The 139,994-nt window shown below is 37.5% G+C and overlaps 16 protein-coding genes and 1 long non-coding RNA gene across 36 annotated transcripts in view; 7 read left to right on the top strand and 10 right to left on the bottom strand.

Annotated features, from left to right (window-relative positions):
• Positions 1–2,255, bottom strand: part of LOC306901579 (uncharacterized protein) — an 8,322-nt gene extending 6,067 nt beyond the window's left edge. The window contains exon 1 of the mRNA XM_079469437.1: positions 2,059–2,255. The gene's annotated coding sequence lies outside the window, so the exon portion shown is untranslated. The remainder of the gene's footprint in view (positions 1–2,058) is intronic.
• A 25,258-nt stretch (positions 2,256–27,513) lies between these two features.
• LOC306901336 (uncharacterized protein) lies at positions 27,514–39,203 on the bottom strand. The gene is made up of 3 exons (XM_079469015.1): positions 39,091–39,203; positions 34,412–36,256; positions 27,514–27,924 (listed from the first exon to the last, which is right to left on the bottom strand). The coding sequence occupies exons 2-3, from the start codon at positions 36,241–36,243 to the stop codon at positions 27,651–27,653; spliced, it is 2,106 nt and encodes a 701-aa protein (XP_079325141.1). The 5' UTR covers positions 36,244–36,256; positions 39,091–39,203; the 3' UTR covers positions 27,514–27,650.
• On the bottom strand, positions 29,038–32,982 carry LOC306901599. 2 transcript variants are annotated; one of them, XR_013787382.1, is made up of 4 exons: positions 32,820–32,982; positions 32,493–32,581; positions 32,273–32,341; positions 29,038–30,663 (listed from the first exon to the last, which is right to left on the bottom strand). It is a non-coding gene; the product is annotated as an uncharacterized lncRNA (long non-coding RNA). The 2 variants fall into 2 exon arrangements; XR_013787383.1 differs by having other exon boundaries at positions 32,493–32,607; positions 32,820–32,883.
• Positions 39,204–43,020: 3,817 nt separating the features above from the next.
• On the top strand, positions 43,021–49,701 carry LOC306901591 (uncharacterized protein). Of its 3 annotated transcripts, none has more exons than XM_079469460.1 (5): positions 43,021–43,613; positions 46,732–46,853; positions 47,086–47,114; positions 47,274–47,755; positions 48,896–49,683. In XM_079469460.1, the coding sequence occupies exons 3-5, from the start codon at positions 47,092–47,094 to the stop codon at positions 49,405–49,407; spliced, it is 1,017 nt and encodes a 338-aa protein (XP_079325586.1). In that variant the 5' UTR covers positions 43,021–43,613; positions 46,732–46,853; positions 47,086–47,091; the 3' UTR covers positions 49,408–49,683. The 3 variants fall into 3 exon arrangements, with proteins under 3 accessions (XP_079325586.1, XP_079325584.1, XP_079325585.1); XM_079469459.1 differs by lacking the exon at positions 46,732–46,853 and having other exon boundaries at positions 43,051–43,384; positions 43,474–43,613; positions 48,896–49,701; XM_079469458.1 differs by lacking the exon at positions 46,732–46,853 and having other exon boundaries at positions 43,039–43,613; positions 48,896–49,701.
• Positions 49,589–58,656, bottom strand: LOC306901587 (cell adhesion molecule CEACAM2-like). 2 transcript variants are annotated; one of them, XM_079469451.1, is made up of 10 exons: positions 58,410–58,656; positions 55,335–58,090; positions 53,318–53,644; positions 52,899–53,174; positions 52,039–52,287; positions 51,506–51,605; positions 51,222–51,253; positions 50,485–50,655; positions 50,352–50,395; positions 49,589–50,149 (listed from the first exon to the last, which is right to left on the bottom strand). In XM_079469451.1, exons 2-10 carry the CDS (start codon positions 55,378–55,380, stop codon positions 50,147–50,149), a joined length of 1,248 nt encoding a protein of 415 aa, XP_079325577.1. In that variant the 5' UTR covers positions 55,381–58,090; positions 58,410–58,656; the 3' UTR covers positions 49,589–50,146. The 2 variants fall into 2 exon arrangements, with proteins under 2 accessions (XP_079325577.1, XP_079325578.1); XM_079469452.1 differs by lacking the exons at positions 51,222–51,253; positions 51,506–51,605.
• A 4,759-nt stretch (positions 58,657–63,415) lies between these two features.
• rcvrn2 (recoverin 2) lies at positions 63,416–67,814 on the top strand. The gene is made up of 3 exons (XM_079469472.1): positions 63,416–64,522; positions 66,215–66,326; positions 66,460–67,814. Exons 1-3 carry the CDS (start codon positions 64,142–64,144, stop codon positions 66,543–66,545), a joined length of 579 nt encoding a protein of 192 aa, XP_079325598.1. The 5' UTR covers positions 63,416–64,141; the 3' UTR covers positions 66,546–67,814.
• Positions 67,080–73,231, bottom strand: LOC306901590 (germ cell-specific gene 1-like protein). 3 transcript variants are annotated; one of them, XM_079469457.1, is made up of 7 exons: positions 72,873–73,231; positions 71,445–71,641; positions 70,765–70,956; positions 70,374–70,421; positions 70,086–70,238; positions 69,667–69,778; positions 67,080–68,932 (listed from the first exon to the last, which is right to left on the bottom strand). In XM_079469457.1, the coding sequence occupies exons 2-7, from the start codon at positions 71,638–71,640 to the stop codon at positions 68,560–68,562; spliced, it is 1,074 nt and encodes a 357-aa protein (XP_079325583.1). In that variant the 5' UTR covers position 71,641; positions 72,873–73,231; the 3' UTR covers positions 67,080–68,559. The 3 variants fall into 3 exon arrangements, with proteins under 3 accessions (XP_079325583.1, XP_079325581.1, XP_079325582.1); XM_079469455.1 differs by having other exon boundaries at positions 71,445–71,714; positions 72,873–73,179; XM_079469456.1 differs by having other exon boundaries at positions 71,445–71,774; positions 72,873–73,124.
• Positions 72,929–75,045, bottom strand: atg12 (ATG12 autophagy related 12 homolog). Its single transcript, XM_079469473.1, has 4 exons — positions 74,915–75,045; positions 74,020–74,156; positions 73,708–73,770; positions 72,929–73,611 (listed from the first exon to the last, which is right to left on the bottom strand). The coding sequence occupies exons 1-4, from the start codon at positions 75,015–75,017 to the stop codon at positions 73,552–73,554; spliced, it is 363 nt and encodes a 120-aa protein (XP_079325599.1). The 5' UTR covers positions 75,018–75,045; the 3' UTR covers positions 72,929–73,551.
• Positions 75,046–76,502: 1,457 nt separating this feature from the next.
• On the top strand, positions 76,503–79,871 carry cdc42ep5 (CDC42 effector protein (Rho GTPase binding) 5). 2 transcript variants are annotated; one of them, XM_079469461.1, is made up of 3 exons: positions 76,503–76,652; positions 76,801–76,865; positions 77,933–79,871. In XM_079469461.1, the coding sequence occupies exon 3, from the start codon at positions 77,941–77,943 to the stop codon at positions 78,856–78,858; it is 918 nt and encodes a 305-aa protein (XP_079325587.1). In that variant the 5' UTR covers positions 76,503–76,652; positions 76,801–76,865; positions 77,933–77,940; the 3' UTR covers positions 78,859–79,871. The 2 variants fall into 2 exon arrangements, with proteins under 2 accessions (XP_079325587.1, XP_079325588.1); XM_079469462.1 differs by having other exon boundaries at positions 76,521–76,618; positions 77,933–79,865.
• A 245-nt stretch (positions 79,872–80,116) lies between these two features.
• Positions 80,117–82,702, bottom strand: grwd1 (glutamate-rich WD repeat containing 1). 3 transcript variants are annotated; one of them, XM_079469449.1, is made up of 8 exons: positions 82,369–82,702; positions 82,060–82,189; positions 81,777–81,933; positions 81,348–81,558; positions 81,063–81,208; positions 80,769–80,960; positions 80,354–80,669; positions 80,117–80,186 (listed from the first exon to the last, which is right to left on the bottom strand). In XM_079469449.1, exons 1-7 carry the CDS (start codon positions 82,580–82,582, stop codon positions 80,361–80,363), a joined length of 1,359 nt encoding a protein of 452 aa, XP_079325575.1. In that variant the 5' UTR covers positions 82,583–82,702; the 3' UTR covers positions 80,117–80,186; positions 80,354–80,360. The 3 variants fall into 3 exon arrangements, with proteins under 3 accessions (XP_079325575.1, XP_079325576.1, XP_079325574.1); XM_079469450.1 differs by having other exon boundaries at positions 80,342–80,669; positions 82,369–82,616; XM_079469448.1 differs by having other exon boundaries at positions 80,117–80,669; positions 82,369–82,700.
• A 755-nt stretch (positions 82,703–83,457) lies between these two features.
• Positions 83,458–86,403, bottom strand: LOC306901593 (uncharacterized protein). 5 transcript variants are annotated; one of them, XM_079469464.1, is made up of 6 exons: positions 86,198–86,401; positions 85,937–86,114; positions 85,661–85,773; positions 85,407–85,475; positions 85,163–85,294; positions 83,458–84,925 (listed from the first exon to the last, which is right to left on the bottom strand). In XM_079469464.1, the coding sequence occupies exons 2-6, from the start codon at positions 85,947–85,949 to the stop codon at positions 84,563–84,565; spliced, it is 690 nt and encodes a 229-aa protein (XP_079325590.1). In that variant the 5' UTR covers positions 85,950–86,114; positions 86,198–86,401; the 3' UTR covers positions 83,458–84,562. The 5 variants fall into 5 exon arrangements, with proteins under 5 accessions (XP_079325590.1, XP_079325592.1, XP_079325591.1 ...); XM_079469466.1 differs by lacking the exon at positions 85,407–85,475 and having other exon boundaries at positions 86,198–86,403; XM_079469465.1 differs by having other exon boundaries at positions 85,937–86,239.
• A 46-nt stretch (positions 86,404–86,449) lies between these two features.
• flcn (folliculin) lies at positions 86,450–93,467 on the bottom strand. Its single transcript, XM_079469440.1, has 12 exons — positions 92,934–93,467; positions 92,477–92,686; positions 92,193–92,339; positions 91,772–91,993; positions 91,431–91,597; positions 90,714–90,805; positions 90,319–90,482; positions 90,119–90,232; positions 89,606–89,729; positions 89,030–89,152; positions 88,826–88,928; positions 86,450–87,899 (listed from the first exon to the last, which is right to left on the bottom strand). The coding sequence occupies exons 2-12, from the start codon at positions 92,684–92,686 to the stop codon at positions 87,692–87,694; spliced, it is 1,674 nt and encodes a 557-aa protein (XP_079325566.1). The 5' UTR covers positions 92,934–93,467; the 3' UTR covers positions 86,450–87,691.
• leng9 (leukocyte receptor cluster (LRC) member 9) lies at positions 93,444–98,691 on the top strand. 6 transcript variants are annotated; one of them, XM_079469444.1, is made up of 8 exons: positions 93,448–93,566; positions 93,692–93,756; positions 93,838–93,912; positions 94,730–94,823; positions 95,041–95,174; positions 95,271–95,428; positions 95,546–95,711; positions 95,852–98,379. In XM_079469444.1, the coding sequence occupies exons 3-8, from the start codon at positions 93,852–93,854 to the stop codon at positions 96,829–96,831; spliced, it is 1,593 nt and encodes a 530-aa protein (XP_079325570.1). In that variant the 5' UTR covers positions 93,448–93,566; positions 93,692–93,756; positions 93,838–93,851; the 3' UTR covers positions 96,832–98,379. The 6 variants fall into 6 exon arrangements, with proteins under 6 accessions (XP_079325569.1, XP_079325570.1, XP_079325571.1 ...); XM_079469445.1 differs by having other exon boundaries at positions 93,459–93,566; positions 93,718–93,756; XM_079469443.1 differs by lacking the exon at positions 93,692–93,756 and having other exon boundaries at positions 93,444–93,566; positions 95,852–98,691.
• Positions 98,692–101,949: 3,258 nt separating this feature from the next.
• Positions 101,950–112,491, top strand: ttyh1 (tweety family member 1; the record flags this gene model as incomplete). The annotated part of the gene is made up of 14 exons (XM_079469447.1): positions 101,950–102,084; positions 103,604–103,833; positions 104,780–104,891; positions 105,303–105,643; positions 105,878–105,973; positions 106,103–106,175; positions 107,971–108,046; positions 108,141–108,196; positions 108,508–108,600; positions 108,699–108,791; positions 108,916–109,055; positions 110,473–110,640; positions 111,757–111,835; positions 112,328–112,491. 14 exons carry the CDS (start codon positions 101,950–101,952, stop codon positions 112,409–112,411), a joined length of 1,776 nt encoding a protein of 591 aa, XP_079325573.1. The 3' UTR covers positions 112,412–112,491.
• A 709-nt stretch (positions 112,492–113,200) lies between these two features.
• josd2 (Josephin domain containing 2) lies at positions 113,201–118,192 on the bottom strand. Of its 2 annotated transcripts, none has more exons than XM_079469469.1 (6): positions 117,266–118,192; positions 117,131–117,185; positions 116,857–116,985; positions 115,774–115,899; positions 115,311–115,505; positions 113,201–114,624 (listed from the first exon to the last, which is right to left on the bottom strand). In XM_079469469.1, the coding sequence occupies exons 1-6, from the start codon at positions 117,360–117,362 to the stop codon at positions 114,513–114,515; spliced, it is 714 nt and encodes a 237-aa protein (XP_079325595.1). In that variant the 5' UTR covers positions 117,363–118,192; the 3' UTR covers positions 113,201–114,512. The 2 variants fall into 2 exon arrangements, with proteins under 2 accessions (XP_079325595.1, XP_079325596.1); XM_079469470.1 differs by having other exon boundaries at positions 113,922–114,624; positions 117,131–117,162; positions 117,266–117,362.
• A 1,149-nt stretch (positions 118,193–119,341) lies between these two features.
• Positions 119,342–123,751, top strand: ube2s (ubiquitin-conjugating enzyme E2S). Its single transcript, XM_079469471.1, has 4 exons — positions 119,342–120,088; positions 120,521–120,668; positions 120,757–120,947; positions 121,418–123,751. Exons 1-4 carry the CDS (start codon positions 120,086–120,088, stop codon positions 121,766–121,768), a joined length of 693 nt encoding a protein of 230 aa, XP_079325597.1. The 5' UTR covers positions 119,342–120,085; the 3' UTR covers positions 121,769–123,751.
• An 8,173-nt stretch (positions 123,752–131,924) lies between these two features.
• On the top strand, positions 131,925–137,631 carry shisa7a (shisa family member 7a; the record flags this gene model as incomplete). Its single annotated transcript, XM_079469439.1, has 5 exons — positions 131,925–132,658; positions 133,438–133,589; positions 135,773–135,838; positions 135,921–136,109; positions 136,736–137,631. 5 exons carry the CDS (start codon positions 131,925–131,927, stop codon positions 137,629–137,631), a joined length of 2,037 nt encoding a protein of 678 aa, XP_079325565.1.
• Positions 137,632–139,994: the final 2,363 nt, after the last annotated feature.

The raw sequence follows: 139,994 nt of genomic DNA, 5'->3' as shown, positions 1-139,994 counted from the left end.
AATAGACATGAGTGAAAAACATTTGAATTATATACCAAAACGTAAAAAAGTACAAATAAGCACGTGATGGACAAGAATGTTGCATATATGGCACTTCAATCATGACCTGCTGGCACTGAGATCCGAATCGGCAAATTTCTGATCACAAGTCCAACGCTCTAACCACTAGGCCACAGACACCTATACAGATGTCTCGTTCTCGCTTCTCAGGGAACCGAGGTTACGAAAGTAACCGGAGAAGTTTTCCTGCTGGCTATAACGCGTTGCCTAGCTGACTTACCTACATAGAGAGACGAGTCACAAAACAAACCATAGCTAACAGTTATGTGTTCCAAAAAATAATCAGCAACAACATACTTTTGTTCTGTCGAGTCTGATTGTACATAAACAGCAAACTACCGGAGCGCCTTCGTTTTCCCTAGAAGTCATCTTCTTTACAGGTTTAATATACGTGACTTTGCCTCTACTTGGATCATGACAGACAGTCAGGTTGACGTGCTCTGATAGGCCGCCCGACGTCGGTTCGGTTCAATGGTTCGGTTCAATTGCAGACGGGCTCTGGGCTCAACTGTTTTTCCTATCCTGGGTAGCCCGGATGTTACCATGTGAATATTTAACTTGAATTTTTCGATCTGAATTTGAGCAGTCGAATTAGACATATGTTTTCTTTGAAAAATATTAACTTGAAATTTTAGATCTGAATAAGAGCAATCGAATTTGATCAACCTGAATGTATTTTATCTGAAATTCTGTAAGTTGATTTTGTTTTGTATCTGAATTTGTGAGCATTAAATTCAAGTTTTTAAAATGGAAATCAAGAATTTTCATATTTAAATTTCATAGAGGTAAATTCGAAACAAATAAATTCAGATACAAGGTTTCCAAAGTAAAATAATTCAAACTCAAGTATTCATTGGCTATTAAATTTCAAAACATTATGTCTCTTTTCTGCTTCCATACATACGTAGTCTACGTTTCCAGATCCGTTTTGTTTACGCCACGTTTATAAATGCCCCCTGGGGCCTCATGTACAAAACTCGCCATAGATTTCATTCTAAAAGTGTACGCACGCACAAAAGCTTATGTACAAACGTTTTCAGATTTATAAAACCATGTGTAAACCAGAACCTGTGCAAAAATCCCTTTGTAAATCCCAGTCAGAGAAAGATTGTGCGTGACACTAACACCGTCAAATGTACAAGACATGACAAAACAAATATGAGACGCGGATCAATCGGTACCTTAGAATGCATCGAGAGAGAGCGCGAGAGAGCGAGAGCGCGAGAGCGCGCGAGCGCGAGAGAGCGCGCGAGCGCGAGAGAGCGCGCGAGCGCGAGAGAGCGCGAGACAGAGAGACAGAGAGACAGAGAGACAGAGAGAGAGAGAGAGAGAGAGAGAGAGAGAGAGAGAGAGAGAGAGAGAGAGAGAGAGAGAGAGAGAGAGAGAGAGAGAGAGAGAACCGCCAATAAAGCAGGCTGTGCACAAAATGACTCGACTCGACATATGGTTTTCATATTTATATTATTTATTTAACTTGTTCTTGTTTGTAAAACAAGACGCAGCCAGCACACACATAACACTGCGCTGAACATTTGAGTTAATTAATAAAATCGTATTTTTTAAAGAACCGTATTTCATTTTGTGAAAAATAAGAAAATCAGTTTTGAAAACGAATATGGAATGAACGGAAGATTGTTTAAGATATGCAGTATGAGGTTTACGACAGTGATGTTTTACGTTATGACGTGTGAGTTCGCCTGCCATATTACGTGGTGTAAGCAACGGAGCGCTATAGCATTAAGCGCATTAGGGATGACGGCTGTCTCTGTTATAACTGTCTGATATCACAGTAAAGTATACTGAATGCATACGTCTGTCAAATATCCACACGAGAACATCACAGATACCCTGATTGTAATGTTACACTACTTGCAAAAAATACTTAGTGTATTATTCAATATTACTTTAAAATGTAAATGCTTTTAAAAACTGTCAATAATCATATACATATTAAAAACCTATGTCTATTGTTTGTATGAACAAATGAAACTATCTTACCCTGTAGAAATTCAAGAGGCTTTTTGTAAGGTTTCAAGTCTTTCCAACAATGATGGATTGGATGAACGCTGCCCAGATTTTATAGCCGACTTGCTCTGGGAAGAAAATCTTTACACACCCCGTAATGGTGGTGATTTATCAAAGACAATTGATGGCGCAAACCTAACACAAACAAGAGCTGTTTTGCTTTCTGTTTTGAATTCCTGGAATGAAAGGTTTTCTTATAAGCCAGTAAAATGTAAAGTCCCCTCTTATTCCAGTCATTTAAAACTGAAAGTAAAACTAATGTTTGTGCATGTACACACAAAAAACAAATGGTGCTATATATGTCATGATTCTGCCAAATCTTGTCTTGGTTTTCTGGTCTAGGAGCAGAATCATGACAGACCCACGTGTTTTATGTGGAGAGAAACATATTATTGTCAATCAGGACATAATATGTGTTCTCTCCAGTCTCGTCATTGGCCCCGCCCCTCTCGTTCCTAGTATTGCTTTCCTCCTGTGTCTCATTACCCACACCTGCCCATTGTTATCGCCTTTGTTAGTCTCCCTATTTAATGCCCTCTTATCTATTGTCTTGTGCTCGTTCGTTGTACATGTTACCTTGTCAATGATCCTAGTCGTGAGAAAGACTTTCAAGTATATTCTAGTCTGTGTTAGTTTCGGTCTTAGTGTTTTATAGTTGAGTTCTTGTTCAGTGTTTAGTTATCAGTTATTGTGTGCCCTGCTTTTTCCCCTCGGGGGTTTTTGGTTTGTTTCCTGTTTTATTATTTATTAAAGCCTTGTTAACCCCTTCATCATCCGTGTCTGCCTGCACTTGGGTTCTCCTTACCACGTTCCTAACAATATAGCACTTAAAATGGTTCTTTGGCTCGTAATCATAGGGGAACCATTTTTAGTGCTATATAGCACCTATTTTAAATGGTGCTATATGGCACCTTTGTCAAATGGTGCTATATAGAACCATTAAAGGTGCCATATAGCACTTTATAACTTAATGGTTTATATGGTGCTCAATACAATGGTTCTCTGGATCATAATCATAGGAGAACTTCTTTTAGTACTATATGGCACCTACTTATAAAGAAGCTTTATAGCACGTTTATTGAAGGTGCTATGTAGAACCATAACAGGTGTCATATATTGTTTAAATTGATCTAGTAGGGCTCATTTTAATGCCAGATACTACCACAGACAAGTTAAAATGCTTTAATAAATTACACTTGAATATTTAATCGTACAACATAAAACACCATAGATTAAAAAACCTTTAAATGTATGTATTCAAGCAGCAAATAAAATAAATCATGACAAGTAAGGGAATAAATATAGGCAATACAAAATTTGAATAGAACTACTCTTTTATATTCATACAAATTGATACAACAAGGTTTATACACACATACTGTAACCCTGTAAGCTCTTTTTGGCCTACTGGCTTGAGGCTACATTAGCTCTTTATTTAATTAGAAAAATCTAAATTATTTTTAACATTAACCACAGATACTACCATAGACAAGTTGTTATTCTTGAATTCTTTTGAACAATAAATAAATGAGTGAAAAGATAAGACATGTATCATTTGCAAACAGACATATACATGGAAACTTGAACTACAGCTGAAAGAGGCCAAAAGATGCTGAAAGAAATAATATTGACCTCTAAATCTACTCACAGATTGAGTTGTATACCCTTTTTACAGTGACAGGAAGTCCAGCTGGATCCTTCAATTTTAAAACAACACACTCCAAAAAGATCAGTTTAGGATACTGGATTCCAAATGCAAAATACACACACAGGAGTAGGCCCAGTGCCATCGAGATGTCCTCACTTTCCTTAATTAAATGGCCATCCAACACTAGAACAATGTGGTCATACTGCATGGGATTGCCCTCCCTGCAGCCCTTAAGCAGCATTTTGGGTGTTGGGATTTCAGAAGGGCTGGTCTGAGCATATCCCTATGGAAGAGGGGATATAATAGCATTAACCTTCTTCTCATATTTATTAGAAAGGCAACATAAGTTAAGTTAAATTAATTAGGGTTCGAGTCCGAAGGGCTAGAAACCTATTGTATTTGTAGGTTTTATTCTTATTAGGGTTCGAACGTGAAGTGCAACTTTTTTTATCGAAAAAAAGTTGAAATTTAGATTCACCGTCGCTAGGGGGCGCCAAAAGTTCTAAATAGGCGGAGCCTATTACATTAAAATGGCCATAACTCAAGAACGCTTCGTGGGGCTTGGACACTATGTGTATGGTCAGCGTTTTTGCCACTAGGAGGCCCTATAATAGCAATGAACTCGAAAAGGGCTTTAACTACCCAACAGTTCGCCCGATTGACTTATAACTTGGTATGGTGTCTTTGTGTCATGGTTCGTGAATGGCTAAAAGGACATTGGCGTATCTTAACAAACATGGCGGTCATCGGCCAATGAAATTTGAGCACTCATTAGACCAGGTTAACGGAGGCCAATCGAAACTATACTTGCTGTGCTTGTTCGACTCATGGTCCTGAAGGTCTGTAAGAAATATGAACTCATTCGGCCAGCGGGGCGAAATAACGCTTTTTGAGTGCATAAACAATTGTGTATCACGTGACATTTGACATATACTCAAACTATTTATATAATATGATAGCTCTTCTCGTTTTAAACAACTTTGCCTCTGGAACCACTTCTGTCGATCAATCGGTTCGTGAGTTATCGCTGATGATGTCAAAAACCTACTTTTGCAAACTAGTCTTTGGTTTTTCAACCGATCGTAACCAAACCAATGTAGATGACGTCTGGGGAGTGTGAATGTAAATAACTATCGAAAAAAAGTTTAAATTTCCTTTCAACGTCGCTAAGCGGTGCCAAAAGTTCTAAAAGTGCCAAAAGTTCTAAATAACTCAAGAACTATTAGAGATATCATCATGGGGCTTGAAAGATATGTGAAGACCATCACTTCGAGGTCAACTACAAAAGGCTGTGGCGTTTGGACACTAGGTGGCGCTATAAAAGTAAAACTGGCAACATTTACCCTTCTTTTGGAGTGCATAAACAATTGTGTGACACTTGATATTTGACATTAACTCAAACTATTGATATCATATGATAGCTCTCCTCATTCTGAACAACTTTGACGCCTTAGACTGCTCGAACCCGAGGATTGCTGCTTGCAGCTATATTTTAAAATTACATTTTCCCTCATTAATCTACACTTAGTACACTATAATGACAAAGAAAATATAATTTTAGAAATGTCTTTAGATTAGTACATGTCTGTAGATTAATAAAGGCACTGTCTGGAATTTTGTAGCATGCGAGTTTGTTTACGAAGCTGACACTGGCAAATGCAGAAACGTAGTTTAGAAAGCCAGTTCGCACTCTTTTCTGGTAGGGGATGGGAACGGCTGTGCCTATTTACCTGAACACGAAGTTTGACTACTTGTGTAAATGTTTCATTTCAGTGTTTTCAATGTAAATTATTGTCATTATGGAGTGTTGATTAATAAGGAAAAAATATTTAAACCATTGTAGTATCAGGCTGCATGAAAAAAGTAAAGGGGTCTGAATACATTTAGAATGCACTGTTGTACAACTGCTTAAATATTTTTTGTTTTGCCCATAACCAATTTAATGTTTATTATGAATGCACAGTTTGTGTAGACCAACAAACAAATGTTTGCAATTAAATTTCCTAAGAAAAATGTGCAATAAGTTCTTCAAACTGTAATCAAATGTTCATGGCTTACCTCAACCTCAAACAGCAACCCTGGGTCCTCCTTGAAAAGTGCAGGTAAGAACAAAATAGCTGCTTCCAACAGTAGACCTTTAAATACAATAACCTCATTAGGTTGACATAACATGGTGTGTTATGGTCTGCTTTAACCCAATACTTGTTTAGTTTTTTAAACATTTATTACTGTGTAGACAGAAACATGCAGGGAGACTATCTAAGCAGTGCAGATTTAATTACCTTTTTTAAGTCTGCCATCTACACAGTCCTCAATTTTACATTTACATTTACATTTACATTTAGTCATTTAGCAGACGCTTTTATCCAAAGCGACTTACAGATGAGGAAACATTGGAAGCAATTATAACAACATAGGCAACGAAAATACATAAGTGCATCAAACTAGTCCATTAAAGCCTAGCACAGTATACAAAGCTAAGAATAGTGAGGTTAGTAATTTTTTTTTTTTTAAAGAAGGAAAGGGAAGAGAATTAGGAAAAACTCAATCAGCAGCGTGTTGACGGAAGAGATGCGTTTTTAGGTGTTTTTTAAAGATGGCAACCGAGTCTGTTGATCTTGTAGCAGCTGGTAGATCATTCCACCAATGTGGAACAGATCCAGTGAAGGTACGGGAGAGTGACTTTTTTCCTTTTTGGGATGGTACCACTAGTCGTTGTTCCTTTGCAGACCGCAGTGATCTGGCAGGAACATAGATCTGCATTAGCGAGTGGAGATACGATGGTGCAGATCCGGTGTTGGTCTTGTAGGCCAGGAGCAAAGCCTTGAACTTTATGCGGGCGGCCACAGGGAGCCAGTGTAACCTGATGAAGAGCGGAGTTACATCCGCTCTCTTCGGTTCATTGAAGACCACTCTTGCCGCCGCATTCTGGATCATCTGGAGAGGTTTGATTGTGCAAGCAGGAAGTCCAGCCAGAAGCGCATTGCAATAATCCAGTTTGGACAGGACAAGAGCCTGGACTAGGACTTGCGTAGAGTGCTCCGATAGGAATGGTCTAATTTTCCTAATGTTGTAGAGGATTAATCTACAGGACCGGGTGGTGCTGGCGACATGACTTGTGAGGTTAAGCCGATCATCGATTACCACTCCCAGGTTTCTGGCTGTGCTGGACGGTGTAATCGTTGATGAGCCTAGTTGAATGGCAAGGTTGTGGTGAATCTTTGGGTTGCCCGGGATCACAAGCAATTCCGTTTTTGCAAGGTTTAGCTGCAGGTGATGATCCTTCATCCAAAGCGAGATGTCACTAAGGCATGCCGCGATGCGAGCAGTGACCGTCGGATCGTCCGGTTGAAATGACAAGTAGAGTTGTGTGTCGTCCGCATAGCAGTGATAGGAGAAGCCATGCTTCTGAATGACCGAGCCGAGGGATGTCATGTAAATGGAGAAGAGTAGCGGTCCAAGCACTGAGCCCTGTGGCACTCCCGTGTTGAGCTGTTGGGACGCGGAGACCTCATCTCTCCAGGATACTCTGAATGACCTACCCGAGAGGTAGGACTCAAACCATTGCAACGCCATTCCAGAGACACCCATAGCACTGAGAGAAGTCAGGAGGATGTGATGATTGACAGTGTCAAAGGCAGCAGACAGATCCAGTAGGATGAGCACAGAAGACATGGATGATGCTTTTGCCAGTCTCAGGGCTTCGATGACTGAGAGCAGTGCAGTCTCTGTGGAATGACCGGTCTTGAACCCAGACTGATTGCTGTCCAGGAGGTTGTTTTGCATGAGAAAGGAGGAGAGCTGATTGAACACAACTCGCTCCAGGGCTTTGGCGATGAAGGGAAGAAGGGAGACAGGCCTGTAGTTTTCTAGCAGTGTAGGGTCCAGGGTGGGTTTCTTTAGAAGCGGTGTGATGCGGGCCTCTTTGAAAGCTGTGGGAAATGTCCCAGTGGTGAGCGAAGAGTTGATGATGTGGGTCAGAGCAGGCACAACCGTTGGAGAGATGGCCTGGAGGAGATGGGTGGGGATGGGATCCAGTGGGCAGGTGGTAGGGTGGTTGGAGCCAATGATCTTTGAGACATCAGCTTCAGACAGAGGAGAAAAGGCAGGGAGCACACACGTGTCAGGGATGTGGGCGGGTTCGACAGATGGTGGCGTAGAGAACTGGCTGCTGATGGCAGTACGAAGAACGATGCAAAATCAGCAGCTGTTAACTCCGATGAAGGTGCGGGAGCAGGCGGACAGAGGAGAGCAGAGAAGGTTTTGAAGAGCGTTCGAGAGTCCGGAGAGTTGCAGATCCTAGAGTGGTAGTAATCTGTTTTTGCAGAGGTGACATCTACAGAGAAAGAAGAGAGAAGAGATTGGTAGAGAGAGAGGTCTGCAGGGTCTTTTGACTTGCGCCATTTTCTCTCAGCTGACCGGAGGCTGGCGCGATGCTCACGCAGTACATCCGATAACCAGGGAGCCGACGGGGATGGACGGGCTGGTCCAGATGCAAGAGGGCATAGGTTGTCCAAGCAGGATGAAAGCGTGGAACACAGAGTGGCTGTGGCATTGTCTGTATTCAAAAGAGAGAGCTCATCAGAGGGGGGGAGTGCAGAGAGGACAGCAGAGGAAAAACAAGAGGGAGGGAGAGACCGCAGGTTGCGCCGGAAGGTGACCATCGGTGAGACATCTGCGATATCCGGAGCAGTGAGGTCGAGGTCAAGGGTGACGAAGAAGTGATCAGACGTGTGCAGCGAGGTGACCTGAGGGTGATGAGTGGAGCAGTACCTTGTGAAGATCAAATCTAGATGGTTTCCAGACTTGTGGGTTGCTGATGTGGAAACCTGCTCGAGGAGAAATGATGCGGTCAGGTTGACGAAGTCAGCAGCCTGTGGCTTTCCAATGTGGATGTTGAAGTCGCCTAGTACCACCAGGGGAGTACCATCCTCAGGGAAGGATGAAAGAAGCACATCCAGCTCCTCCAAGAAATGTCCAAGCTGACCTGGGGGACGATATATAACTACAAAATGACTTTTAACAGGGTGGGTGATAGTAACAGCATGAAACTCGAAGGAGCTGTTGTCACACAAGGGTGTTAGCTGATTGAATTTCCAGTCTTTGGGGATGAGTAGACCGGTGCCTCCACCCCTTCCTGTGATGCGAGGGCTGTGGGAGAAAGTGTGGTTATGGGAGAGGGCAGCGGGAGTGGCAGAGTCCTCTGGTTTGATCCACGTTTCTGTAAGTGCTACAATGGAAAGACCAGAATGTTTAACGAAAGCTGTAATGAAATCAGCTTTGTTCACAGCAGATTGGCAGTTCCACAATCCTATTGGGAAAGTAGAAGGGGCAGTTGCTAGCAGTGATACATTGTGAAGATTATTAGCATTGCGTCGCCTTCGGCATGCGGCAGATGATTTACGTGTTGTGATAACAGAAAGGATTTTAAAACACATATTTAAGAGAAGCAGAAAGAAAATAGGGAGAAACATTAAAGATAACAATAAAGGAATAAGTGTTAGTGCAAACAGTAAGACAAAAAGTGCAGGGGTTGATACAAAACAGCAAAATAATAATACAAAAGAAGTGCAATACTCAAGTGCCGTGTCGGTGTCCCGGGCTCGGTGGAGTCGCGCGCAGGTAGAGTCGATGTCTTTACTCTCTTCGGTCTTCACGCGATGAGGGCTGCACGCGACCGCTGCCGCGGTGGGTAGACGCTTTTAAAATACGCGTCTAATTACGTAAATTCAACAGGCCCCGCCCTCAGATAACACGCGCACACAAAGCAAACAAATTAAACTAGCCCAATAACGAACGAAGGACCGATACTACCCGCGGTTTCACCACGTGACAGAGCGGAAGTAAATACAAAGCGATTTCTCAGTTTAACACAGTACTAAAACTCAACAAGACACAATTTAAATACACTTACACAGTTCTGTACGCTTCTGCTGCTAAATTGCTTCTCCTTTTGCGCCTTAATCTCTCTTTCAGGGGACTCCGTGAAACTTCAAGGACTTGAGGTGCCATTACAGACAGCTGTGCAAGAAGTTGTTGGTCCACATCAACAGATGTGTGGTCTCTCGTAATCCAAAGTAGCTTCCGATTAAGTAAAAAAGACATGTATTAGAATATAGCCATAACTCAATTAAAGGAGCCAATTAACTCCTTAAACAATGTACTTACTGTACTTACTATTTTGGCCAGTCTAAAACATGGGAACTCAGAAAGAGTCTCCTCTGTACTGTGGTTGGACACAAAATTTCTTTGGTAGCATTTAATCAGTGCCAACTTTTCTTTAAGGAGCTCTATATTTGGTCGAAGCTTCTCAGTTACCAGCTTCATTGCTCGCAGATGTTCTCTGATGCTTCGTTCATCTTCTCCCGCATCTACCTATTAAGGGTAGTTAAATAGTCATAAATGAGGGTTGTCAATAAAATGTAACAAATAAGTGTCAATACTAAAGTGATCAATGACATTATAACCTGTTCCAGTCAACTATGCCATGTTATGTTTAAATAAGGCACAATACTACAGTTTAATACTAGTTTAAAGATTTATTTAACAAAAAATAAAAAAATTCTAAATGTAAAATTTACAATTTTGACTAGAACTGAATATGAGTATTTTACTGTGGTGCGTGGATTTGTTTCAGTCGTCTGAAGAGGCCGCTTCCTCCCTGCCCATCTCTCTTTAATGTGCTGTATTTCAGAGTTGGCAACAAGTGGCTTCCTTTCTTTTTTTTAACTTATTTCTCAGTGATTCAAGCAGGGAATCCTTGAAAAAAAGGGTAAAAAATTGTAGTTTTAATTAAACATTTACCTTAATGCTAACTAAGTCAACCACATCAAAAGCAAGATTATATTGTTGTATTCACTTTTTGCCCATTTACATTTTGAGTACACGCAGTGTATGTTTTTGAAGAGTTTGACTACATGTAAAACACTTTTTTGGATTGTACTTAATGTTGTTAACTGCCACCCATTCACTTGCATTGGTTTTGCATCTATACAATAGAAGTGAATGGGTGGCACTGCTGTTTGGTTACTAACATTGTTCAAAATATGAAGAATTTGATTGCAAAACACAAAAAACTTTTTTTGATTGCATTCCAATGAATATAAATCAAACTGCAGTTGGTTAGTTTTGGATTTATGGATTTATACCGTTTTGAAACTAAACTGTTCATATGTTCTTTTGTGTCTTACTGTAAATACAGATACAAAAAATATACACGTAATTAAGAAACCAAGGATATTTCGTTAGAATTTACTGTTTGTAAAGCAAAAATATCCCTACACGTAACTTATCTCTGTTACGTTAACTGTAACCCTGTAACCCGTCTCGAGGTTAACGTTATGTGTCTCGAGCGTTGTCGGTTTTTTGTTTAAAACTAGCAATTGCAGCTGGTTTGACTTAAGGTGTTTTTTGGGCGTCAATGGGATGATATTCGCATATTAAAGAAAACTCACTCTGCAATTTAGCGTTACCTTACACGGTTGGTTTGACTCTGTCACAAAACGCTATAAATTAAAGTTACGTTTGCAAATACAAATGAAAAATGTTCCTTGTTTATTATTAGACAATACATTTTGTAAAGAGCCTTTTTCTGTGGCACTGTTACTCACCTCGATAAATATTTGCTTCTCCGTCTGAATCCGCGTCCAACGATGAAGTTTTCTCCTCAGGAAGCTTTGAACTCGCGCTTGCATGGTGCGTCCACCTGATTGGCGAATGGTTGCTAGGTTACGTGACGTGCTCTGGGAGCAGGTCCAGCTCAGGTTTTAAGCGATTTAAGTGCTTGTTCATGGTGGGATTTTATAATCTATGTAAATAAGGTTAAAACTGGTACGGTCTAGACCTTTTCTATATGAACATTTAAATTGAATTATATACGTAAAATATTATTTGAAACAATGGTGTGATAGTGAAGTGGAAAACACTTCCAACTCAGTTTTGTGGGCAGGACACATAACCATTAGCTAATGTTGTATTATGCCTAATAACAAGACTATAGTTATTGAGAAAATTGAGAATGCTTTTGATAATTTATCTGACTATTGCCTATTTATAATTTATTATATTTTGCTATTCACCCAGTATGTGACACACTAAAGACATTGGAAATTAGTAGTCTACTTGAATGCAGTTTCCTACAGGAAGGCCAGGGCATTGAGATCATAGTAAATTATTATAAATGTAATTATATAAGCTTAAATCACAAAACATTAATCTATAATATTTCACTAACACAAAGCAAAGTTAATATATGAGAAAAAGGCAATAGCCTTTAAAATAGAGTTTGTGATATAATTTCGGTGACTTCGCACACCCATGTGAAGTCTCTTATCCATTTACATTCATTCAAAGACTACAGCCGTTCACCATGTTTTAGCTTTCTCTCATCCTCCTTTCTCCTTCCACTTAATTTAAGCCACTACTAACAGCTCTCACAACCCAGAGTTATCTTGTAGTTAATGTTGTTTTTAATCCTTTCCCCAACTAAAGAGACTAAGAGAGAGCTGAGATCCCAAATAACTATATACTGAGGGGTTAACAGGTTACTTGTATGGCAGTGGTGCTATATAGCACCTTAACAACCCCAAAGAACCAATGAAGAACCGGTGAAGAACCATACAGGTGCTTAACTGGTTCTTTATACAGTAGCGGTGCTATATAGCACCTCAATCATCCCAAAGAACCGGTGAAGAACCGATGAAGAACCTTTTTTTTCTGTGTGTACCTCGTTTGGGGGCTGTTGTGTCTGCACGGAAGAGACTGAGACCGATCATTTCTTTTAAATTGAATATAAATTCAAGGTAAGTTATTTCTTCAACCTAATTAACATTTAATCTTACAGTTAACGATCATTCTGTTTTTCTGATGTGTATGGGGAGGATGAGTGTAAAAAAAACAGCATCATGTCTATGGACGCTGCTTCATTTGGCAAAATATTTAAATCACTGCAGGCCCACTAAACAAAAGATCGTCTCTGTTACGTACAGTCAGGTCCATAAATATTGGGACATCGACACAATTCTAATCTTTTTGGCTCTATACACCACCACAATTGATTTGAAATCAAACGGACAAGATGTGCTTTAACTGCAGACTTTAAGCTTTAATTTTAGGGTATTTACATCCAAATCAGGTGAACGGTGTAGGAATTACAACAGTTTGTATTTGTGCCTCCCACCTTCCACATCTTGTTCGTTTTATTTCAAATCCATTGTGGTGGTGTATAGAGTCAAAAATATTAGAATTGTCTCGATGTCCCAATATTTATGGACCTGACTGTATGTAACCTCTGTTCCCTGATGGAGAGAACGAGGCGTTGTGTCGACAGAATGGGGTTTGACTTGAGAACCTATCATCTCCTACTGACTTGAAAAGGCAAATGAAAATTGGCGAATGAAATTTGCATGCCAGTCTCCACCCCGGATATCAGGGTATAAAAGGGAGCCGGAGTGCTGCATTCATTTACCTTTTGTGCTGAGGAGCCTGAGAATCGTGTCTCGACTGCTGCAGCAGGCGGCCGGCGTTGTGGATGAAAGGACACAACGTCTCTTTTTAATCCTGCATACACTACACTATCATAATATACAGGTCCTTCTCCAAAAATTAGGATATTGTGATAAAGTTCATTATTTTCCATAATGTAATGATAAAAATTAAACTTTCATATATTTTAGATTCATTGCACACCAACTGAAATATTTCTGGTCTTTTATTGTTTTCATACTGATGATTTTGGCATACAGCTCATGAAAACCCAGAATTCCTATCTCAAAAAATTTGCATATTGTGATTAAGTTCATTATTTTCTGTAATGTACTGATAAACATTAGACTTTCATATATTTTAGATTCATTACACACAACTGAAGTAGTACAAGCCTTTTATTGTTGTAATATTGTAATATTGATGATTTGCCGTAAGCTCATCCAGAGTGTTGGGTCTTGCGTCTCTCAACTTTCTCTTTACAATATCTCACAGATTCTCTATGGGGTTCAGGTCAGGAGAGTTGGCAGGCCAATTGAGCACAGTAATACCATGGTCAGTAAACCATTTACCAGTGGTTTTGGCACTGTGAACAGGTGCCAGGTCGTGCTGAAAAATTAAATGTTCATCTCCATAAAGCTTTTCGACAGATGGAAGCATGAAGTGCTCCAAAATCTCCTGATAGCTAGCTGCATTGACCCTGCCCTTGATAAAACACAGTGGACCAACACCAGCAGCTGACATGGCACCCCAGATCATCACTGACTGTGGGTACTTGACACTGGACTTTAGGTATTTTGGCATTTCCTTCTCCCCAGTCTTCCTCCAGACTCTGGCACCTTGATTTCCGAATGACATGCAAAATTTGCTTTCATCCGAAAAAGTACTTTGGACCACTGAGCAACAGTCCAGTGCTGCCTCTCTGTAGCCCAGGTCAGGCGCTTCTGCCGCTGTTTCTGGTTCAAAAGTGGCTTGACCTGGGGAATGCAGCACCTGTAGCCCATTTCCTGCACACGCCTGTGCACGGTGGCTCTGGATGTTTCTACTCCAGACTCAGTCCACTGCTTCCGCAGGTCCCCCAAGGTCTGGAATCTTCCTCAGGGTCCGGTCACCTTTTCTCGTTGTGCAGCATTTTTTGCCACACTTTTTCCTTCCCACAGACTTCCCACTGAGGTGCCTTGATACAGCACTCTGGGAACAGCCTATTCGTTCAGAAATTTCTTTCTGTGTCTTACCCTCTTGCTTGAGGGTGTCAATGATGGCCTTCTGGACACCAGTCAGGTCGGCAGTCTTACCCATGATTGCGGTTTTTGAGTAATGAAGCAGGCTGGGAGTTTTTAAAAGCCTCAGGAATCTTTTGCAGGTTTTTAGAGTTAATTAGTTGATTCAGATGATTAGGTTAATAGCTCGTTTAGAGAACCTTTTCATGATATGCAAATTTTTTGAGATTTTGGGTTTTCATGAGCTGTATGCCAAAATCATCAGTATGAAAACAATAAAAGACCTGAAATATTTCAGTTGGTGTGCAATGAATCTAAAATATATGAAAGTTTAATTTTTATCATTACATTATGGAAAATAATGAACTTTATCACAATATGCTAATTTTTTGAGAAGGACCTGTATATTCCAAAGGTTTAGGCTGCACTAGTTAGATCATCTGGAACCAGGAACAGTTCCGATAACAACTGATGCATTTGTTGCATCAAAGAGTGCAGAACAGTACTCTTCCCTCAGCCAGTCTTGTCTCTTTGTTCTAAGGTTACCAGAGTGGGCAGGACACAGTTCATTCCCAGACCTAACAAATGCTGTGATGATAGAGCTGGACAAAGGATGTGACGAGTCTGCAAAATTATTAAAGATAATCTTAAATGTAATGATCATTTTTTTTTGCTGCAAGCATTGTCGAGCTTGTGCTGAGGCTGCAGCTTTTGCCAGAGGGGAACTGGAATCCCCTGGTTAGGCCTGGTTTCCCTCTGAGGTTTTTTTCTCCTACAATGGAGTTTTGGGTTCCTCGCCACCGTTGGCATACAGTTTTGCACTGTTTGCCTGGCAGGGGGGGCTGCTAGAATTTTATAGTTTTATTTAATTAACACTGCATATAGTAATTTATAGTCCGTCTGATATTTGACAGGTGTTTTGACTTGCATAACCTTACATGTTTTGCTAATAGTCAATGTTTTCTTGTACAGCTGCATTGTGACAATGAAAATTGTAAAAAGCGCTATAGAAATAAAGCTGAATTGGCTTGACTCAAACGGTCTCGCCGAAAGGGGAGAACTCATGGGAGAATTTAGAGCCATAGGTCCAGGAGCCAGACATGGAGGTTCCAGAAGTCTGTTCTCGGATGCCACAACGTGCCCATCCCTGCGAAAGCAGGTCCTTCGTCAGGGGAATCGGCCATGGGGGATTTGTAGTGAAGAGGACAATGGGTGGTGTCCAGGGTGGAAACTGTGGTATGATTGACGCTGTGCTGTTGAATTATGTAGGTACAGAGGCTGTGCTTTAATGTGAATAAACTATGACTGAAGGGCGTTCTGCTTCATGTCGTGCCTGCCATACAATACTTTCATGTAGTAAAATCACTTGGTTTTTTTTCCGCTTAAAAAAATGGTCTCTCTTCAATTGTGTCTTTTTTGTTTGTTTATTTAACAGATTAGTATGAGCCAGACTTGCCTTTCTGAGTGAGTTGTTTCAATTAGAATTCTTGCACACATTAAATAATGATGCACTTTTGATATATTGTAAACTGAGTATGATAGAGTATGACAAAATAAAAATGTAAGCACCACTCAAAAGTTTTCATATTTGTCTCTCTCTGTCTTCATACCATGTATCTGCAGTGTTAATGATTTGCAGTGTGAAGAGCCAGTCGGTGATCTGCAAGAGGGTATGGAGTCCATCTGTAACATCTGTATGGCCCTCCTTAATACACTTGTTGATCAAAACACTGGAAAATGTTTTAATTATGATCAAATCAGGAAACACATTGAGCGTGCTGAGCACAGCCTAAAGACGTCAGAGAACATTATTAAAGAAAAACTGGGAAACTTGGATGAAAGAATGGAGTGCCTTCTGAAAGAGAAGGAATGTAATGAGCAAGAAAAGAATAAAAAAAATCTGGCCTTGGATAAACTGTGCAAAGACAAGTCATGTGCTGAAGAAATACTGCATCAGTTCGAGTGTGCTTTGGAACAAGCAAAAATAAACCTAGGCTCAGAAATAGAAGCTTTAAAGAAAGAAGAAGCAAAGAAGAACTCATGTGGAAGCTGGGCAAATGCAGGGGCAGTGATTACACCAATACCAATTTTTGGATGGATTGCTGGTAAGAAATATAACAAATCTAATCATTTTTATACTTAATCATTATTCTAAATAATATTACTTACCATTTGTAAAATACGCAACTCAGTCTCAAGGCAGTTCATGGCATAGTCGCGCAATATGGAATCTATTGATTTGTGTTTATTGACACGAATTTACCATACTTTTAACCTTTTTTCATGTCACTCAGCATGGCTTTTAAAACACAGACCGTGTGTGTATGCACAATTAAATATTTATAACCTGATATCAAATGAAGCCGTACATATTTAGAGGTGGCTAGCCAACATACCTTACCTCACCCTAAACCCTGAAATCACAGCTGCAAATGCTAATATTTGCTAAAAACGCGAGTATCATGAGGTGGCAAAGCAATGATAAATGTAACCTGGTCTCAAAAGAAATACGTACCACGCAGTCCCACAAAATACGTGCCATCAGGTACATATTAAGATCCGTCATCACAATTTCCAACTACAGTAATGTTAACAACACCATATAATATTAAATTGGGGTGTAAGGATTTTGAATTTAATCAGACTTTGTATTTTGTGTCATTTATTATTTTGTACGCACAATTTGAATACGTAACCTGACCCTAAATCTAACAGTTTGTATATTGTTCAATATAAAACACAAAACGTAACAGGAAGATTGGACTAAATATGCTGTTTATTCAAAAAGTGCAATTATTCCAAGCGTTCCAAGGCCAAAGAACAGACACGAAAGCGGTCTCCTTCTCCGTCCGCCATTAAACTCAGAAGCGGACCGGCTATGCACAGTGACTGAATTTTAAAATTGCCACCAGTGTGTGAACCATTACATCAGTGTCGATAGTGAAATGGCATTGGCTATCATGTTTCTTGTAGTTGCGCCATTACGCTAGCTTACGTTATGAAATATCATTGGCTGTCCCGTTCTGATGGCGTCACTGTGTAACCTTGAGCTCAAAATAGGTATGAATTCCCATCCGATTGCTTTGATATTTATACATATAAAGATACCACGTATTAAAATACGTTACATTGAAAGTCATGTTGAGTGACACGGAAACATTTTAAATTTGTGTCCGATCACAAATTAACAGATTACAGTTCGTGACAATGTCACCAAATCCCATGAGGCTGTGTTGAAAATATGCACTGATCTTCCGTTTACTTCTAGGTCCAATAATGACATATTAGTGGGACTGCATGGAATGTGCGATGCAATAAATGGCATCAGGACTGCGGAGATGGAGATTAGAAACGCTGAATCTAAAGTGAGGGAAGATAAGTGTAAAGTGTCTGATTATCAATGCAGAATCTTTGAGGCTCAGAAAGAAATGAATAAAACAAACGAAGATCTGAAGAAGATTGAGGAGGAGATTGAACGGCTTAAGCAGGATTTTGTGGACGCAGCTGAAATTCAGAATATGGTCAGGAGAGCTGTGCATCTTCTAAGTGTTCTTAGTGGAAGAGTCACTGTACTGCAGATGCAAACTCAAAGTTTCATCTTGTGGGAGCCTGTGGTGAATGTGATAAAAGAAGTGATGAAGGCAGCAAGAAAAAAAAAAAAAGAATCGGTTCCTTTTTAGTCGAAGTCTTACAGGTCTTATAAATACTTTGAGGGAGAATACAGAAACACTGTTGGCAATATGCAATTCACCCAACAATTCTGAACATGAAAGCTATTACTGACAAGCTCCTTTTAATGTTACAACTCATACAGAAATCAACATAGTTTTACCATTTTTAGAAAAATGCCATTATCTAAAATATGACAGATTTAAATATGAGACATTGTAGAGATATGTTAAGCATGCCTCCAGGAGTTAGTGACGCATGAATAAACAACAAATTATTTGTATAGCCAGGGACATAAATAGACATGCAAAGATTGTTGATTTTATAATCAATACAAAATAATTATATAGTTAAATGTTTTGCTTGTATGTTAAAACAATAAAACAAAGCTTGAATAAAATCAAATTGCATTATAATTTGTTTAGTAGATTGTGTTGTCCTGGTGCTTTTTGTGAATATTGTGATTTCTGTGCAATTAACAATAAAGTATCTTGAAATTTGTAAACCTACTTGAGTCCAGACACAAAATTATATATACATGAAAAAAAATGTCTTAAGAGTTTTTCTAATTAAAATAAACTTGATACATTGTAAAGCAACTTGCGATGTAATATGATATATCTCATAGTTATAATCACTATAAGACACTTTAGCATGTAATTGAACTCGACTTTTTGTAAAAATAAATTATTCTGACATTTGAACACAGTTTTTTACTAGATTCACAGTCATTTTTGCTAACAACAGAAATGATTTTGTCGGACATACTGTAGATACTCAAATTTGTATCCAATGGTCCCAGCATGCATTGCAGCATGTAACATTATAATTATTAGGAGACGGCTCTGTGTTATTGCATATCACACTCGTTCCTGCAGATGATGAAAATCTGTATTCACTTCACACAATGAAAAGCATACAGTATATTCAAAAATGATCATTCAAATTTGAGACAAATCAAAATATGTCACAAAATAATTTATCATTAATTTGTTGGAGCTTTTTGACTGGAAGATGATTCAGCCATTCAGTCACTGAACAGTAAATAAAGCGTATCAAGAAATAAAATGCATTGTAGTATTCATAAAAAACAAATACTTATTTTCTACTTACTTGGTCATTGTTGGTCATAATTTGATTCGCGTAAATGCGATCATCTGATAATGTACAGAAATAAAAAATGAAATGATGTTATGATATTTCTACAGAGAACAAATACATATACGTATTAAAAGTACAATACTTTTGTTGTCATTTTACTTACCACAATCTTCATAATAATTATCTTCATTTGGATTCTGATATAAGACAGTGGTTTTAATAGAACTGTTCTGCACTTGATCTCTTGTGGACGGCTGTTTGGACAGTTTCATCGTATTATCCTGATCTGTAAGCTCAACATAATAGTTTCATATCACTGCCACTGTTATACATATTTTACTCTTTTGATAAAACTATGTTTTTCATGTAGGCAACATCTGAGGTTCAGACTCACGATTAGCTTTTCCTGTAAAGCCTTTGATGTTTCTGAAACATGCATAAAATATTGTTAACGTCTGTAATTTTCTTACGTACACAATTTCTTAAGTACTCTTTGGTGTGTTTTATCAAGTTACATTTAGATTTAACAGTTATAACGTATATGACCAATTTTATCATCATTAACACTCTATTCTACAAAAACAGTATATTTCAGTGACTTCAGACAATATATGACTAGTTTCAATCATATGTCTTGGTCAACACTTGATACTCAGGTTTGCTTATTTTCCTGTAAATTACTTACCGAAAGTTAAAAAAACACACTAATTGCTAACAGCAATGCTAATAAAATTCCCACCACGATCCCTGCTATTTCTCCAGCACTCATGACATTGTTTGAAGCACCTACAAAGAGACAACCAACACATCATCTACATTAGATGAAGTATTTGTATACCTATACCACAAAATACTGGATGTCTTTGCAGACTATCAAAATGTAAAACAACCTGTTTAAAATTCAATATTGTATTTAATATTAATAATTAATACAAATTAATATACTATAACTATTTTGATAAAATGATAAGCTGTAGCATTGTTAATATGAAGATTTGGTTTTACTTTTTATATCTAATACACTCTGGACATTTAGACATCTTAAAGTGCCTTGCATGCTCTTCTTATTTCAGTTTTGGACGATATGTTTTAGCTAGGTTCAATCGAGTCTAAACTAAGACTCTTTAAAAACCTTTTTTACCTCTTACTGTGACTGTGTTTTGCAGAGGTTGTGAGTCCAGTGATGTGGTTTGAGGCTGTGCACGTGTACTTTTCACTGTGGGTCGAGTTGCTGCTCTCAGTAATGTATAAAGCTGAATTTCCAGCATCCACATTATTTACTGTCCAGGTGAGAGTAGCCAATGGTACAGATGACACTGAACAGTACAGAAGAATGTCTGAGCCTTCTTCTAATATCTCTGCTCCAAGTATCTTCACATCAGGCCCATCTGTCACACAAAATAACATTATAAATGATCAATCACAAACACAGCTTTGGACTTTGTAGTTGTGAGATATCATGGTTAATGTGGGAAAATCAATTGTTTTGCTAGTGGTAATCAATATGCCAAAAACAGTTACTCCACTAAAAAACATTTTATAGTTATTTCAGTACTTTTGTAAAGGTGTGTAGGTGTAAACAGGCACCCAAACAGGAACGATTTGCAGTTGCCATCTGTATATCAGGTTTATATTACCATAAATGTCATGGTTAAACCACTGTTTGTGTAATGAGACATTGATACATGTCTGATTATTAGGGTTTTACAACAAATACCACACTAGATCCATGGTAAACATTCAGGAGAGACATTCTCTGGCTAAACCTCTTCTTCACAGCGCTACTAAGAATTCATGTTGTTTCAAAGAATAGCACAATGGTGAGTGTATAAACGCATTGTCCTTATTGGGAGATATAGGAGAGGTTTATAATTGCATGGCTCAATGAAACAGGTACATTGACTTTAGATGTCAGTTATAATGTCAATATCTGCATTTACATATTTAGATTTAGACTGAAAGACTATTGCATACTCACAGAGTACAGTAAGGCTGTAGTTAGCCATTTCTGAACTGATAAGATTGCTGTGGACACAAACATATTCTCCAATGTCTGATCTGCTCACTGGATTGATCAAAATTGATCTGTTATCAGCTGAGAATGTGATGGTGTCGCTTTCAGAAAGATGATGACCATCCTTTGTCCACTGAGTAGTGATGATAGTACCATTTCCATCACAGATGAGGTTAGCCGAGCTTTTACCCTCCACAAGTGTAGAGCTTGGACCTATGATATTTACATCTGCCACTGGGACTAAATAAGGAAAACATGAAGTGGACCAAGAGGTTCATTATTTTTATAGTAATTTGTGAAATCTTAAAGCAGCATTTCACCATCAGTGGATTACGTTCTTATTGAAACAAAGGAAGCATAAAACAGACAAATATTACCGACCAAACACTGACAAAATAGTCCTTCCATGTAGTGTTTGTGTTCCGTCTGCTGGTGTCAAAATCACAGTATAATCTCCAGTGTCATTCAGCCTTAAACTTTGTAATGTCAGGGCCCTGAAAAGATAACAGTGGTGTCATTAGAATATCTTTTGGAAAAACATATAATGCGTTCTTACTTAGCACTTCCTTGTTTCCTGATGGTTTAAAAGCACCAATTAGAGCAACATGTAAGGTGACAAAGAAAAACAAAACGGTTTTTATTTCACATTAATATTCCAGATTATAGTCTATGTGAAGAGTTTAGATGCAAAACCCTCTTAAAGCCACCTCCGTCAAACATGAGATTACGATGGCTCATCCAGAACCATGTTGAGGATGCCTACCTACTTTTTGAAGTATTCGAACCCAGAAAAAAGAAATTATCCGCGACATAAGTGAATGACTGGTTTAACACATACCACAAAACATAATTTAGACAGACATAAGGCGTTTGATACGTTTGAATTAAGAATGCAAATGTTAGCGCCATTTACCTGTCGTTTTTATCTGCACGGAGGTGACACGTTTGCACTGCAAATTCAATGGAAACAAACGTGAATAAAACAGAGATCACTTCGTCCTAATTTTACTCTTTAAATCGCAACATATCTGTATCTCTGTTATTATCGACAGACAACAAAACACACTCCGATCACGACTTCATGTTTTTAAATGCCACGTTTTTGGCCGCTGACGACACGTCAGAGGTCATAATGTCAGTGTGAATGCAGAAAATGATCTGAATTTTTGTGGTTTGTTTGTTTTTGTTTTCAAAACTTTGTTTAGACTACCTGGTGTTAAAGTTTTTTTATGTTAAGTTTAACAACATGATACTAACTTTTTACATGTGTTTATCAGTCTTCCACATTGCAGTTGGGTGAACTTCCTGGGTTATTTTGTCAGTTATTCATTACACATTTACACAAAGCATCTCTAATCTAAAGTTTTATTCCTAATAACTATACACAAATGTGCAGTAGTCTGTAGGCTAGGGCTCTGCAATTAATCGAAAATTAATCGTAATCGTCAATTTTGGCCTTCATCAATTACAAAAACAAAATAATCGAGGTAAACGATTATTGTGCCGCATTCCATTTTTTCAAGGATCCTCTCTTTTCTTGTAGTATAAATCCACATCGCACGCTTTCCTTCACAGTGGTTCCGCAGTGCTATTTCTTTACGTTTATTTTTTCAGTTAAATTCAGAGTTTAAAGTTTTATTATTTTCTATGTTGTTTTAAGTGATGAGTAATCTTGTTAAATAATTTGGATCTCAAAATTAGCCAAAATAATCGCGATTATGATTTTTGTCACAATCGAGCAGCCCTACTGTAGGCTATTGTACATGTGTGGCAAAGTGCCCCAAAAACTCTACTTGACAACTAGTCATAATCTATCATACATCAGGAGCATTGTATTATAACAAAGTTTTTTCAGTGTATCAGAAGCATTCCAATCCATCTGCTAGAAGTCAAGGTCCAAATCTACATGTGTACAATGTAAAGAGAGTTTTCTTCATCATAACCCGCAAAAAAAGCAAATGTAGACAAAATACCTGCTAGTAAAATACCAGCCATTTTAAAGCCCTAAAGAGCCGTTCTAATAAGGAAGTGCCCCTTGATTTATGGATGCAGATATGTTATCATTTTATGGTACGAATTGCTCAACATGAAGCTTTAGAAGCTTTGGCTTTTTTAAATAAATGATTTGTTGTTTGTCTGCAACCAAGTGTTTTTATCTTAATTAAAAGAGAATTATTATTTAATAAAATCAGAATTTATTTAAACATATTTAATCTCATGACATATTACATTTATTCATTTGGCAGACGCTTTTATCCAAAGCGACTTACAAGTAGTTTTATACAGTGTCACATTACTGCAGAGCAATCAGGGGTAAGGTGCCTTGCTCAAGGGCCCTTCAGTCATGACCTGCTGGCACTGAGATTTGAATCGGCAACCTTCTGATCACAAGCCCAACTCTCTAACCATTAGGCCACATACACAATGAACAGTAGATGTATGTAAATGTATGTTCTAAATTACATTTTTAATGTTAATATGAAATGTTCAATCACTGCATTGTAAATTCAACTCAAAGTAAACTCAAAGTTAATCATTTAAAAATACTGCAGCTTGTGGCACTGTATACATAATAAAATCACAGTAATAATGATAACAATAATGAAAGTAATGATAAGTAAAAATGATAATAATGCTGAACAAAAGATGAAATTTGGTACAAGTGCGGTAAAATATGTTGCTGTTACAATAAAATATCGTTTCCCTTTTTGTATACTGTATCACCACTTATCTTATCACCATTTGGGAAATAACCTTACCTGAAAGTATGCAGATAATCTATTCAGTGTTTATTGTTTATCACAAAACACTTGTGTTTATAGTTTTAAAAATCCAGCTTGTAATTAAACAGAAGTCTCTAAAATATTGAAATAATCTATTAACATGCAAATATTAGATGTGTCAGTCTAATTCTAATGGTGCTTGATATTTGTTTAATTTTTAATGACGAAATATATGTGCATCATGAAAAGAGTAATTCATCTCTCATATGATATGTAAATGTTATATTTAAATTGTAGTATTTAAAAAAGTATGCTATTGTAGATAATACTTATAAAAGAGAGTTTTCCTAAGTTATTCAGAGCCATTGCATCAGTTCAGAAACATTAGTAGTAGCTTTTGTAAATGTTCACATTGTAAAGAAAATAACATGCTCTTTGATGTTTGGTAAATGATCTGCTTTTCTGTTCAACAGACTTGTGGCTACAGAAATGCAATAGATCTTGTGTGTTCTTACATCACAGGAAATAGCAAAGTGTTTCCTTTTGTGCACCCTCTGAATTTCCTGTGACATTCCATTATGATTGAGAGATGGAGAGCAGGAGAGAAGGACATTGAGTCTTTTTATCTTTCACATAAATCAAAATTTCAGAGGCAAAACTAAATTTGCCCATGTTTAACTCCTTCTCAATGCATCCTGACTGAATATTAATTTCTTCTTGAAGAATAATGCCGTCGGAGTTATAATACCACGTATCCTTTTACTTCCAAACGTTACAATTTTTGAAGCTCCAAAAAGGGCATATACATACATCGATCAAATAACTGCTTGACACGGCTCTGTTGTCTTCTGAAGTGAATCGATGCGTTTGTTTAGAAAATATATACATATTGAAACGCTATTAATGATATTGTGTAACTTCCGTTATACCTCAGCTGCACGTGAACCAGAGGCTTGTTTTTCTGGCAAATGATGGTGATCATTTTATCATATTTAATAAGCTATAGTTCCCCGTATTTTTTTCAGGAGTCCTGCACTCTAAAATGAACACTTCAACTTGCACCACTCTGAGACTTGAAAGGGTTGAGGATCTAAAGGCAGCTTTATTAAGGTAAACAGGCAATAGGTCAGGGCAGGCAGCGGTACACAAAACAGTCCAAACATTTAAATTCAGGTATCCAATAGGTAAACACTCATAAATGCCAAGACTTAGCAATAACAGAATGATTGAACTAGGCTTAAATTGACAGAGGTAATGACACACAGGTGAGAATGATCAGTGTTCAATGAGATTAGGCAATAGGTTATGGGAAATGTAGTGAATAATGAAAGTCCCGGTGTAGGGGAGAGTGCTCTCTAGTGGATTCAGGGCACTTCAGGTGACAGACGCAGTTGTATTTACTGCAATAATTGAAGGGATATTTAATTCATTGTTACTTTAAGAAATAATGTCTTAATAGTATTAGTTAGCATAAACAGTCAACATTTGCATACATCAAAACGATTGGTTAACTTATTAATCAATAAATTCCATACTTAAAAAATTCAAGTGCACCTACAGTAATATTTAAAATGATCAGTATCAAATGTTGTGAGGAATACACATAAGTCCTAGCACATTAATATTTGGATATTTGTTATTTATTTGTTATTTATTGAAAAAACGAATTGTAAATACTTAAGGGATACTTCACCCAAAACATGTCATCATTTGCACCCCCCTCCCTAAACTGTTTGCAATCCTAGATTCTTCAAAAAGTCTTCTTTTGTGCTCGACTATAGTGGAGCAAGCTCTGTTTGGTTATAGGCATTCTTTAAAATATCTTTCTCTGTGTTCATCAGAACAAAGACATTTATACAGATACGGAACAACTCATAGGCAAGTAAAAGTGGACACCATTTTCATTTTTGGGTGAAGTATACCTTTACCCAACCACAGGCATCTCCACCATCGCTTTGGCGTCTTTATCATTTGAGGAACTTCTGTCAAAATTAGAAGAGGCTGGTCTTGAATTATCAGAAGAAGATTTATGAATTTCCCTCTTCCACTCTGAAAGCGAGGATTCAAGTTGGGGTGTTGCTTGTTTGTTCTTCGTAATGTTTTTATTCAGTTATTTCAATTCCATATGTATGCCGTATACTAGCCGTATTAGTTATTTCTGTTTTCAAATTGTTATATTTACCTGATTTATATTTTCTTATTAGCCTACCTGATCAAATACAGTTTATTTATAACAGAGATGTTCGATCATATTGTGTTGTATATTCATTCATTGTTATTGTGTTCAAAATATTGATCAATTGCTTTAGGAAATTAATAAAACCTTTGTTTCTTTACCAATGACTTCTCAATGTTCTTATCTATCCCAAAATAATTGTTATATCTTGAATATTTACGCCACTTCACAGTGAAACCATAAAAGACAGACATAGCAGGACAGCTAAAAACATTCAAGGCACAGACAAAAATGATGCTTCACAGGTTTGGGTGAATAACTTATTTGGGACCAGATAAGATATGAAAATAACGTTTTTAAACACCCCAGGGTGACTTAGAAAGTTTTTTACGTTGCTTTTACTTTTGGTCATGTTGTGAAAAAACTTATTTGTAACGTAAAAAACCTGACATTTTGTTGTATTAAATACATTGGAGAGAAACGTTATCACAACTCTTTTTTTCTTTAGATTCCCACTTGTAGCCTACTGATTGAGTATTAGGTTCATACAGACTAACTAAACAAAGAAACAGACATGAGAAGGCAACATTTAGATTAAATGTATTAAAACATTCTGTATCATGAAGTCTTTAATTTCAAAAGGTTTACAGAAAGAAATACTTTCTCAGACAATCAATAATCAGAGTTCCAGCTTCACACCTTTACTTCAAATTTCTTATACTTTTTTTTTATTAAGTGAAGAGAATTGAGAGGATATAACAAGCACATGCATATGGTAGATACTTATTAGAAAAACATTTTCATTCAGTTTGTTATTTTTCAATAAAGCAAAAAAAAGCACAAGTCATTATAAATGTAAAATGTATAACTATTTTTTGCTATGTCATGATTAACTACTGCATTTTCACTAATGCATTCTCCAATAGATTTTAAAAGACTTCTCCAAAGTCTCTTTCCTGAACTCAGTGGGTTAATAATGGCGCTAGCCACAACAGGGTCATGGGTTTGATCACAGAGATTGCACATACTGGGAAATAAAAATGTTTTGTATGCTGCAATGTGAGGTGCTTTGGATAAAAGCGTCTGCTAAATGTGTAAATGTCAAAATCTTTGCTTCGATTGGTCATCTTATCTTCAGTTGAGTGAAACTTGTTTATCCATCTGCATGATGTCTTTTGTTGATTTCCGTAAGTTATTTTTCTTAATGGTCTGCCTTGCTTATGCAGGCCAATGGTATTATACCGTATGTATGGGATGCAATGGTTCAGTACCTTTTCCTAAGCATGAAGAGCATCTGATTTGGTCCACTCTAGCTCTAATGATTGTGATTATACTTCAAATTAATGTTGTATCATGTGGTGAGCAAATATTTAATTTCTTCAAGCATTGCAGCCTTACTCGTTCTAAGAAATTTATCCTCATACAGTTTTTGTTACTTTTGACTAAAAAGGTGATAATCTCTGCTCTAGTAAATCTAATCTACAATTACATTATATTTATTTGTACTAGTATATTATTTCAGCGCATGTTCTCAGCAATATGATTCTGCATCTTCCTCACAGAATCCAGCTTGAACAGCCTCTTGAATTTTCTTGGTTTCCTCTGGAGGAGCAGGGGGAAGAATGGCCAGCAACTTTTGATCAATCCTCTCCAATCTTGCAGCGCTCTTCCTTTCAAATTCCTCTTTATTTTTTAGAACAAGCATTAAGATTCCTTTTTGTGCAGCATCACAGTCGTTCTGTAATTGTAGTCGCTCCTGCAAAAATTCTGGTTTACTTTTATCCATGACCATCAGTTTGCCCACACTGTAAAAAAAAAACCCGTAAAAAAACGGTAAATCTCTGGCAGCAAAGTTGCCAGACGTATTCCGTCAAATTACAGTAAAAGAATGTTTTTCAAAATTACATGCAAAAACCGTAAAAATACAGAGAATATTTTACAGTCATAATTCGTTTAATTACAGTGTATTACTGTTAATAATTGTTATTTAACTGTAGAAAAACAGATAAATTATGTGAAAATACATTATAAATCAACTACCTTTCAGGTTAATCTCTGTAAATATATGGCTTTTATTTGTTACTTTATCAAGTTTCTCTGTATTTATACAGTAATATTCTTTCAAAATACAGTTTATCTTTGTAAAATAAGTAAAAAGACATGTAAGAAAACGTAATAATTATGTGAAAATACAATAAAAACAATTACCTTTCAGGTTAATCTCTGTAAATATATGGCTTTTATTTGTTACTTTATCAAGTTTCTCTGTATTTATACAGGAATTTTCTTTCAAAATAATGTTTATCTTTGTAAAATAAGTAAAAAGACATGTAAGAAAACGTAATAATTATGTGAAAATACATTAAAAACAACTACCTTTCAGGTTAATCTCTGTAAATATATGGCTTTTATTTGTGACTTTATCAAGTTTCTCTGTATTTATACAGTAATATTCTTTCAAAATACAGTTTATCTTTGTAAAATAAGTAAAAAGACATGTAAGAAAACGTAATTATTATGTGAAAATACATTAAAAAACAACAACCTTTTAGGTTAACCTCTGTGAATATATGGCTTTTATTTGTTAATTTCAAAATACAGTTTATCTTTGTAAAAGAACTAAGAACAATCGATAAAACCCCAATAAGTACATAAAATCAAAGACAAAAATATTACATAAATATATTTTTAAATTATTGGCCATTGCAAAAATAATCATAGTACGTTAAAAATACCTTAAAATTAGCTACATACATAATCTGTAAATTAAGGTATTTAGTTGTCGTTATATGAAACAATATTTTGTGTTAAAATATAGCCAATCTAATGTATAGTAACTAAGAAATGTTGTTTCTACCAGTAAAACAAAATCTATAAAAATGTAATGGGTACCTCCAATAAAACAGAACAGTCATTTTAGTGAATTGCAAACAAACGTTTAATGTTAATTGGACAGTAGAAATACAAGCAGAGCATGAAAAAATAGCTACATTATGATAATTAAGTGATTGTCAAATAAAATGTTTTAATGGATAAATAAAAACATTTAAAGGAATTAAAATACACAATATTTTGAACTATGCATGGGTCTAAATAACGTGTTTTCACTATCCGTATGAGTGAGTGAGAGTGAGTGAGTGTTGTTTGCTATTTTGATGGTAACTTTTTTTAAGACACTAACATGTCAGCCAGAAGAATCAATGAATGAATATCTGCTAAATTTATTTTACAAATTTACTGACACTGTAAGGTGATGCTCACAGTTAAATCATACCAAAGCTACTTTTATCATGGTTCTCAAAGAAAAGCATACCCATAGAGTAGGAAAGGCCTTCCTGTATTACCAGACAGATATTAGTGAACTTCTGTTTTTTTAAAGCAATTACTGAAACATTTTCTTGGTCCAGAGTTAAAAATACTTTTTAAAGGGTTAGCTAAAGTGAACAGGTGCTTCTGTTTTGAAGTCCATAAAAGTGCATCTATCCATCATAAAAACAATCACAGGGCTCTGGGGGGGTTAAAGATTTAGTTCACATCAAAATTAATTTCCTGATAATTTACTCACCCCAATGCCATCCAAGATATCCATGCCTTTCTTAAGTGTAAAATAAATTAAGTTTGAGGAAAACATTTCAGGACTTTTCTCCACTCAACGGACTTCAAACGCAACCAAAATGTTGAAATCCAAATCAATGCAGTTTCAAGGGATGTGCACGATCGCACCTGAGAAATAGGGTCATAAAGTATCTAGCGAAACAGTTTTTTTTTTTTAAATGAACAATTGTGGTTAAAAAGTATATAAATGTTTGTCTTGTGCTGGTCTGCAACGCGCCAGGCATTATGTCATCACGTTGGAAACGTCGCAATTTTTTTAAATAAATAAAAAAAGATGTCGGACGATTTTGAAATTGGAGGACAAAATGAGATGGAATTTGTCGCACTTCCTGCCTTTTTAAACCGGAGTACACCGATAAATGACATGACGGGTGACGATTCCAACGTGATGACGTAATGCCCAGCGAGGTGCAACACAAGCACAAGTCGAATAATTGTGGTTAAAAAGTATATACATGTTGTGTGTCTGTTTTTTTTTAAATTACCAATCGTTTCGCTAAATAAGACCCTATTCCTGACGTCCACAGCCATTTGAAACTGCATTGCGATTGAAGTCCATTGTGTTGATAAAAATGCTGAAATGTTTTCCTCAAACTTAATTTCTCTTCCACTGAAGAAAGAAAGACATGGACATCTTGGATGGCATTGGGGTGAGTAAACTCAAGAAATTCATTTTGAGGTAGACTAATCCTTTAATAAAGGCCTTCTGAAGCAAAGAGATGCATTTGTGTAAGAAAAACATCCATATTTATAACTTTATAATCAAAATTATCTAGCTTCTGCCAGACGACCGTATGCATTCATATGGTGTCAGAAGAATCGTTCATCATAGATTACACAGATTTCAGATTAAAAACAGTCCCCTATTTCCACACCTGGGTTGTCATGGTCATCTGATGTAGATCCACAAGCACAGGTTTATCTATAACCTGAAATCACAAAAGGAGGACATATTTTAAAATTCTATTTAAATTTAGGGTTAGGACTTCCCCTATCCATGAATGACTCTTACATAGTGCACCTTTAAGGTGTAATGGATTAGTTTAAGCTTCTTTTAAATTTACAAACTCATTATGGAGTAAACACTGATACCCCTTTTCCACCAAGGCAGAGCTGGTCTGAACCAGCACCCGGTTCTTGTTGGTGGAAAAGGGGTATGAAACAACCTGTTATGATTGATATTAAAGGATTAGTTCACCTCAAAATGAATTTCTTAAGTTTACTCACCCCAATGCCATCCAAGATATCCATGTCTTTCTGTCCTCAGTGGAAGAGAAATAATGTTTTTTTAGGAAAACATTTCTGGACTTTTCTTCACAGAATGTAGTTTAATGGGACCCAATGTTTCTCAGTTCATATCCATGCAGTTTCAAAGGTCTTTGAAGTGCTTCAACGGGCTCAGCACGATACCAGCTGAGGACGAGGGGGTTTTCTAGCGAAACGATCGATTATTTTTATTATAAAAAAATTATATACTTTATATACAATAGTTCGGATTGAGCTCAAGACTGAATAAGCCGGGAACTACGACATCATGCTCAACGGCGCATGCACGTGCGGAAGTACCGCACCACTGGAAGTACTACAAACTGAACTTATATATATGGGTACAATGCCGGTGCCATCCAAGCATGAGGACGTAGTTCCCGGCTTCTTCAGTCTTGAGCTGAATTTAAACTATTGTATAAAAAGTATCTAATTTTTTTATAATAAAAATAATCGATCGTTTCGCTAGAAAATCCCCTCGTCCTCAGCTGGTATCGTGCTGAGCCCGTTGAAGCACTTCAAAGACCTTTGAAACTGCATGGATATGAACTGAGAAACATTGGGTGCCATTAAACTACATTCTGTGAAGAAAAGTCCAGAAATGTTTTCCTAAAAAAAAAACGTTATTTTTCTTCCACTGAGAAACGAAAGACATGGATATTTTGTATGGCATTGGTAGTTCACCCAAAAATGACATTTAGCCTGTGATTTACTCACCCTCAAGCAATCCTAGGTGTATATGACATTCATCTTTCAGACAAATACAATCGGAGTTATATTAAAGTGCCCCATTATAGAATTTTGAAAATTACCTTTCATAGCTTTCGTGTGTAACAGATCTAAGTGAACGAAAACATCCAGAGTTTCACTTTTATCACGGATAGATGCACTTTTACACCCATTCACTTCCATTATAAAGCTGGGAAGAGCCAGGGCATTTGTTAATATGAATGTATTCGTCTGAAAGGTTATATACACTTAGAATGTGAGTAAATCATGGGCTAATTTTCATTTCAGGGTGAACTATCGCTTTAAGACTAGAATATGCAAATTATTTATTATGCTAATGAAACAATTACAATGCCATAGGTAACATCCAAATGAAACATTCACTACATTTAGAACCTACACCATGTGCAGGCCTCACCACGTGCGTCATGCACAGCACGAGTCATTCAAATGGATTCTTAAAACACTATGTACAATACATGTTTATTAACAGTCAACCAGATCTATTTTCTTTCATTAAATTTAACTAATCAAACAACGTACCTGTTAACAGACCACATCATCAGTGGATCAACGGGGCAATGGCTTCTCTCTCACGCTCTCCTGTAGACACTGGGCGTAATAATATAATTATAAGCACATTATGAATTTCATAATCTTATTACAATTAAACACTTCATCACAATCAACACGATCAAATGCTGTTATCACTTAAATCACACTGGAGCAAAAACTTGCATTTGGACAATAAAACTCAGCTTACCAGAGAAACGTCCTCGAGAAAAACAACGTGCATGCGATCGCACGTCGTATGGAGAAACCCCGCGATGTTTCACCGATGACGCTCCCACTCTAAACGAAGACTCGAAGAAAAGTTCCTTTAATTTAACGTTATATTCTCTTACTTGTGAACAGTAATATGAACAAAATTGTGTGAGATTCATTAATCCATTTGAATTATAAAACAGAAAACAAAAGTAGTATAACAAGTAAATTCAAGAAAATTATACAATATAGGGGGGAAACTATTCAGATATTTCACACCAGTTACAAATGTATACTTTTTATATCGCGCTGAAAACACTCTTACCTTCGTTCGAAACGCAGGAGAAAACATTACATTCCTTATTCCAAAATGCCAATGCAGCTCGATGATACCCGAGGATGGCTCACCAAAAAGCATTGAATTGAAAACACCCGCGCAAACCCGTTGAGAAGACGTATCTGACAACCGTTTGTCAATTCAAATGTCTAAAACATGTGACCAAATCATTGCTCTTTCGGCTGTTATGACCTATGACACATTCGACGTTGTGGGCGGGAATTGGCGGCAAATTTGAATCTGTGTCGCACACAAACAACAAGATGCATCTGAATAAACGTGTGAATGTTAAATAGTTGTATGGAGTTGAAAGTAGAATAATATTATTTTCATTATTCTGTGGAAATATTTTTCAACAAAAGTTACAATAACAATTTTTATATATATGTGCAAATACGTAGTAGCAATATGTTTTATATATATAGTTATATAGTTATATATAGTTTAACCATTAGGATTTGTTGGTTTTTTTCTGTGCACGTGTAAAACATAGGCTATCTGGAAAATTCCACAAGGAAAGATTCTGTTGGTGCTCCCGTATGACTGTTGGCCCCATACTTCACTACATCCACCCTATTTTTCAACATGGACAAAGCAATTTCATACGAGATAATTTAATGTATGAGACTTCGGTTTCATTAGTCACTAGGTTAACAGCCTGAAAAAAACAAGAGTGTAGTAAAAAATTACTTGTGCTTTATGATTATCGTGTGTTTATGATTATGATTACGAACTTTGTTATCACTTGCTGCACTGGATACATTAAAATCTCTGAGAACTGTGGGTAGGATAATTAAGTGTATTAGGGATGCTTTGCCCCATGCATTACTGTCTTGCATAAACTCAGCCCTGGTAGATGGCACAGTAAACAAGAGATGATCTGTCAAATTATGATTGATGCTGGCGTAATACAATGTTTTGTATGAATAAAATGCTTCAGAAATATGGAGTTGTCTAAGTTCTGAAATTTGAAATTGTAAATTTTATAATAAATCATTGAAGGAACCATGGACAACAAAAAGTTAAGCTCTGAACTTTGATCCAGGAGACATAGGCATTGCCTGCCAGGGCATGGTGAAACCCTAAATAAACCACATTTTACATTGTTGATAATTTATAAAAATAATAAAGTTCATTTGGAGTTTGCTATAATGTGCTATTATTATATTAACAGACATTGCACCCTGGAGAAAGTTATTCCTGGAGGGAACATTCTCAAGGGGGATACATTTAAAACACTTTCAATTCACTGATTTATGTAATTTTACATACATTTTTGTCATGAACAGGAAAATAATCAATAAAACATTTACAATAATTGTCTGTAAAAATACATCTTTTAAATCTGTAAAAATTAACTGTAATTTTCTGTAAAAATAAATTTTTAATCTGTAAAAATAGTATGAAATGCCTTTAAAAAACATAATTTTTATGTAATTGTTATTTACAATGAAACACTGTCATTTTAATGGTAAAACTTTTAATTACAGCAAATATCTGTTAAACAACAGCATTTTACTGTTTAATGAAAAAATGGGGAAATTCTGTAAAAAAATACAGAATATTACCTGTAAAATAACGTTTTTTTTTTACAGTGCAGTGAACTGACACGGTCTATTAGATACTTGTTGGAAATCTCTGTGTATGTTCCTGAGATCACATTGACCAGACTGGCAATGTCACAGGCTTTGAAAGCTTGTGTGTAGAGCAAATCTTTTGAGAAGAGCTTTGCGTTGTAAGTGGTAAGGGCTTGGGTTTTCTCAGATGCTGAGACAAAATTTTTAAGAGTTGTGGTAAGGCTTGTTTTGACAATGTTGGAAACCATTTGAAAGAAGCGAACCATCTTCTCCCATTGTTCCTTTACTCTCCCCATGGCATCCATACCTTTGACCAGCATGTCCATGGTGGTTTTGAAATCAATATCTTTGAGTTCACAATTTCTCATAGTAACCAAAATCTCAGTTAGTTCCTTCTCATTCTTCTCTAGATTCTCCAAGCTCTTTTCATATGTCTCTCTCGTCTTGTTTAACTGAGCTCGGTTCTGCTCTATGGCGAATCGTGCATTATCTGTTGCTTGCTGTAAAGGACTTGTGTTCTCTGACCTGTTTTCATTTCTATACATCATTGGAGGTTTTGGTGAAATGGCTGGAGATTTTGTTGCGTCTTTGCATTTGCTGTCAAAAACACGGGCTGAGTTGATCAAATCCAAGACCTCCTCAACTATCTTCTTGTTTATGTCTTCGTCAAATTTGCCTTCTGGTGCATATTTTGCTAGATGATGGCATATGTTAATGCCCTTCTGGCATAACAACTGAGCTTCAGACTTTCCTTTGCAGTCATTGATTTTGCTCAAGTCATCATTAATTCTTTTGAACTGCTCTGCAGTGAAATCCGTTTTTGTAGTTTTCTGTTTCTGATCATAAAGATTTTTCCAGTCAATGTCATTATCCCTGCTGCTTACATTCATTAACTCTTTGATAGCCTGTGCGCATTGTAGAATTTCAGCGGACTTACTACATGAGTTTATTTCATCAACCACATCTCCTTCAGGTTGCTGACCTCTAATATTGCTCACAGTATTAGAAATCTTTTCTATTGCTCCACACGCATTTCTCACTGGATGAGTTATTAAGGATGTCACTCCATTAATAAGGGATGAAATACTCTGTGTCATCCCACCAATAATACCCATAGTCATCATACTCAGACCACCAGGGAGAGAATCCATAGCTTTCTGGTAATTCACATGAGTCTCCTCCAGTTCCTTCTCCAAGGTACTCATTGATTTCTTTGTCCTTTTATTTGCTTCTTGTGCTGACTTCTCTCTCAGTTTGTTCTCCTCAATTTTTTTCTTAATAACTTCCCTCTCCTCCCCATAGAAGTGCTCTGCGTTCAAACATGCTTCTAGGAGCTCTTGGATAATCACAATGACATCCATGAAATGCTTTTCCGTTTCAGTAGACAGTTTAAGACATTCATCTGCAATGAGCCGGATATTATTCAGTTGATCTGGAAGATGTGCTTGAATGATCTCGTCATTGTCTTGGAACAGAATTTTCACAGCCCTTGTCATGTTATCTGGAACTTGGGCAGTATGGAGACGAATTTGGTCCATGCTTGTATGGGCTTCATTAAACGCCTTCCAACCAGAGTTACATACTTGCATAAGACAAGCTCGAAAGGATTCTGGGTATCTGATGTATTTGTAACCATCTTTAGGTGGATTCTTATTGATGGAGAAATCTGTTACAGAAGAAATAAATACCAGCTCTCCCATGATAGCTATGGATAGAGGCGCTGGTGTCAAATACTCTTCCCAGTTGGCATAGGGCTGCATTATAAGTTTTGTTTGGTTTCTCATGTCCTCAGCAGAAGTAAGGCTTTGAGTTGTCTTTGAAATTATGGAATCCATAGCTTCTCTGCTTCTGTTCAAAACAAACAATGATAATTAGGGATTTTGTCATTTTTGTTAAAAAAATTATCAGAACAAACTTTTAAAGACATGAATATGAGACATTTTTGCTAAGATTTTGTTGTGGTGAGAAGGGAACGAAATGTCACCATGGCAACACATTGGGGAACATCTTAGCATAACTGTGACTTAACTTAAGCATAACTTGAAGAACTTATGTCAAAATCAGTGGCAATCAGTGACTTCTCTTCCAGGGCAGTAATGCAAAGCTCATCAAAACATGGTCTTGTCAAAATATGTATTCAGCGCATCATGTGAACCATGTGCATCATCAAAAGGGTTTATGATAAAAGAGACACTCACGTTTGCCATATGTTTGGACATGACGACAATTTTGCATTCCTGACTGAGTGAGAAGTCACTGACCGCCACTGATCATAATTGTCCAATCGTGAGATTATATGTTATAGCCGGGATGATGTATGTACCAGGAAGTATAAACGGGCATTCATAGCGTTTCGGAAGGAGGGACTTTAAACAAACCAGAAAAAGCAGAGCATTTTGTGAGAAGACGTACAGCAGTGAACAATAGATGTGAAATATAAAGCTTTTTTTTAACTAGAAAAATGAACATCCATTGTTAAACACCCTAAAAACAAACATAATAAAAACAACAGCAAAACAGCAAAAATAATGGCCACTTCAAAATATTGACCAAAGACAACACAAGGAGGCCAGCGGAGGAGGGCGGAGAAGCGCCAAAGTCAGAAAGGCAATCTTCCTCCGGTATGAAAAGAGGATGAGGACATCCATCAGCATTCGAATCAGTTTGATGAAATTCGACCATTTGTAGTAATAGTTCATAGTTTATGAATAACAACAAGTAAAGTAATTGGGATTTCTACATCAACGAAAGTTGGTGTTCAGATGTAACAACGCTGAAATCGGTATCCTGTCCTAGCTCCGAGGCACTTTTCATAAACCATAAACTTTTCAACCCATTATACTCTTTCATCCTCGCCAATGTGTACATTCCTCCCGACGTGACTGTGAGCGCAATGCTTTATCATCTGGCCAAAAATGAGAAATATAGACTCTGTTTTAATCATTGAACTTCCAAAATACAAACAGCACATTACTTTTTACGGTGTCTTTGACAATTATAACTCCACCCCTCACTTTCGGTCCTGGCTGCGCTGCGGGTCTGCAGCTGGATACTGTTGGTATTGTGGGATTTATCGAGCCGGGGAGTCCTGACCTTATGAATATGAACTATAATGGTTCCCTCGTGCAGTTCGACCATCTCCTCCTCGTGCACTCATGTGTCATCGCGAGACAGCGTTGATTAAATATTAAGACTGAATTTTATATTTTGAATGAGTTGGATTTTACAAGGAGCATGAAACAATTATAACTCCATACAAGCGCAAATAATTCTGCAGATTTAATCTTCGTGATAATGTTGATCTTTAACGGATATGAGGTCAATTTAAATGTGTGTGTGGCATTATTGCTTATATCACACTTAGGCCTACTTTCTGCAATCTAACTTGTAACTGACCGTGTCGCCCCTTCTCAAATACACTTGCGTTAGCATGGATCGGAGTTCTCCTGTCCAGTTTAATTTATATAGATCACAACATTTGCTTAAGTGTCATACGTGCGTTTTCAGATCCCAGATTGTTGTAGGCCTACTTACGCGACGTTTATAAATGCGACCCCTGGGGCCGCATGTATAAAACTCGCCATAGATTTCATTCTAAAAGTGTACGCACTTACAAAAGTATAGCTTACGTACATTTTCAGATTTATAAAACCATGTGTAAACCAGAACCTGTGCAAAAATCCCTTTGTAAATCCCAGTCAAAGAAAGATTTTGCGTGACACAATGTTTAACACCATCAAATGTACAAGACATGACAAAACAAATATGAGACGCGGATCAATCGGTACCTGAGAATGCATCGTGAGCAGGTACGTTAGATAGAGAGAGAGAGAGAGAGAGAGAGAGAGAGAGAGAGAGAGAGAGAGAGAGCTTCACGCAAAACGAAAATACAACCGCCAATAAAGCAGGCTGTCCTATCAAGAAACAAAATGACTCGACTCTGGTTTTCATCATGGACCCAGATGAAACTATAGCAAAAACATAAAGTAGGCCTACATCCGGTCCACAACCACAACTCATCTTGCTGCCTTGAATCTAAATCAACATTATAGTCATTATCATCACAAGTCAAGACTCACTATCAGATTGATGTGCAGAGCCGCACCCACAAAACAAGTAAAGTTTTCAGCTGGTGTCACACAATGTCAGCCAGTTAAAATCTTTGAACCACTGATATTGAACTGATCTTGCTCGTTGTGAAGACCCAGTACCCATGTACCTTTTTGGTCTTCATAAGAACAGCAGAGTTTTGTGAGTTCCCCTCGCAGCACTCACTTGTACAGTGGCTGTGCGTAGCTTGGCTTGAAGCCGGAGGAGAGCAGCTAGCCAGTCCGTGGTGGAGTTTTCATATTTATATTATTTATTGAACTTGTTCTTGTTTGTAAAACAAGACACAGCCAGCACATACAACACTGCACTGAAGAACATTTGAGTTAATGAATAAAATCATATTTTTTCAAGAACCTTATTACCTTTTTTATTATGTGAAAAAATAAAAAATCAGTTTTGAAAACGAATATGGAATGAACGGAAGATACCCTGATTGTAATGTTAAACTGCTTGCACAAATTTCGTTCAGTGTATTATTCAATATTCATTTAAAATGTAAATGCTTTTAAAATAGGTCAATAATCATATACATATTAAAAACATATGTCTATGAACCAATAAAACGATCTTACCCTGTAGAAATTCAAGAGGCTTTTTGTAAGGTTTCAAGTCTTTCCAACACTGATGGGTTGGATGAACGTTGCCTGGATTTTATAGCCGACTTGCTCTGGGAAATCTTTACACACCCTGTAATGGTGGGGATTTATCAAAGACCCAACACAAGAGCTGTTTTGCTTTCTGTTTTGAATTCCTGGAATGAAAGGTTTTCTTATAAGCCAGTAATCTCCCCTCATATTCCGGTAATTAAAAACTCAAAGTAAAACTAATGTTGTGCATGTACCTTGTTTGGGGGCTGTTGTGTCTGCACGGAAGAGACTCAGACCGATACCATCATTTCTTTTAAATTGTTTTATAAAATATAACTTCGAGGTAAGTTATTTCTTCAACATACCTAATTAACATTTAATGTTATAGTTTACGATCATTCTGTTTTTCTGATGACATCTGTATGAGGAGGATCAGTGTAAATAAAAAACAGCATCATGTCTATGGACGCTGCTGCATTTGGCAAAATATTTAAACCTCATGCGCTCGCTTGGACATTTTATTTTTGGCATTTTGACTGTGTTCATGCAAACATCATACATTTTGCAAAAGATTTGTATTTGTATTAAAATGAATATTTATGCTTCATAAATGTTTTTAGGTACAATGGTAGGGGTATATGGACATAAATATCCTCATTAAAACCTATTAAAACTACAAATCTGTATGTAATTTAAGCATAAATCATAAATTCCATATAAAATTATCTTTATTGTGTTCGCTTTGCTGGTCTAAAATAATTAAAAATTCATAAATTGCATAAAATTCAGTTTTCAAACCATAACTATTTACTTTTTGATGATGCGGTTTCAGTTCTGAAGCGTTTGCTTCTCAGTTTTTCTGCTTCTGCTGAATCATATAGCACTGCAGGCCCACAAACAAAATATCGTCGCTGTTATGTATGTAACCGCCGTTCCCTGATGGAGAGAACGAGGCGTTGTGTCGGCAGAATGGGGCTTAACTATTGATGGATGTTCCATAAAACCCTCATCTTCAGCAAAGAATCGTGGCGTTTTATTCCATAGTACTCTGTCATTTGAGAAACAAGTCGCCAAAACATGTAAAATTGCTTTTTTCCATTTTAAAAATATATATAAACTATGTCATATGCTGTTACCATCAGATCCAGAGAAGGCAAGTCATGCCTTTTTGACATCAAGACTAGATTACTGTAATGAACTATTAGGTGGTTGCCCTACAGGCCAATTACAAAAACTCCAACTGGTGCAAAATGCTAACTGGACCAAGTCTTAGGCAAGTTAATTACCCATAACTGGCCCAGAATTGGGCCAGATCAAAATGTAAGATAGGAACCAAAACATAACCTTAAGTAAACCATAGCAACACCAGTTTTTAACCAGAAAGCCCAATACTGAGTCGCACCTGAGCATGATCCAATTTTTCAGGTAATGTGGATATTAAATAAAATGCAATATTACAACAAAACCTGAACCCAGATTCTAATTCTGACTGTCTACTACAGGTGAAAGATCATTCAAGATCATGTTTATTTTTACTTTTTTTAATTCAGTGTGTGTTTTTGTAATGCAACCTTGAGCTTGAATTGAGGCATATACATAAAATGTTATCTCCCACCTTCACTTTCTTAATCTCTAATATAGTGCATTCATGCTCAACCATGCTGGTTTCAGATGTGTTTTTTCCATTCATGCCTTAAGCATTTAAGTAAAAAGAGAAAGAGAGAAAAAACCTTTGTGAGGTCAATCTCCACACTGAACTGGGGGGGGGGCATAATTTCAAGTCACGCGGAGGGGGTGGATGCGCAAATGCATTGAAACAGACAATATTACTGATATATTAAATAACGTTGCGGAGCACTTTATTTTATTCCAACACCACACAGTCACATCTACAGTACACACATGCTTCCTCAGATTAACTCCTCTGATCCCACTCTCACATTCACACACAACAGGCCAAGCTTATTTACACTTAAACGCACAGATGAAACTATAGCAAAAACATAAAGTAGGCCTACATCCAGTCCACAACCACAACTCATCTTGCTGCCTTGAACCTAAATCAACATTATAGTCATTATCATCACAAGTCAAGACTCACTATCAGATTGATGTGCAGAGCCGCACCCACAAAACAAGTAAAGTTTTCCGCTCGTGTCACACAATGTCAGCCAGTTAAAATCTTTGAACCACTGATATTGAACTGATCTTGCTCGTTGTGAAGACCCAGTCCCCTGTACCTTTTTGGTCTTCATAAGAACAGCAGAGTTTTGTGAGTTCCCCTCGCAGCACTCACTTGTACAGTGGCTGTCCGTAGCTTGGCTTGAAGCCGGAGGAGAGCAGCTAGCCAGTATGTGGTGGAGTTTTCATATTTATATTATTTATTGAAATTGTTCTTGTTTGTAAAACAAGACGCAGCCAGCATACACAACACTGCACTGAACCAGGGGCGATTTTAGGGTCAGAGCTTTAGGGGTGCTGAGCACCCAATGAGCCCCACTGCAAAGCCCCCCCCCCCCTCTTTTCACACAAAAACTAAAAATGTGTCTATTGAAAAATAACTTAATCATTTTAACATTGATTCAACTAACTCCAAAATCCAGATTTTTTTAACACCTTTTTTTGCAGAACAGAACTCCTTGCATGGCAATCCCTTTAAAGTAAGAACAATAGAACGGAGCTGTTTTAACTAACTAAACCTAAAATACTGAATGAGTGGTCGCTAACACATACAAACAAGGTTTGAGACCTTTTCAGGACACCAGCTTAATTGTGAGAGTTCACACAGACAGCCCCCTGTAACAAACACAAAACCTTCTTCACACAGCTTTTCCTGACCCTTAACTCCATATTCCTCCTTCTGTATCAACAGTCATCAGATTGGTTAGATTAGATCTTTATTGTCATTGAACAATGTTACAGGTACTTGGACAACAAAATGTAATTCATCTTCTGTAAATTATTTACAAATGGCCATCTATATCTGGTCGCACGCCAGTCTGAACTTTCATAAACCAATATAAGTCATCAATAAATAAAAAAATTAAGAAAAGAAGGTAAAGTCCAAAATATCCAGATAATTTACAAAGGTCTTGAAAATACTAAGAAAGTAAAGATATAAAAAAAGAAATAGAGGGAAATCTTTAAAGTACTTCCCCTGAATCCCCATTTTTGCTCTACTTTGGGAGAGTTAATCTATGTCGCCGCACTTTGAGGCTGGCAAACCTGTCAATGACCCTTTGGGGTTCAATTATTTCAAGCAACTCCTTCTCAATAGACATCACAGCTATAGGTGCTGGAGTCTGCTTTGGCCTGTGGTCCTCCTGAGCCATGTATGGAGCCGACGCAAGGCACTAAAAGACTTTCAGTGAAGGGAACACGAATCTGAACTGTGCCAGACTCACTCTTGCGCTTCAGAAAGAATCCCTTCCTCTGACACTCTGGTCCAAACACCAGGGCATCATGTTTCCATGACGACTGACCAGAAAAGACGCACGTGACGTCATGTTTACGTGACTCCAGACTGTTAAAATGAGTATCAAATGAACGATAAACTTTAACAACAGAGACACAGGTCCGCAGTTTAGTTGTTTTTGTTTCACGCGCAGCAGTTAATAAACAGAACTGAATGCGTCTTGCGGAAGAACATATTAACCGGCGCTACTTCTCTCCGTTTATGACCATGGACGAGTCACCCAGGTCCTGTGCTACTCCACAGCGGCGGCGACCCGCTGGACTAAAATAGTCCGAAAATAAACACTTGTTATAGGTGTACCATGGTGATTCAGGATACTGACTCCAGTACTCACCGATATGGTTTCGCAATCGGAACAACTCTATGTAAAAGGAAAGAAGTGTGAGACAGCTTTGGAGCAACTTAGTTGATTCACAACACTACATAACGTGTTCTCACTCACTCCGCGTGTGTCTCGCGCTGAGCGGTGCAGGTACAGAGGAGGAAGAGAAGAGGATGACACCGTTTGCTAAGCGGGGATGTTTTATTTTCATCCTTAACACATACATTTTAATCCAAAAACTACGGAGTATGTTTTGGGAATTATTTAACCTTCTAAAAGACGATTCTTTTTAGAATAACAACATTTCTTACTCCAAGTTTTAGGGGTGCTGAGCTCCTTTTAGGGGTGCTGAAGCACCCCTAAAAAGGGGCTAGCTTCGCCTATGTAACTTACCTCGAAGTTATATTTTATAAAACAATTTAAAATAAATGATGGTATCGGTCTCAGTCTCTTCCGTGCAGACACAACATCCCCCAAACGAGGTACATGCACAACATAGTTTTACTTTCAGTTTTTAATTACCGGAATAAGAGGGGAGATTACTGGCTTATAAGAAAACCTTTCATTCCAGGAATTCAAAACAGAAAGCAAAACAGCTCTTGTGTTGGGTCTTTGATAAATCCCCACCATAAAATCCAGGCAACGTTCATCCAACCCATCATTGTTGGAAAGACTTGAAACCTTACAAAAAGCCTCTTGAATTTCTACAGGGTAAGATCGTTTTATTGGTTCATAGACATATGTTTTTAATATGTATATGATTATTGACCTATTTTAAAAGCATTTACATTTTAAAGGAATATTGAATAATACACTGAACGAAATTTGTGCAAGCAGTTTAACATTACAATCAGGGTATCTTCCGTTCATTCCATATTCGTTTTCAAAACTGATTTTTTATTTTTTCACATAATAAAAAAGGTAATAAGGTTCTTAAAAAAATATGATTTTATTAATTAACTCAAGTTATTTCTTCAACATACCTAATTAACATTTAATGTTATAGTTTACGATCATTCTGTTTTTCTGATGACATCTGTATGAGGAGGATCAGTGTAAATAAAAAACAGCATCATGTCTATGGACGCTGCTGCATTTGGCAAAATATTTAAACCTCATGCGCTCGCTTGGACATTTTATTTTTGGCATTTTGACTGTGTTCATGCAAACATCATACATTTTGCAAAAGATTTGTATTTGTATTAAAATGAATATTTATGCTTCATAAATGTTTTTAGGTACAATGGTAGGGGTATATGGACATAAATATCCTCATTAAAACCTATTAAAACTACAAATCTGTATGTAATTTAAGCATAAATCATAAATTCCATATAAAATTATCTTTATTGTGTTCGCTTTGCTGGTCTAAAATAATTAAAAATTCATAAATTGCATAAAATTCAGTTTTCAAACCATAACTATTTACTTTTTGATGATGCGGTTTCAGTTCTGAAGCGTTTGCTTCTCAGTTTTTCTGCTTCTGCTGAATCATATAGCACTGCAGGCCCACAAACAAAATATCGTCGCTGTTATGTATGTAACCGCCGTTCCCTGATGGAGAGAACGAGGCGTTGTGTCGGCAGAATGGGGCTTAACTATTGATGGATGTTCCATAAAACCCTCATCTTCAGCAAAGAATCGTGGCGTTTTATTCCATAGTACTCTGTCATTTGAGAAACAAGTCGCCAAAACATGTAAAATTGCTTTTTTCCATTTTAAAAATATATATAAACTATGTCATATGCTGTTACCATAAGATCCAGAGAAGGCAAGTCATGCCTTTTTGACATCAAGACTAGATTACTGTAATGAACTATTAGGTGGTTGCCCTACAGGCCAATTACAAAAACTCCAACTGGTGCAAAATGCGGCAGCTCGAGTTCTTACACGTACAAAAAGGTAGCATATTAGCCCGGTTTTGTCAACCTTGCACTGATTACCTATAAAGCATCGCATTAACTTTAAAATCTTGCTTATTGCCTATAAAGCCCTGCATAGTTGAGCTCCTTACTACTTGAGTGAACTCCTCTCGTATTACAGTCCATCACGTGCACTACGCTCTCAGATGTCCGGTCAGTGGGTAATACCTAGAATTTCAAAATCAAGTGCAGGCGGCAGATCCTTTTCCTATCTAGCACCTAAACTTTGGAACAGTCTTCCCTGCGCTGTCCGGGAGGTAGACACACTCTGTCAGTTTAAATCTAGACTAAACATGTATCTTTTTAATCTTGCATACACTACACTACCATAATATATATATATATATTCCAAAGGTTTAGGCTGCACTAGTTAGATCATCTGGAACCAGGAACACTTCCAATAACAACTGATGCATTTGTTGCATCAAAGAGTGCAGAACAGTACTCTACCCTCAGCCAGTCTTGTCTCGTTGTTCTAAGGTTACTAGAGTGGGCAGGACGCAGTCACCAGAGTGGGCAGGACGCAGTCCAAGGTTACCAGAGTGGGCAGGACACAGTTCATTCCCAGACCTAACAAATGCTGTGATGATAGAGCTGGACAAAGGATGTGGCTAGTCTGCAAAATTATTAAAGATAATCTTAAATCTAATGATCTTTTTATTTTGGCTTTTTGCTGCAAGCACTGTCGAGCTTGTGCAGAGGCTGCAGCTTTTGCCAGAGGGGAACTGGAATCCCCTGGTTAGGCCTGGTTTCCCTCTGAGGTTTTTTTCTCCTCCAATGGAGTTTTGGGTTCCTCGCCACCGTTTGCATACTGTTTGCCTGGCCGGGGGGGCTGCTTGAATTTTATAGTTTTATTTAATTAACACTGCATATAGTAATTTATAGTCTTTCTGATATTTGACCGGTGTTTTGACTTGCATAACCTTATATGTTTTGCTAATAGTCAATGTTTTCTTGTACAGCTGCATTGTGACAATGACATTTTTTAAAAGCGCTATATAAATAAAGCTGACTTGATTTGACTCAAACGGTCTCGCCGATAGGGGAGAACTCATGGGAGAATGTGCGGACTGCAATGGTGTGCCGCGAGAAGGTGGAGGTCCACCTAGGAGAGGTCATGGGCAGGGCCAGACGGAATAGTAACGTGTATTTGATTGAGTACGCATCAAGTACTCTGTTGTTTAGGGTTGCAATCTGACAATTTTATGGCGTGATCGATTCCAAAGACACCCACAGTCTACTTAAGCGAATCTTATCGATCGTGATTGTTTCTAAAGTAGGCTACAGAACAAGCAAATTTTACCTCACGCAAAGCAAAAGTAAAAACCACTAAGTTAGCAGCCTGTGTATATAAATGTCCACACGATATGGTTGTCGTGTTAGTATTGCATCACATGTTTTTGTTGATAAAAACAAGCTTAGCCTACACATTATACTAAGAAGCGCTGCGTAATCAGATGCAGCAAACTAACACACAACAATGCAATGAGCGAACAAGTTTGTTAAAGCGCTTATGTTATTTTTTTCATATTAATTACTTTCTTTTTCATCTCATGTGCTGAAACGGTATCACTGAAAGATCTATTAAAGTCGTCAAAAACACGACTGAGATCGTTATAGTTTAAAGCTGTGAACAGCTCATATATGATCATCATTATAAAAATATGTCATTCTGCATGTAAAATGTATATTATAAATAAACAAGTAGGTCTATATTCAATAATGGTGTTTATAAAACATGTTCATAACATTTTTATTTAGGTTTAATTGCAATTTTGACAGCTGATTTGTAAATGCTTTTATTTTGTAAAGTTTAAAGGCCCAGTCTTCAAATCTTTTAACAAATGTATTTAAAAAATTTTTTTAACTTACAACACATTTCAAACAAAATTAAAACTATTCCGCAGATTAAGAAAAAAATTCTGCACAGAATTCACAAAAAAAGTCCACAGATTCCGTCTGGCCCTGGTCATGGGCCACAGCATGGGAGCCAGATAATGAGGATACATCAGACGGAACCGTCTATTAGGTATGGAGCACTAGGCCCGATTAGAGCCATAGGTCCAGGAGCTAGACATAGAGGTTCCAGGGGTCTGTTCTCGGATGCCACAACATGCCCATCCCTGAATAATAAACTATGACTGAAGGGCGTTCTGCTTCGTGTCGTGCCTGCCATACAATTCTTTCATGATATAAAATCACTTGTTGTTTTTTCCGCTTAAAAAAGGTCTCTCTTCAGTTGTGTCTTTTTTTTTCAACAGATTAGTATGAGCCAGTCTTGCCTTTCTGAGTGAGTTGTTTCAATTAGCATTCTTGCACACATTAAATAATGATGCACTTTTGATATATTGTAAACTGAGTATGATAGAGTATGACAAAATAAAAATGTAAGCACCACTCAAAAGTTTTCATATTTGTCTCTCTCTGTCTTCATACCATGTATCTGCAGTGTTAAGGATTTGCAGTGTGAAGAGCCAGTCGGTGATCTGCAAGAGGGTATGGAGTCCATCTGTAACATCTGTATGGCCCTCCTTAATACACTTGTTGATCAAAACACTGGAAAATGTTTTAATTATGATCAAATCAGGAAACACATTGAGCGTGCTGAGCACAGCCTAAAGACGTCAGAGAACATTATTAAAGAAAAACTGGGAAACTTGGATGAAAGAATGGAGTGCCTTCTGAAAGAGAAGGAATGTAATGAGCAAGAAAAGAATAAAACAAATCTGGCCTTGGATAAACTGTGCAAAGACAAGTCATGTGCTGAAGAAATACTGCATCAGTTCGAGAGTGCTTTGGAACAAGCAAAAATAAACCTAGGCTCAGAAGAAGAAGCTTTAAAGAAAGAAGAAGCAAAGAAGAACTCATGTGAAAGCTGTGCAATTGCAGGGGCAGTGATTACACCAATACCAATTCTTGGATGGATTGCTGGTAAGAAATATAACAAATCTAATAATTTTTATGCTTAATCATTATTCTAAATAATATAACTTACCATTTGTAAAATATGCAACTCCGTCTCAAGGCAGTTCATGGCATAGTCGCGCAATATGGAATCTATTGATTTGTGTTTATTGACACGAATTTACCATACTTTTAACCTTTTTTCATGTCACTCAGCATGGCTTTTAAAACACAGACCGTGTGTGTATGCACAATTAAATATTTATAACCTGATATCAAATGAAGCCGTACATATTTTAGGTGGCTAACCAACACCTTACCTCACCCTAAACCCTGAAATCACAGCTGCAAATGCTAATATTTGCTAAAAACACGAGTTTCATGCTGGCAAAGCAATAATAAATGCAACCTGATCTCATAGGAAATACGTACCACCACAAAATACGTGCCATCAGGTACATATTAAGATCCGTCATCACAATTTCCAACTACAGTAATGTTAACAACACCATTAAATTGAGATGTAATGATTTAGATTTTAATCAGACGTTGTATTTTGTGTCATTTTTTATTTTGTACGCACAATTTGAATACGTAACCTGACCCAACCCCTAAACCTAACAGTTTGTATATTGTACAATATAAAACACAAAACGTAACAGGAAGATTGGACTAAATATGCTGATTATTCAAAAAGGACAATTATTCCAAGCGTTCCAAGGCAAAAGAACAGACACGAAAGTGGTCCCCTTCTCCGTCCGCCATTAAACTCTGAACCGGGCCAGCTATGCACAGTGACTGAATTTTAAAACTACCACCAGTGTGTGAACCGTTACATCAGTGTCGATAGTGAAATGGCATTGGCTCTCAGGTTTCTTGTAGTTGCGTCATTACGCTAGTTTACGTCATGAAATATCACTGTCCCGTTCTGATGGCGTCACTGTGTAACCTTGAGCTCAAAATAGGTATGAATTCCCATCAGATTGCTTTGATATTTATAAAGATACCTCGTATTAAAATATGTTAGATTGAAAGTCGTGTTGAGTGACCCGAAAACATTTTAAATTTGTGTCCGACCTCAAATTAATAGATTACAGTTCGTGACAATGTCACCAAATCCCATGAGACCATGTTGAAAATATGCACTGATCTTCCTTTTACTTCTAGGTCCAATAATACTAGTTGTGGGACTGCATGAAAGAAACGATGCAATAAATGGCATCAGAACTGCAGAGATGGAGATTAGAAACGCTGAATCTAAAGTAAGGGAATATAAGTGTAAATTGTCTGATTGTCAATGCAGAATCTTTGAGGCTCAGAAAGAAGTGAATAAAACAAAGGAAGATCTGAAGAAGATTGAGGAGGAGATTGAACGGCTTAAGCAGGGTTTTGTGGACGCAGCTGAATTTCAGAATGTCGTCAGGCGAGCTGTGCATCTTCTAAGTGTTCTTAGTGGAAGAGTCACTGTACTGCAGATGCAAACTCAAAGTTTCATCTTGTGGGAGCCTGTGGTGAATGTGATAAAAGAAGTGATGAAGGCAGCAATAAATATAGCAGAGAATCGGTTCCTTTTTATTCGAGGTCTTCCAGGTCTTATAAATTCTTTGAGGGAGAATACAGAAACACTGTTGGCAATATGCAATTCACCCAACAATTCTGAACATGAAAGCTATTACTGACAAGCTCCTTTTAATGTTATAACTCATATAGAAATCAACATACTTAATTTTTTTTAGAAAATGCCATTATCACAATTGACAGATTTAAATATGAGACATTGTAGAGATATGTTAAGCATGCCTCCAGGAGTTAGTGACGCATGAATAAACAACAAATTATTTGTATAGCCAGGGACATAAATAGACATGCAAAGATTTATTTTAAAATCAATACAACATTATTATATTGTTTAATGTTTTCCTTGTATGTTAAAACAATAAAACAAAGCTATAATTAAAACACATTGCATTATTATTTGTATAGTAGTTTCTGTTGTTCTGGTGCTTTTTGTGAATATTGTGATTACTGCTCAATAAACGCTAAAGTATCTTGCGAAATTTGTAAACCAACTTGAGTCAACACAAAAAATTATATATACATTAAAAAAATTAAAATAATCTTGATAAATTGTAAAGCAACTTGCAATGTAATATTATATATTTCATAGTTATAATCACTATAATACACTCTAACATGTAACTCTACTTTTGTAAAAATTAATTGTTCTGACATTTGAACAGTTATTTACTAGAATCACAGTGATTTTTGCTAAAACAGAAATTATTTTGTTGGACATACTGTAGATACTCAAGTGTGTATCCAATGGTCCCAGCATGTAATATTATGTGCTAATTATTAGGAGACGACTCTGTGTTATTGCATATCACACTCGTTCCTGCAGATGATGAAAATCTGTATTCACTTCACACAATGAAAAGAATACAGTAAATTTTAAATGATCATTCAAATTTGAGACAAATCAAAATAAGGTCACAAAATAATTTATCATTAATTTGTTGGAACTTTTTGACTGGAAGATGATTCAGTCACTGAACATTAAATAAAGCATATACATTTTTTTATTGTAGTATTCATAAATAACGAATACTTATTTTCTACTTACTTGGTCATTGTTGGTCATAATTTGAGTTGTGTAGAGGCTATCATCTGATAATGTACAGAAATAAACAATTAAATTAGGTTAAGATATTTCTACAGAGAAAAAATACACATACTTTTGTTTTAATTTTACTTACCACAGTCTTCATAAATATTATCTGTGTTTGGATTCTGATGTTTAAGGTTAGTTGTTTTAATAGGACTGTTCTTCACTTGATCTCTTGTGGACGGCTGTTTGGACAGATTCATCGTTGTAACGCAGGAGTTGTTTACATCACCTCTTTTACATCCACATAGAGAGCCGTCTCCTGAGTATTAACCAATTTCAGACTATAACTTGACCCACCAAACAGTTCATCAGGATTAAACTCACACACCTGTTCATCATCGATTGCTTATACACCTGCAGCTCATTTACTCTTGTATATAATCTGCTTCCAACTTTCACTCAGTGCGAAGTATTGTTTTGCCATGCTAATGACTGAGTACACATGTATTGGCTTGCTGGTTTAGAGCTGGTCTGTTTGCGGCTACCAACCATCTGTCTCTGGTTACCTTGACTTTGGACTGTACCCTGACTATCGATCTCCCTCTGGCACCCTTGATCCTGGACTGTTTACCGAACTCTGATTATTCCCCGCCTGGCCTGAACCTCAACGCCTGTGTATTTGATTACCCTTTGGGTTTCCCCTTCTGATTATCTTATATTATTAAAGCTGCAAATGGATCTTACCGACTCCGAGCATTCCTTACAATGGTATTATCCTGATCTGTAAGCTCAACATATTTTCATATCACTGCCACTGTTATACATATTTTACTCTTTTGATAAAACAGTTTTCTCATGTAGGCAACATCTGAGGTTCAGACTCACGATTTGCTTTTCCTGTAGAGCCTTTGATGTTTCTGAAACATTCGATATAAAATATTGTTAACGTCTGTAATTTTCTTACATACACATTTTATGTACTTGGTGCGTTTTAACAAGTTACATTTAGATTTTACAGTTAAAACGTATATGACCAATTTTATCATCATTAACACTCTATTCTACAAAAACAGTATATTTCAGTGACTTCAGACAATATATGACTAGTTTCAATCATATGTCTTGCTCTACACTTGATACTCCGGTTTGCTTATTTTTAAATGACTTACCGAAAGTTAAAAAACACACTTATTGCTAACAGCAATGCTAATAAAATTCCCACCACGATCCCTGCTATTTCTCCAGCACTCAACACATTGTTTGAAGTACCTACAAAGAGACAACCAACACATCATCCACATTTGCTGAAGTATTTGTATACCTATACCACAAAATACTGGATGTCTTTGCAGACTATCAAAATATAAAACAAGCTGTTTAAAAAAAAGTAATATTTCAAAAGTTTGTTAGGTTTCAAACTATAAAAACATAGAAATATTGTTCAAAATGTTATATTTTCATATTGAATAAGGTATTTAATAATATCTTCATTCAAAATTGTATATAAAATTAGTGATTAATACAAATTAATATACTATAACTATTTTGATAAGATTTGGTTTTACACTTTATTTCTAATACACTCTGGACATTTAGACATCTGAAATGGCCTTGCATGTTCTTCTTATTTCAGTTTTGGACGATATGTTTTAGCTAAGGTTCAATCGAGTCTAAACTAAGACTGTTTAAAAACCTTTTTTACCTCTTACTGTGACTGTGTGTTTTGCAGAGGTTGTGAGTCCAGTGATGTGGTTTGAGGCTGTGCACGTGTACTTTCCACTGTGGGTCGAGTTGCTGCTCTCAGTAATGTATAAAGCTGAATTTCCAGCATCCACATCATTTACTGTCCAGGTGAGAGTAGCTAATGGTACAGATGACACTGAACAGTACAGAAGAATGTCTGAGCCGCCTTCTAATATCTCTGCTCCAAGTATCTTCACATCAGGCCCATCTGTCACACAAAATAACATTATTAATGATCAATCACAAACACAGCTTTGGACTTTGTAGTTGTGAGATATCATGGTTAATGTGGGAAAAGCAATTGTTTTGCTAGTGGTAATATCAATATGCCAAAAACAGTTAAAAAACTGAAAAACATTTGATAGTTACTTTTATACTTTTGTAACTGTGTGTAGGTGTGACCACGCACCCGAATAGGAACGAGTTGGTGTTGCCATCTGTATATCAGGTTTATATTACCATAAACATGTAATTTTACAATAAATGTCATGGTTAAACCACTGTTCGTGTACTGAGACGATGATACATGTCTGTTTATTAGGGTTTTACTACAAATCCTACAGTAGATCCATGGTAAATATTCAGGAGGGACATTCTTTGGCTAAACTTCTTCGTCACAGCGCTACTAAGAATTGATGTTGTTACAAAGAATAGCACAATGGTGAGTGTATAAACGCATTGTCCTTATTGGGAGATACAGGAGAGGTTTATAAATGCATGGCTCAATGAAACAAGTATACTGACTTTAGATGTCAGTTATAATGTCAATATCTGCATTTACATATTTAGATTTAGACTGAAAGACTATTGCATACTCACAGAGTACAGTAAGGCTGTAGTTAGCCATTTCTGAACTGATAGGATTGCTGTGGACACAAACATAGTCTCCAATGTCTGATCTGTTCACTGGATAGATCCCCATTGATGTGTTATCAGCTGAGAATGTGATGGTGTCGCTTTCTGACAGATGATGACCATCCTTTGTCCACTGAGTAGTAATGATAGTACCATTTCCATCACAGATGAGGTTAGCCGAGCTTTTACCCTCCACAAGTGCATAGCTTGGACCTATGATATTTACATCTGCCACTGGGACTAAAATAAGGAAAACATGAAGTGGATCAAGAGGTTCATTATTTTTATAATAATTTGTGAAAGCTTATAGCAGAATTTCACCATCAGTGGATTACGTTCTTATTGAAAAATAAAGACTCATTAAACAGACAAATATTACTGACCAAACACTTGTAAAATAGTCCTTCCATGTAGTGTTTGTGTTCCGTCTGCTGGTGTCAAAATCACAGTATAATCTCCAGTGTCATTCAGCCTTAAACTTTTTAATGTCAGAGCCCCAGAGGTTTTGTTAAGAGACACTCTGCCTTTATATTCTATGCCCACTGTTTCTGAACCTAAATGGTGAGATGTTATGATGTTTGCATTTCCGAAGCTCCAGACGATGATCTGAAATTGCATAAGAGGAGAAGTGAAGGTGTTGAACTGCACTTGTTCTCCTTTGGCTCCATATACAGGTCCTGGAAACAATATGTTTTCAGCCCAGCTATTTCCTGAAAAGATAACAGTGGTGTCATTAGAATATCTTTTAGAAAAGTATATAATGCGTTCTTTCTTAGCATTTCCTTGTTTAGAGGCTCTAAACCATAAGGAAACATGGAAGTGCTTATATTAATGTGAAATAAAAAAACGTTTTGTTTTTCTGTGAAAAAAGTTTTTTATTTCACATTAATATTCCAGTTAATAGTCTATGTGAAGAGTTCAGATGCAAAACCCTCTTAAAGCCACCTCCGTCAAACATGAGATCATGAGGTTGAACAAATCTCCAGTCTCCACCCATAGTTAGGGCCTACTCAAATCATTTGGCTCCAAAACCCACTAAATAGCGCACTCAAAATGGTCTGAAACATCTGGTTGGCCTATTTCTGAACGTAAATGTAGATGAAAAGTGCTCATTTAAACGAAATGCGTTGGGCATTTCGCACCAAAGGAAAGTTTAAGTAAATCCAGGGGGGATGTAGCCTACCTGCTTTTTGAAGTGTTCGCACCCAAAAAAAAGAAATGAAGTGTTTGACTGGTTTAACACATACCACAAAACATATTTTTTTAAGTGAAATAAGACATAGACATAAGGCGTTTGATACTTGTGAATTAAGAAAGCGAATGTTAGCGCCATTTACTGTTCGTCTTTGTCTGTGGCATGTTCTTGTTGGAGGTGACACGTTGGCACTGCAAATTCAATGGAAACAAACGTGAATAAAAATCATTTCGTCCTAATTTTGCTCTTTAAATCGCAACATATCTCTATCTCTGTTATTATCGACAGACAACAAACACACTCTGATCACGACTTCGTTTATGTTTTTAAATGCCATGTTTTTAGCAGCTGACGTCACGTCAGAGGTCATAATGTTAGTGCGACTGCAGAAAATAATCAGAATTCTTTTGGTTTGTTTGTTTTTGTTTTCAAAACTTTGTTTTGTAACTACCTAGTGTGAAAGTATATTTTTCAACAACATGATACTAACTTTTTGCATGTGTTTATCAGTCTTTCAAATTGCAGTTGGGTGAACTTCCTGGGTTTTTTTGTCAGGTATTTATTACACATAGCCTACATTACACACACACGTGACACACAAAGCATCTCTAATCTAAAGTTTTATTCCTATACACAAATGTGCAGTAGTCTGTAGGCTAGTGCTGTGCAATTAATCGAAAATGAATCGTAATCGTCAATTTTGGCTTTCATCAATTACAAAAACAAAATAATCGAGGTAAACGATTATTGCGCCACATTCCATTTAGCAAGGATCCTCTCTTTTCAGTGTACACCTTTCCTTTACAGTGGTTCAGCAGTGATATTTCTTTACATTTATTTTTCAGTTAAATTCAGAGTTTAAAGTTTTTTTTTTAATTTTCTATGTTGTTTTAAAGGTTAATGAGTAATCTTGTTAAATAATCGGGATCTCAATATTGGCCAATATAATTTAGTCATATTCGAGCAGCCCTACTGTAGGCTATTGTACATGTGTGGCAAAGTGCCTCAAAAAATCTTAATCTATCATACATCAGGAGCATTGAGTATAACAATGGCTTGTTCTTTTACGTTTTTCAGTGTATCTGAAGGATTCCAATCCTTCTGCTAGTCAAGGTCCAAATCTACATGTGTACAATGTACAGAGAGTTTTCTTTATCATAACACACAAATATATTACACTCCAAAAACAAAGATAGACTAAATACCTGCAAGTAGGATGATGGTAAGACTGGTCATCAAAGATCTGGTCATGGTTCTTCACAAGTTCTTCAGACCTGAAGTGTGAGTTTCACTCGCAAATTTTAAAGCCCTAAAGAGCCGTTCTAATAAGGAAGTGCCCCTTGATTTATGGATGCAGATATGTTATCATTTTATGGTACGAATTGCTCAACATGAAGCTTTAGAAGCTTTGGCTTTTTCAAATAAATGATTTGTTGTTTGTCTGCAACCAAGTGTTTTTTATCTTAATTAAAAGAGAAATGATTATTTAATAAAATCAGTATTTATTTAAACAGATTTAATCTCATGACATATTACACATAAATAGCAAGTGTATTGGAGTGGATTGCACAATACACAATGAACAGTAGATGGAGACATTATCTTGTATCTGCACTAGAACAAAAATGTACATTTTGCACACAACTGCACAGTTGTCAATTATGTAAATGTATGTTCTAAATTACATTTTTAATGTTAATATGAAATGTTCAATCACTGCATTGTCAAAGTTAATCATTTAAAATACTGCAGCTTGTGGCACTGTATACATAATAAAATCACAGTAATAATGATAACAATAATGAAAGTAATGATAAGTCAAAATTATAATAATGCTGAACAAAAGATGAAATTTGGTACCAGTGCGGTAAAATATGTTGCTGTTACAATAAAATGTTGTTTCCCTTTTTGGAATATTGTATCACCACTTATCTTATCACCATTTGAGAAATAACCTCTGGTCCTTTCCTGAAAGTATGCAGATATTCTATTCAGTGTTTATTGTTTATCACAAAACACTTGTGTTTATATTTTAAAAAATCCAGCTTGCGATTAAACAGAAGTCTCTAAAATATTTAAATAATCTATTAACATGCAAATATTAGATGTGTCAGTCTAATTCTAATGGTGCTTGATATTTGTTTAATTTTTAATGACGAAATATATGTGCATCATGAAAAGAGTAATTCATCTCTCATATGATATGTAAATGTTATATTTAAATTGTAGTATTTAAAAAAGTATGCTTTTGTAGATAATACTTATAAAAGAGAGTTTTCCTAAGTTATTCAGAGCCATTGCATCAGTTCAGAAACATTAGTAGTAGCTTTTGTAAATGTTCACATTGTAAAGAAAATAACATGCTCTTTGATGTTTGGTAAATGATCTGCTTTTCTGTTCAACAGACTTGTGGCTACAGAAATGCAATAGATCTTGTGTGTTCTTACATCACAGGAAATAGCAAAGTGTTTCCTTTTGTGCACCCTCTGAATTTCCTGTGACATTCCTTTATGATTGAGAGATGGAGAGCAGGAGAGAAGGACATTGAGTCTTTTTATCTTTCACATAAATAAAAATTTCAGAGGCAAAACTAAATTTCCCCATGTTTAACTCCTTCTCAATGCATCCTGACTGAATATGAATTTCTTCTTGAAGAATAATGCCGTCAGAGTTATAATACCACGTATCCTTTTACTTCCAAGCGGTAGAATTTTTGAAGCTCCAAAAAGGGCATATACATACATCGATCAAATAACTGCTTGACACGGCTCTGTTGTCTTCTGAAGTGAATCGATGCGTTTGTTTAGAAAATATATACATATTGAAACGCTATTAATGATATTGCTGTAACTTCCGTTATACCTCAGCTGCAGGTAAACCAGAGGCTTGTTTTTCTGGCAAATGATGGTGATGAAAGCTCCCGCACAAAGGGGACTGCAAAACCAAAAATACAGAGGTCATCATCGGAAACTTACGCCTGTGTCATTTGCTGGAGAAACAAGCCTCAGGTTCACGCACAGCCGAGGAATATGAGAAGTTGGACATTATTATGATTTATAGCACTGTCAATATGGATATTTCTCTTAAACAAACCCATCGATTTGCTTCAGAAGACCTGTCTTAAGACCACGGAGCCGAGCAGTTCTTTGATCGATGAATCACTTTTTGGAGCTTCAAAAAATTTCCCCCATTCAATCCCATTCTAGCGCGTGAAAGAAATATGATACGTGGTATTATAACTCCCACTGCATTATGCTTCAAGAAGAAAGTCATATTTGGTTAGGATGCCTTGAGGGTGAGTTAAACATGGATAAATGTTGTTTTGCCTCCGAAACATTGCTTCAACTTATTTTTTACACTGTCACTTTCTTTATAACAACTTCAGTGAAATCATTAACCAACACTAAATTACCTTCTTGTCTTTCTCTTCTGGCCTTCATTCTCCTCTTTTTCATCAAGAAACGGAAGCCAAAAACCACAGCCACCAGTCCCAAACTGTTAAGAAGCACTACTAATCCAAGAGTCAGAAGGTGTGATGGACCACTATTCTTATACATTGAATGGTCCCACAGCCCCACTGACACCACACTCAAACCAACCAGAGTTCCCCAAACCCCAAAGACCAACATACAGGAACTACAGGACAGCTCAGCCCCTCCAGTGATCACAGTGACACCTGCCACAGAAACAACTCCATTTGGTAACGTTACAGTTTCTGACTTTGGATCATAAGTCACGGTTTCGGTCCGGTTAGAATGATCTGGAAGGTCCATATTTGCTGCCATCAGTAATACGTTCCACAAAAATGATCAAATCAGAACCGTGAAAAGACCTTTAAAAGAGTTTGGGCAATATCTGTTTTGATACTCCCAAGCTGTGATTTTTCTTTAAAGACGTCCTTGCTGTTGTTGTGTTTTAATTGTTTATTTGCTTGCTGAGATTTTCAATAACGTCTATTCTCCTGTCAATTATACAGAAAAGAAAATATATTTCAACAAACAGCATATTGCAGATATGATATAATGTAAAAAGAAGATCTATGGACGGACCGAGACAGCATAACCCATATCTATGTTTGAAATACTTTGTTTGTTTTAAGTCCAAATGGTAAAATCTTTTTGTAGTTTAATCATTAAGTGTACTTTCAATGCATATGATAAAAGTAACCTCACATTTTAGGAAAAACTTCAAACAATACCTTATGTACAATACAATTTAACCTGCTTGCAAGGATTCGATTGAAAAGCTTGCATTCCCAATTCTGAAGAAAAAATATTTACCTTACCAAATACATTAAAACAAGGTTTAAAATCCAGAGTTTTTCTTAAAATCCATCCGCATAAATGCCAACTTCGGGGACATGTTTCCTCTCACACAAGAACATTTTGAATGGCGGTACAATGTTTCTGAACCATTGTGTTTGCCATTTGTTGCCCGGCCTATACCAACACTGGTTGTTATTATTTTGCTTATCATTGTTTGTTTCCATCGCCCTCTGTGTATTGAAGGAAGACGATGTCTGTCATTAGACATCATTATGACCCATTAACTTGTATTTATCTAAGATCCCCTCCCTTCCTCTGCCTCCCCCCTGCACCCTTTGCTTAAGAACTGCTGGGATTTTTCAAGGAGGTATTGTTTCCTAGGCAGAAAGTTTGAAAGAAATTTCCCTTTTTTATATATTTATGCTTTGTGGCATTTCAGTCTCTATCCTGTCTATGTGATTGAGACTTTTCATGAAATCACCTTTCGGTTAACTCTCACAATTCAGAAATATCTGGAAAATCTGATGCTAATGATTTGTGACTTTTTGCCATATGGCCCTTTTCAAGTCATTAAATGTTACATTTCTCCATATAATCACTCATTGACAGATGTTTTCATTTAAACATTGCCATATAAAACAGTATGCTATACTTTTAAAGAAACAGTGACATTAAAAATGCTTACATAAGAGGGTGGATCCCATCATAATCCTGCTGGAAAAATTTAATTAAAGAGAGGGTGGCACAAAGGACTCGAAAAAAAAGATTATATTATTTGGAGGATGCATATATACATTTTTTTATTGATTTAGTATTCAAATGTAAAATCTTACATAATACATTTTTGTTTGGTTTGGTTTTTGCTCTTTTTTTTCTTGGGTATTTTGTTATGTATTTGTATTTTGTCCAACTACTTTAACATAAACTTACTCCCCCACATCTCGACATACATGGGGGGAGTATAAACTGAATACTTGTTCTGAACTCTGCATGTCACAATTAGCTGTTAAAGTGGGCATATTGTAATTAGCTCTGACAGTTAATCCAATATACGTGTGCTCTTGGTATTCCTGGAATAGCACTGAGTAAATCCCCGTGCCAAAAGAGGGAAGAGGGAGGTCTGTCTGTTTTTTCAAAGGAGTTAAACAAATCTAGATGGATTAGAGTTGGTACAGACCTGTATTAAGTGAATGTTTTGGAAAGTTAACGTCACATAGGGAACAGTAGACGTTATTAACTGTTCTTCTCATTGAGGAATACGATTTAGATGACAATTAACAATAATGTTGTATGTAAAGACTGAGCAATATAGTTTTTCAGCATTAGTCAATCTTTATTATTGTTAGGTAATGTCAATACAACTATTCATGTTAGTTCATGGTGCATTAACTAAGGTTAACAGTAACAACACTTGATTTTAAAACTGTTTTATTAAATGTTAAAATATAACATTAAAGGGCTAGTTCACCCAAAAATGAAAATTCTGTCATAATTTACTCACGTTGTTCCAAAACATGTGTAAATTAGTTTTTCTGCTGAACACAAATAATGGTATTGGAAACATGTTTGTAACCAAACAGTTCAGGGCACTATTGATTTCCATATAGGAAAATAACACTATGATAGTCAATGGTGCCCCAGAATGGTTTAGTTTTCCACATTCTTTGAAATATGTTTCTTTGTTTTCAACAGAATTATTAATTTTATACAGTTTGGAACAACTTGAGGGTGAGCTACAGGAAGAAAAGCTTTCCTGTAGCTCAGTGGTTAGAGCACTAGCAATGCCAAGGTTGTGGGTTTGATCCCGGGGGATTGCACATACTTAGAAACAAATGTATAGTATGATTCAATGTAAGTTGCTTTGGATAAAAGCGTCTGCCAAATGCATAAATGTAAATGATGACAGAATTTTCGTTTTGGGTGAATTATTCCTCTAATAAATGCTATAGAAATATTGTTCATTGTTACTAGATCATGTTAATGCTTTAGCTAATTGTTAACAAATACAACTTTATTGTAACGTGTTTCAAATATAGTTTTTATGACATATAGCAGAAACTGTAAATGTATAGCATGTACTATATATATACTGTTTATATCAGTTTCAATTCATTTTCACAAGGAAAAAGTGTTATGATGAGATATCCAAAAGTTATGTCTTTGTTAAGAATGCTTTTTAAGTAAATTCAGCATTTATTTAGAACGTTCCAACAAAAATGTTTCCTGTAATGAACAATTTCAATATACAATCAATCGAAATGACTGCTGTTAAAGAAATATAATTTACAGTTATGTCCTGTTAACAGGGAGACAATAACAGAGAAGATCTCTTTCTAAACACAGACAGACACAACCTCAAAGTATACTACAGGTGTCAAATGTGAAAAGCATTATGTCGAACATCCTAACAGTGACCAGAATAAAGCTGCATTACTTTTGAAGGTGAAAGAGGTGAACCACCAAAACGGCGAGGATGGAAGAGGAGTTGCGGAGTTGTCAGAAGGTTAAGGAAGAAGATTTAAACCTGAATTAGGGATTGTTCCTGGAAAGGAGGGCACACAGTATAGCAGATGTCAGCTCTGGGCGCAAGGATCCCCTTATTACCACATGCTACTATAGAAACACTGCCAAACAAAACTCAGGGGGGTTTCTAATTAACTTCAAGTTTACCTATTGATTTACACATTTCTGTCACAGAGATATGGTTTCTTCTAAAGCAACATATGTTAAAGAGTGGAGTCTCATTTGTGTTGCCTATGGAACACTTGTGTAACAGTCAATACGTCAAGCTGAGGGAAAATATAAACGCCTCACAACAAGGCCTTATTTTTACGTCACTACATGCAGGTCAGTTTGGTTGTTTGGACGGCAGTCTCTGGGCTGAAATGTCTCTGATGTCTTTTTAAGAGACTGTCAGTTGAGGACACAATTGTATGCTCAGGAATTTTTGTTTTCAAAAGTGCTTTCCCTGATTAAACTATTTGGGGAAACAATTATTTCGTATTTTCTTGCCACATCGAAACATCTGCTTTATAGGACAAATTATGGACTGTGGGTTTATTTAGCTGAGCTGTATGATTGGCTGTTATGAACTGTGACGGAGAACCCAATTGCAGGCAGCGAAACGGGGATGAAGGGGTTAACGAGGACTTTAATAATATAAAACAAAAACCCACGAGGGGGTATCAAGACAGTACACAATAACTAACACCATAAACTGAAAACTAAACACTCAACTGGAACTCAACTATAAAGACTAAACAAACACTCACAAAGACTAGCATAAACTTCAAAGATTCTGACACGACAAGGCTTAGGACAGGGTAACAAGTACAACGAACCAGCACAAGACAATGAACACGAGGATGTTTTAAAGGGAGACAGACAAAGGATAATTAACAAGGGTCAGGTGCGGGTACTGAAACACTCAGGGAAGGTTAACGAGGAAACGAGATGGCGGGAACAAAGACACGGACCAGAGAGAGAGCAAGAAAGCCGATCGACCCAACATCTCTCTCTCACATAAAACAAAAGACTTTGTCATGAATCTGCCTCAAGACCAAGAATAGACATGACATGAAGGCAGATTCATGACAGAAGCCCCCCCTTTAGACTAACGAGACAAGACCGACTGGGTGACAGACATAAACCAACAAAACATGCTTAACAAAACTAAGGGCAGACAAGCAAGAACAATAAATGGGTTGGGATGGGACAATAAAAATAACAAACAAGGGAGGGGGGTGGGGCAAAACAAAAGTTCATGGGGGGAACACAAGAGTCCATGGGAGGAAGTCCAAAGGGGTTGGGACAGGGAGGGGCAGTCTTAGTCCCTGGACCCGCTCGAGAGCGTGGGGTCCTGGGGGACTTAGCAGGGGGTACCCTGGAGGGAGGCTCGCAAGAGCGCAGAGACGCCGGCTGGAAGGCCGGCAGGGCAGGACTTGGCGCCGGCTGGAAGGCCGGCTGGGCAGGACTGGGTGCAGGACTTGGCACTTGCGTGGACGCCTGGGCAGGACTTGAAACTGGAGTGGGTGCAGGCGGGACCACCGGACTCGACGGGACCACCGGACTCGACGGGACCACCGGACTCGACGGGACCACCGGACTCGACGGGACCACCGGACTCGACGGGACCACCGGACTCGACGCCTGCGCCAGAGCAGGTCTGGGCGGTTGCCCCCTCCGAGGCTTCTTCTTCTTGGACCGACCCACAGAACATGTGGCCGGCAGCAAAGGGGTGGGGGACCCGACTGCCTCCGTGCTGGAAGAGTCGGACGGCGAGTCCCACGACTCCCTCCGTCCGCGCCTACCACGAATGCTAGCTGGAGGTGACGAGACGGGTGGTGCTGAACTCCCCAGTGTGATCATACCCAGGGTACATCCATCCGGGATTGAAGACAGTGTGGGGGATCTACCTGGAGGTGAGGGTCTGGAGTCGTCCCGGTTGACCAGGAAGTTCACCATATCCTGGAACCCCAGAGGCTCCAGCAGCTGGGTCTCCCTGGCGGTGAGGGGTTCAACGAGGCCACTGTTAAATATGAGCTTGAGCTCCTTCTCGTTGAACTCTGTATCCACTGCCTCTAACAGGAAGTCCCGGGCATACTCTAGCACACTGGAGTCCCTCTGATGCATTCCGAAAAGGAGGTGGGCTTGCCGAGATCTCAGGTGGCGCTGGTTACTGTCCATAGCTGCCTGCTGGGTTCGGTTCTGGCTGGTTCGTTCTGTTATGAACTGTGACGGAGAACCCAATTGCAGGCAGCGAAACGGGGATGAAGGGGTTAACAAGGACTTTAATAATATAAAACAGAAAACAAAAACCCACGAGGGGGTATCAAGACAGTTCACAATAACTAACACCATAAACTGAAAACTAAACACTCAACTGGAACTCAACTATAAAGACTAAACAAACACTCACAAAGACTAGCATAAACTTCAAAGATTCTGACACGACAAGGCTTAGGACAGGGTAACAAGTACAACGAACCAGCACAAGACAATGAACACGAGGATGTTTTAAAGGGAGACAGACAAAGGATAATTAACAAGGGTCAGGTGCGGGTACTGAAACACTCAGGGAAGGTTAACGAGGAAACGAGATGGCGGGAACAAAGACACGGACCAGAGAGAGAGCAAGAAAGCCGATCGACCCAACATCTCTCTCTCACATAAAACAAAAGACTTTGTCATGAATCTGCCTCAAGACCAAGAATAGACATGACATGAAGGCAGATTCATGACAATTGGCTATATGAGAACTTGGAGTTGAAATTTGTTATATTTTAAATACAAGACATCAATGGTACTGTTTTATTGAATTAGTGATGTAAACTAGTGGTTGTTTTCCATAACTGATGCTCTATAATTGTATCCAGGCTATGTATGGAAGGAGATAGTCCCGAGCTGTTGATTTAGGGCTCAGAGTCTCAGTCATGTCAAATCCCTCTTAAAAGACTTAAACCTGAATTCAAAGGTAATAGCCTAAGGTTTCCCGCTCCACCCCCATACATCACTCTATCTCTGCGAGAGCCATCAATCTGTGGGCCATTTCACTTTGTTCATTTGTGAGCTTCATTCTAAGGACGCTTTACATCAGACGCTGGTCTTACTCAACTAACACTCCCTACTCAGTTACTCGATCTATTGCACATATTAAAATATTTTTATGGGACTTTAATAAAGGCACCCAAGAAAAGACAGACGGGACCATCCAGTCGATTTTAAAAAACACAAAATTATTGTGAGAAATGGGAAACACCAAAAGCAGCGCCATGTCCAAGGTGATCTTGGAGGACCTGAAACTCAACACCAGATTCACAGAAGAAGAGCTGTCACAGTGGTATGAGAACTTTCAGAAGCAGTGCCCATCCGGCCGCATCACGCCAGTTGAGTTTTCAAAGATCTACGAGCGGTTCTTCCCGGATAGTGACACTACGTCTTACGCCCAGCACGTCTTTCGTTCCTTTGATACAAATGATGATGGGACACTGGATTTCAAGGAATACATCATTGCTCTTCATATGACGTCAACTGGAAAGACAGAGCGTAAACTGGAGTGGGCATTCTCTCTCTTTGATGTTGACAAGAATGGCTATATCACCAAGACAGAATTGAAGGAAATCTGCCAGGTATGTTGCTTTATGAATATATATAAACAAATGGGAGTGGTGGTCGCTATTGTGTTGCATCCTTTCAAATTCCAAAAATGTGAGTTTGCTATCTTCATGGTTATTTAGCTATTACATCAAGTATAACATCTGTTTTAAGCAAACAAATGTTGGAATGTATACATTTATAACACTTATGTATATGTATAACATGTGACAGCTTGCCCCGACCTGACATGTATTATTAATGTATATAAGATCTACTTTAATTAATATAGTATAGATTCTAGTCTGAGTGCATACTAGGGAGGTTTTATTTACCCAAAAAAAACCTTTCAGTTCAGATAAACCTCTTTGTGACAACTAGTCCGAGCCCTCACATATTGTCTCTTTGAGTTTTGTTTAAAGGTCATACTATTTCTGCTAGTCTACTTTATTGGAAAGTAGAAATATATCTGTTTGCCTAGTTGAACATGAGACCTCGTGTAAAGAGAAGCCAAATAGCTTACGAGCTTTGACTTAATGAGTCAGTACCTTTTAGTTTAGTACCAATTGAATCCTCCAATCCCAAAATAACCTACCAGATAAGTGGTTTAGAGCTTCAAGAATAAACGTACACAGAGACCTTTAAGGAGGTAGACAGTATTTCTGCTTTAAGCACAGAGACAGGCATGTGAGGGGGATTACTGTGTGGGACACTTTCTTTTAGATAAATAAAATAGATAAATAAAAGGGTCATACCCTGCTAGATAGAATTAACACTGAAAATATTAACGCTTATATATATATATATATATATATAAACACACACACACACACACACACTAAAGTAACTTGCAGTGATGTATAGATGCTACCAAAAATGCCAAAGATACTTTTTATTCAAGAGTCAACTAAAATGAATACTTCACAATGTAAAGTTTTTTATTTAATAATCCAGAAAAAGCATGGAAATTATAGCAACAAATTTAAATTGCTGCTTTAAATAATGTTTAAAATATATTATAAATATCTATCCAGTAGTAAGGCAAGAGTTTCACTTTGAAATGTAATGTATAATATACATTGGGTGAATCTACATTATGTGTTTTTCTTGTTTCTGGTTATTCTTTGATAGACAGTGTAGGTGGTTAAGAGTGTCAAATAAATGACCATCTGGACCTCTGATTATACCCGACCTGAGATAAGGAATCCTGATCCTAAAGTCCCTCATGCTATCTCTACAGACTGTAATTGTGGATGAACACAGCCGATCCGGTTCTTAAGGAATGGTCCTTTACGCTCAGAAGACATTATCTCTGACACTTGAGACAAATAAGAATAGTACAGATTAGACACAGTGCCAAATCTCCTGCCGAAACCACACACTGGCCTAAACTATTAAACATCAGATATAAAATATATAATAAGACTATTAGATGGAGCCACAACAATTATTGCTCAAAATCCTAAATGTCTGTACTGATACCAGACCTACAATTAAATGTGTTATTAAAAAAATAAACCATTGCAACAATAGCCACTAAGCATGCAGATGCAAATCCAGATTAAGGGAAGACAAAACCACTTTTATATGCATATTAAGACGGCTGATTCTACATTTGGTTTGTTTTTCTGAAACTCTCTTTTGAATTTCAAGCTTCGAAATGTTTCATATTTAAGATTTTTTTCTCAGTCCGGAATAAAGGTTGACGCTCCATTTTTCATTTTCAGGCTATCTTTAAGCTGATCCCCAAAGAGGAACAAGAGAAGCTTCCGGACGACGAGAACACTGCAGAGAAAAGAGCAGACAAACTATGGTCTTTCTTCAATAAGAATGAAACTGGTAAGATTTTACAACTTTATTTAAACATATCCTTATTATAACAAAGCAAAAATATGGTTTTAGGGTAAGCTGAGTTTTGTTAGTGTAAGTTTGTCCAGTAATACCGATTGTTGTTTGGTCTTTTTCTTCACAGATCGGCTGGCAGAGGGCGAGTTTATTCAGGGCATTCTTGACAATGAAGATGCTCTTCACTTTATTCAGTACGAGCCCCGAAAGTAAGAAAATAGAAAGTGAGCAATACAGTTTTATTTTTGATGTCATGTTGATTCCTCTGGCCACATGTTTTTCTTATTATTATCACTTTGTTTTGTTGTAACGTTCATAATTTTACTCTTCACATCTATTTTCTCGCATCATTGCTACATTCCTGATTACTGTATATATTATCTAAAACAACATTACCTCCAGTATGTTTTGAGGAAGACATGGTAAAGGCATGATAGAAGTGCCAGGTTACGTTTTAATTATTATTAATAATGACTGCCATTTATGACTGATAGTGAGGCAAGTGTGTGTAAGCATTTAGAAAACAGATCACTTATAGGATTTCTGAGTCAAATTCTTGAAAAAACATATTGTCTAAAAACCAAGAAACAAAAATGTCTGCTATTGTGCATATGACACAGATAAAATATATATTTGACAAATACAGGACAAGATGGTGTTAAAATAAAAACTGCAGAATATTTTAAATGACAATTTGTGTGAACATTTGTATAGTGCAAATCTTTGTTTCCCATTGATAATTTGTGTTCTGTGGAATAAAACCAAAAAAAAATCTCAAATGATTCTCAACATTTTGTGTGTTCGTACATGTCAGCCACGTTCAGACAAGGTAAACAGGCAAGACAACCACTAGGATGGTCTGCACATTAATCTCTAACTGTCTAGAGAGGGTTTTACATTTGCGTGGCAATATTTACCCTTAATCCTGGATTATCTTTGTATGTGCCAACCGTAGAGTTGGTCCAGACAGTGTTGAACACAGAGTTCTGCTGTGTCCACACAGGTAAATGTGAGCCTGTGCACATGTAGATTTGTTGAAGTGTGTTAGTTAAAATCTCTGAAACCATTTAGAGAAAATTTATTTTTCTCCATTTATACTGTCCTATAGTCCAAAATTTAGGAATACTGATATAATCGTCTATCCAGCATTGTAAAAATAAAGGCCAAAAACATCAATTTCCATTCCTAAACCAGCATCAGTTTAATCTCTGTAATAACTCATATTTGTCATATTGAACATTTGTTAGCATAGTTAACAAAAAGTGGCAGGAGAAATGGAGAAATACATGGAGGCATACTGAGAATAAAGAAAGTCTTGTTTTATATTTATTTGCAATTTAATTACATACGTTTTGTATAATTCTAAAAACGATTTGTTTTACGTTTTTATGGATTTTAAGCAATGCCAAATGCATAACAGCATTTACAGCAACGTCTTTGTAAATCACTCTAAGAAGAATATAATAAATAAAGTTTGTTTTCTACTTGTTAGCTCACAATTCTTTGAGCACTCCTCATTCATCGTTTCCAAATATATCATCTAAATGTGCATTATTCCATATTTTGGAATACAATTTTGTCCCCTGTTCACCCCAATCTGATAAAGTCAATAGTTACTGTATTTCAGTCAAAAGAACCTTCCATCAAAAACCCAGGATGTCTGATTGATAAACACAATCAAAGCAATTTTGGCTATAATACGATATATTGTACAGAGCACGGTTATCTTATATAACCCTTACAAAATCACTTACAGTAACCGTGTTATTAGAAATTACAAAACTTTATGTTATTTAGTAGTTGCATTATTTTAAAACAGAGATTATGAATCTTATGAATCGGGTTTTATATGAATTGATATGGCTTGGGCATGTAGACAAAAGATAAAGCAGAGAAAAACAGAAAAAAAAGAAAGAATTGACTACAGACCTGAAAATAACAGGGGCTTTGGGATCTGACATTATCTCTCAGTAATCCAATCGAGAGATAATCTTCAAAGCATCACAAAATTTCTTTGAATCCTGCCGCTGGGAATCCACTTATTGCAGGATTACGCACAGAGGGCAACACCTGTCTCACACCTACTTTTCTATCATGTCCAGATTTCAGCCACATGCATGTCAATAAAAACATGCCCTAAAATCATGTTACAATTCCTTAAATATAATCAGTTTTTTTGCAAAAACTGTTTATTAGCTCATTGAATGCATTCACACCATTCTCTGCTTTAACAAGGGGAGTCTTTACCCTTCAAGGCCTCTTTCAACTCATCCATCTCTCTCTCGCAGTCCTCGCATGAATCTGTTCCACACCCACCAAACAGCACCAGGGTGGGCACATCCCGTTCGCCCATCATTCCCAAGTTCCCATCTGATGCCCACATAGGGTCCATCATCCCATCTGTGCACTGTAATAGGCCGCTGACAGAGTATAATCCACCCCCTGGAACCACCTCATCATAGGAGGGGGCATGGCTTGTGGCACGTGCCTCCTCCAATCGAAGCCTCTGGTGGTGACGGAGCTCAATGACTGTTTTGGTGTAAGAATTAAGGGTCATTACTGCAGCACCCATGCAGCAGCTGAAAGACACCCATGCCAGCCTTGGAGTCGAAGGGGCAAGGGAAAGGAGAGTAATCATGCAAAAGAAAGACAGGATAAGACATGACTTAAATTAAGAATTATAAAAAGGGTGGTGCAACAGTGTATCATGCATTCTGACTTCTTTACAATGTTAAACGTGTCTCGGCTGTCTCTACCCCCAGTAGAGCCGGTCTTTTACTTCCGTGTTATTGTTTATTTGAGTTGATTAAAGTTTGTTTAATGTTCGCCGGTTCCCACCTCCTTCCTTCTCTACATCTACGAACATGTTTTTTTTCTAACATGAAAAATCTTTCGTAACAACTTTTCTTAGTCCCTTATTGGACAAATCTCTCGGAAAAGCATGCAATTCGCCGATAAATCAACCAGGAGAGAGAGAGAGAGAGAGAGAGAGAGAGCACTATGTTTGCGAATGTAACTGCTGAATCGTGCAGCTGTATCTGTCTTTTATAAATGTGATTAAACTAAATACTCTGCAGATATTTGAAGATATGAGATATAGAGAAACTGTGTGAGTTAGGGCCACCTTAAACTGTTACTAAAATCATCAGCTGTTTGCATTGTGTCTTATACACTATATTTATTCATAACCAGACATTCGACATTCAAAATTGACATGAAACACTTGTACGGGCCCATAACATATTTAAATGGCTAGAATCGCCTTAAAGGTACAATCTAACACCATAAGACTATATTGAGTAAACCGAATGTGTGTAAACCGAAATGTGCTCACGCAAATGACCAGCCATAGTCCCACGTCTGAGGTCTCCAGTCTTTAGGTCCCACAATCACAGTCAGCTGAAATACAGTGGTGTACATCATATGAGCCACCATCCCCAATAACCCTGAGGGACGTGAATAGGGAAAAAAGGAAATATTAAACAACTGGTATCAAAATAAGAGAAGAGTGCACAGAGGACACTTATGTCCTCTATGGCAAAAGCTTATTTTTGATCCTGGGAAAGGGGGCCCAAGCATAAACAATTGTGTCCCAGGCACATAAGTATAGAGACAGCCATCTATTGAATAATAATACCCAATACAGGTACTGCGGTTATATTAAAAAAAGACTATGGTCTATCCTGTGCGGTATAAACCTAGTCCTTGATCCGATAATTACTGTATTACCAAAGAAACACACAAATCTCTTACCTGAGAGAACAATGCAAATGGCTGCGAAGGCGTTGATTTTGAGCGCATGCATTTCTTTATGAGAGCACAGGACTTCCACCCACATGAGTAGAAACCCCATCCCCAATAAACTGATGTACATGAACTCAGCAATCATTGACAACCACAGAACACCTGCGGCAGGTAGAGAAGATACATGAGCTTTTACACCCACATATAGAGAAAGGCATGAATGTACAGATAAACCGTGTTTATACCATTTATATCTGTTTGAGCACCCACACACTCACACTCGCACTGTACTCTCACCATGAGTCTCTCCCGGGGTAAGATCTAAGAACCTGCGGCATCGTTCTCCTGTCAAGTAGAATGAACATCAATGTCAATGATATTTAATGTTATCTATTTATTTAGCTAGAATCCACCTCTATTCCACGCACTCCATACATCAGCATGATAACAGGCTAGAACAAATGGACATTTAAATAAGAATTTTCTTTTTTTATTGTACTATTCCTATACAAATGGGATACAAGGCTGGTTGAACTGGGGAGCAATCAGATATTCTGGTTGGTCAAAAAAAGTTTAGTAATATGATGCATAATTGTCACATTTTCTTCATTTTTCAAATTGTTAACTATGTGGGCACCCCAGCTCACCCCTTGACCCGTCCCTGTTCCTTTTTACTTTTTGTTCTTACCATCAGCATGCTTTTCACAAGATTCCCAAAATCCTGTGTGGAAATATCGGAAAGTGTACTTGTCTTCTCCTGTTTCCCAAATGTAGTGGACTGCATTGGCCAGCTGCCTCTGTCGAATTTTAGCAAGTTCCTCTCTTCGCTTTGGTGATATTGTTCTATTGGATGGACCCCGTGGATCTGGTGTGGGACTATCTGAGAAGAACAGGGAACACTGGGTTAGCTTTACAATTAATAAAATGAATAGATGATATTGCAGAGTATTAGGACAGAATGGGGAAGACTAATGTGGAATATGTTATTGCAGGCTATTTTAAACTGAGGGATTATGTTTGATAATGAGAAAGCATCCGAGTAAGGCTATGCATTACTGTGAATTTAACCAAGGTATGAAATGACAAAGCACTAAATACCTCAAAGTAAAACAATTTACGGTTATATACGGGCTCTTTGACAGGGGCTAGAAACTAGTAAATATGAAGAGCTCAGAATAGAAGCCTCTAAGTGCCGTCTTAGATTTTTCTTTTACTAAAATTATGATTTTTACCAGGCTCAAATGCTTATATTAAAAGTGATCCCTCCCCACAAAAAAAGGGTTTCTTAAGAAAATTGTATTCCAGAGAAAAGATCTTATTTCTAAGAATGACACTAACACAGCAAGAAACATGTAACGTATATCAAACCTGTAGTGTAAGGCTCGCTGTTGTTCTGACCGCAGTTCTTCATCTTGACAGGTGAAAGACAGAGAGGTTTGACCACCTTATGTGTTCCCTCACACCAGTATGATGTGCAGAAAGCCAGCACAGATAATGCCAGAGCGAGGGAGGTCAGGAAAAGAGAAAGCATGGAGCGAGAACGTCTGGACATGTGGTCCAACATGCTAACCAGAGGAAGAGCAGAGGAGTAGAAGTGTTGACCAGTTGCAGAGTGTCAGCTTGAAGATGTAAGTAGAGCTTTTTCAGAAGGGCAAATAGGGATATATATGACCAAGCGCAAATAATCCCATCACGTAGCTTTAAATAAGAATGAAATTGAGGATATTAAGCAGAAATTAATTATAAAGATTCCTGTGGCAGATGGCAAGTTAAATGAAGATGTGGCTTTAAGGACAGGGTCAGGGAGGAAAGAACTTTGGTTAGAGAGAAAAGAAGGGCATATGTCACATGCTTAAACTGTACATTAAAAATATGTCCTTGGCACACGTTTTTAAGAAAAAACAGATTAGACTGCACACACATAAACACCTCTGGGGTTCTGTATTATTGCTGCTTGACACTACTAAAGTTTAAGTAATTACTTTATTGTTATATATACATTTTATTAGTGGTTATTATATTGTTATTGGAAAATATTAATTTGATATATTATATAAAGGACTATATGTTTTAAATAAAGTCATATTCTACTTATACATGAGATGCTTCAGAAAAATCACATAACATACTTTCTATTTAAAAGTAAAAATGTTTACGTTTTAATTAAACATTATAATTATGATATAATATAACTAAAAAAATTGAATGATGTATAAATTATTAAGAACTATTCCATTTTATTGACTGATGCATCATCCACCCATGTGTACCAATGAATTGGATTAAAAATGAGGAAAGGAGAGAGAGGGAATTCAAAGGATTACATTTGTAGCTACGTGATGAAACTATTAGTTGAGCTCCTGCATTAAATCTAATTTTACTTGTAATCCTCTAATAATCTGTTTTAATCTGTTGGGGTTTTGTAGGTGTCCCTGTGTTTTTTTAAACTCTTTTAAGGATTCCCGCAATGAATTAAATGTAAAAATTACCTCTTGGCTATGTACTTTACTATGTCTATCTTCAAAATATACTCCTGCTATAATTTTAACCATGCAAACAGTAAATATGTGCTATTTAATTTATAGATCATTTTAGGCACTCAAAACACTAAGAAAATAGCAGTGCTAGATGTGCCTCCCCCCAAAAATGCATTATGATGTCAAAGGCAAAATATTGGCACATAACATTAATTATTGTACATGAATAAATTGATGTCTGCATCAGCATCTTTGCAACAATCACATTTTTTAAAGAAATTCAACAAGATTCATTTAAGCATAAAAAGTAAAATTTTACCTGAGCAGCTCGGTCTTCCTACATCGTGCTTATTTTCAGTTTCTTCCTATTTTAATCTATTCATTCCCTTTCCTTTTTTGTATCTTTACATGTCCTTGCCTCTTTGGTAGCCGGCAGCTTTCCGCCTTATCATTACGCTTTTATTTGAGGTTTTCTCCTTTTTTGGTCCAATCCTGCACCAATCTCCTCCTTTTCCTGCCTTTCCTGGCAATTGGTGCCACGGTCTAACCCCAGCACTCATAATCCCTGTTCAGTCCATCTGTTATCCCTGTCTTCATCTTTCTATCCTTTTTTCTTTTACATCACTGCATTCCACCTGTTCATCACACCCTTGTACATTTCCCAACCCCATATCACGTGACCTATTCACCCATCGCCAGGCTAAAAGTAATCTACTGCATACTACTGAAAATCAAATAATGTCCCTCCCTCTGTAGATTATTATATCATAAGCCTTAATAATTCAAATATTCGTGTAAATTTGTAAAACTCCTCTCAGCTATAAAATTCCCATGAGATGACACAATGTTTAACAATATTATTTACACTTTATTATTTACAACAAATAACATGAGAAAATCAATAAGTTATAAAAACAATGATGGTGTGTAAATGGGATTGTTTTGATACTGCAAGTGTTAGGTGTCCACATGAGAAAGACAGTGGGAGATTTGAGATCTCATCCCCAGGCCTGGGACTTGCAGTAATGGAGAATTAGTTTCCCATCACTTCCGAAACACTGTAACATGGAATAAATAAAATACAAAAGTCACTTTCAGCTTTGTGAATAAAAAATGTTTGGAATTTGGAGAAAAACACATATCAAGAAGCATACCTCAAAAAGCACACCAACTTCTTGGTCTGGTGACGGAACAAAGGACTGATTGACGTAAATGAACTGATGGAAGATAAAAGGTAAAGTGTGTAAGCAATCTATACACCCAGTATAAAAAATAGCAATAGGAAAGTTTTAAAAAATCTGTTATAGTGATGATAGATCATAATACACATCCTGGAACACAATCTCAAAATAAATTTAAATATGTCTTTAATTGTGCATCAATGCAGGTCTCACACATTATTAGAGAAACTTGTTTGTATTCCTCTTAAATGAAATAAGATGCCATGGTGGAGATGAATGTTGTACCAGTTGTTCACTAGGCTCCAGCTTGAGGAAGCGTGAGATAAACTGAGCAAGGGACTGTACTGTTCTCCCTCTCTCCACTGCCCATTTCTTGGTCTTCATGATGGGCGTGTCACCGACCGCCTTTAAGAGTATGTCAACTGGCCGAAATAAGAATAAAAGAATAATAATTTAGAAACATTTACAAAAAATCCTAATGGATCATATTCTTAAATGTTATTCCATATCTTGAACGTGACCTTTTCAATTATTGAAAATATTCCAGATTGCATTAGTAAAAACTTCCATATAAGGATATAATACGTTTGTAGCCTATTAAAACATAATAATTACAGAATAGCTTGCAATGGGTTATATTAAATCATGACCCTTCCTTTTAATAAAAATATAAATGCATTGTGAAACATAAAACCGTGCTAACAAACAATTGTGTACTGACTATAATTTACTGTAACTTTGTCGGATCTTGTCAATATATTATTATATAAGGCTGAATTCGGGTACATTTTGACACCTTCTGAAATTCATCTCAATGTCAAAACGTATCCCGTTGGCCATGTAGCTAGCTTTAGTTTTAAGGCTGTATAACTGAATATTCGACGCATAAGCTAATGTTGATACAACATTATTATTATTATTTACTCTTTAAATAAATAAAATAAACCATACATTTCTATCAACTATCTTTGTTTAAACATTTGTTAGCGCAGCCACAACTCTTACAGGCAGAGAAGCACATGCCTGTCTGCCATTGGCTGTGTGCATACAAACCGCTACTTCATTGGCTCGTACAGCTGCCAATCTTTGTGAAATTGCGGAAGTAACCAGCTGAAAACAAAAGCAGCGTTTATACATGTAAACGTATTTATCTTCTACTTAATAAAACGCTAAAGCATACTCTTTTTCTTCTCATCCGGTGATCCCGCATGCTCAGTGACATTGTGCTGTATAGAGGGTTCATCTTTTTGATTTTCTATGGGAGATTCAGCGTTGTCGGACATCCTCCAACAAACACAAGCAGCAGCAGCACATAACAGCAACAGACGTACGTCTTTGTCACCGGTTTTTCAAAATAAAAGTCGAATTAGGTTGTAATTGAATATATTTGTAAATGTTGCTTATCAAATAGAGTAACTAAAAAGATTTAAATGTTTATTTTAAATAAAGATTTAATTTACTTAATGTATTAAATTAGTTGGCGGTTAATTTGCGCCAACAGATTTTAAGAAAAGCTTTTACCCAAAGAACCCCACTAGATGGCAACATTTAATAAAATGTGTTAGATTTGAGCCTTTTCCTATATGTTTGTATGTATGTATGTAAATTATTTCATATTGTGTTATGTCTGTTGGTATTTAGGTCACGTTCAAGATACTGAATCAGATCTATATTGGGTTGGATTGGCCGAACCGTTCATTTCAGTTTACTTTAAGTTAGCCTTCACTCCTCAGCTTCACATGTTTTTGTTAGTATACTCGGCACAACACTTAAGCCACTTTATCCACCAGCTTGGTTTTACTTTTGAAAAATGATTGAAAACAAATCAACTTGTAATAACAGGTAATGTTACATGTGTTTTACGCCACAAAGACAATTAGTTTTTTTGTCTCATTTTTAACCATTGAATTTAGTAAGCCACTCACTTCAGAACTGTGGGTTTTATGTATGATATCATACACTGGCAACACTTTCATCCTTTAGTCATTGTTTGGTATTGTATGGAGGCTTCAGTAGGACAGCACTGTGCTGAAAAAGAGGAAGTGTGATCTTATGTTATTCATGGCTCAGCTGCAGTATCCTTGAATTCTCTTCTCAGCCAGGAAATGTAGTACTCAGAACTGGAAAGATCGGTCTCTTTTAGCCTTTAGTTAACATTCAGAAATCTATATTCTCTCTAAAGGAAACTTTTTCTAAATAATTATTTACAATGACTTGTACACATCAATAAGACATCATTGGTGAAAGTAATTTCTCTCAGAATAGAAAACGATATAATAGGAGAATATAAGGGATTCTGTAGACAGACTTCTTCCAAAAAGCAAGCTTTGAAATGTTGAAAGACAGGATTCCACAAGTGTTTTCAATAATGATTGTGTATGTTATTGCGTCTAAATGCAAAGAACGTTGCATGCATAATGTTGCAAACACTTCTGCGTAGATTCACAACAAGTCAAATGTTATGCATTAAAATTACACGAAGAGTTTTAATATAAAATGTCCCACTTCTGGGTTCATGACCCCCATTTTTGGGAGAGTAGGCTATTACTCTGATAATCCTACACTGATATGTGTTCCCTCAAATTTCAGTTCATTCCCTCGCACACTTCAGGTGGTTTGAATGTCCAAGAATAAGAAAAATAATGTCTCTACATAGCAGAAAGTCTGAATAAATCTCGTTCTAAAGGAAAAGAACGTAGACAGCAGTTGCGTCAGTTCTCTCAGTCACTCATAGCTGGAACCATAGCGCTCCCAAGTCACGTCACTTCCTTGCCCATCCCAAAAGGAAAAAAGAATATCGGAGAGAACACGACGCTAGAAAAGTCAGTAAAGAACGAAAGAGAAGGCATTTGAGGAAACCTTTGGTTAAAAGAGAAACAAACAGGTACCAGCCCATTGACAAGCACAAGCGGATCAAAGTAAGTTTTCATTCGTTTTGAAGCAAACCTATTCGACAACTCCGAAAAAAATAGTGGGGCGTGCAACTTTTGCAGTTAACTCACACTCACTGTAACGTTAACTGACATAACTGTACTATGTAAAACTAATGTGTTTGTACTGTTACAGCTTTACTGGACAGGACAAAGCATTCCTGGACAAAAAGGCAGGTCTTCTTCTCGGGATTAACACTGGTAAGATTTTCTGCAAATGTTTTGAGCCTGGTTTACACCTACCACTCCTAAAACTTTTTAAGATTTTATTTGTGTTACATATATATGTTAGCTAAATAAACCCCAGGATTTTACATTTTAAAACCTTAATAAAAATATGCGGGCGAAAGCGGACAGAATTCCAGCTGTTGCAGTTGTTTGGTTAAGTCACAAAAAGTGGCGATGCTGCTCGAGCCGCATAAAGTACCTAAATATTTATATGTTATCGATTTTTTGTAAAAACTGTTAAACTAATAAAAATGTGTTAACCGATATCATTATTAACGTAAATGAGGGTGTACACGTGAAACTATTGATCCTCGATTCCTACATTAAACTTTGCCTTCGGACTGTTAGTAAATCTAACAGTTTGATCTACAAACCATTACCAAAACCTTTCGAAATAGACGTGAAAAGGTGACACGATCATAATGTTCCTCTGAGATGTCGCACGAGCCTCAAGGAAGAATGCTTTTAAACACGCGTTCACATACAAGTCTGAGCTTGGCGTAGGCGTCTGCAACTCCTCTTTTTCACAATTCTTATGCAATCTGAGCTCTTTTGGCGCGTCTAATGCGTGATGTGCTGTTGTGATAATAATCATACCTGATACTTAAAACTTTAAACGGCCATATAGATCTAAGAGCGTGAGAAATTGACTCCATCCCACCGTTCAGCTAAGCAGCTGAAACCCACTGCATTTTGTTATGAAAAAATAAGAATAATATACTGGAAAGTAAAAACAATTATATATTAAACAAGACATTTCTGTATGTCTTGTTTACTGGACAAGACATATATATTGGAACCAAGTGCTTATAATGTCAATACAGGAAACGCGGCAATTACTTATTATTCAATATATTGTAATAAATATGTACTATTCCATATATTTTCAAATATGTATTTAATGATTTAATATATTGACAGTCAATATAGGAAAATATATGTTATTTTCATTAGTCTTAACAAGTCACACTCACATTTTAACTGAGAAATCAAAATTTTAAATTTTTAATGATAATCTTTTAACTGCCATTCTTTCTCAGTTGCTGCCATGCCTCTCCACAAATCATCTCGAGCCCCCCGTCTGGACCCCACAATGATCTCCGCCCCACTGGGTGATTTCCGTCACACCATGCACATTGGTCGTGGTGGGGACGCTTTTGGTGACACCTCTTTCCTTTCCAGCCATGGCCCTTCTAATCCCAATCCCAGCTCTGATCCACCAGACGCTTCACCATCAGTAAACACCACAGATATTCAGATGAACAATGATGTTAAAAGTGGATATGCAGAAGAGAGTTATTCATGTGAACTCCGTCATGCAGATTCAGTTTCCTCCTTTGATCTTGACCTGGATTTAGGGCCATCCATTTTAGGAGATGTACTGGGGGTGATGGATGGACTCGCAGTGGGTTCTGATTGGATGGTGAGCAAAGACAATGAAGAGGTGATTAGTCCCAGCAAGAGCACAATGGATGTGATGATGTCACCAAGGAATGCTGCAAACGAGTTGAATGAGAGGAAGAAAATGGAAAGTTTGACCAAAGAGGTGAGCCAAAGAGATGAGCAACTAATTGAGATGAATGGAGTCAAATCAAAGGGGCTCAGGCCCAAAGTGCGATTCAGTGATAAACGAGACGAGATCATTGGTCGACAGGATGTAATTGAAGGGCTAGGTGTAGAAGGCGAAGAAGAAATGTGCTTGAGGCCAAACAAAGGGATGCAGGAGGTCAGCGGGAGAATGGGTGACCCAAACAAAAACCCAGGACAACTTGAGATGAGTAATCAGGGGGTGGACAATACTCCAAGTCCGTCTTCATCAGTTAGCTCAGAATATGAAGAAGTCTCACCATTGGACAGGAGGAGAGAAGACCAGCATTTTCCAGAAACGGATTCAGAAGAGGAGAATGCCAACGGAGGACAAGGGTACACTTTTGAGGATGAGTTTGATGATGAGATTGGCCTATAAGGCGACATTGTGAGAGACTTGCGGACCAAAGAGAAATAGGATAATTGGCATCATGGGATATATGGCATTATGGATGGGTAATAGCATATAAACAATTCTCAAAAAAGAGAGTTGATGAAATCTACATGAGCTCATAACTGGACTGGATGAAATGTTCATTTTCCAGACGTTCTAAGTTTATGATTTTCATTGGGAGCTTTTATGGAAGAACGGACATGTTAGTTTTTTAAGGCTTTGACTGATCACTGTCAAAATCCTAGCTTGGTTATAGGAAACTTGACCCCTTACACATAACTGGAAACAGCTTTAATCTCAGTGATGAATGAATACCTGCAGTTAAACACCCCATGAAATAACTTGACGAGCACAATTGTGTATATTTCAGTTATAAAACAAAAGGTTGAGTTTTTTTACTTTAAATAACCCAAAACCTTCAGTTTACATCATAGCCATGACCCATGATTTGCCAAATCTTGTTTATTAATGTTTTTATCCATTTTCCCCAAAATGTATGATGCTCAAAATTTGTATACTTTTAAATACAAAGTTATAAATTATTTTTATATTATGTCTATATACAGTGCCTTACATAATGATGTTTTCCCCATAGTTTTTGTATTTGTATAATGTACCTTGCAGTGATAAAAAAAAGTGTATGGTTGCTTATGCATTCACAATTGCTGGATTTATCTCTTGGGAGTTTTGATGAATACATACATTTAAATATTTTTGGAGGGCAATAAGCTTATTGTATTAAATACACCATAGTTAACACTATAAAAATGGTAAGCTGAATAAGTAAAAAAATAACTGTGAATTAAAAATACAGCAATATCTGTACAACTAAATTATAAAAGGGAGATATGAAAATCAGTTACTTATCTTCTTTTCCCCATTTTGCAAAGAATATTTAACAACAGACAATCTGTTCCTTTAAAATTGTCCTATAAAACATATCTGTACATACAAGTTTGTAGATTGAGCTAGACCAAATATAAAATTAAAGTTTCATTAAAAAATCCTTGGTATTTTGTATTCCTTAAGTAGTTAACGGTTCTTTGCAATTTTGGGATACTTTAAGCACTTAAGGGAATCATTCTGATATATTACAATGTTTACTCTTTCTTGAGATTCACTATTCTCTTTAGATATCGGAAGGTATATTATATTAGGTATATTAGATTTAGGTATAAAAACGTGCAAGTTAGTCTTCGGTATTGGGGCTTAAAGCTTATAAACAAACAACAGACAATGATCTAGGAGTTTCATGGATACAAATTTAGAATTTATTACATACATTATTTCTCAAGAAATAACTTGCAGAAGGTCTAGAAAAGGGAGGCAAAAAAGGCAGAAATGAATATATACATGAGTGATGCATTCCTGGATATTCCATTCATCCACCTATGTACATTTAAAAATCACATGCATGCACATATTTTAAATTTGTTTGAAACAAACAGTTGTCCAATCTCTCTCTTACCCTGTCACTTACATAAACACTATACAGAAATAGTTCGGAAGATGTTGAATCCTGATAATGCTGTGGAAATGATAACTCCAGGAATCTGTGGGTGCCAGTGGAGTTCCTTTACTTCTTTCTGACCCTGGTGGAGGAACAGCAGCTGTGGTGGAAGCTGTTTCAAGTCCTCAGCCTGATCTCCCACGTCACATGACTCCACTGACAGGTCCCATTGGCTAACGACATCATCAGCTCCAGAGGCAGCAAACACACTGGAGTCAATAGGGCTCCACTCCACTGAGGTCACAGGTCCACTGTGCTGCTTAAAACTGGCCACTGGATGTCCAGACTGAGAAAAGTAAAATAAAAAATATGAAGCGCACGAGCAGATAAAAAAGGAAATATTGTAAAATAACACTCATATTTGTTTCCTCTTGTTCATGCTCACCTTGAATTGCCTTAAATCCCAAACTTTAAGGAGGCCATCATCCCCTCCAGACAAAAGGAAAGGTTCGGTTCGGTTCCAACTGATAACATTGATGTCTGAAGAATGAGCCTCATTGGCTGAAAGCATTGAGTTAGGTGGTGACCTTATGTCCCAAATGCGAATGGACTGATCCACCGAGCAGGATGCAAAAACCTTGGGGTGACAGTAAAGCACCAAGGTAACCATTTCATCCATTTAAGTAAATATCAGGAAAATTTAATTGATTAATATCATATTTTCTTTTGATTGACATACTGTAGCTTCAGTAGGTGACCACTGTAGGTCTTCAACAGACTTGCTGTGTGAGCTGAAGGGTCTTTGGTCAATCTTCCAGCTAGCCCCACCCTCCTGCGGCTCCCAGACGTGAATGTTCTTCTTGCAATCACCGCTCACCAGCCGCCCTATAGCAAACAATTATGTAAATTATGACAAATAAAAATACTAAAACTTGTGTGATCAGTCCGGTCATTCGCTCATAGGCTATGACCCTTTTCTGTATGTTCACTTAAGTAGGAAAGGATCACCCATCCCATCACTCACCTGGAACCTTCGGTGACCAATCAACAGCAAATCCTTCCGTCATGTGACCAGAAAAACTGAATAGAGGTTTGGCTTCTTTTTGCTGCTTGATGAAGGCAGACATCGCGGAGGAACTGTGCACTGCTTCCATCTGAGATCGAAGGTCAAAAATCTCTACCTGCCCTTTTTCTGACCACACAGCGGCCAATGTCTGTTCTCCTCGCAGGGTGACCTGATTAAAATATAGGTTTGTATTTTTTTAATTTCTGACTCATATCAGAACCTGTATAGTTCCATTACATTGTTCATAAACAAAAAGTGACTAGCTGTTTGGAAAACAACTAAGGATGAGCAAGTGAAACTACTGGACTGAATTAAATTTATTTGAATTCTACATGCTGCTGAAAAGACCTTAAAACAGTACTAATGGATATTGACAACTTAACTTACTCTGATTCTGTTTATCCCACCATAATGAGGCATCATGGCCAGCTCAAGCTGTGGTTTCTGATCCTCATCCTCCTCATCACTTTCTTCATCACTGCTTCCATTCTCTTCTTTATCTTTGCCAGTTCCGTAAAGATTGTGCATCCGCATAACAATAAGTCTGTATACACAGAAAACTTTGTCATCAACTGGTTTTTGCTGGAAGGCAAACATCACAAATCTTGGTATGAAACTTCTGCATTCTACTGGAAATGACATGGAAAAAGTAAGAAGCTGCTGAGTTTACCTGTTACTTAATGCGGCATCTGCTTGAGTACCAGCACACAGCACCATAGAGAGAGGAAACTGCTCCCTGCCATCTCCTTCACCATCACCATCACCATCACGCACCACATCAAAACTCAGACATGGGGAACCTGCAGGAAAAGGACAGTGGTAAATACATAAATATACCATAGTATTTGCAAGAAACTTAATTAGACAACTATGGTACGTATCCAACTAACAAAGGCCAGATGTTGACCACCTGCATACAAATAATCGATCAAAATAATGTTTATGGTTACAGTGATTGGTGACGTTCAGCCACACTGACCTGTCTGGCACTCGTGGAACATGCGGTAAGCGGAGTGGTCCATCTCGAGCTCTTCTCCCGGCTGAAGCGGCTGCAGACCGGGAATATAAACCTTACTCTCAGATCCCGCGTTCGGCTCCTCTCCCTCCATATCATCCTCGTCGCTTCCACTCGCCTCCATCTCCTCAAACTCATCATCCTCTTGGAGCAACGTGTTTTCATCAGCCGCGGACATTTTGAGAGAGCGCAGCAGACTAGTATTTCCGCTCTGCGTCACGTGGTTTAAAGAGCACGCTGGAACGAAGTTTCTTTACAAAAGTCTCTGCATCATGTTTGCATCGCCACCGGGCAGCAAACTCACCCTCATTCAGGCTGAAATATTTGAATAGGATCATTTTACATTCTCTTTCTGATGTCACGATAAATCGAAAAATTGTTTATGAACTTCCTACAGTTTGCACCGTCTTGTATACGTATAATCTTTGGCAGGGGCGTCATGCACAAATTTATTTTAAGGGGGCACAGTGTGCGCAACACACAGATGCGTTGAAATACATACGTTTAAAGCAATATTATAGAGAATATATCTTAAGCGTATTCAAAACATTGCACAAATCCTTGCGCGAATTATCGATCTTGATATCTGACATGAATCTTCTTCCCAGTAATTGTTTTTTACATTTTTGAGGTAAATGCATCAGTCTGGTGTGGTTTGTATATCTTCCAATTTTAAGCTATAGTAGTTAAAGAATCATTGTTTGCATACAAATGAACATAGAGCACAAAAGAAAAAGCAAATAAAAATGAAACAAAATTGTTACCCTTTTTTAAACTGCCTATAATACAGATTTATTATCCATTACAAAATTCCTTCCATTATGCAATGAGTACTTGGCTGTACCCTACAGAGTTGGAAAACACCCAAATCCTCGAGCTAGCGGGAATTGGTGTAACATAATTTTTTTACAGTTATCTCCAGTAATACCTCTTGCACTAAACCCAGATTTACAAAACAATTGTACAAATGTAAAAGTTTATTAAAAAAATAGCTTAGAACCTTTCTGCCTAAATTGCAGCTTGTTTGAGTCAATAAATGCAACTAGTTGGTTCAAATATGTTATTTAATGAAAAAAAACCTTTTACCTGTAACTGGATCTTATAAATTCGTTAACAACCCATCGAGTTTCAAACAGAGTATGAAGCTGTATGGAAGTGACAATATACATTGTGTTTGATTGCAACAACTTGTATGCAGTTAAATGGTAGATTTTTTGTGATGCCTGGCCAATTTTTTATGTGTTGTGCTTGTTGTGCATTTCAGACAAGTGTGACCCAGCTGTCCAATGTGGTGCCATCAAAAGTGTGCGAACAAAGGCTCTCTGTGGTTTGCTGTTGTTTGTGCCATCTGAAAGTCCCTGAGAAAGTCCTCATATACACATGGCAACAAACAAGAGTACAAAAATCCTTTAAAAAATGTTTTAACCTGTATAATTCTGGTATAATTTAATTGCATATGTTAGTCAGTGCAAACATTTAACATAACCCGAAGAGATTTTATTTATATATAAAAATCTACATAGCCTACAAAAACATTTACACAAAAACAGACACATTTAAAATTTGTTTGAGTAAAACATTGTTTGTGGTTGCATTGACAAGCATCAACGACAGTCTTCAAAGCAACATATCAATGAATGTAAACATGACATAGCCGTTTAAAATGTTTTTCTAAATGAAATAGCTTGCTTATGCCTACACAGAATGCTGCGTTACTAATATAGTCTTAATATGGCTTACTCAATTTACTGAGCATTTACTGAGTGTGGTGTGTGAGAGACAGTCAAGGAAAACAACTTTTGGCATCATGTATTATTTACCATTTTAAAACTACATTCGATGTTAAAAATATTCACGTTTCACCAGAACTACTCCGATGATGACGGAAAGTGAAATAAAAACAATTAGTGCAAAAATGTTGCAGACACCATACATCACATGTTTCTACACAGCTTTCAACCGAGTAAGACATCATATTTGACATGTTTCCAAAACATGCACATTCCCTTTAAAAACACACTCTAGTACTGGCAGTCTGCAGAAATCTCTTGACCATCAACCACTTGATTCAGAAAGTAACTTCCTTGAAAACTCATTCAAGCAGACCAAAGTCAATGCAACACAGTAGCTGCCTTCTGCTGTCAGGTGACACAGGTGATCAGATAAGACTTGCACATGTTGCTATCCATAGAAAAGATAAGGTCCACCGAGAAACACCCAGGAAACATAACTCAGTATATCCACTGGTCGGACCAGGGTCAAACTGTATTTTACCCATCTCTCCTTCTATAATAGGCCGATGCTCTTCCAACTGTTCGTTGTTTTCCATACTTTCCTCATCTGATACCAGATCACCGTCCTCTTCTTCTTGACTTGGTATGGGAAAGATGCAGTGATCCTTTCCAAAAGCACAATCCAAACTGAGCCATCTCGAAAACAGGGAGGAGGTGAAGGAGAGCAACGTTTCTGGTGTTGACTGAATGGACGGGAAATCAGTGACATCTGGAGTTTCCAGAAATTTCTGTTTACAGACGGATTATAAAATGCTCTTATTATATGCTACCAAACTGATTTGACAAATGAAGTAAATACTTTTACCATCAGTCTAACTCATAATTGGGAAAATTATGAGGATTTGTTATGTATTTATAAATTAATTTCTAGATGCAAATTCACGAGAAATCAAAAATATATTTGGCAAGACGAGGAATAATACAACGTGTCAACGAGATATATTCAAGATGATCCATTCCCTGACCTCTTCTGCTATTTTGTCCAGCGTGTATATCAGCTCACTGATGAACATGTATTTGAGGTGAACTCTATCCAGATACTGAAAAAGCTTAATCCAGGAATTAGACAGAAACACAGCAGAGCTGAACACACAGCACTAAACACAAAAAAATACACAATTAGGACAGATGAAATGAAACCAGAATTAAACAGGTCACTCAGTGGGGACTAACGTGACATTTGTTTCTATATGGGGCTTTCAGCCTTACCGACTCATTGCACGCAGCGCTGTCGTTGAAATAATGATACACGACGTAGTTTTTTGGAAACACTTGTGGCTGTAACATATATGAAAACGATTAATGCTTGGTCTGCATTTCATGAGTACGAAAGGACAAATCAAACGCGATTGAACGTTGCTGAAATCTGACTATATAAACCACAAGGTGAGCGCAAAATGAACGTGCACCGGACATAATGACCGCTTCACTTTATCGTTACATAAATCAAATGCGCAACTCACAAATCCGGACGTCTTCTCTCTGTTGATGGTGTTCAGAAGATTTTTCACCGTCGTCTTCATAAACTCATCACACCCACTTCCTCGAGCAGTCAATACTGATAGAAGTAACAGCACTGAAAAGGTGAACGATGCGTGTTGATCAGAGCTGCTCATGAGATTTATAACACATGCACAGGTTTGTTCCGCTCCTAGTGACGTCATCACATACTTGACGATGCATGAATTTAACATGCGAATCAATTGATATATATAGTTCGTGACACTTAACATGCGTACCTGTTGGTATCATGCTTCTACCGGCCAATGTGGGCTATTCCCCATGATCTTCTCAGCGAAGTCCAGATATCTGGTGAAAAGTTACGAAGGTGGCTCAGTTCTTTTCACTGTCGTTTCCTTTGTAAGAAACTACGAGATGTCACTGCTACTCTTTCTTCTCGACCCAACATGTGATCTCCTGAAAAAAAGACGCATGCATGGCAAGATACTCCTTCGTTTTACAAATATGAGATACTTTATTTAACCCAGCTGCTTACTCACTGAAAGTGAAAGTCTCAGTAGCTCAGTCCTCTCCTCTGTCTCTCGGGTCTCCTTAAAGCTCCCCACCCCTTTACCTCATGAGCCAACATGCACTCCCCCTTCTTTCCTCATTTCCCATAACATGGCCTTCCCTGGACTGTGTTTTAGCAGTCTGTTGGCACACCCCCCCCAACACCCACCGTCCCATTTGAGGTATCATTATCTGTGCCCTATTTCTGTTTGACTCAACTCCCCCCCAAAAAAGTGATGACTAAATGAACTAAAAGCACTTTATTGGGCACGTGTTTATGCCATTGTTAAAGATGACTCATCGTCAGACATGTGATGGCTATAAAATGACTACTCATCTATGCTTTTATTTTAACAGACAAAGCATTTATAGTTTGTGGAATAGTTGGATCAAACAGTCACATGATTGCATCAAAGAAACATTGTTCCGAGTGCATAACGCGTGTGCATGGCCTACCATACAAAACTGTCGAATGGAAATAAATCTGTGCCAAAGTAAAATAAAGGCACGTTTAACCGTGCAAAGCAGAATATATCCTGGCAGTTATCTGGCAAATCCTACAGTACAGTCAAGCAGCTCGTAAAAACATGAAGAAGTATCTTGCTCCTCAAGGCAACGCTGGTCCTGCCATAGATAAATTCCCACAGTGATGAATCGATAAAGGCAAGAATTGTACAGCAGTTACTACTATTACCCTCCAGCTGTAAAAATTTGACTTCAATTATAATCTTGCACAGTTGAAAAGGGGAATTACCCTGATATAACCTGATTCATATAATTCCAGTGAAAAAGTCAAATGGAAAACTAGCACAAGCTTGCGTTAATACTATGTTGGAGGTACAGTTCATGTTGGCAAAGGGTTTCCGTTTTGCAGCACACAATGTTTACATGGTAAATGTTAATTTCACGAGTCACATTGGTACCTACAAAGATGATACTGTAGGAACCACACCGATAATGAATTCTAGCTATTAATGTTTACAAGCAGTCTCTTTATTTAGTATGTCTGAGGTTACAGTAAAAGCTATTGATTTCAAATAAGTTATCAAAAGAGAATAAATAAATTGCTCATAAAATTTTGAATTCTCTCTCAGACGAGTCAGGCGAACAGATCAACTGATGATGTGAATTATAAAAGGCACACAGAAACTTTTAAGAGTCACCGATTAACTTCTAGCAGTCATCTGTCAACTATTCTGTTAAACAGAGCCAGGGCACTGTTATCCTCCATTTGTGTCCACACAAATGCACAGTGAAAAAGACAGAAAATGGACGTGTCTGGTCATGAAAGTAAAATAACATTCCGGTAAAATGCACACACCTAACTAAATCTTTTTGGGGCTTCAATCACAGCGATAGCTTTCACTTTCTCTCAAATAATTCCTCTGTTCTACGACCCAGGCCTGGCCCCATTCCAGTATTTCACACATTCACAAACAATTTCTTTTCATCTAACTCGAGCAATGTGTCCATTGTCCTCTCTCTCACTGGCTCGGTGTTCTCTCTCCACCTCTCACAGCTGTCATCAGATGGCTCTTGTAAGTCTTGCTGAGTCCTGTCATCCAAAACTTAAGAAGCCGTACATTGTCCTCTTCTCCCGACCCTGTGGCCCCCAGCAGGGCCAAAATCTTCTGAGTGTCCTCTTTACCTCTGCCATCCACTTTGGAAAACTTAAATAACACTTTTACTTTGCTGTAACAGAGAAAACAAGAGAAGCCGTTGAAAAACAGTACAAAGGGTCAAAACAAGAACAATAGACACAGATGTAGAAAACAGGACAATGAGGAAAGTGGGAGTTGATGAAGGAAAAGGGAAGGATAGAAGGTGGAACATAAAAGGAAAACTGAAAAAATACAATTAAAGTAGCACATTATTTCCCATAAGTTCTAAAGCATCAGATCACTCTGTAAGATTCCTTCAATATTTTCTTTTTTAACAGTATTTCAAAGACGTAGATAGTTAATAGCGATAACAGGGATAGTTCACCTAAAAATAAAAATTCTGTCATCATTTACTCAACCTTTTGTCATTTCAAACCTGTATGACTTTCTTTCTTCTCCAGAACACAAAAAATAAGATTTTTTGAAGAATGTTGTTAACCGAACAATGGTGGTACCCATTGAATTTACATTTGACTTTTACAATAGAATTGAATGGGTACCACCGTTCTTCGGTTACAAATATTCTTCAAAAAATCGTATTTTGTGTTCTGCAGAAGAAAGAAAGTCACATCACTCTAAGCCAATATACAGTGGGAATTTTCTCATTCAACGCCATTTAAAGTTAGAAATTATATGATATCAAATTGAGCATTATTTTCAGATTTTCTTTTGTTTTGCCATTTCCCATTTTTGCTTTAATAACATGCACTCCAGCTGGCATGAACAAAAACCTAAAAAGTAGCTTCACATTTGCTAAACAACTAATTAATTATTTTTCCTTAATTTTGTGTCTGATCCTACTGTATATAATTACTTAATAAATTACAAATAAATGTCGCTATAGTATTTAAAAAACTATATGACATGTTTTTGAGGGATTACAGTTACAGATTGTCAGGCATTTCTATTTATTTCAGATTTGACAGATTTGAAGTAAAAGACTAAATGTGTGCTTACTTCATCCACTCTTCTTTTAGACAAAGCAGGCAGAGAGACACCACCTCCATTGACAGGTTCTCATTAGAAAGAGCCACATCAATCTTATTTAACAAAGTTGGGCCTGAGAAACAATAAAAAAATTAAGGTTTGTTGAGAAAAAAAAAATATAAGCCACTTAAAATTAGATTTGAAAATGTAATTTTGTGCTCCCCCATCATTTACCTTTGTCCACAGGTTGGTTGTTGGCACTGCTAATGTTGAACTGGTAGAGTGAGAGAATGTAATCATCCACGGGATTTACGCAACCACGCTCTGCATTAAGAACATCCACCAGCACTGAAAACTCTAAAAGATTGAGGGAGGGAGAAAAGAAAATATAAGAATGAAGAACTTTATTAATGGAAGTTTAGTAATACAGGGGCCTACTGTAAGGCGTTGAACTTTGAGATGAACCAGACACTTGAGTTATGAAACATTTTCACTGTGTTTAGTAAGAAAACAGATACACAGAAGTTGAGAAACAAGATGTAAATCACATTATGACAAAGAACGACCATAAGTCTTCGATTTGGGGCCTGTATCCCATCGTGTGTGTGTGTGTGTGTGCTAATGTAAGGGAAACACAAAAACATAGCTGTGGGTATGGGTTCAAAACCCTCAGGGTTAGGGTTATTTGTTATATGTTATGTCTGTTTATGATGTGTTGAGAAAAGTGAATATGTATTGTGTTTAGTGAGTTAAATTAACCAGTGTTGTAGAGCAAAAACAGCAGATGTATTACAGATTAACATCAGTTACCTGAAGTACTGACATGTGCTGGGATCACTTCATCAGGACTTAACCCAAGAAAATTGCATCGATATGCTTCTTCATATTGAGGACTGTATGGAATTGCTTGCACGCAGCCAACTGGAAGCAAAGCCTTTGGAATGATAAGAAATTAGGATTAGAACTGAATTCACAATTATGATAATTATGAGATCTACTGAAATGTTTTAAAATTCATAAATAAAGCTTTAGAAAGCTTTTAGCTTTTAGTCAAATTCATCTTTCCTTTTTATTTTGTTCACTCTTTTTCACCCAATGAATCACACTCAAACTACACTTGTAGGAACGTGAAGAGTGAAAGTTAATAAGTATTGTAGCTCTTAAGGCAAAACTTTGGGCACAGAATTATTTACGACATTATCATATTATGTGTAGTATTAACATAATATTGATAATTGTCTTTTTTATATCACGGTTAAATTGTCAGTATAGAGCTGTGCATTATGGTGAGTTACACATGCTGAAATCAGGAATTTAGCTGACCTTTAATGCATTAAAAGCTGACTGTATGAGCCCAGGATCAGCACTTCTCCATATGACTTGGTTTCCCATGAGAACATGCCATGCCAGTTGTCGAAAATCAGAGGCACCAAGGACCTGACAATCAAAAGTATAGTTTGGTTGGATATAAAATGTATGCCATGTAAGCAACATTTAATTTTAGTGGTGGTGTAATCCTTTACTTGTCTTAAATGTCTCAGTGATTTAAACTTTGGGCCAGGAAGGTCCTCTTGTCTCCCTTCATCACATTGAAAATCTGTGCCCTGCATGCTATCTGATTGGCTTGGTTGTGGTTTCGATCCGCCCCCTTCAGCACCGTCCCAACCAATCAACTCTTCTTCTTGTTCTGCAAGACAATTATATTGAATTTCACTGTCAACATTACATTACAGTATAACATTGGATTACAGCAAATAAACTCCTGTTATAGATTAACAATTTTTTTGCTATTTAGCGTGACTGTATATACATATAGTATGTGTATTTAAAAAGTTTTCTTATTTTTCTACCATAAACTGACATATTTGTAATTATTTTGAACAGAATTTTACTGAATTACTCAATTTAGGAGTATTACCAGTTTGTCTTTCGATGAGAACCAGTGTGTCTTCTGTGGGTGCTCCCTCTAAAAGCTTCTCAGTTAACCGGCTGCCACAGGCTTTCAGCAACCTGCAGTACATATGTACATTAACAAAGTGAAATTTTTGAAATACAAATGACATGCACAGCCTATGTTTATCTATTACTTATCTAAAACTTAAATTGTGCAAAATATTTTAGTGATACAAAAAGTTTACACATATTGTAGAGCGATTTGTATGATATGTCTTCTGTTTAATCCTAATGGTTGAGGTGCCAACTCATGACCTACTTCAACATACAGTATGTAGTGTTTAAATGTTTTTTTTAAATAATTTTTTCTTTTACTATTTTCGGCTTTTACATCTCTTAAGATTTAGTTTCCATAATGCTCGTCTTAATTACATTTTTATGGTAAAATGCAGTTACATACAGATCAAATAAATCTTGTGTGCTGACAATTATATAATACATTTTATGTATAACAAAAACTTTATTGAAAATGTTTAGAATATTGTGATACTATCATATTGTGTACTGTAAATCGTGACCTTAATGATTTGTTACACCCCTATTTAATGATAATGAGAAATTAAGAATTGCATGGACAAGCAACACTCTATTTTGTGTTTTCACCTGCTCACACTTCTAAGACTTCTAAGCAGTTTATGCAACTGGCTGCTCAATGAATGCAGATCCTAAGCGTTTTACGTACCAGCTGAATGAGGAGTGGAGACTGGCCCACAGGTTGGGGTGTTGCGTCAGGGATGTGAGCGAGCGGGCTGCATTGCCGCTGCGCTGATGAGGAAACACTGCAGGAGAAAATGCACTGTTCATACGAACCGCCCTCTGAGGACACACACACTGCTCGCTGTCAAACACCTGCAGGTCAAAGTAAAAGTTATTATGTGGTCTTTCATAGTCAAATTGGTGGCAAGAAATGCTGCATCGAGTGCCACTTGAGCTAAAACAACCAAAATTGGTGAGAATGATACTAAAGGTGTCAGAGTAAACCACACTCCATTTATTTAAAGCTTGGGTGCCATATTCCAGTACCTTGAGAGCTGTGCTTTGTAGACTCTGAATGGTTTGCCGCAGGTGACGTAAAAGGAATGGCCAGGAGTTGATGAGGTAGATCCTGTCCATGGCCACCACGACAATGCTGTACCAGCGCTGGAAGCCCCGTGCAAGGCTGTCTTTAATGAAAAACGTGTGGGAGAAAACAAATCCATGCTGTTCATCCCCAAAGAAGATGGGCCCTTCCCTACCAGGACAAACCTAAAAGAGCAAAAATAACAAGAATCAATATAAACAATATATTGATATGAATATGATAATCTGAACCTAATATGATATGAATCTAATCAAATCAGTCAAGTTATTTTCGTTTTAGATCAAGATTACACCAGACAAACTGCTTGATGTAGACATTATAAATAGACATTATGTAAATGCCCTCTCTCATAAACTTATTCACCTCACAGCTAAGGCTCCTAACACATGCCTGTCGCACCACGCTGAAAAGCTGCGGCTGGCGTGGGTGTTGATGGCTCAGATAGCGGATGCCAGTCTCACTGTCCACACTCACAAAGCCCGGGTGGCATACAGGTAGAGAGCGACAGCCCTTGTGCAAGAAATATAGATATTAGAGATGTATGAGTAACTGATACCATTTCAGAAATACAAGACGAGGTGCAAACTAGGGTTTTTACATGCATCTGTATATGCATATAAGCCACTACTGTATACGTTTTCACTTACCTCACACATATCGGCCCTTTGTGTGGCAGAGCTGTTGGCCCTCATGGTGAGACCCTCTCCCTCCCTGTCCGCCTCTCGGTCCCTGTCACAAGGAATGGCAGATCCAGGATGCGGGGGAGATGGGGAGGGAGGATGAACAGCTTCTGTACAAAAGAGGGTCCGTGGGCCATGGAGTTCACAGAAGTGGCAAAGGGCAACTAAAGCGTTCATCTAGAGAAACATCAAAATATGATCTTAGAGTTAACATCTATATATCAGATTTTGAACATTACGGCTGCTTTTTAGAGGCAGATCATTAGATCACATCACAAAAATGACCATATATCATATTTAAATATACATTAACAATATGTGTGTCCACTTTATTTTGGATGTGTAATATAAAAAAGTCCAACGGTGATTAAAGACTGTCAGTAAATGTCTTTCTAATATAGTGTATTAAATATAAATGCCTTACCTTTATTATCAACCGGCTACAGCTATAGCACCGACTACGTCCATTGAACTATCGAGAACAAAACACTGCAGCACTGACAGCAACTTATCCACAAGCTGTGTTATGATTATTACAAACAATATAATAGTTTCTCACTACGCCTCACAGTCAACATAATGGGAATGGCATCTTCAACGATCTCCTTTCTAAATCGTTGCCGAAACACGATCGTAGTTATTAGTTTGATTGTGTTTACATCGTAAGTCCATCCTGTCTCAGTCTCGTGTGTCATGTGATGGTGGATGTCACGCGCTTGAAGCACAACAGCGTGTACGTGACTCACAGCTGGTCTCGTCTCTCACACGGAATACACATCTATGCATTTAATTAAAACCAAGGTCGCATTTTGTTATTGTGGGTGTTAAACGTCAATGCCACATATGTGCTTGATATATTACGTGCAATCATATATTACGCTCAGCGATTTAAATCGGTGGAAAGATTCTAGACAACTACAATTCCCATAAGCCCAGGCGAGGTGAAACAGGAAGTTGCATTACCTAGCTTGAAAAATCACTATATTATATAATCATACAGTAAACTATACCTAATTTCTATACGGATCGCATGCTTACAAGCCAACAGTTGAGTTAAGTATGTAACGACTTTTTGTTGTGTGTCTAATGTATTAACTTGAAGTACAGATTTACAACTACTGTATGAGTTATTTGTACCGGATGATGTCATTATGTACATGGTAACACTTACTTTCAACCCAGTTGGGTGTGTGTGTGTCTGAAAGCAGGCTTGTTCAACATCCACGATATTATATCAAAACCTTTAGGTATATAAAAACGATATCGTGTTTTTAACATTTGTAGGCTATATTGTGTATTTTGATTAACTATGAATGTGTGTGTTTTAGGGAAGCTGTCAAGTATGGAGGAAGAGAGTACAAAGGAAAGTTTTACAGGGGATTCTGACGGACAAATCCACAGCGGTAAGTCTTAATTTTCTGTTGAATAAGTTTAGACTTTGTCATATAAAATTAAGTGTATTAATAATTTACATCAAATGAATGACATTTCGTAGTATTCTTTAATGTCGTTTTAAGTATCAGTATAATTGTGTTTGTTATACACTAAACTAAAATTAAACAGATTTTTTTTAAACAAAGCTACAGATTTTGTTATTTTGTCCACTATGTAAATGACCTAAAGATGGCAGTAAAAAACCTTTTAAACTTCTGTCACACTGTGAAGTGTATTCATGTACTTTCTTAGCCAGTAAATGTAAAACATTGCGGAAACATTATAAAAAAACTCACAAATAAGACTGCTTCACTCCCAGTATTGTGCCATAAAAGCAAAAAAAAGTTATTGTGCTGTTCTCAATTAAAAACTCCTCATCCGTGAGCTTTCAAAAGATAAATCTGTGCTGCATTGAGACGCCTGAATAATAATTTGTTGTTAGGTATTTTTAGAATGTAAATGTGTACATTGCTTTCAGGTAAGGGTTGTAAAGGTTAAAGGTATGTTTGTTTATTACGTCACACCAGAAATTAAGTGTAGGTGGTGGGTGGGGTTGAAGATAGGGTTTGAATCAGATATGTGCTTTAGAAGTTTCGTTCATCGCTTCTAGACTTGAATCCTCAAATACAAAAGAATATGCACTATAATCCACCTTAATTTACTGATTCGTGCTATCCGCTTCAAGTTTAAAACATTATGTTTATTCTGTGTAGGCTGTCAATATACAGTATTAATGTATGTATATTGGTGAACTGTGTAATATAACTTTACTGTACTTCACTTCAGATGAGCCAAAACAAGAAACAAGCAGAGGCAACATTTGCCAGCACTTTCTCTTGGGCAGATGTCATTTTGGAGACAGATGTCGACTATCTCACAGGTCTGTCATTCACTTTGGATGATAGACAGTAATGACTAGTCTTATTATAGGTCTGCTTATCTCTGCTTGAACAGGATTTGGCCCAATACTTTCTGTATCTGACTCATTTTGTGTGTTAGCGAGATGTAAGTGTTTGATAGGCCTTGGGTATATTCATTATACTGGAGTTTATAATCTTAGTACATGAATACTGCATCACTCTTTTCTGTCTTCATAGTGTTGCTGATGTCCCTAAAACCACACAGGAAAATGACAAAATGGTTACAGAAAAGCAAAACAAGAGCAAGAAAGATGGGAAAAATATTCACAACGATAAGAAAGAAAAGCTCGACATAAAGACAGCAAGAGAAGGTGTGATACTAGATTTAAGAATGAAATGTCCGTAAAATAAAGGCAGAAGCACTGTTCCAGTTTATGATTAGAAATAATTTCTCTTTTTTTCCTCAGAGCGTATGAAGAAACCACGCATGCGCACTGCAGATGATGTTATCTCTAGAATTATATGGGACCCCACAGTGGACGCAGCTGACTTCATTGTCGGTCATCTGGATCGTTTTCTTGGGGTGCTGGAACGCCCGTTCTCTGACTTCTCATGGGATGTTCAGGTGTGTAAAATCAGAACCACGTTCATATGATTCAATATCATGTGTGAGGTTTATCTAAGGCCATAGACCAAAAGTAAAATACATTTTAGCAGTATGTCAATGTTTGGTTCTCAATAGGTGTGTGACTGTGACTTCAATGAGGAGCTGGCTCTTCCACGTCATAGGATTCAATACTTTAGCTACAAAGGCCAGCGTGTGTGGGATAGAGACAGTCGTACTGACAGGGTGTTCGGCTCTACAGGGCAGACTATTTTGCCTCCTTTTAGTGGTGTAGATCAACAAGGTAAAGGTCTTATATTGGCTGGGAAACAGACTTTAATACTCCCCTTGCTTCTAGTACTCTGTTTCCCAGACTAGTTACTGCAAAATATTATGCTGGAGTAAAACACTCTTTCACATTTCTTGCATTTATTCAATCTTCAGAGAATTTTTCACCTGACACCGGGCAACACGAAGAGACTACCAACACAGCAGATGTTTCAAACGACCTAGAGGAAACTGCTTCTGAGTTTTCTAAAGGACAGGATGATGTTGCAACAGAAACAATCAAACAAGAGCTAGGAGATGACGTAAATGCAGAAGATGAAGTTTGTAATGACGGATCACTTTTGCAAGAAGAATCTGTGCAAAATGAAGACAAAAAGATGGAGGTTGCCGAAGATGGTTTGACTCAGTCGGCAGAGGAGCTATCTATCACTAAGAAACGAGAACAGACTGAAATAGAGGAAGAATGGAAGGACAGCTGGGATGGGGAGGGTGATACAGAAGCTGAGCCTACCTCATCCATACCGCAAGAGCCACTGTCCATCCGTCCACCACGCAGACCCACTCACTTCATCTGTTTCCGCGTGGACTCCCCCGCCACACTTCTGGCCTTCCAGCGGATTCAGAGGAAAGTTCTGTTCCACCTTCCCCAGTCTGAACCACTTTGGGTCGACCCGGCGACATTACACGTCACTCTCTCCCTGCTCGTCCTCAGTGGCCCTGAGGAGGTCAGTGCTGCTGCCGAACTCCTTCGTTCCACAATCAGAAATTCCCACAAAGCACCTATTTCTGTGTCCTTCATGCCAAAACTGAAGCATTTCAATGGGACTGTTCTCCATGTGACCCCTCAACCCCTCTGCGATATCCAGAGCTTGAATTACCCTCTGCAGGAGGTTTTCAGGGAGAAGGGCTGGCTTCATCGCCATTCACGATGGCCCTCGTACCATCTCACCCTGGCCAAAGCACAGAAGCCCATGAGAGAGAAGGTGTTTGAAGGAATAGGGTCTGTGAAACTGGCCAAAGACGTGAACTTTGGCAAGCTAGAAGTAAATAAACTGTATCTTTGTGTAAACGGTCATCCTAAAACTGAGAGCGGTTTCTACCAGGCAGTATGTGCTGTGCAGTTGCCAAATGTGTAAACATGGTGGTTTTTTATCACCACGACTCCGTGATAATGATTACAACCATACCAAAGGATTTCTTTTCAATAAAAAAAATTATTGTTTTAGAATCAAATAACTAAAATCTTGTCCAATATTATCTCGTCAATATTACTTTATAATATAATACATGTTATTTAAAGGGATAGTTCACCGTAAAATTCTGGCATAATTTATTCACCCTTCATTCATCATTTCAAACCTGTAAAACTTTCTCTCCTATGCAGAACACAAAGGAGATGTTTTAAAGAATGATGGTATAAGAGAAAACTGTTCCTCACTATTGACTTGCATTGGTTTTGCGTCCATACAATAGAAGTGAATGGTTGACCAACGGTTTTTGTTTACCAACAGTCTTTAAAATATCTTCTTTTGTGTTTTGCAGAAGAAACAAAGTCATACAGGTTTTAAATGACAAGAGGGTAGGTAATTGGTGCCAGAATTTTCATTTTGGAGTAAACCATCCCTTAAATGGTTAAAGGGTTTAATGGCATTTTTCATTGCAATGTGAAAACTTATTTTAGATGCATTAGTATTACTAAAACATCTTTATATTTATTCAGTAATTTATTATTATCATATAAAAGTCCCATTTCAGTTTCTAAACTACATTGAAATCAACTTACATACCTGAATACAATTCAGCTGAATCTTAAAATTATACATTTTGTACATATTATTGCAGTTGGTATTTCAAATTTTCTACATTTATCTACAAATATAACGTGTTTCTCTATTTTGAGGTTTGCGCATTTATGTATCATTGCCCTGGTAAACACACACACTACATCTGGTTCTTATATTTTTCATTCCTGTTCCAGCACTCCAGCCCTGGCAGTATTTTTCGATCACACATTGAATTGACGTGATGGGAGAGTGTAATTTTTCTTGAAAGTGGACGGCATATAAATAAGTAAAAATGTATTTCAACTGCTTTTATTGCACAAGCATTTAATAATTTTATATTCAACTCCGAACATCTGTACATTTGGCTCCTTGAATGTCTTGAGATCTATTATTTCTTTTTATGCATTTTATGATTTTTTTCTGGAGTGCCTTGCCATTGTGTGTGATACAGTAGCAGCACTGTCTGAGATATCACTGGGGAAGTCTTGCATACGTAATATAATTTTGTCTTTCCTCTTGTATACCCCACACTACCGTATATGAGTGGTTGTGCGCTCTCTTATTCTCTCCATCCCTCCCTCCCGTGCTTCTCTATCTCGAACCCTTCCCCCATCTCGCTTTCTCTTTCAGTGACACAGAAAAACCAACACCACCCTCCCTTTCTCGTGCATTCATGCCAACCATATTCCCCATACACACACATACCCGTCTCTTCATCCGTCGCTCGGGCTGTTGTTTTCATTGTATTTCATAAATCCCTCTCTCTCAAACCACAGAGTCAGGCATCTCTTTGTTGCTTACCATTTACTTTATTTTGTGGTAAATGGGACCACTTGAAAATTAACAACCTGAATCATTTAAGGTCTTCCTTGGGGATTTATATTAAACTGCACAAATGATATTCACAAAACCTTGTCTTACACTCAGTTTTCTTTCGACATAGGAGATGCCTTTAGGTTGAATATCTGTGGGATCCTCATAATCAAGTCATATCTTGTATTTCAATCTCTATCCTAATGTGCTCTCTGGTCTGTGTCTAAATACAGTACATGTGTAAATCCCTTCCAACCCTTGCACACAAACACCCAAAGAGAGAGAGAGAGAGAGAGAGAGAGAGAGACACACACAAAGTGAGTGAACCAAGCCAACTTCAGTCCTGATCAACGGGACCCTCAGGACCACACCAATACCAGTCTGTCATTCATTCACTTTAATAAAGATAAATAAATAAACAATAAATCGACATTTCTTTTTTGTCAAACCTTTTCAATGGACATACCGCGTTTGATGGATTCAATTTGCTCCCGGTGTTATGGATTCCTCATTTCTACACATTGAACATTTCTCTCGCGCGGATGTGCCACATCGACGACAACACAGCTGTGGATTTCTTAATGCGAATTCTGACAGACAGCAATTCATTTCGGAAGTTTGTCGTATCAATTAGTCTGGGAATCTGTTCAAACACATCCTCGTCATGCTGTGGACGATTAATACAGTTTTCATGGGATTTCACGTCTGAAGGTGCGATATAACGGATTGAAAGTGAGGAACAAAGAGTCATCTCTCAAGCATCCCTCGAGTATTCTCATCGCTCTCTCTCTCTCTCTCTCTCTCTCTCTCTCTCTCTCTCTCTGAAGACCTGTTTGTCATCCATCCACGAGCACATACTTCAGCTGAGAGAATAGGCGCAAGCTGGAACAAAAAGAGTAATTCCCGTTTGATGTTTTAAGTTTGGGATTGTTAAAATGAACATTTGTATAAAAGGGCAATGGAGCAAAGCCATTCACTCGGGATGCGAATCTATTTAAGGCTCATCGGACAGACACAGTAACTGTCTCTGATCGAAACAAAAGCACACGAGCGCGAGAGACTCGGAAGCGCAACATAATAAGCTGCAAAGTAAGGTGGGCTGAATTTATGATTTATAGCCAATTTCCAACTGTACGGCTCGTTTGCAATGTCAGTGGTCTGACAAATGTGTGATAATAGATTTACGATGCGTGAGAATAATGAGACGTTCAAACAAAGATTCAAAGACTGTCCAGACGCCGAGACAAAGCGCTGGAATGATGTGGGATATGACTGTCACATACCCAGGAGTGTAAATCAAAGAGATTGAGATCGATTGGCTCATGGTCAACTCACCCTAGTGCGATCAGCAATAGATTTTGCCCTATTTTTCATGTATATTAAGTGGGCTAAATATTGAATCGCTTTATTGTGTTGAATTGTTGTAAGTTTGGAAACATATTGATACACTGTGGGAGCTCCTTTAGTTGAAACACTGGAAAAGTGTCCCTGATCGGTGTGTACTTCCTTTGGACCACACTTGTTTGGTCATGCATTGTGATTCTAACTGGTCTTAATGGACACATTGTCCTGATTAATTTTGCAAGACCGTGGCATGTAAACGAAACCTTTAATGCTACAAAGACAGATTTGCAATATACAGCAGTTTATGAGGTTTGGTATAAAATCTAGTCCTGTTAAAACTGTGCTTCATGGTTAAAGGGCAACCCTCCAGTAGTCAGGTGTCTGAGAGCAGTCAGATCATTAGTTAAATAGAGTTTTATAATAGCCTTTTTAATGCTGTATGACTAACTACATCATGGCCCTATCATTGGTCTTTTGTTTGTAACATTTCAAATGTATTACCGTTTAAAGGCATCCTCAACAGGAGCCAACGAGATAAGACTGAAATTAAAACTAGGGATTTTCATCGTGATAGAATAAGTACTATTTCATAATTATTTCGCTATGTAAAATTATATTATCATTATAATATATCAATTATGGCTCGTGTAATTGAAAAAAGACAGATAACAATGCCATGAAGTGGTTATTTAAATATAGCATTCCCCGCAAGTGTAAAATGGCTTTTTTTGAATGACAGAACCTCTTAATGACGTCATTACTCAGTAATCCATGTCTGGAAACCAACAGTTTATACTGCATAATTACAATAATGCTACAGAACGGAGAAATTATGCTTTTAAGTATTTACTAGCCAACAAATGTGTTTTGGCCCAAAGTCATTCCTTTTAAAAAAAACTAATTCATCATTACTCCGTCTCCAAAAGCACATCATTTTCCTTATGCTATACAATGTGTGAACCATCCCTTATAACAAACTGACAGGATGCATTATGATCAGATGTGCTTCCAGCATGAGTCATGGATGTTTAACTGTTCTTTAACACTTTTTCACATGAATTTGGTATACACAGTGGACACTTTCACTGTGATGCTGCACGGTTTAATCGTTTTAACTAACCTTACCACAATTCATCAGCTTATTGCCTTGACCCACTGCAGGCTGATAGTGTGCTATGATTCTCAGTGAATAGAATATAGCGCATCAATTTCAGACAAAGGGTTATTAATGATGGAGGCTTTAGTTTTCTGTGAGATGCTTAAAGGGATAGTTCACTCAAAAATGAAAATTCTGGCATCATTTACTCGGTTCTAAATCTGTATACATTTCTTTGTTCTGATTAACACAGAGAAATGTATTTGGAAGAAGGCTTTTAACCAGACAGATTTAGCATATATGATGACAGAATTTTCATTTTTGGGTGATGTACACATAGTGTTCAAAACTGGGTTTCTGTGGACAGAGATGTCTGGGCAGCTCTATGGTTCAATGTCAACTATCAGCTCAATAGTGCGAGTTGAGGTAGTCTGCCTGTTTGGCCAAACAATAGATGACTAAGGGTTGGAAATGATCTGTTAGGTTGTAATGCAGAAACCACATGCATAAGCCTAAATTCCTGACTTGTGATTTCTTATCTGCTATTTGTACAGTGAGTTATGTTTTCCTCATACAAAACCAAATGAAACATAAGATGTTTCTAGCTTACAGTCAGTGCTGTGGGAGTGCTCCTTTTGCATCTGCCTCAGATCATTAGAAGGTAAAGTCCTCTCATGAGATTGGAATGATTTTGGAATGATGTTGCACAGAGCCTGAGGCTATAACAAGGTTGTGACTTACAGAAGACTGTTACCGGCATGAAGTCATAATAATGATGGATAATAGTACATCCGACGAGGTTGACTAATAATTGGAAAATATAAGGTAACATGTGTAACAGCAGGCCCCAGACATATATAGATTCTGATGAAGTCTTTGTGATTTTAGAATGTAATACCATTAGGTCATAAAGAAAATGAGGATTTATTTTGTATTTGATGATGTCATAGTAATTTTGCGATCGTGCCCTGATTTGGGAAATATGTAGCTCCATCATGTACTGACATCATTGTAATCAAAATGCATAACCTTACAGGCTCTTATGGTGATTTTGGGATGTGCTCCTGCATGAATTCATACTTATTTTGGAATGTGACCTTCCAAATCCGGATTTGAGCACATGGTTGCTTAGTATCAAATTTACTGCTATGCTTTTGAGTCTTTTTGGTTTCTCAACTATTACAGACCCTTTAAAAGGTTGGTGATCGAAAGCAGACATGGCTGCCATAGCAACAGTCCCCAACTACACCCCATCGGTATGGGTACGGTTATGCCATGCCATTCCCCGCCTGGACTTGACACTCCAGACCCGAGATAGTGTGTTCACGCCAGACAGCTGGGAGTATCAGCAGGTAACTCTCACCTGACCTCTCCTGGTTTCTTAAACAAACATTTGGATGATGTAATCGGTAACGAGAGCCAATAGCATTTCATATTCAAAGCACTAATTTGGTAAACACTCTTGTTTTTGGTATTTGAGGAAACGACAAACGACATACACAGTCGTATGGGTTGGCGGAGAGACTCTTAAAACTAAAGGTGCTTTAAAGGTTCTTTACAGCGATGCCATAGAATAACCATTTTTGTTCTTCTCAGTCAAAGATTCTTTATAGAACCATCTCTTCCTTACTTTTTACAATCTAAAGAACCCTTATCCGCTGCAAAGAACCTTTTGTGAAACAGAAAGGTTCTTCAGATGTTAAAGGTTCTTTATGGAACCAAAAGGTTCTTCTATAATCTATGGCATGGAAGAACCTTTTGTAAATCTTATACGTAAATCTTATTTTACGTTTTTTGAACAGTGTCCAATGACCAGCACATAAGTACAAGAACTGTGATGCAGTAACAGACATTACATACAAATATACAATATATTACAGTTTTTATTTAACATTAAAAGAAACAACTGCATGCAGCTTGATTGTTTAAACTGAGTCTAGCCAGGATTCTCCCAGGAAAAGAAATTCCCATCTTGACCAGAAATACAGAGACAAAGCCAGATTATAGGATGGAAGCTGGAATAGCTTTACAGGATTAGAGTCATATGATGAGAGAGAGAGGAATAGATGTGCTAGAAAAGAAGAGAATGTGAGAGGGTGAGGTAAACGGAAGAGAGAAAAAAACAAGAGTGAATTGCTCATGGATAACGGTGGGAATCGCAAAGAATTGAACGATACTGACGAAAAGAAGCCGAGATAGTGAGAGAGAGAGAAAGAGGGGGGAAAGCAGTGAATGTTTTTAAGTAGGTCACAGATTATTAATAGAGATCCAGTGGTGTGGATAAAAAGAATGAAAGGGGGAGAAGAGAAGAGAAGAGTGTGCAGGACCGAACGCGTGTACAGCAACTCTGGGTGAGGATGAGAGAAGGTGAGTGGGGAGAGACAGATGAAGAGAGAAATTTAGGAATATGGATTGGGACCAGATTGCAGGAGTACAGTGTATAAATCCTGAAAGCACAATGTTAGACTGCCGTATAAATCTGACAGTAAGCTTGAATTGCACACGCCCCCTTTCCCTCTCTTTGATTGGAGCAACCATGTTGTATCAGCCAATAATATAAAAGAGACATCCTCCATTTTATCGAATGCTGCTTTCCATACAAGCACACGTTTAATGGAAGTAATCAGGTTGAATGTTTATTTTGTGTTCTGCTTTATTTTTTGCAACCTTTTTTAACAACAAGCCTAAAGAGGCATATTTTAGCGTGATTTGATTGAAAACTCGATTCCATTGCTCATATTTCTTTTTGGAGACCAATGACATCAACAAGTACAAAACACCACACCAACTAATTCTAATGACAGTGTAAAATACTGTAAATGGAAAACTGCATACCCTACATGTCAAATCTTTCATTTTCTGTTTCTCTAGACACTTTTGGTCCTCTCCAGCTTCTCCGCCATTGCTCTCGTCCTCTCGCTACTTGTCATTCTTTCCTTTCTCATCCACTACTGCTGCTGCCATCGTGGTGAGGGGGGCAGAGACGCAGAGGAAGAAGATGACGATGACGATGCCAGCGGTGGCCATGGATACGGCAGCAAAAAGGGGCGGGGCATCTGTTGTGTCACATGGGTATCGGTTGCAGCCGTGACGTTGTGTTGGTAATACCTGTTAATAACAGTCATTTTCATATGTTCTACATTATTATTCTAGTGGGCAGAAGTTTAACATTCCTTCACAGGCCTGACCAATCAAACTCACCCAAAGAGATGACATTTTGTCATAATTTATTTTTTCCTCACTTACTCTGTATGACTTTTCTCTGCAGATCACAAATGATTATTCAATCATACCGTTCAATGAATTAAATGCAATAGCAATGCAATATGACTAACTTTAATGATGTTCTGTACTGTTACTATTTTAACATCTTCAGAGCTATGAATATGAAACCAAACACTTGTTCAGATGATTTATATTAATGCAATATCGCACATTTGATTGTAAGATAGCAGTTCTGGTTTTAACTTTTCTATGTGATGTTATGATACAAACGTTCTAATGTTGCAGAACCGCCCTGATGACATCACCCTCTTGCCATCCATGCTCTTTTTTCGTAGATTTAAAGGAAAAATGCACAGTGTTTCACAGTGCAGATCTTCATACAAAGTTGATACATACATATAGAGAGCAACTTCAGCTTAACTGCTTGCAATACAAAACGAATGTGTCAGACACATAGAAGCACTTTCTTTGGCCTAATCTGGGTCAAACAGTTAGCGAGATGTTTGGTCGTACTATTTTTGGCGTGGTGGGAGGGATTGAACAAACATCTGGCCCAGGCCTCAATCTTAATATTTGAATATGAGAGAAATATGAACATGAAATTGGATTCAAAGTGTAGATGGTATCGACACAGTGTGGATTATTCAAATAAGCTTTCTTAGTTGTGCCTTCTCCAAACCGTCCATTTATACAAGATGTTTAATATGTACATAAAACTATATTAAAATGTCTCATTTTGTTTCCCTCTCCGTTTCTCTCCCTCTCCCCTTGTGTACCCTCTTCCTCTCCTTTTTTCTTTCTTCATATTTTTGCGTTTTGTAGTGTTGCTATAGGCATTGGTTTCTACGGCAACAGCGAGGCGAACGATGGGATGTATCAGTTGACCTCATCCTTGCTCACTGCCAATTACACGCTGGCTTCCATCGATCTACTGGTGAGAACCAAAACACATAGACACACACACACATTCAGAAAAGCTTTTTGCATCAATCTCCCTTTGAAGCCCATGGGACCAAAAGCTTAAGAAATGCAGCAGGCTCAGCACACACACTTCATGCATTTATTAGGCTGTGATCGCAAGTAAGCAAACTAAGGAATTCAGATTACCAACACATGTATGTGTGTGTGTATGTGTGTGTGTGAGAGAGAGAGAGAGAGAGAGAGAGAGCTTTGAATGCATTTGTGTTTGAAAGCTTGAGATAAAATCCACTACGAATATTGATTTGGCTGGTCAATCTACATCTATGTTGACCTACTTCACTCCTACTGTACTTTTATACTGTACATTTCTCATGCACTTCAAAGTAAGATGCTTAATCGTAATGTTCTGTTCTTGAATTTCAAGGTCTCAGACACTGTGGCTGGGCTGCAGCAGTCAATCTCAGGGCCCTTGACCTCCATGGAGGAAGTGTTTGGAGGACATAAGCCGGCACTCGTGCCCACGCGCTCCTGCAGGCGTCTGTCAGAGCGGGTGGTGTCTCTCCTGTCCAACCTGACCCTGGGAAGGGGTTTGATCCCCGTCACTGATGGCATTTACAGGGCCAATGGGAGCGAAAGCATAGTGGGAGCCCTGACCCCAGCTCCACCATCTGTAACCCGCAACCTTAGTCCATCATCCAACAGCGTTCCGGTGCCATTCTCTCCTGGCTGGGCAGCCAACACCCTCATGGTGAATGAAGACTATAGGTAAGGGAGTACTGGAGATCTATTTCCCAGTGTTACTACTTCAGTTCATGTAAAAATAATTGTTGTTGAAATGTAGAGTACAGAGTATTAGAGTAATGTTAAAATAAATATGCTTATAGTCCTCTTAGAATGTTATGCTGTAAATTGTATCAGTATACTTGTTCTTTGGGATTGAGCTGTTTGAAGGACCTGGTACTGAAGATGTTCTGAAAACCTGCTGTGTTTTTTGTTAAGGTGGCTGTCATACGTGTTGTTGCTTTTGCTGGATCTGGTGGTGTGTTTCTTTATCCTTCTTGGTTTGGCCAAACAGGCTCGCTGGCTACTTATCCTGTGAGTATCCTTTGATCTGTTTCAGGATAAAAATCCGTAAATTAAACATAAAAGGGCAGTTTTATTTTTGCTTTATGACACCCACTGTTGCACAGAGAGGCAGACAAATGTGTGTGTGTGTTTTTTCAGGATGACAGTGCTGACCTGGTTGGCTCTGTTTCTGAGTTGGGGTTCTCTCGGCCTGGAGACAGCCACTGTGGTGGTGAGTATTCAGGCAACGTCAACCCTGACAGAAGAACAACAGTTCTCTGCAAGTGGACATCCAGAATCCAACCATCTGTGAGGGTGTCAAGGAGTGTGTGTGTGGGGGGGGATTGTGTCAGTGCACTTTAAGGGGGCATTTGTGTTAACCAAGAGCCAAAAGTCTGTGAATGTGACTTTTAAGTTTTAAAAGGTCAGACCAGCCAAGATGCAGTCACTTATTGTGTGCTTATGAAAGCGAGAGAGAGAGAGAGAAATAGAGTGTTTGTGTGTGCTAAAGCGGAAAATGGATGTACTCTCTGGGAACTCAGCAGTCATGGCACAGTCCAAAAAAAGGAAAACTGGAAAATAGGGCAGAGATTGTGTGTGTGTGTGTGTGTGTGTGTGTGCGTGTGTGTGTGTGTGTGTGTGTGTGTCAGTATGTGTGTTGCTTAGTAAAAAGCGTAAAAATGGATGCTGAGTTGAAGAGCATATAAGAGGTCTTAAGATCCAGAGAATCTAAAAATAAGACCGTGATCTTGAGGTATATTAGCAGTAAAGCTGTTTTTGTCAGCAGCAGAGAGATTTGTAATGCTTATAAGATACTTAAATTAAAATGTCTTATTTTTTTCTATTAAGGCATATTTAAGCTTGAAGTAAACTTAATTCAAGATAAATTGTATCAAAACATCTTATTACTTTTCTCAAATAAATGTATCTTTATTTGGATTAGGAAGCTTGAATATTTATAGGGGGAAAAAAAAATATGTATATATATATATAAAACAATATTATTTCAAAATCGTTTTCAGTTTTTCTGAATTTAATATAGGTATGTGTTTGGCTAAAATTATAATTTTTGTTTCATTGTGTAAACTACTAACAATATTTCTTCAAAATTAAAGAAATAATATTTCTATTTGCAGAAAAAGAAAACTGGAGAAACAGGTTCAAATAACAGAAAAGATGCTGTGTATGTTTTCAGACCTCAATTACTTCAAAGAAAACAAGTTAAGATTAACTTTTAAGCAATACAACAGTAATATGTGTACATGTATTTAGGTTTAAATCAGTTAAATTGTATTTTTATGTGTTTTTATCACAGTTTTCTTGTCTCTTGTCATGCTGTCAGTCACATTGCTTTGTCACTCCTGAGGTTTGATTTTGTTGAAATTGAACAGACACTGGACTGGAATGGCCACAATATATCTTGAAATGCTGATTAAATTAACATTTGTAATGGTCCCTTAATTCTTTCTGTGAATATACAGATATACAGTATATATTATTAAAAAAACAAAGAAAGAAAGAGTGACAGGAAGAGATGGCAGTTGCTGGCTCTCAAAAGAAAGGTTTCATTGTCCAGAACCAGCCTCGCACTTTCCCTTTTAGCACACACACAGACTCGCTCTTTCTCTCTTCTCTGCACACTCGCTCTTTCCCTCTCTCTTCTCCGCAGCCTCTTTAGTCCTCTTGTGAAGCTCTCGATAATATTGAGTCCTTTTTACTTTGATTAATTTGACACTTTCAGACAGACAGTAGAGAGTGAATGGAGAACTGTTACTGGTTGCAGGAGACGAAGAAGGGATAAGAAGGGAATAAAAATGAGTGATGATTTGTATGTGTGTCAGTGAATACAGTAGATCTACAGTCAGTGAGAGTGAGAGAAGTATGTCACTTGGTCACTGTGCCACATTTTCTCTCATGTTTTCACTTTCTTTCTTTCTTTCTTTCTTTCTTTCTTTCTTTCTTTCTTTCTTTCTCTCTCCCTATTTCTATCTTTCTTTCTGTTCTCTTTCTCCCTATCTCTCTTTCAGGCCCTGAGTGATTTCTGCTTCAACCCAAACACATTTGTTCTGAACTCCACTCACTTCAACTCTAGGACGAGCTCAGGTGCAGTTTTGTGCGTTGTCTCGCATCTTAATCTGTCTGTCTGTTTTTGACACACAAATCTGACTCGATCACTTGGTCTGTTCTCTCCAACTAGAAATCCTGGACTACTACTTAACCTGCAACAGGAGAATGAACAGCCCATTTCAACAGGTGCACAACCTTGCTATGTGATGCAGTGATGTCATAGGAGTCACACAAATAGATTTCCCTAAATATTTGAAATTGAAATGATGTCACAAAACACAGATTAAGAAATTAAAAGCAATGCAGTTCATGTCAAAGTAGGGATGAACAGAACGAAAAGAAATATTTTTTTATGTCATTAAGACTCAGAATCGAAAAATGTATGAAATTATAAGGAGATCAAATGTTAACAAATGAAATAAAAGTTCAGAGTATGCATTAAAACAGGTGAAATCCAGTATTTTCAGCAATAATTTTCTTTGTTAAACGGGCAAAAGCTACTCACCCAGTCCCAGAGAGCGCTGTCTAGCATCCATTCCCATCTGTCCAGTTTGGAGAGAGACGCCCTCCCACGCTTTCCAAAGGCAGAGGTGTGTTAACATTGCTAAAATAGGAAAAACTGAAAAATATGACAAGGAAAGTCAGGCTATACAGAAAACAATATGCAATATGCTGTATTATTTTTTAGAAGTCACTCAGAGAGGTACAGCAGATCCTCAACTCCACTGAAGGCAACTTCCACCAGCTGGTGGCGCTCCTTAACTGCCGAGGACTGAACAAGGTAACCATAGCAACATATTCTCCATCTCAGCCTGACTGAAAGTGTGTAATTGAGATATCTTACTGTTAAGTAACTACTTTCTCAATCTATTCTGTATTTCTCACCTCATTTGTTTGTCTCTCAGGATTACGTTGACTCTCTGAAGGGCCTGTGCTATGATGGGATGGAGGGGTTGCTCTATCTTTCCCTCTACTCCTTTCTCTCTGCTTTGGCATTCACAGCCATTCTTTGCTCGCTCCCTGGAGCCTGGAGGAGCTTTCACAGGTGCATCTCATCCCTCCACACCTTCTAAAATCTCATCTGCTGTATTTACAGGGGTGGCATTTTTCATTATTCATGAAGACCCTTTAAAATTAGGAGAGCGTAAGACTTTGTAAAAACACTGTTTAACTAGGTGTCATCACCTGAATTTCACCTGGCTTGTGGGCCACGGGTAACTTTGAAGGGATACTCCACCCAAAAATGAAAATTCTGTCATTATTTAATAACACTCAAGTTGTTTCAATCCTCTTTACATTTCTTTGTTCTGTTGAGCACAAAGAGAGATATTTAGAAAATTTTTGGCAACTGACATTTCCTGGACATCATTGATACCATAATAACAAAAAAATGTTTTTTTAGTTCTGTTGAACACACACACAAAAACATATTTTGAAGAATTTAGGAAAGCACTGAGGCACCTTTGGCTACCATTTAAAAATATATTTCAATGATAATGTCCCGGAAATGTCTGTTGCTCACTTTTTTGTGTTCATCAGAATTCATTCATACTATTTCATGATAAGTTTATACAGATATGGAACAACTTGGGGGGGAGATTTTAGGATCAATATATCCAAGTTATAATAGAATAAACCTGAGTTTTGTAGTACTTTCATACATATTGGCATGCTGTCAGTCTTTCACATTGCGTTAGATTACTTTGTCATTCCTGAGGTTTGTATCTGTTGACACACAACAGGCACTGGCCTGGATTTCGCACAATACATGTAGAAATGCTGATAAAAGGCTAAACTGGAGTAGTCTCCTCATTTTCTTAGTGGATGTACATAGGAAAAATAGCAAATGCAGCCGTGATGTTAATTGAGATGGGCCAACATACACTTGAGTGCAGTTTGGCACAAATGGGTCTGTGGTAAGAGGGTAGATGCTGTCAACCGCTCTCATCCAAATGAGAAATATGATCTTCCTTAAGAACATTAGGGCTTAAATGCACTTTGCTCCTTTTATCTGGATATGGTATTAATGCTGCTATTACGAATTGGTTGCCTTTATGTGCTCAGTCACTTATCATCGATTCAGGTCTGCTTGCTACCCCACTCTAAGTGCCTTAATTTGTCAAATCCAATTTCTTTGTTACAAGGGTGACTGCAGTGTTTGATTGCCGTAAAACTGTGCCAAGATAGAGTCCATATGCACAGACATTAGATGACAGACGAATAGATTACTGCAATAATGAAGAGGAAGGTCTCAGAGCCTGAAAGAGACCTGGATTAAAAGATTACCAACCAGGCTGGGATTATTTTCTTTTATTTGACAATATCTACATGTATAGTTAAGAGGTACATTTGTGATTTTCAGTAAATGCCTTAAAAGGCTTTTTTTCACAAATGCATTCACGTGCAATTTTATAACACTCATTTATTTTTTTCATTTCTTTAACTCTGGCTGGATGGCACAGCGATTCAGAGGAATATGAGGACTCGGACAGTGAAAGCGAGGACCCCTTCACTTCTCATCAGGCACGTAGACAGACGGCCACAGGCTCCCAGCGAGGGGACTTGACCCCCTTCTATAGTTACCAGGGGGCTGCCTGGACCCCCCCCTTTTCTAGCGCGCCACCGTTACCGTGAGTAGCACACGCACAGACACACAGACAGACAGACAGAAAGAATACCTCTACACACGAGGTTGTGTAGATCACTCACAGCAAAGCCTATGGGACATGACGGCACTAATTGCAACTCATAATATATACACTAGATCATTATTCAGTCTTTCCCAGAGTATTATACACAAGTGTAGGTGTTAGCAGAAACGTACGTCCTTTACTGTAGCACTGTGCTGGAGCAGATAGGCATGCAGGCTGTGTGACAAATGACCTTTGCACCAAACACATAAAATGAACACACAGAGGCTTATACAAAACACTAATAACCAGCATCATTTGTGTTATGCACAGACAGGCAAACATATCAAAATAGAAAGACGCCGATAGGTAGACAGGCAGGTGCTAGATGGAGCACACAGCAGACAGACAGACAAACAGAAACACATACACGCACAGACAGACAGGTGTATACTGCATGTCAACCACAGATTAGCCCTAAAACAGACATGAGTCCAGAGGTCTGTCTGTCTGTGTGTCTGTCTATTGGTCTGTCCATGATTCCAAGACAGACTTAGATCCACTAATCAGACGATGCACAATATAGGTAAATCCCGCCCAACCCCAATATTTCTTTCAAAAACTGCATCACTCGTTTAAAATCTATTGCCTTGCTGTTTCTTTCCTCCTGCTTTTCAAATCTTTCCGTCTATCTCTTCTGCTTTTCTTATAAAAGATCTGTGCAACACGAACACTTTAGCTTATTGACATTTCCATAGGCTTTAAAACAGCGGACTAAAGGGGTCTTTGAAACTGGCTGCAAAAATATAAATTATATTACGTTACTAATTTAAAATCAGAGCATCAGAACAAACTGCTACATAATCAAATTATTATGGTAATTATTTTCTATTTGAGATATCGGACTCTATCCTCTGTAGTGCCGATTCTTCAATAAAATTATAAAATATTCTCAAAGTTCAATGTCACATCTTTAACTCTCTTCTACCTTCTCTTGTTTTTCACCCTGGTTCCCGCCTCTGCTTTTCCTTGGTGTGGCATGTCACTGTCTTTTCTGTCTGCTCCATCATTTCCTTCACCTTGTTCCTCTCTGCACCTCTCTCTTTCTCTATGCAGGACTCCAAACGTTTCCTCCAATGGCAACCCTGGTTATGAGAACCTGCTTTTGAGTGACAGGCAGTCCCCACCCCCCTCTGTGAGTGCCCTTGTCTTTGTGACATTCTCATGATTCACTGTGTTAAGATTGTAAAAGAATGACAGTCCGATTGTCAGTGCAGACCCTTTGCTAAGCCCCGCCTTTACAATATTACTGATCTGGGACCAGTTGCATAAACTTGGCGGCTTCGTTTAGACTGCGTCTCATTAACTAGCAATTAGTTAGGACTAATTGGTCTTACTTTTCATATTCCAATAAGCCTAATCTACCTTTTATGTAACTGATTTAAAGAAATTATGAACAGTCTTGATGAAAAATTGTATGACTTACTTCTAAGACTAGTCTAAGCAGTTTATGCAACCGGTCCCTGATCTAAGTTTAGAAAATCAGGGGGGCGGTGCCTAATAAAGAGTCAGTTGATTTTTAATTGTAAGAAACTGCAGTTAATGCACTATTAAAATGTATTTTCTCTTTTTTCTTTCTCCATGGATCCTCTTCCATCCAATTATATCTGGTTTTGTGAAACGGCAGTACTCTCCTAGCATGCTGACTGGATACGGCGGCAGTCAATCACACCCCAACCCCGCCCATTCCAGAAACCTGTACTCCCACTAATTATTTTTATGTATAGTAGAAAAAATGTATAGGAAGGTTTAGTTTTCATATGGATGGACACTTTACGAGAGACTAATTTAAAATAAATTTTAACTCTAGATGTTAAATATCTGTGTGTAACGTCAGTACCATTGAGTCCTGGAAACAAATGGATGTAACAGATTTGTAAAACAACTGACAGTCATTCACTTCATTTAGCCGTATTAGCCTCTCACGTCCTCTTCCTCTAGTGTCATTGTGTACATCGCTCTGGCGTGGAAACAGGATGGTATTGACGTTACAGTAGTGCTCTATTTTTAAATGTATAACCACTTTATTTTGCAGTTTTTATATTGTTATATGTAGTCACGGATGCGAAGTGGCAATGGCACAATTTCTTTGTAAGATTTCGCAGTTTTCTTTTCACTTTTGTTTATCAATATTTGACAAAATCCTGTTTTATAAGTGGCAACTCTGTATTATCTTGTATACCCTCTGATGATATATAATACTATAGAAATTATTTATATAATTTAAATATAAGAATATATATTCTATGTATAAATGTTTGATTGTTAACGCATTTTGATGATCAACAAAACACCATTGAAAAAAATAGTTGAGGGCTGGTATCCATTTCCTCTGCCAATACAACCACGTTTTGCCGATTGCAAAGCAATGGCCATAATTGTAAGCAGCAATAATCATCAGGACTTGCAAGCACCATCTGTGTCTGTGTGTGTCATTATATACATATAAACATTTGAGATTGCATTGGTCCCTTAGCTATCAACCTGATGTTAATCCCTTAAAATGTTTCTATGGTTTAATGCTCCTTTTGAATGGCATCCTTTTTCACAACAGAGTCTAATATAAATGAAATAAAAAAATACAGTAACTAAAGAGGAATGTCTCGGTGTGTTTGTGTTTTTACACCTGTCAATACAGCACTTATACAGACAGTACACTACATGACCAAACGTATGTGGATATCCCCTTTCAAATAAAAGCTTCGGCCATTTTAGCTACACACACACTCAAGCATACATTCTTAAAAAATTTTTAGAATGGGCCTGTTTTCTGTTCCAGCATAACAATAGCATTTTAAATATTTTACTTTATCTATGGGATCAATTGACACATCTACTGCTACCCGGGCCCACGTCACTCAAAAACATTCTTATGAAACAGGAGCGTCTCAGCAAAAAGAGAATCTTCAACTGTTGAAGATGTGACTGTTGATCACGTGCACATTGATTTACTTTGTATTTAAAACGTATCATAATGTCTGTAAAATAATATGATCTGGTCACTGTTGCAATATCATTGAACAGCACTCTGGATAAGATACAAACGAAATAAAATCAGATGAAAGGCTCTTACAGAACCAGCAACATAATTCAACAAACATTAGCGATGTGATGGACATTTTAAACAGAAACTAGAAACACTGTAAAGTTCTTCTGATTCCTACACTAGCACAATGAGTCATATCACATGAGTAAAACCCCTTAAAAGAGAAGCAAGAATTCAAATAAATAAAACAAATCAAATTTATTCTTTGTCCCTCCATTTGGTGGTTCTCACAGAGTCGATGTAAGTGAGGCAGCTGATCAAAGAGCTAGAAAGCTAAACGACACCAGCATGAGACAGACAAACTCTTCATTGCTTTCGTAAATGCACAGTAAAATGTACACTGACATCTAAAAAGCAATCTACCATACATTGAGTAACATTAGAGTACCATTTCTGTGCATAGTCGTGACAAAGACGCACAAATCTTTGAGCTACATCAGCAGTGGAGTGCATAGACACAGATAAAGTGAGAGATCATTATTCCTGAGAGGAGAAAGATCGAGAGACAGAGAAGAGTGATGCAGTTGGGACAGCGAAAGTAGTGTCTTCCCACAAACCACACAGCCAGATCAACAGTTCCTTCATATTAGGTAAGGCCTTTGATTTAACAACACTAGATCATTCTCTCAGACTTCCTTTAGTAACTGAATGTGAGCACATTACCCACAATCATCTTGTAGAGCCCTTCACGGCTCATCTAACAAATGAGCCCTCCAGTGCTCCAGTGTTTCTCATTCAGTTACTTGAAATGTCCTGTTGGGAGAAATCAATTCTCGGGGTCTTTTGGCTTCAGCCACGTGCCATCGTCTTCTACTTCCTTCTGGACGACGAGGAGCATCTCTGCAACATCCGGAGAAAGCTGTTCGGTGAGAAATGACCTTGAAGGAAAAAAAATGAATGAAAGTTAAGATCAAAGATGTGATGTAACCCAAACATCGTCACTGTCCTTCTGAAACCTTGTATCTACAAACGTTTTTCAGAAAACTTATCATTGTTGACAAGCACCTTCTAATACTTTTAATTGGTTAGATATTTGTAAAACCCAGTAACAAATTTAAAGGGTGACTACTAATAATGATTTATGAAATATAAAGATACAAGGTTTCAGAAGGACAGCAGCGATATAATTATTAAGGTAAGATGCAGGACAGTAGAAATTCAATAATAACACATGAAGGATGACAGGTGGATGTTAATCTCACAGTAACAATGTATCTTTAGGCAGTAAAGCCAGATCACGTGATCTTACATATGGTATTAACATCTGTCTGTTAACACCTTTGGTAACAACAACCGTCTCAGCTCAGCCATTCCCAAGTGGCAAAGATTGTAATTTACACCTGCTCGTAACATACGACCTGTGACCTCTGATGACTGCAAATATGAGAGCACTAAAGAAGTCCTAATAAAAAGTAAACTATCTAACAAAAACAATGTGTCCGACTACCACCAAATGTGGTTTAGTTGATCAGACCGTAAATTATTTTGGATCCAAGTAATCTGTATTTTTTAGTGATCTGATCACATCACCCACGACACGCTTTGTAAAGTCTTTATTTCTCACCGGAGTTCTGTTTCACCGCCAATACAGCCAGGCCCCTTTAATTTGGAGTCTAGGTTATAGTACTGTCCATTGACCTCTCGTACTGCCAGCCAGTGTCTGCGTCTCAGTGGGAGAGAAACAATTCCAAGCGACACCCTTGATGGGACGTTCAAAATAAAGCCTTGAATTTTGTTCAGGCATAAATTCTGTACAGACCTATAAGACAGAAATGGGAAAATCATAATGATTTATTATGACAAATAATCATGCTGGGTTCACACCAAACGCTTACAATCGCGTTCCACGCTCTTTATTACTAAATTTTTTCAACCTTCGCGGAAGACGATATTGACGCGTGTCCTCGTCATTCACATCTGTACGTGTCTTTGCATTGACTTTGTATGTAGTTTACTCGCGCAAAACGCTTAATTTGCGTTTGGTGTGAACCCAGTGTCATGCTTGGAGTCACAAGTTACTGTCATACCTGCGTTTGTCCCACCATACAGCAGCAAGCTCCCGACTCTGCAAAGCCGCCATAATCACATTTACATCATAGTTTCCTGTGCCTAACACAGAGCGGTGTGGATTCATCATACATTGTGGGGCAAGCCTGTAGGACATTAAAACATAAGATTACACATGCAACCAGCCCTCTCCACATGAATAAATTACAACAAAGTTTCCTGTAATGGCTCGATCCATCGCTAGCCTGTGTCTGAGCGCGAGCATTGTTTTACATGGGATTAAATGTGTGCATGTGCACTTTTACACACATTGGTATGGACACTGCAAAGTATTATTATCAGACAATGTTACAGAATTCAATAGCAAAATATCCTTATGCTTTGTTTGGGGTAATCATTTCTTAATTGATTTCTTTCTACATACACCTTAGCCCCAGATCTCCTAACATGGAATGTATTATCTATAGAATTAGAATTTTAAAACGTTTTACTTAACATTGCATATAGAAAATGATCTGTTTAATATTTGACCTGTGTTTCTCTCTCCTTTATCTTAAATGTGTGCTTCTCAGTATTAACCACTGTGTGTCTGCACGTCTATGTGTGTTAGGACGTGTGCATGTTGTGTGTGTGGAGTGTTTTGTACGTGGGTATGAATCGGTGCGTGTCTTTTTGTTTTTACTTGTATATTTTGTCAATATGTTTCATGTACAGCTGCTTTGTAACAATGAAAATTATACAAACGCTATATAAATAAAGTTGACTTGACATGAAATTCACAGTGTTGTATCAACAGTAGCCCTAAACGGACAAACTGCTCTACAGTGCATGTTTCCTAGCGTTATATCTTTCAGGGAAGAAGCGAAAACCTGACGACATGTTTGTTCTGTGTCAGCCACAGTTGTGCTTCGAAATGGCACGGGTGGAGTGAGCCGTTGATAGCCATTTGCAACCTCACCGCCAGATGCCGCTAAATGTCATACACTGGACTTTTAAATATCCAAAATGTTTGAAACACACGGACAAACACTGGCTTATGTGACCTGGGTATATAAGGATGATCCCCATTACTCCTCAACCCACTTCCACACACACAAGCTCACCGCTTGCAGATGTCATCTGCTGTCTCTTTGGTGAACACTCTCTCCTGAAGCACATTGTTCAGGGCATGAATGGCGCAGAGCTCCAATCTCTGTTTCTCATGAAACACCTCGCCCCCACTCATACTCACCCTACATGAAAAACAAGTACAAGTTTGGACAGATTGCCCAGAGATTCATGTTTAAAAACGTACTATATCGGACCACATTGTTTTTACACGAGTAAATAACATGTCCGTTCAAATGAAGAAAGCACAAAGGACTGAATGTATCCTACCTTATGGAATACAGAAGCCGCCGTGCAATGACCTGTCCAGTTAAAAGAAATGGTACTGAGACGTACCGTGAAATGTTTATTGTTACATTAAACGCATTGTGTAACATGTAACACCCCGTTAATTACTTAACTTACATAATATCTGGAATGAGGATGCTATCGGTTTCTTGTCCGTGGCGCTAGCCGCTCTGGCGGAAGTTATTGTTGTTGCGGTGACGCCCCGTTTAGTCATAGGGGGGTTACGTGAAAAGGGGGCGCTGTAAGCTTCAAGCTCTATCGTTTAGCCTTGCACTGGCCCTCAAAGTAGCGTGTTCATTTGTATTAATTATGACTATGTTCTAAATGATGTGGATGCCATTTAAACTGAAAGGAGACATGGTTAAAGGATAAGTTGAAGTGTCCTAGAATACACAATAGAAATATTTTAGAGAAAAACGAATTGATCCAAAACGAAGCGTAGTGCGCTCTCTAGTGGTGATTCACTACTACTACTACCACAAGCGTATTTTGTTTATTTGAGGGTCTACTGTTTATTATATAACCGAAATGCATCGATTGCAATGACCCATTTTAACATAATACACTAATATAGTACTTCGCCCATTAAGCCTAAATCTTAACTTAAACGCTACCTTCTACGTGTCTAATTTAAACGTAAATGTTCATTTAATATTCTAGGTAAATGTAATATAAATTCCAAATAAGAGATTGGTATGTAAGACTTTATAATAACCACAGGCCAAATTAGCGAGTATTTATTGTTTTCGGAGGCTTATGAAACAGTTTTACTTTACTATATAAACATATAGTTCAAAATAATATACTTTGAATAAACTCTTCTTCTTTATAAGCAAAATGTTGAATCCCTTTTAAATTCATTATACTGCAATATAGACGACGTCTTCTTCTTCTTCTTCTTCTTCTTCTTCTTCTTCTTCTTCTTCTTCTTCTTCTTCTTCTTCTTCTTCTTCTTCTTCTTCTTCTTCTTCTTCTTCTTCTTCTTCTTCTTCTTCTTCTTCTTCTTCTTCTTCTTCTTCTTCTTCTTCTTCTTCTTCTTCTTCTTCTTCTTCTTCTTCTTCTTCTTCTTCTTCTTCTTCTTCTTCTTCTTCTTCTTCTTCTTCTTCTTCTTCTTCTTCTTCTTCTTCTTCTTCTTCTTCTTCTTCTTCTTCTTCTTCTTCTTCTTCTTCTTCTTCTTCTTCTTCTTCTTCTTCTTCTTCTTCTTCTTCTTCTTCTTCTTCGTCTTCTTCTTCTTCTTCTTCTTCTTCTTCTTCTTCTTCTTCTTCTTCTTCTTCTTCTTCTTCTGTTTAATGGCTGTTGGCAAACCGACTTTTTATTTTTTTATTTTTTTTTTTTTTTTATTAGCATTTTAGAACATTAACAAAAAGACAATCATAGTTTAACATTCACAAACAACCTTAGCTTGCATACAAATATTTGAACATAATATTCATATCATTCCCAAGTACAATGAAGACAGTGAAAGATAATAATAAATAAATAAACAAACAATAAATTAAACAAAGTAGGGGAGTAAGAAGTTATTCAAATTATAAAACCAAGATCTTCCAAAACTGAGTACAAATACACTGCTTTAGGACTTTTCAACTTTTTCACGGTCTTTAAATATACATTGAATTCCTCCTTGAAAGCCACTAACCGTGGAGGAATTTTGAAAAATTTACACTTGTGTATATAAAATTTCAATAGAAGCAACACATTATTAATTACAAAAGATAACTTTTTATCCTTAATTAATAGACCAAACTTAATAAGTTCCCACGACAATATCAGCCTTACAGGTAATCTTTGTTGCAACCAGCTCAACGCATCGTTCCAGAATATGGTCACCAAATTGCACTGATAAAATAAGTGTTCAACCGTTTCTATCTCTACCTTGCATATTTGACATACATTTGAATCTCCAACGTTAAATCTTACTCTTAAAAATTCTTTTGTTGGATATATATGATTCAAAATTTTAAAATGCACCTCTTTACACTTAGGATTAATGGGAAATGAAAGAAACAGAGTTCTAATTTTACACACATCTTTCTTCTCATAATGACGAAAAATATAATTTCTCAAAACTGGACCTGGAAAACAATGTTGTATTAAACAATCTCTTAAGAATTTGTTGGAACATTTTCTGTCAACAAATCTTACATGTTCTATAATAAGTTCTTGTAGTTTAGGTGGCAAACCGACTTAAAAGGTGCAATGTACACGTCTTTCATTGGAGCCGCATTTTAAATCGCATTTGTCCCTGCCTTTGGGAGGGCACGAGTTATTCAAACGCACCTATTACCAATGAGCATTTTTCGCATTCTCAACTTTCTCTGGTCCGTGGGGTTTCTAAGGTCTGCTACGTCAGCCCAGCCTCTGCCCCGGTTGGTTACAGTGCGCCGATTGTTAAGCACGGGCATTCTTTATCAAATTCTGATTGGCTAAAACACATTCGAACTGCGTCTTTGAAGAATTGTATTTTTGTTCCTGTGTCAAAGACTGCTAGCTGATAACGGGCTACGGTAGCCGTCTTGTTAGCCATCGAACAAATCAACTTCATCAGAGACGAATTTGACAGTTTATTGGATGTTAAAACCTTACAGGAAATATTGCATCGGAGGACAACATCGAACATAAATTTCACGAAGGAAAGCTTGGAGTATAGCTGGCTAATTTAATAGATTAGCAAGCCGCCTTAGCCTAGCCTGCTTGATAGGGACAGTAGCAAATGCACATTATAGTTAGAAATTGGTTCGGAAAGGTCTCGCCAGACTCCAAATACGCGGGGGACTTGATTAAAGTTGTAGCTTGTACTGCTTATAACTTTTAGATTAGTTAAAACTGATCACAGTCGCTCTCGCTATAGATCGCGAGTCGCCGGCTAGGTAGCAGTTGGCTCATTTTTCTTATTCGGGACAAAATTGCTGACATCTCCGCTACATACAGCTGGAAATGGTATGTTTATTGTATTCGCTGATTTGTAACTAATAATATTATTTGATAAGGTGGGGAAACATTTTTCAGTTTATACTTATTTTTACAGTTAAGCTTGTTAGCTAATATGCGCAACATACTTTGAAGTTTTGGGTGTGCTTGTCTTGTTGACTCTTCGCAAACTTATTTGCCCTTAAATGAATTTGTGTTGAGTTTGTATTTCTTCGTTTTTATTGTTCTGGCTATAAGGAAGGGATATTATATGTTGTCGTAGTCTGCTATAGGCTCATTTGAACATTTGCATTTCACTATAATGCTTGTTTTCATGTGTATACTGTTTATTGTAACTTGGACACAGTGCGCTAATAATAAACTAGTAGTGTTGCAAAATTGTCAACCCACAAATGTCAATTCTCGGTTATGTGACGCTCGCTTTTTGTGTCTTGTGTGTAGAATTCAAACGTGGAGAACTTGCCCCCTCAAGTTTTGAGACTAGTATATAAAGAGGTCTCTGCCTTGGCAGCAGATCCTCCTGAAGGGATCAAAATCTTCCCTAGTGAGGAAGATATCACAGAGCTTCACACTGCTATTGAGGGCCCAGGTATGAATTAACATTATTATTGGTTCATTTTTAAATTTTTGTTCCTTGCACAAGACTTGAAATTTCATGTTTGCTGTTCACACAACAGAAGGAACTCCTTATGCCGGAGGGGTATTCCGAATGCGGTTGGTCCTTGGGAAGGATTTTCCTGCTGCACCTCCCAGAGGCTATTTCCTCACTAAGATTTTCCACCCTAATGTTGGACACAAGGGTGAGATCTGTGTCAATGTACTGAAGAGGGACTGGAAAGCAGAACTGGGCCTGAGACATGTATTATTGGTAGGAAGATTTTTGTCTCGCTGCTGTTCTTTTAAACATAATTTCTTCATTGGTTGAGTGACACTGAAGTATACTTTTTTCTGGCATATTATTAAAAAAGATGCTGCACGACTATTCTATGCAGTGAACCTGTAATCAACCTTGAATGTCACTATCAGTCCACATGTATCAAGAGTTTGTGTTGATATTTTAGAGAAGCTGTGTTTTTCAACACTGATGATGACTCTATCAGCCAAGGCTAGATGTAGACATGGAACAAGACAATTTTATATCTATCAAGTTTTCTTTTTCAATATTAAAATAGATTTTCTGTTTTATTTTTATATAATCGATTCACCATTTTAAACTTTGTTTAAAAAGAATTAACTTTTTTCCATTCATCTGGCTTGTTTTATCATAGCTGGTGAATTTGTCAACTTATCTCTATAATCATATTGTATTTATCATCCTCTTCTTTGTATCTTTAACAGACCATCAAGTGCCTTCTGATTCATCCTAATCCAGAGTCAGCTCTCAATGAGGAAGCGGGCAGGTTACTTTTGGAGGACTATAAAGAGTATGCATCGCGGGCTCACCTTCTTACAGAAATACATGCTATGGGAGGCACGTCAGGGGCTCCTCACGAGCTAGCTGATGGACCCCAACCCAAGAAACATGCAGGAGATCCAAACAAACGTGTAGCTGGGGCTGGTTTGGCAATAATGGCTGCTGGTGCCAACAACTCGAATAACAGCAGCACCAGTGGTGGCACAAGTAGTAGCAATACTAATATAGTTGCGAAGAAGAAAACAGATAAAAAGCGAGCGCTGAGGCGACTATAAAAAGAGTGAATCTGTGTTTTTGTGTACATATTATTAATGTATTAATTATTAGTGTGCAGACCACCATTTCTTCCACCTCAAATTGTCTTTGCATTTTAGGATAGCACATTCATTTTATGATCCTACCTAATCGCTCCTTGCATTTGTTTGTTTCTTTGTCTTTTTTTACTTACTCTCAGGACTTGAACTGTCCTTGTGACAATTCTTCCTTTTTTTCACTCGTAAGCCGAGTTTTATCTGTGTTTTCAAATGTTACAGTTGTTTTGAAAACAATAGTAAAGGTTTTTGAGAAAAATCTATTATGTAATGCCCTTAAGTAAGATTTTGGCTATATTTTTGTCGTGTTTCCTGGTCTACAAGTTCCAGGAAACATTGATTGTTATGGCCCCCCCCCATTCTGGCGGCAAGTACTGTCAACACAGACAAGTTACCTTGCACAGCTTTGATATATATTTTAATTTCTAGAAAGTTAGTTTTTAGAAATCTGTCCATTTCAGTTAAAGGTATAGCTCACCTAAAAATGAAAGTTGTATTTTGTTTTTACTATTACTCTTATAAACCTTAATGTCTTCTGTGCAACACAAAATATGTTAGACAGAATCTTAGTGACTTCACTTATATGGGATAAAAGAACATCGAAAATATCTATTAATTTCTCATGTGTTATGCAGAACAAGGTAGGTCATGCAGGTTTGAAATCACGTGATGTTGAGTAAATAGACAAACTGTTCCTTTTTAGGTGAGCTGTGCCTTGAAGCTAAAATGTAAGCGGTGAGTTTTGTTCTTCAGGGTATTAATAAGTAATATTAAGCAAAGGAGATGATTGTTTTCTGTGTGCGTGGTGTAAGAGATGCAAAATTGTGCTAAGCGGTGAAGGGGTTGAAATGTGGTCTGAATATAACTCATGAGAGGACTGTTTTTTACTAGTTTCAAGCATTTCTTTGTGAGGGTTTGTGATATTGTTTTCAGATTTTGTCCAGTTCTTTTCTTTGTATAGTCAACTTTTCAAAAAGTGTTTTTATTTTAAGTGAACAGCTACATTTTATCTGACACTTTGGGGTTTGAGCTGGAGTCATTGCAGTATTGTGCCAGTTGGAATAGAGCAAAGGGCAACTCCTTAATCATAAGATTAAATGCCACTTCTATCTTATCATTCAAGTTTGTCACATGCTCTTTGTCTGGGTTCGGTTTAAAAGTCTTTGAAACGAAAAAAATTATTTGGCAGTTAGAATGCTGAATATTTTATGACCATAGCTGCACTTTTCTCTAGTCCCACTGGTATTTTAATCAAAAGGCTCTTAAGAAAATCTGAGGCCTTTATTTTCCCAAAGATCCTGTCTAACTAAGTGCTATGAATGTTGGGCAGGATGTGCTTGCAGAATGAGATTTGCCCATCTGTAAAATCGTGTGGATGAACAATAGGGCATTTTGTGGCCATCTAAGTTATTTAAATTAATGAAAATAAAGGAATTTTAGAGAAATATGATCTTTTAATGTGTTGGAATGTTTTGGGCGAATGCATACATGTTAAACAGTTTTTTTTGTTGATATCTTTATAGTCCCCTTTGCAAGATGTAAACACTGGTCCAGCAGCACTTATGGTTTCATTCATTTTTATGTTATTAAATCTTCAAAGATGTTTGTTTAATAATTTGGTAATCTATGTTCTGTTTGTTGAATTCTGTTCAAACCTTTGTGGCGTGTTCATCTGAAGTGTTCTAAATGTGACCCTGGATGACTAAACAATGTCTTATGGGTCCATTTTCGAAATGGGATTTTTACATTAGCTGAAAGCAGAATAAACAAGCTTATATTTAGGGTAGGTAATATACTAAATATATTCATGGAATACCATAAAAGAAAAATCGATAATTTTGCCCCATACAATGTATTTTGGGCTTTTACTAAAAAGAAAATCCCGTACTACTTTTTGCGATCCATGGTAACATGTATTTACTGGATTTTAACCCTTGGGCATCAATTAAAAAAAACACACCTAGGCTGAAAATTGACAAAAATGTCCATTTCCAAACGCGGTCATAAAATTAAATACAGTATACATATTTTCAATGACTTAATTATTTCACTAGAATCAGTTCTTATCATAACCAACAAACATTCGTTCATTTTTAGAATTTTAACCCTTTAAATACCAGTTTGTTTACATGGTGGCCTCGTTGTTTTGCATGACAAAAATTTTATATATTCGAATTATTTTCTATATAATAAATGTGATATTTTATTATTACAGTTTTTTATACTTTACTAATCAACAACAACAATAATTTTCACAAAAAAATTGATTAAACTTTTCCCCATAAAATTATTATATATTCATTTTCAACTTTTACCAGATCCTTTCCAGAGTTATAACCTTGTTTGTTTACATAATGCCACATCTACTGTACTGAGAGGCTTCTCAATGAGGAAATCTTTTCAATGGGCATTCAATGAGGACATTTTTGTCCAGATGGACCTGATTGTAACAATTTTATGTACCTAGTTTAAAAAAACCATTAATGAAAGCATATAGAGCAAAATATAAAAATTCCTACAAACATAAACACCTTTTGCTAAATGTATGATGTTTGCATAACTACAGCCAAGACGACAAAGAAAACAAAATTTAAATGGGCATAAATGTCCCAAAATAGCGCACACGGGTTTAAAAATTATTCACATAACGAGTTTAATAGGTTGAGAAGGACTCTGAGCCTTTTGTTGCCTTTTTAAACTGCAATATTGGCTACGGAAGACATGCAAGAGATGCCCATGCGGTTGAGAACGTTATATTCTGTATAGTCCTTCTATTTGTTGAAAAAAGAGTTTCGTTCCTTTACAGGATTCTCAGAAAACCAAAGGCCCTTGTGCAGACTAGAATTTGATCGAGTTATAAACGGATGAACGCATCTCGTCGCAGGTTGCCTGAGCGGCCGAAACAGCCGCCCACCCACCTGTATAGGAATAGCTAATTGCTGTCTGTAGGAAGGAAAGCCGATGAGGGCGACAGGTATGAGCTTGCTGGATTCGAAAGATTAAAATAATTTATTCTGAATAAGGCAAATGTTTAAATCTGTCTACTGCACACACATGAACAAAACAAAATAGACCGTCTGGCAATTTTAGCCTGAGAAGAAAAACGTACGAATTTGTCCGTCACCGAGTGGTTAATATTTCATGTTCGCCACAGATGATGTGCAGTGCAGTGCAGTACACACGAGCTGATTGTGTCGCTCTCCATGGTGCTGAAATGGCGATTGACAGCTGCTGGTGTTTGCAATGGAGGCGCTAATAAAACTACAGAATAGAGCCAGTTATCTGTACCATGGCAGCAAATTCTTATATTTAGTGGAGGTGTTTAATTAAATCGTGTACAATAATTGCTAATCTAAGTCGTGTACAATAATTGCTAATCTAAGTATGCAAAACCCTACTGTTGAATTCATATTTAGAGACTTGAACATTTCGTTTAAGATGTAAAGTTTTATCAACTGGAAAACTAAATTGTTAAAATTATTCCTTAAGAAGTCAAATACTGTGGTTACGACATGTGTCCGTGAAAAGTGTGCGATTATGAATCGCTAAGGCAGTTTGCAGAATTACATCATAAAGCTATATTTTAAGTGTTATGTGAGCATTAAGCTTTGTGGCAAATGTATAGGATAGAGTCATCATGCACGTTTTTCGTTCTTTTATTTATTTCGTTCTATATTTTATCACATATAAGGCGTGTTGTGCCGCGTTGCTTTTTCCTATAATCAATTCTTTAAGGCCAAGGCATCAAGATTATTAGAGTCGCAAACAAAATGACATCGTTGCTATGGCAACCAATCGGTGTGTGTGTGTGTGTGTGTGTGTGTTTGTGTGTGTGCCCCCCTCCTCACACACTCGCACACAGTCACAGCATATTGCTTAGCCAGCCATAATCGCAGAAAGGATAAGTAGTTTGAGAAACGAAACACTTGAAGCGATCGGGATCTCTATTAATCTCTCATCAACGCCGTCTTGCGAAACCAATAAACGTACTATTCAGCCCAGCGGACCTCCGTGAGACCACCCGCCTCATTCCACCGGTGTTTCGTGATAGAGTCGGAATGTTCTTGCGTGCACGCTTTGCAGGTTGCGTCGATTAACATCAACGCGTATCGTTTCAGTGAACACGAGAGAATTACTGGCAACAGGCATTTTGTTCATCTTGTGCATTTTTTTCTAAGCGAATAAAAAATACCAGGGACGCATTTTGGTGAGCCTACGTAGGTAAAAGGTCTCACCCGGAATACTTTCACAGTACTAAATGAATGAGGTAGAAAGCAAATAAGTTGAGCAGGGACTGTTGCCTTAAAGCATGGAAACTGGGGTAGGTGAGAGGAAAACCTGGAAAGAAACTAGTCACTACGGATGTTGTTTTGTTACTAAAGGAAGTGTCTGATATCACTAGGGGGGTGCTGCAACAGTTTGTGGGAATAACACAATTTCTCAGCCATCATCGTCGCGCACAGATGAATAAGATATAAGACCGGAGGTGTCGTGCAGGCTCAACACCATTCTGCACAGGTAAGTCACCCAAGTTGTACTTTACTCCTGCATGTCATTTAATCGTCTGATCACTCGAAGCCATGGTTCATGCTCGTGCTTTTTTCGATGGCGGTCTGTTATTTAAGTTCCAGATCCTGCTTGAACATTAACCCGGTTCGCATGAGCGCGAAGTGCACTGTCATGAAAATGCTTAAAAGGTCACATTTGATGTTTTCAATCAATTAGAAGCGACCGGAGGAAGATGTTCACACATATGTAAGTGTAAGGTGGCTACACATCACCCTCCGTGCAAACATGCATTCACGCCTACGCACACAGCCATTCATTGCTCTCTCGCTGGTTGTCATGTCCACCTACTCACCCTCGTGCGAATTACAGTTCCACAATCCGCAAGAGACACGTCGATGCACGAAAGTTAAAGTCTAGCCTTTAGTTTAGAAATTATGAGAAATGTATAGAAACAATGTGAAATGTGGTGACTAGACTCACAAAAGTCTGATTTGGTGAGGGTTGCTCAGAGGACTTAAGTGCGTTTCAGACTTTGTTTGTCTTTAAAGGTATGATGTGTGTTACCTTATGCAAGGAACATTGACTCATACATTGAAAGGATCGATCTGTACCTTATAATCCGTAGTGATATATTCAGGCATACACAATTTAAACATACACAACATAATTGTGGCAGATTATTTAGAAATGTAGAGAGGTATTAGTTTTGGTCATGCCCTGGTTTAAAGATGACATAATTGTAAAAATGATAACTTACCCATATTAAAAATTATTTACACACAGTCGCAGAAGTTTTATAGTCGATTCTGATTGATTTAAGAAAGTAAAAAATAATTGCCAACGGCAATCTAGTTGAAGGCATTTTGCCAAATGGTGTTAAATAATGAGGTGAACTCTTATTCAAAACAGACTGGCAGGTCTAATACTTAGCCAATTACATTTCCGGTGTTAATCACTTATAATGATTCATAATACTACTGTTCACTCTTTTAAAATATGGGTTGAGTCTTTGATTTGGTTTCTTTTGGAGGGATCTGTTACAACATTTCTCACCACATTTAATTTAAATCTTGTCTGAAGCCGTTTTTCCCCAATATCCTTGTTTGCAAATGAATGCAAACTAAATTATATTTGCTTTCAAGAGTCACCAAAAAGCACACGTTTTTTATTTACAGCCATATAAATGGCAAATGGCCTGAAAAATATTTTACTTATGCTGTCAGAATTTTAGGGGGGGCCGCACCTTTAACAAAAACCTTCCTTTTTTGCTGTCTTTAATTCGTCCTATGTGTAATTACGTGCTTGGCCTTCAAATGCCTTCGGATCTTGAGCTACAAAGCAAAACACGGTCCATGATGTACAGTGGCCTACACCTTGTATTTATTTAATACGTTGGACTAAACATACGTGAGGAGATGCATAAGCTTTTGGATGTGATGGACTGCCAGGCTCACAAATAGCCCCAAGTAAGATGATCTGTGTCACAGGGGTGTAAAGGAAAAGGGCAAACTATTCTTCTATCAAGAGGAAAGGGGGAGAAGGCGGTCTATTCATCCAATCTATCATTTTCTTTCTCCTTCACTCCGTCTATACAAGTCTGAACTACTGCAGTGCTATTCTGAGAGAGAGTGAGCTGCCTCAACCCACGCACTGAATATCACAGAGAGAGAGAGGGAGGGTGATAAAGAGAAGTCGAGAGAACATTCAAAACAGACATGTTTTGCAACGGAACTACAATAAAATATTGAGAAAGTGGCACGATTTCATGTTATCAGATTTAAAGCGGATGAATTGTCTGTAATTTCGCCGTAAACTCGCATTTCTTGCCATTCTTGAAAGTGTTCACAAATGCGCCACATCTTCAGTGTCACATCTCTTAGAAGTCGCCCACAGTGCCTTGCTGATTGGGTGCCCGTGTTCAGGAAAAGCTAATCCAGTTTATAGAGGCGCATACTGTTTCACATAGACGAGAAGGTTTTGCAATGGCCTACGCTTTATTATGTACATGCAAATGAGAGGTTACTGTTTTAATTGTATAGACTGTTATTAGGTTTGCTCCCTCAAAAACTGTAAATGGCTCATAAATCAGCACATGAATCATACAGCAGCACACCTGTTAAGATCAGTGTTTCATGCATGTGCAAAAAATAGAGATGCACAGATACAAAATTTCTCCACCGATAGCGATATTTGCCGTTACAGATTCTGAAGATCAGAACTTTCTGTATGTTATTAATTCATATAATGAGTATTAATATTATACATCAAACTGGTAATGTTTCTTAACGTTTTCTACAGAGCACAAATTCATTGCATTTTCCTGTTCTCTTTTAATTGACTGGATATATTGCCCTCATCATTGCCTGTTTCTTATTGATTGGCAACGATATAAAGGTGCATCTCTAGCAAAAACATAAGAAAAACATTCTTTCCACCTCATGCACATCAACACATTAAGTCCAGTTAGGTATGGTGCCCATTGCCCTTTTAGAGGCACTTTGGCCATTAAATGCTTGCATTATTATTATGATTCATTATTAAAAATAGAGGTAAATACACCAAATAATTGTGTTAATTATCAATTTCATAAAATTGCTTGTCTTTTGGGTGCCAGTGACTCTGAAGGGTAATGGACTAGCTTCAACATTTTCATGTTTGAGATTTCAGTCGAGTTTAGAATGCTCAGGAGAGTTGGCATACCTGTGTAGAATGTTGTGTAATATTTGTGTATGTAGTCACTACCATGTTTTTTGCATTTGTTAAACTATAAACTGGACTGTAAATTCATTCATAAGAAGAAAATGCATTTATTTCATTATGATTTTTATTCTCATGTTTTTATTAAATGTTCCTGTAACTGTTTCAGTAGAGCATCTTAAGGATATAACCACATACTTACAATATAACCAACCTGTACATAAATAATATATTTAAATATTGTATATTATATATAATAGTAAATAAAATATAAAATACACATTTACAGTAATTGTTTAGTCATAAGAATGATTATTCAAATAATTTTTATTGATTTTTATGTTTTATATTAAATAGTTTTTCACAGGGAGATTTAAATATGCGAATCAATCCAGATTTAGTGACATCTGTGCCTGTGATGTGTGTTATCTGTCCTTGATGGCATTTAACGTGTATGAACTATAGATATTTTACACATAGTTCACATTTTTATATATAAGTGTGATTTGTATTTGTGGAATGTGTTGTCTGTTCTGTATTACAAGAGATGTTTGTATTCCTTTACGATGTGCGCAAGATTACCGTCTGCATGTGTTTTATCGTCTCCTTGTTTGGTGTTAGCACTGTATGTTCCCGGTGTTGTGTATTGTGTGTGCTGTGTATATGTGAGTGTGTGTTAGTAAGTGGTGTCACTGAACACTCTCCATTCTCTTCCACCCACACACTGCACTCCCACATACACACACATATACACAAAGCACCTCTCCTCTGTCATACCTCTGGCTCTGTGCATTTCTGCTACGCTGTGCTCAAATTGAAATCTTTCTTAAAATTCTTTTCTCAACCCTAATGGTTTTTCACAGGCCTCGAGAATTGCGAAATATAAAGCAGATGGGTGTTGATTTGATATATTAGAAGTGACAGAACAGCTTTATTATAACACTGTCTTTTTAACTTCCTCCCAAACATTCTGACACATTGGCCTAGTGTCAGGAAAGCAGGAACTCTCTCTTGCTCTGCTCCCCCTCCCCCTTGTGTAACGCATAATGCTATGCTCTCTGAAAGGTCTCTGATCACTATTTGTTCAGATCATTGCTACCATTCACTTTCCTCAATGCTTTTTGATTCATGGTGACGTGTAACACATTAAACAAACGGTCATCATATCATCTCGTCTTGTCTTTCTTAGATGGTGACGTCAGAATTTGCTGCTATTCTTTGTGTAACAGTACGGATCTTTATGCAAATCTAACTTGCATTTTAATATCTTTATTTTCTAGGTTTAGATAGTAAATGTATATCTAAGGTGTGAATGTTAGAATACAGGTAAATATTCACAGAATTTATTTTATTAAAATAAGAATTTATACAAGACATGTATGTCTTTTGTGGCAAATGGTGCAGAAATTGTTATTTTTATGTATTTTCGAATTGCTAACTTTTACATTTATTATATGTCATAATACAAATATTCTGTCATTCAAATTGCGTGCTGACTATGATTTTTCAAAACGTTTTTATGTGGATTTGTGTGTTCATGTATGGTTCATTTTTTCAGAGGAACATCTTTCTATCGTTGAAAACTCAATTGTCAGTGGATTCCAAGGCCAAGCCTGCCAAAATAGAGAGGAAACAGCCATGTCAACACTGTGGGAGTTTAAACTATTTCATGAAGACATACAGCAAACATTTTCAAACATCTATCAGTCTCTGTGAAAACTGTGCTTGTCCTTAAAGCAAATCTCATACTGGGATCAGGAGGTTTACATGTAGTGACTGTCCTTGAAAATAGTCGTTGTGAAGACAATCTTGCCTTACAAACCTTTTCCTCCCATCATTAGTTTAATGAACACTCTCCAATAGCCTAAATACCTTTATGTTAATAGGCATATTTATTGGGCAACAGGTTATTTTAAATTTGGTGGTAAAAGATGGTAAATGTTCACATGCTGAATGAAGAAATTTGTATTTATTTTAGTTTGGTTATATAAATGTTACCAGGCCAACATTTAGAGAAACCTCTTATCGAAATCACTATGATTCCTCACCATAATGTCCTAAGTGACTCAAAGAAGTTTACCATGCTGAGTAGTCCTGTTAAGACATTAACAAGTGCAGTAAAACGAAAAGATTACCAGTGCTTTGTGATTGAATAGGTTATTATTTTCACCAAGTGTAAAGTAATTGTTTATTCTCAATAATTTTAGACAAAATCAGGGAGCTTTGCAGGTCAGGGAAATTTGCCTAAAGACATAAAGAGCCATTGTTGAATGTAAGGAGTGCCCAAATACAAAAAAAATTGCGTTTACATTTCTAAGATGTTTACATTTGCCCCTTTCTCTTAAATGTATATTTCATTCTAAGAAGTGCCAAAACAAAGAAATTAACATAAATATATTCACTAAAGTTTAACTGCCTTCATGTGTTATCAAAACTATACTGAGTAATAGAATAAATATAACGAGAGAAGCCATTTCATTTTTGTCGGTGGATATGTAAAAATGTATATTTTTGAGAAAGATCATAAAAGGGAATATTTCCTTTTGCCTTGTTAATACTTGCAAAAAATTTGACGTTGTTTGCTATTAATATTGTTGCTATCTTGTACTAATAGGCCTAATTTTTTCTGTAACTAAATGCTAAATGTAGGCACTGCATGTTAAGCATGAGCCAATGGTCACCTTGAATCTGAAAGCAAAGTAGTTTTTTGTCTCTCACTCAGTGTGACAGTTTACAGCACACACTTTTAACAGATCCTCAGAACAGATTTTTCATCTGAGACTGTTTTGATATATACGTTGGAGGGCTGCTTCAAGAATATTTTACATACAGCGTTGAACGGGCTGTTTTTATATTCCACATTGTGCGGCGAGTTGAGTCAGTGAGAGGAAATAGCAGCGTTAGTCATGTAAAGATGATGCCCACCTTGGAAGCCCGAGTGCGTGTCATCATTCTCTTCCTGCTCATCGCTGTCCCACATAATGCTTTCTCAGCGAGCGTCCCCAGTCCCTCTAGAAACACACCAAATGGGCCCATTACCATCACTCCGATGCCCAACCCCAGAGCTCAGGGAAGGGGCTTTCTGTTCCCGCTTTCCAAAAGCGGTGGGAACATGCGAGGGAAGTCTATGAGTCGTTGGCCAAAGCAGCCAGCTGGAGCAGCAGAAACGCCCCCCAGTCCGCTGCCTCAGACAAGGCTGCAAAAGAATGTAACGGCCGAAGCGCTGAAGCCCCCTTTTGAAGGAGTGCACGTAGCTCCGCCTCCTCACAAAATTGTGGAAGTGAACGTGTGCCGGGGCTATTACGATGTCATGGGCCAGTACGACCTCACCTTTAATTGTTCCAAGGATAACTTCATCTACTGCTGCGGAACCTGCCATTATCGGTTTTGTTGTCCGGATCGTGCCCAAAGGTTGGACCAGAACGCCTGCCACAACTACCACTCCCCAGTGTGGGCCAATACTGCCCCCCCAGCAACCAGGGCACCACCGCAAGCCCATCCCGACCAGAGCCGAATTGAGCAGAGCAACAACACCGTGTATGTGATCGGTGGGGTCATCTCGTTCACAGTGGCAGTGGCCGTGGCCATTAAGGTGGCGTTTCACAAGGCATCACGACAACCTAGGAACAGAGAACTCGACATGCCCAGGTGAGAAGAAGCAACCAATAACATTGTAATAAACAGTGCTCTACTGATGATGTTCATGATTAACATGTTTTTTTTTAACATTTTAAATTTTTTTAACAAATTGCACAATAATAATTTATTCAAATGAAAAATGTTTACTATAAATGCTGCCTATTGGTCGAAAATGTACGGCGCATTGAAAGTGACATTGTCAAAAATAAATAAAGGATCTGGAAAATATTTGTACATACATTTTAATGCATGTGTTGATACAAAAAACAATAATACTGTGGGTCCACTAGAGCAAACACAAACACCATACAAGATTAACACAAACGCCATACAGGTTTAAAGGTATACTTTAGCCAAAAATGAAACTTTTTTCATTATTTATTCACACTCATGTCATTTTATGACTTTATATTTTACTGCAGAACACAAAATAAGATATTTGGAGGAATGTTGGTAGCCAAACAACATTGGACCCCATTGTATGGACAAAACCACTGAAACGTTCCTCAAAATATCATAAAGGTGCATAAATGATGACAGGATTTTTATTTAGGGATAAACTATTCCTTAAATGCTGATATATCAATATGTTTATGGTGATGTAGTTGATTTTTGCCAGTCTGGAACTCATAAGACACGCACTATGGTTGAATATATCAAGCAAACTGACAGACTCTGCTTCCTGTTATCCATATGGACTAATAGTGAGCATATACAATTATTGACAGATAAAAATGTAAGCCTCATCTATTCTCTTGCTTTACCGTTTCTACCATGTTTCCTGTCAGGGCTCTTGTGGAAATGCTGCGCCACCAGTCGAGTCCAGTCCAAGAGGGAGAGAGAAATAACAGTGTAGCTCTAGGAACTGGAGGTGGAGAGGGGACGCTTGGACGACCTCCCAAAAACCTCTATCCTACCCTACAGAGCAAAGATAACCGACGTAAGACTTCTATTTTCATATGTACTCCTTTACTCAGGTTATCTATGACTTATCATTAATACATATTTTATTAGTATATTGAAAAAGCTGTTAGCCACATGTCAGCTGCTATAACCTCGACATTAACGCCCTGGGTTTAAAAATTCTGTCGGCTCTTGTTGTTGCATTATGTGTCACATAGAGTACTTTTCAATGATTCCAACTCAGCTTGTGTTTTGTGAACTTTCAACAGGCATTTATTGAGGACAAGAGAAACATAGGGAAAAGCAATAGCCAAATGATGAAAGGGCATTTGTGAATTATTTAGCATTGAGCTGTATATGATGGCATTAGATTGAACAGACGGTGTAACATTTTCAAGACTTTGTGGACCTAGAAAGAGCTTAGTATGGCAGCATTTAGAAAATAGAGTGTATTTTATATATATTAACATAACTTATTGGTAATTGTGAATTATTGTTGATAAAGACATCTCCGGTAAAATACAAGATTTATTAAAAAATCCCCTGACCCATGCCCATCTATACAGCATTCATTCGGAAACTGGGTGGTCCGAATATTATTGTTTTATAACCTTTGGCAGTTATAACCTTGTGCAGCCTATTGTTTTTGTACAAAGTTAAATGAGTTGCATGCTTTGAATTTTAAAATACTATATTTAGCCCTGTAAAATATACAATACAATAAAATAGAGTTGAATGACTTGTGTGAGTGCAGAAATAGGGGTTACACAGTAGGATATTTATTGTTTGGAGTAATCCATCGTGGTAGGAAGGTTTGGTAAAACATTGTTCGGCAGGGTTATTTAAATAAAGTTCCAAAAGGTCCGGTCTATAAATTTTCTTCCAAACGGAGGTCCGGACAGTGTTTTTTTTAAATAAATGAATATTTAATCAATTTAGCCAAGTTAGATATGCTGTATAAAAGATACAATCTTTTATCAGGCCATTTATTTTATACTTTGATATGTATGTATGTATGTATGTATAGACAACATGGAAACAGCAAATGTAATATAACAATTAAAATCATAAACAAAAAACAAACTTAAGTCACTAAATTAGCCTTTCCATGATATTTTCACCTTTTCACTTTCATACCATCTCTAATAAATAATTTCCCAATTTAAACGTTGTTCATTACAAAATGTGACCCTGCTTATGAAAATCCATCAAAAGTCCTTCATAAAATCATCCTACAGAATATTCTGTGCAATACAACAATATCTTCAATATTGACTGAGTAATACCAAAATGAAATTAATGCTTGAAATTAATCTTTGATGCTTTTTGTATAATAATCAATTCGGTAATGAGACTTTAGCCTGTTTTTTCAGAGAGTCACAAATGTTTACATGCTGACCAATAATGCTCATGCTAAATGTAGATAAAACGATGGTTAATAAAATATCACAAATCTGGTTGAAAGGTTGGAGAAACAGTAAACAGACTGACGGATACAAATGCATTAATATTTGCCGCATTTTGTTTACTGTTGTGGGTCCATTTACCTGATCTGTGTATCTGCAGTAGTGTTACTAATGCGTGTATCTGCTGCTCTTCGTGCGGCGCGTCTTTGGCGGGAGAGAATCAGCACGCGCGGAGCGGGAAGGGTTACAACAGGGGCGTCGGACTGGGGTAAACCCAGTACTGATTACCAGGGCCCCAAAGGAAGAGAGGGCCCTTTAGTGGCATTTACTGAGAACACTCCAATGTCATATAAGCTATCTGTTCCATTTGTCTTGTTCATTCTGCAAATAAAATATGACTGAATCAAGTCATGTTTGGTTATGATACAGTACGCAGTTTGTTCATGTAGGGATTTAAAAACTAAAATAGTATGGGGGGGGCATGGGGGCCCATCAGGACTGCCCATGCATAGGGCCCAGGATCTTGTGCAACGCCCCTGGTTACAATGATGCGCGTTTGCCGCTATTCGAGGATATAGTGGCAAAAGATCAATTGCATAAATGTTCCTGGGCGGGTGTGATGTGATTCTTCATTGTGTAGACGCGCGCCTTTTAAACAACCAAAATAGTCAGTTAACAGTTTTAAATGGTTTAATAGGTTATGTCTCGGATGCAACGAAGCAAAGGTCCGGATCCGGACCGCGACCCACCTTTTGAGCATGACTGTAGGAACAGTTACACATACTGTATCTTATGTTGTTGTTCTTTTTCACAGTGGGAAATCTGCAGCATAATTTCATAAATACCACAAGCTCCAGCCCCAAACATACAGCCACCATTGGTAAGTACATTTAATTAGTAAAAACATAAATAAGGTTCGAAATACCATTAACATCCATTATTGTTGGAACGTGTCATTACAGAACGTGCACCTCGCATGAACAACATGCAGATGGCCACTGGTGGCACGTTGAAGCCCAGCAAGCATACAAACGCCATGAAGCCCCAACCTTCCTTTCATCACTCTTTACACAACCTGGCTCAGCTGCCTCCATCTTATGAAGCCGCTATGAAGCCCGATATGAACAGATACTCTTCTCTCAAGCGTTTGGGTAAGTGCTTGGATTACCAAATAAAGTGAAATTTCACATATTATGATGTTTTGAAAGAATTATATAAGGTTTGTATGATTGCCTTCTTATTATATTCCACCTAATTTTAAAGGCATTAAAAAACATCACAACCAATATAGTGAGAAGAATGGACTACTATAAAATGTGAAGAAATTACCTGCGGGCTGATGAGGATGTCATGTGGGACTTGCATACAAATATCTGTATATATATTATATGTAAAGCTATGTCAGTGTTCCATTGGAACACTTGGGAGATATAAATGTTCGTGAAGGTCAGTTTAATGAGGGACACTATTGCAAAGCAACCGCAGTCTGTACAGACGCATAAGGCCTTAAGGCCTTTCTATCAGCTGGACAGCAAACTCCCTGGGAAATTTGAGTTACAGTTGAAGGATAAGAAAATTCGGCACAGATGAAGGTTATACATATACAATGACATCAGCCAAAATATGAAAGGGCTCGAAACAAAATATTAATATCATCCTATGAATGAATTCACATAACACTGGATTAGAAGTTGAAGATTAAAGGTCAATTGTGTTATGTCATGTGGAAAATATCCATATTACCTGTTTTGTAAAAGATGTTTTCCTTCACCTACAGAGAAAGGAGGATTGGAGGACTATTCAGGTTACTGTACCACGAAACGGAGGCCCAATAATGCCCCTCCATCCTTTCATTCTTCCCAGCACCATCTTCCCTGGGGAGGCGACTACACACTGGGTGGTCGAGGCACACTTCCCACCCATGCCAATCGCCCTCGAATACCTCATCCTCAATCAGCACCAAGCCACACCCCAAATCCTTACCCTCTAGAACCACCAGAGACTAAGCAAAACCAGAATTACGACACACTTTCCAAACCACCACGCAGAGTAAAGTCAACAGACCAGCTCCTCGCCCTCGCTGAGGGAAACACCTTATCAAGAATCCCCAAGAACCAACAGCACCAGTACTACAAATCGAAAAACTCCAATAACCAGAACACCCTGCAGAAGTCCAAGGAGAGGCAGCTAATGTCACCAGATCATCTAGAGGAGGCAATGGAGTATGGCAGCCGAACAAGTGGGATGGGGATGGGAATGGGTGACTACACATCTGGAGGGGGTGGCGGGAGGGTTCCTACCCTGCCACGCGTGAGCCATCAGAAAGCTCAGTCACAGCAGAACGTTTGCGCAACACCGTCGCTCGACCGCCATCACATGATCAAGATGAACTCGCACCCGACGTCGGGTCGAGAGCAAGAGCGAAATTCCGCAGCGATGTCGGGTCACCTGGGAGGAGGCGGGGCAGGAGGAGTGGGATGGGGCGACATGCCAGGAACAGGGGTTGTCATGGGAACAGGAACTCTTGGCGGACACAGTGCCAGGAGGCTGGCATTCGCAGCTAAAAGGCAAAATACCATTGAACAACTTCACTTCATCCCTGGTGCAGGAGGGAGTGGAGTGCCAAGTAACCAAGGGGTTAGAACAGGAAGCAAGAATGAGGTTACTGTGTGAGCAAGCTAGAAAGGCTATCGAGAGAATTAAGGGGGAATGGAGAATATTTGTGAGGGATAGACTGCGTGAAGAGTTGGAGGATGGTAGAGACACTGTGGGAGAGAGAGAGCGAAAGTGGGCGGAAGAGGGAAGAAAAGACGAGAGACGAGAGAAAGGAGTAGGAAGATGTAAAGGAATCAGAGCAACAGAAATTGAAGGAGGGGGCCACGAAGTGAGAGAAACTAGATAAAGGAAAGAGGATCAGAAAGAGCCAACTGGCACCGTATTTTTTACAGATATATGTTGTATGTAGTGGCAAATTCATCAAGGTAGATTAGGTAACAACAGTTTTATTTCCGATTTGATAGAGCCTCAAAGTTTTTGTGCTGTTTATGATCATGAAATTGCCGCTATAAAATTGCCATATAATGATTATTTATTTGTGTATAGTTTGCCTATAACCTATTGCACAGAATATCAATAGAGCGTGATATAAATTTCATGCAAGGGACAGATGAACTGAAACAGTCATTTTTAATATATTTAAGTCATGTTTTTATTCTCAAATATTGTACATTACACGTTACAGATATAGCTGCTATGGAGCCATATATTCAGAGAACAGCTCTCATCTTATAAATATGATGGAAACTTGTGCAGCGTATGCATAAGAGGAACCAGTTAATAAAGGAGCGACAACCCAAACTGATTTATAACGTTTTTCATAACATTTACATATGGACAAACAAGAATCAATGAGGGGGAAAAGTCAAAAAAATGTATGTCAAAATTAAAGGCGATGGTACAATTTGAGGAGATGAATTCAACAAACTGTCAAGAATTCATTGAACTTTATAACGAAGTTTGAAGAGAAAGCAAGCATAACCATAAATCACCTGCAACTTATTCAGTGTGAATTTAACGTGGATGTACCAAGGGAATGTTCAACTTTCTTTCAGAAAAAAGTTTGTTCTTCTGCAGATTGCTTTGAACTATCAATGAAAGCCATTTTGGGACACTGTGGGCAAGAAAAGCACATGATGAAAACCAAGAGAAATGTCTGACAATCATGTTTTTCGACATCCTAAAAAGACTCATTAATGATCAATGGCACTTTGTTTGGATTCTGAGCCACCACTTTCTACAATGTTCAAGTGTAGGGATTTGTGAGGGAAGTTCATCACAAGGGACATTGGACTACCAAAAGCACAAGAATAATTAATATAGACCAGATCCCGTAATGTTGGGTACTTGCCCGTTTCTGCTCTTTTTAGGTAAAGTATGGCTATGTGTAGACAAAAGGTTCCCAGTCGAGAATTCCTTAAAGCTATTAAATGTGGATCTGAGGAGAAATCAACAGAGCAGTAAGGGCACTCTTAATTGTATTTTATGTTAATATTTCAGATCAGTGTATAACACGGTAGTCTCATTATCTCGCTCAGGTGTGTAGGCATTTAAACCTCCTGGACTGCTTTTTGAATCTCCATGATGAAGCCATGTGTATATGCTGTTAAAACTGAGACTCTGAACAGACCGAGGATACAGGTGTGCCAAAACAACTAACCTGTATTTTCACATCCGCTGTTACTGATATATGGACATCGCAGCTGACATTTTCATGACCAATAACGCTTTTCAATATTAAGGGCTATACAACACACACGCGTTAGTGATACCTACAATAGCATATTCATGAATACTTAAATAACTTATTAATTATTTGAAGAAAGATATAGTTCCCAACTATTTACAAAATGTAAATCTTGGATCGGTCCTTTACTGTATGATTCTGACCTCTGAAAAAAACGTCCACGTCTCATTCATTCATTTTACAAATGAAACATAATCATAATTAGCATAGTAAATCTTTAAACTGATCGTCTTTTTGTCATAGATTTTATACCTCTTGGTTAATTTTCATTGTAATAAAGCGGTATAAGTTACAGACCATTTGCATATTATGACTCCAAGAAAATATGTTCAGGAGTAGTTTATATTACATCAGAAGAGGATCGGTTGTAACGTTCATTTAACTTTCACTGGAACTAGTGTGTATCTTAATAAAATAGGAATAAAACATAAGGACAATCTTCCTAAAAGCTCTGTTATACTTAGGTGTTTGTTATTGTCATTACTATGACAGTTAATATTATGGTTATTGGTGATTTATTCTTGTTGTTATGGTTATCTTATGATTATGATGGTGATTTATTTCCTCTGTGGTTTTAGTGTTTAAGAGTGGTTTTTGTTTTATATATCTTTCTCATGAAATTCTTTTGAAATTATGAGTAGAAAATAGAAGCACAAACTTTAAACCCACTCATTGTTTGCCAATTCTTCGTGCATTCCTAATGATGAGGAGTGCCTTCAAAACTTCTTAGTGT

Source organism: Barbatula barbatula, assembly GCF_947034865.1.
Source record: "Barbatula barbatula genome assembly, chromosome: 12".
Lineage (NCBI taxonomy): Eukaryota > Metazoa > Chordata > Actinopteri > Cypriniformes > Nemacheilidae > Barbatula > Barbatula barbatula.
The sequence above is the reverse complement of the archived record's forward strand: the minus strand, read 5'-3'. Positions and strand labels throughout refer to the sequence as shown.

Bases quoted from the DNA above. Each gene is read 5' to 3' on its own strand.
- LOC306901336 (XM_079469015.1), bottom strand. From the start codon at position 36,243: ATGGATTCCATAATTTCAAAGACAACTCAAAGCCTTACTTCTGCTGAG. The intron at 27,925-34,411 runs GTTATTTTACAG...TTTTTTTTACAG, and splicing joins CTGCACTGTAAAAAAAAAAC to TGTGGGCAAACTGATGGTCA.
- LOC306901591 (XM_079469458.1), top strand. From the start codon at position 47,092: ATGAGCCAGTCTTGCCTTTCTGA. The intron at 47,115-47,273 runs GTGAGTTGTTTC...ATGTATCTGCAG, and splicing joins AGCCAGTCTTGCCTTTCTGA to TGTTAAGGATTTGCAGTGTG. The intron at 47,756-48,895 runs GTAAGAAATATA...TTTTACTTCTAG, and splicing joins AATTCTTGGATGGATTGCTG to GTCCAATAATACTAGTTGTG.
- flcn (XM_079469440.1), bottom strand. From the start codon at position 92,686: ATGAACGCTTTAGTTGCCCTTTGCCACTTCTGTGAACTCCATGGCCCA. The intron at 92,340-92,476 runs GTAAGTGAAAAC...TTCTTGCACAAG, and splicing joins AAAGGGCCGATATGTGTGAG to GGCTGTCGCTCTCTACCTGT. The intron at 87,900-88,825 runs GTAAGCACACAT...TCTCTGTTACAG, and splicing joins CTAAAAGAAGAGTGGATGAA to CAAAGTAAAAGTGTTATTTA.
- LOC306901593 (XM_079469463.1), bottom strand. From the start codon at position 85,813: ATGAGCAGCTCTGATCAACACGCATCGTTCACCTTTTCAGTGCTGTTA. The intron at 85,476-85,660 runs GTGAGTTGCGCA...TATATGTTACAG, and splicing joins GAGAGAAGACGTCCGGATTT to CCACAAGTGTTTCCAAAAAA. The intron at 84,926-85,162 runs GTCAGGGAATGG...GTCTGTAAACAG, and splicing joins TGGACAAAATAGCAGAAGAG to AAATTTCTGGAAACTCCAGA.
- josd2 (XM_079469469.1), bottom strand. From the start codon at position 117,362: ATGACTAAACGGGGCGTCACCGCAACAACAATAACTTCCGCCAGAGCG. The intron at 115,900-116,856 runs GTGAGCTTGTGT...AATGTCCTACAG, and splicing joins GCAGATGACATCTGCAAGCG to GCTTGCCCCACAATGTATGA. The intron at 114,625-115,310 runs GTGAGAAATAAA...TTTTCCTTCAAG, and splicing joins GGCGGTGAAACAGAACTCCG to GTCATTTCTCACCGAACAGC.
- leng9 (XM_079469441.1), top strand. From the start codon at position 93,819: ATGAATGTGTGTGTTTTAGGGAAGCTGTCAAGTATGGAGGAAGAGAGT. The intron at 94,824-95,040 runs GTCTGTCATTCA...CTGTCTTCATAG, and splicing joins AGATGTCGACTATCTCACAG to TGTTGCTGATGTCCCTAAAA. The intron at 95,429-95,545 runs GTGTGTAAAATC...GGTTCTCAATAG, and splicing joins ACTTCTCATGGGATGTTCAG to GTGTGTGACTGTGACTTCAA.
- grwd1 (XM_079469449.1), bottom strand. From the start codon at position 82,582: ATGTCCGCGGCTGATGAAAACACGTTGCTCCAAGAGGATGATGAGTTT. The intron at 81,559-81,776 runs GTAAGTTAAGTT...TATTTTAATCAG, and splicing joins GTGGGATAAACAGAATCAGA to GTCACCCTGCGAGGAGAACA. The intron at 80,961-81,062 runs GTATGTCAATCA...TGTCACCCCAAG, and splicing joins GGTCACCTACTGAAGCTACA to GTTTTTGCATCCTGCTCGGT.
- LOC306901587 (XM_079469451.1), bottom strand. From the start codon at position 55,380: ATGACCAGATCTTTGATGACCAGTCTTACCATCATCCTACTTGCAG. The intron at 53,645-55,334 runs GTATTTAGTCTA...TTATCTTTTCAG, and splicing joins TACCATCATCCTACTTGCAG to GAAATAGCTGGGCTGAAAAC. The intron at 50,396-50,484 runs GTAAGTAAAATT...GTACATTATCAG, and splicing joins TAATATTTATGAAGACTGTG to ATGATAGCCTCTACACAACT.
- cdc42ep5 (XM_079469461.1), top strand. From the start codon at position 77,941: ATGCCTCTCCACAAATCATCTCGAGCCCCCCGTCTGGACCCCACAATG.
- rcvrn2 (XM_079469472.1), top strand. From the start codon at position 64,142: ATGGGAAACACCAAAAGCAGCGCCATGTCCAAGGTGATCTTGGAGGAC. The intron at 64,523-66,214 runs GTATGTTGCTTT...TTTCATTTTCAG, and splicing joins AATTGAAGGAAATCTGCCAG to GCTATCTTTAAGCTGATCCC. The intron at 66,327-66,459 runs GTAAGATTTTAC...TTTTCTTCACAG, and splicing joins CTTCAATAAGAATGAAACTG to ATCGGCTGGCAGAGGGCGAG.
- LOC306901590 (XM_079469457.1), bottom strand. From the start codon at position 71,640: ATGTTGGACCACATGTCCAGACGTTCTCGCTCCATGCTTTCTCTTTTC. The intron at 70,957-71,444 runs GTTTGATATACG...TGTTCTTCTCAG, and splicing joins CAGCGAGCCTTACACTACAG to ATAGTCCCACACCAGATCCA. The intron at 69,779-70,085 runs GTAAGAGATTTG...CACGTCCCTCAG, and splicing joins CATTTGCATTGTTCTCTCAG to GGTTATTGGGGATGGTGGCT.
- atg12 (XM_079469473.1), bottom strand. From the start codon at position 75,017: ATGTCCGACAACGCTGAATCTCCCATAGAAAATCAAAAAGATGAACCC. The intron at 74,157-74,914 runs GTATGCTTTAGC...TATTTCGGCCAG, and splicing joins ACCGGATGAGAAGAAAAAGA to TTGACATACTCTTAAAGGCG. The intron at 73,771-74,019 runs GTACAACATTCA...ATCTTCCATCAG, and splicing joins TGGAGCCTAGTGAACAACTG to TTCATTTACGTCAATCAGTC.
- ube2s (XM_079469471.1), top strand. The intron at 120,669-120,756 runs GTATGAATTAAC...TTCACACAACAG, and splicing joins CACTGCTATTGAGGGCCCAG to AAGGAACTCCTTATGCCGGA. The intron at 120,948-121,417 runs GTAGGAAGATTT...TATCTTTAACAG, and splicing joins GCCTGAGACATGTATTATTG to ACCATCAAGTGCCTTCTGAT.